Source organism: Mobula hypostoma, chromosome 1 (assembly GCF_963921235.1).
Source record: "Mobula hypostoma chromosome 1, sMobHyp1.1, whole genome shotgun sequence".
Lineage (NCBI taxonomy): Eukaryota > Metazoa > Chordata > Chondrichthyes > Myliobatiformes > Myliobatidae > Mobula > Mobula hypostoma.
In genome coordinates, this window is record NC_086097.1 from 93,001,093 (window position 1) to 93,145,271 (window position 144,179).

General features: G+C 42.7%; 1 protein-coding gene across 4 annotated transcripts; it reads left to right on the top strand.

Annotated features, from left to right (window-relative positions):
- The first annotated feature begins 11,874 nt into the window (after positions 1 to 11,874).
- On the top strand, positions 11,875 to 92,921 carry bahd1 (bromo adjacent homology domain containing 1). 4 transcript variants are annotated; one of them, XM_063052723.1, is made up of 8 exons: positions 11,875 to 11,898; positions 12,331 to 12,572; positions 43,543 to 45,107; positions 52,184 to 52,575; positions 77,055 to 77,214; positions 85,892 to 85,971; positions 90,045 to 90,136; positions 91,965 to 92,921. In XM_063052723.1, exons 3-8 carry the CDS (start codon positions 43,556 to 43,558, stop codon positions 92,149 to 92,151), a joined length of 2,463 nt encoding a protein of 820 aa, XP_062908793.1. In that variant the 5' UTR covers positions 11,875 to 11,898; positions 12,331 to 12,572; positions 43,543 to 43,555; the 3' UTR covers positions 92,152 to 92,921. The 4 variants fall into 4 exon arrangements, with proteins under 4 accessions (XP_062908793.1, XP_062908799.1, XP_062908785.1 ...); XM_063052729.1 differs by lacking the exon at positions 11,875 to 11,898 and adding an exon at positions 11,929 to 12,041; XM_063052715.1 differs by lacking the exon at positions 11,875 to 11,898 and adding an exon at positions 11,941 to 12,218.
- Positions 92,922 to 144,179: the final 51,258 nt, after the last annotated feature.

Consider the following 144,179-nt stretch of genomic DNA (forward strand, 5'->3'; position numbering starts at 1 on the left):
TGACCTGGATCAGTACTAAGATTATTAATTTCCTGTATTAAAAATGCACACAAGTTTGCAGCTACAAATGATCCTACAAGTTTTTTTCCCCCCCAAAAGTGTTGCTTTCTCAGAAATATTTTTTGTTTATGATAGACTGCTTAAAGCTGAACACAAATATAATTTCAGACTAGTTGTATCGCATAGGAACTTGGAGAAACAAGAAATTAATTTTTATTGAATATACAGTAATACATTTAATTGCATAATTGTGTTGTCGCTTTGTAGTAGTTCAAATAAGCTAAAAATGTTTTGTTGACAATTTTCATTTGTACTCAGTGTCTGAGGCTTCTCGCTTCAGTCTCCAACAATAATCAGCCAGCATTGATGGATTTCATGATAGCATTTCTCCATGATTGCAATGTCCTGGTGAAACCTTTCACCATGCTCATCACTGACAGTGCCAGGATTTGCAGGGAAGAAGTCTAAATGGGAATGCAGAAAAGAAATCCTTAGTGACACGTTGCCCTTCATGGTTTTGTAGGCTTGAAGCTTATTGTCAACCAGCTGCACATTGTTCGGTGCTCTGTAGTTGCCAAAAAAGTTTTAATCAACATCCTTGAATGCCTTCTATGTGATTTTCTGTGGTCCCACTCGACTTTCTTTGAATTGCCTGTCATTAATGACCTGTTCAATTTGTGGTCCAACAAAAATGACTTCCTTAATCTTGGCATCAGTTATTCTGACTTGAATTATGAATTGAAACAGCATTTTTAGGCAATTTCAAAATGTTTTAAAAGTTTAACAGTACATCCCTTATGCCTCCCAAATTTCATCTATTATACTTGGTTCTTCCCTCCCTAGGAGGAGAAGATGGCGGCGTGACGTAGCTCGCAGCGGCCACTCCGGTGAATTGATATCTGTTATCTGTCAAGTAGGGTGCCGTGCACAATCCTGATTTGATGGAGACAGACGTGAGAGCACAGAGTTACATCTGGTGAAACTTCTGAAATGCCTTCTTCGCTGCCACTGCTACTGTGTGATCCATAATCTCTGGAGGAGAAGGCCCCGAGTCCTCGGCTTTGCTTGCTGCTCAGCGGCCGGGGCGGGGTCGAAGCGCTCGGCAGAGGATGGTGCTCAGGAGGCTGTATCAGAGGGGCTGGTCGGAGGCTCGAAGTTTTTGGACGGACTCAGAGTCTTCTGTGGTCGAGTGCTTCCAATGCATCGGCAGTTGTCGGCGCCTGGAGGTTTATGGCAGGGAGAGTTTCTCCCTTTTGCCGCCTGCTATCGGGACTATCGGGAGTCGATCGGAACGTTGAGACATTTGTTTTTACTGTGCCCATGGTCTGCTCTTTATCAAATTATGGTATTGCTTTGCACTACTGTAACTATATTTTATAATTATGTGGTCTTGTCAGTGTTAGTCTTTGGTTTATCCTGTTTTTTTTGTCATATCACTCTGGAGGAACATTGTATCATTTCTTAATGCATGCATTTCTAAATGACAATAAATGAGGACTGAATGTCCTCATAATTGAATCTAATCTATCTGCTATATAATGCATTGGGTTAAGTGAAAAGGGATTGAGTTCCCCATTCAGTGAAGAAGAGCAGGATTGCATAGCAAGGGTAAGCAGGATTCTGTGCTTCAGTGACTGTATCACTAGGTGTGTATGAACACGGCTGCGTTCCTCACTGAATGGTCAGCAGGACTATTGTCTTCAGTCAAAAGAAGATTTTGTCTTGCTTGACCAAAGTGAGTTCTTTTCTGACTGATAGTGAGCATGAGTGAGTTCCTTGCCGCATAGGGGTGAGTTTCTCACTGAAGAGTTTTGTTCTTCATTGAATGATGATGAGGATATCAGTCCATAATCAGTAGAAATATTCCCTGCTTCTGTGTGATATGATGACAGGATACCTTAGAGTTTTACAGAGTTACATGTATTCTTCCTCCCACTGCAGTGCCACCATGTCTGCACCCTGTGGGAGAACAAGCATGTGAATGAAAAAGTCGTAAAGGCTGCAATTATAATGAAACTTGAAGTAGCAAACACTGGAAAAACAGTACTCAGTCGTCAGGCAGCATCTGCAGAAAAGGAAATAGTTAATGTTCCTCGATTCTTCATTATAACTGGGAAAGGAAGAAAACAATTTGTTTTCAGTAAGGGGAAACATAGTGGGGGAATGGATAACATTAAAGTTTAGTTAGAGACTGTTAAGTATTTCTTTTGGTCAGCCCACTCATCCTCAGTCTATTTTTTTTTTATTTTCCTTTCCCAGTCTGACAAAGGGTTCAGAACAAATTTGTGATGGAGGAGTTTGACATGTTGGGTGAAACTACGACTATGTCGAGCTGATTGCTTGACTAAATGGCAGGGCAGCTCTCTAATTTAGAGACCTGTACCTGATGTTCATCAATATGCAACATCAAGTGGGGTGGGAGTGACTTCACTGTGTATGAAATTGGTGCTAAGATCAATGATGAATGGTTCATCTAGGTTTACTCTTTCTCGGGTTTAATGTAGCATTTGACATCCAACTGAATGATCTATTCAAGAGAAGTAGTAAAGCATCAACCATGATGACTGGTATAGAGTTGCATATAGACCACAGTCACTCAGGATTTCCTACCCTGGAGGTGAACCAAATGGGAGTTAAATTAGCTGGGTAGTGCAAAAAATAGAACTAAAAAAAACAGTGAGGTAGTATTTATGGGTTCAATGCCCATTCAGAAATTGGATGGCAGATGGGAAGAAGCTGTTTCTGAATCATTGACTGTGTGCCTTCAGGCTTCTGTGCCATCTTCCTGATGGCAACAATGAGAAGAGGGCATGACCTGCGTGATGGGGGTCCTCAATGGTGAAAGCCACCTTTTTGAGGTATCATTCATTGATACTATGGAGGCTAGTGCCTATGATGGAGCTGACTAGGTTTACAACTCTCTGCAGCTTATTTCGATCTTGTTCAATAGCAAACCGCACCCCCCCCATACCAGCTAACAATGTAGCCAGTTAGAATGCTCTCCATAGTACTTCTGTAGAAATTTCCTCTTTGACTGATATGATAAAGTTATGACATATTGTGACCATTGTTGGGCCGCTTATTTAAGTAAGGACCCTTGGAGGGTCAAACACCCTGAGCCAATAGGCTGGTCCTGGACTTACTTCCTGGCATAATTTACATATTACTATTTAATTATTTATGGTTTATTACTATTTAATTATTTATGGTGCAACTGTAATGAAAACCAATTTCCCTCGGGATCAATAAAGTATGACTATGACTATGTGTTGGCATTAGAGAGTTCAGAGGAGGTTCACAAGAATTATTCCAGGAATGAAAGGTTTATCATAGGAGGAGCAATTAATGGCTCATGGCTTTTACTCGCTGGAATTTAGAAGAATGGGGGGAGATCTCATTGAATTCTATCAAATATTGAAAGGCCAACATAGAGTGGACATGCGCACGATGTTTTCTATGATGGGGGATTCTAGGACCAGAGGGCACAGCCTCAGAAAGGAGGGACGTCCATTTATTGCAGAGGTATTTCTTTTGCCAGAGTTGTGAATCTGTGGAATTCATTGCCACAGACTGCTGTGGAAGCCAAGTCTCTGAGTGTATTTAAGGCAGAGGTTGACAAGTTCTTGATTAGTCAGGGCATGAAAGGTTATGCGGTGATGGCAGGAGAATGGGTTTGAGAGGGAAATGGATCATGCCATGATGAAATGGTGGAGCAGAATGGCCTAATTCTACTCATATCTTTTATGATCTTAAGGGTCCAGTTGTTTGCACCTTCTTTTATGAGTCATATAAAGAACTGGCAACAACTTACAGATAGCAATCTAACAAGAAGCCTCAACTTCTAGTTAGTGAGAGATCATAACCACTGTCAACTTTGTGAAGTTGTAATGAGAACACAGATAAAAGCAAGCCATTCTGTACATCATGCCAATTGTTGAGTTTTGAAATGGACCAATAAATAAAGCTTCATCTTGCTTTCGGTCACAATCAATGGAACCTGGCACACTGGGGTCAGTAGAAAATATTGTAGGACATAACTGCATCCAGACATGAGAAAAATACTGATGACCTGCCCAAAGCTCCCAATGATGACTGGTACTTCAACCAGTAAAAGAAATTAAAGATTTTGCTTTCTGCCAATGTGGTCTAGGCAAATAAGAGTTCACATTGTAACAGCCATCAACCATCAGGCTCTTGAACAAAAGGGGATTTGTTCTATTCTATTTTTGGTGTCTCCCACAACTGATGGTCTCACTTTAAAGACTTTATCTTGTTATTTTATACTCTTTATTTATTGCTATTTATTTATATTTGCATTTGCGCAGTTTGTTGTTCATTGATCCTGTTTACAGTTACTGTTCTATAGATTTGCTAAATATGTCTGGAGGAAAAGGAATTTCAGGGTTGTATGTGGTGATGTGTATGTACTCTAATAATTAATTTTACTTTGAACATCCTCACAGCAAGACCTCGCATATCGGAGCTCAGCAAAAGCTTGTGATGAAGCTCAGGGTATTCCTTGACCTGGTCTACTGCCACACTGCCTTTGTTCTTTAAAGGACGAAGAAATAAACCTCAAGTCCATGGATCATACAGCCAATCCAGCCAGAATGTTGAAGACATACCACCATTTTGCACTTAGCAAGCTTGCACCATGTGACTAAAAACGAAATAGTGATGCTTGGTGAGGATTAAATATTCCACAGCACAACAAGAAAAATGTTCTCACTCTTCTTTGATATACAGTGTGGGATATTTTATCTACCTGAGAGGCAGATTCTTAGATTAAAATCTGATCCAAAAGATGGTGCTTTCTACATTGCAATGTCTGCTCAGTTTAGATTTGGAATTTTCTAAGTGGTTACATTGGAAATCTATTTTAACAAGTCACATATAACTAGGGGCATCAATAGGAAAACCATCAAACCAAGCTGTGTTTTAGCCTAAAGTCAATTTTTTTTAAATTAATAATTTTTTTAAAAGTTTATTACATCTGTTAACAGAGAAGTCAATATGTGTTGCTGCCTTCCACTCTAAGTGACTAATACATTCAGTAGATAGAAATTGCACAGGTTCTAGTCACACACAAAACTCAGTAATCTTGACTCCTAATGTTGTCCTAAATGGTCTTTAGCATATTACAGAAATTTTGTAACGACAGTATAAGTTGTGCAATAGATCGCAAAGCAATAATTTAAATCAGAGAAAATTACATACTAGTGCGGTGGCATTACATTAAGTATCTCCTGGACAGTTATTACTTGGCAAATATATGTGATTGTGTCAACATTTATTCTCACTTGCCCAGCTACATGTTAGATTTTCTTTCAGAGTATCCCTCTTTAAGAAATTCTCTCTTCTTAGCTTTTACTGCAACTTCCTACTTCAACTTTAATACCCATTCCCTCTACATCTTCATTCTGTCTATCTCATTCTTTCCTTCTTTGTCTCCCCTCCCAGTTTGGTCTTGCCTCTGTTATTACATCTCTTTCTCCTTGTGCCCATTTTTATTTTCATTCTAATCTTTTAAAATTTCTCCCTCTTGCCCACAAATAGTCCCAGACTCTTTCCCAGGATAGCGAAACCCAAAACTAGAGGGCATAGGTTTAAAGTGACAGAAGAAAGATTTAAAGGGGACATGAGGGCATTTCCACCCCCCCACACACACAAAGGGAGGTGGGCATATTGAACACTGCCAGAGATAGTGGTAGAGGTGGGTACATTTGTGACACTTAGAAAGCACTTAACAGGTTCATAGGTAGGAAGGCTTTACAATGTTGTGGGCCAATCACAGGTAAATTGGAGTAGCTCAGTAAGGCAACTTGGCTGGCATAAATGAGTTGGGCCGAAGGGGCTGCTTGTCATGCTCTATGAGGGAACTAAAAAGTGACAGAGGAAGGAGCAATGGGGAATGGGACATGTAATGATGACCTAGAGGGCTATTTGGTGCTCAGGGAACCTGGGAGATCAAGTGCTTATTAGCCTTTGCCAAATTTAATGGCAGGATGCATGCAATAAATTTAGATTTTCTTTCCCATTTGCAGTCTTTCTGATTGGAAGATCTGCCTGAGATTGGTAAAGGTGAAGACTCCGGAAAAGTGTAAGGAACATCTGGACAAACATCTGAACAGCCAAGGCACTGTAGGCTGTGGATCAAGTGCTGGTAAATGGAACTAGTATAGATTGGGACTTGATGGGCGTAATAGATTGAGAAGCTAGCTGGAGAAGGTGTAAAGAAGAGAGGGAAACCTAGAGTCTGGGAGACATGATTTGGGGAAAAAGAGAAAAGAGACTGGAACGAAAGATATCATTATGGGGAAGGACATGGATCCAGGGAGAGCATGAGATTACTCTGGGAAGTTGACTTTTTAGGCACAAATGAAACCATTGAGGTGTGTATCTCAAGCAGCAGTAAATCAAGGCAACTGGACTTGCTGTGTTGTCTAGAAGACATTTCGCCACTCATCTGAGAGGCTTCCTCAGTTCTAATCCATGGTGAGTAGTTTTCTGGTTTATAAACTTCTCATTACCTCTATGACTCTTAACAACCCTCATGTGATTGCTACACCTTTAAACAACTCACAGAGTTTATAAGCTGGAAAACTACCCACCATGGATCAGAACTGAAGAAACCTCTTGTGTGAATGGCAAAATGTCTTCTAGACAACACAGCACAGCCTTGATTTACTACTGCTTGATATGCAATGACCTGGATGAATGGGAACCTTCATAGACATATTGAGGAGGGGTGTGGGTGCAATTAGGTTGATCACAGGTGGGGTTAATAAGTACCGTACCTTGATGGATTGCCTCTGCCTTTTCTTCTTGTGGCACAGTCACTGGAAAAAATGAACCCCTTCCATGGATCAGCCCACTTTCCATTTTTGTGTTAAACTTAGAGGTTAAACATCTTGGCAGATAGATTAAAATGGGATTCATCTAGAATTGGATAGGGTATAAAAAAGTGATGGCGGCAGAACTGGAGGGATGAGATGCTGGATAGGTTGGGCGTTTTCCTCCCACTGCAGCTCAGGAGTGACTCTATGTGGTTTATAGAATCATGTGGAGTACAGACAAGTTGAATAACCAGAGTGTTTTCCCTAGGGTCATCCAAAACTAGAAGGCAGAGGATTAAAGTAAGAGAGGAAAGGTGTAAAAGGGATCTGAGGGGCAACTTTTTCTGTGCAGAAGATGGTGCTGATATAGAATGAGCTGCCAGAGGTGGTGATCAAAAGACATTTGGACCTAGTGGGCCAAAGGACCACTTTATGTGCGGTATGATTCTCAGCATCCTCACCAAAACTGTTTCTGGAGGGAGTTTAAAATTACTCCAGATACACTTCATAATTTCACTAAAGCTCAAGTGGTGTCTGTACAGTTATGTCCCCCACAGAATTATTTCTGGGAGCTAGGTACCTGAGGTGGGTGTGCATATTAGATGAGTTACAAGGCATGGCCATCACAATGAGTCATACACACAGAGAAGGCGGCAGCTGCATCCATACATCCCCGGGGAAACCCAGTACATTGCTACCCATGGACCTTGGCGCCCAAGGCTGAATTGCACATTCAGGAGAAGCAGTCTTTCATTTACAGTGGAAGAATGTGATGCCTCTTTTTCAAAAAGAAAAGCTAAACTGTATTACATGCTAAAATAATTCCATCAGAAAGACAGGGAAATGTGGAAAATATTTAGCAGGTGAGGAAGATCTGAAGGGAGAGAAATGCTGGAGATAGACTCCTGAATTTACTAAAAGCACAAAGATGGTGTAGCAAAACATGACAACATAAAAATCTGGTCAGGGTATTATCAAGGAAACAAAGGTAATTTACTATTACAGACTGCTTTGCCCCTCAGCTATTGAATAACTTATTCACGATCTGCACATCATTCTACCTTCAAAAAAGATTGATTTAGTAGAGGTGGCTCAACGATGACAGCAAGGATGATTCTAGAATTTAGTTACTTACTTAGAGATACAGAATGGAACAAGGCCCTCCCAGCCGAGTCACCCAACAACCCACTGATTTAATCCTATTCAGATTGTTGGACAATTTACAACCACCAATTAACCTACTAACCGGTACATCTTTGGACTGTGGGAGGAAACCCACATGCACATGGGAAGAAACGTAGAAATTTGTTCACAGAGGACGCTGGAATTGAACTCCGATGCCCCCAGCTGTAATAGCTTTGTGCAAACCGCTACACTACCGTGGCTCTGAAATTCACTGAACAGAACACCTGATTAAAACGGGGAGAAGTGTAAATGATACGTATTTAATTTAAACTGAATGCTCAGCACATAAGGAACAAACACAACTTAAATATAAGTAATACAGATAGTGAAAGTAGTAAGAGTTTTTTTCCAGTTTGTGCAATCAATATCCCAATGTATAATCCACTTAAAATAGCCTCAGGAATTCTTGGTTAAGAATGGCATAAAAGGTTAATAGAACAAATCTTAGTAGCATTTGTTCTTTGGAATATGATGATCTATGCACTGCTGGACATGTTAAGGATACAGGTAAGTGGTACCATTTGTAGAAAAACAAACTATAACTCCTGTATATTATTCTTTCATAACCTGAAAATATCTAAGTGGTCAACCAACACATTTATTTTAAAATGTACTCCATTTGTAGTTCTTCACAAAGCACATTAACTAATTTGCTCACACACAGTCTTATGACAAGATAATCTCTGTATAATTGGTTGTTGGATAAATATTGGATAAAATAATGGGGAGAACTCCGCTGTCTTCCAGCTCGGATTGTTCCTGTCCAGCTGAGACAGCCTTCACTTCAGTGCTTATTGCTCTCCTACCTGTAAGCAGCAGCCAGCCACTTGCACTGCACGGTTGTTTCTTCAACTTCCAGTACAAAAATTATCACTGAACCAATTAACCAACCAGTACCTAATCACAATTATCAGTGAACCAATTAACCAACCAGTACCTAATCACAGTTATCACTGAACCAATTAACCAACCAGTGCCTAATCACAATTATCACTGGTCTAATTATTGCTTAGTTGTTGCTATAAACTCATTGTGGGGTTGATATTTTGTATTTTATTCATTACAGATAGAGTAAGGCCATGTCTTTGCCAATTCAACTCATTAATTACCTCCTGCCTGAAGTAGGACCTGGACCCGGACCCGGACCCACTACAATTTACCTCAATGTGCCTGAGGTAGGACTTGGACCCAATACAAGAACATCCCTTAAGAACAGAGATGAGGAGGAATTTCTTTAACCAGAGGGTGGTGAATCAGTGAAGTTTATTGCCACAGATGGCTGTGGAGACTAAGTTGATAGGTCCTTGATTAGGAAGGGCGGCAGAGTTTAAGGGGAGAAGGCAGGAGAACAGATTGAGAAGGATAATAAACCTCCCATGATGGAACAGCGGATTGGCCTGACACTATTGCAATGGCTTCTGTTCTAGTTTGCCTACTGCAGCAACAGGTCTGTGTCAGACACAACCTCACTGACTCTCCTCTCTGATGTGGAGCGCCTAGTAAACAACAATCCCATCATGCCCTCACGAGCCATCGCTAAGCTTCTAAACCTGGGTGTCTATATCTCCCCCTGCAATGGCTTTCTCATTGGGAAACTACAGCTGGTGTGGATCAGTGATAACATCTCCTCCTCACTGACAATCAACACAGGCGTACCTCAGAGATGAATGCTTAGCCCACTGCCCTACTCTCTCTACACTCATGACTGTTTAGTTAAGCACAGCTCAAACACCATCAATACATTTGCAGATGATAACTGGTAAAATCTCAGATGACAATGAGGAGACATACAGCGGCGAGACAGATTAGTTAGTCGAGTGGTGTCGCACTGAGGCCAAGGTTTTGACTGTGGACTTCAGGATGGGAAAGTTGGGAGAACACATACAGTTCTCTTTGAAGGTTTAGTGGTGGAAAGGATGATCAGCTTTAAGTTCCTGGGTGATAACATCCCAGAGGATCTAATATGGGTCCAACACATTGATGCAATCACAAGGAAGGCACACCACCAGTTCTACTTCATTAGGAGTTTGAGGAGATTTGGTAAGTCACCAAAGACTCCTGCAAATTTCTTCAGACATATGTGGGAGAGCATTCAGCTTGCATCACTGCCTGGCATGGAGGTTCCCATGCACAGGATTGCAAGTGGTTGCAGAGGTTTCATAGGCTCAGCCAGCTCCACGACGGTCACAACCCTCCCCATCACTGAGGACATCTTCAAGAAGCTGGCATCCATCACCAGGGACCCTCACCATTTGTGACATGACATCTTCCTATTACCACCACTGGGGAGGAGCCACACTCAAAGATTCAGAAACAGCTTTTTCCCTTCTGCCTCTAGATTTCTGAATGGTCCATGAACATTAACTAATTATTCCTTTTATTGGCACTGTTTATTTTTAATTTGTAGTAAATTTCTGTGTACTGTACTGTTGTTACAAAACAACAAATTTCACCTTATATGAGACAGTAATAATAAACTTGGTATTCTCTCAAAATGTGTCAATACCACTCATTCTTCCAACTTAAACAATGTATCCATGAAGTGTTTGAGAGGCTGTTATGGAGAATCCAGCCCACCAGTGACGGCTGGACGCTAGACTGTGGTAGTTAGCAGTCTTCGCACATAAAAGCATCTGTTGATGTCTGTCCCATGCGTCAATGCACTTCCCCCTGGAAATGCACGCCTTGTCCCTGAAATGCATTGTAAAATGGCGAAGCCCCCTGCAACCCCATCCCCAATGCAATCCTACCACAACCACACACAAGCGGACCAGCTGTCAAAACTCTTCAACAGTTTGGAATGTCTGAGAATCTCTCTGACGTGCACGTATACTGAAAATTATTCGTACCACTAAGTAATAAATGTTTCGAAAGGATTGTGTTTTTAAAAAGTTAAAAATGTCTTAGGTCAATTTCCTACAGAAGTTATGTTAAAACAAACAATAATTTTAAGTTAACTCAGCATTAAAAGTATATGAAAACTTTAAATAGTCGCTCAGTCCATGCTGTGTAAAATGGGACAGCTCAGAAGGCAGATTTTCCCGCCAGCACCGCTGTGAAATTTGCCGGAAATTGACACTCCCTCGCTTCACTCCACCATCCATTCCCAGTCAGAGTGACCTCACGGAGGACCTCTCAGAAACGGACAGATTTCCTTGAGTCGCTCACGGAGTTGATTTGGTTTGTTAAATTGACCTTCCTTGCAAAAGATGTGTTGTCACTGGTTTGACATTGTGCCGGAAAGATTGTACTGCCGACAGTGCGGTGCTCGCTCAGTCCTGCATGAGACTGTCAGCCTAGGAGATGTGCTGAGGTAGACAGGGCATGGTCAAAGATATAGTTTTCAAGGAAAAACCACCACTTGGTCAGTATTGCAAAACTGGGTTGTCTCTGGCTACACGAATACTGAGGCGGGTCAGAGAAATTCATGGAGAGATTGGGGTAGATGCAGTTAGGATCATCGTGGCTGCTTCTGGAATGAGGAACCAGGTTACTATCCAGAGGCTAAAAAGGGAATACGGTTTTGAAGCGTTGTAGAGGGGAGAGAGATCAGGTCACTGAAGTGATTAAAGAGTGAAGTCGGCGAGATGGAAGTAGATGCTATGGAGGAACGGCAAGGCGCTCAATTCAGGGTCAACTGGAAGGGGCTGGTGGCAAAGTGGGTTTAGCCCCTGTGACGGGAGTGTGTTCATGGGATACCGGGGTATACCCATTCACTCCAGAGGTTCGGAATATCAAACCAGTTCAGCTTGCATTACCGGACCACGCTCCAGGCGAACATTTTTTGTTTTTTTTGGGGGGGGGGAACTAAGGGCCAAAACGTCACGTGACACTTTTATCGTGGTGATGTCACGTACAAGTGACCTGATTATGCGAGGTGCGTTTCAAAATGCCAAAACACGCGAAAGCCCCGCCGTGGCTTTTGTTACGTTTCTGCCCACTCTTCTGCTTACGTTTGCAGACGTTAACGTGAACAAATGTTTGCCCCGCGCAGCGAACAATGCACACTGGATAAAACAGGTGGAGACTGGTTCGCGCATTGACTGCATGTTCGGGTGGAAAGAGGGACAATCCGCTTTTTGGCCGTCTCCGGCAGTGGCGCAGTACAGCAAACAAACAGGCAAGGGGGTTAGGGATGACTCGTCTAGCAGCTGAATGAAAGTGATGCTCTGTAAACAATCGCAAAGACTCTTCTAGGTAGAAGACTCTCAATTTTTATTGTGAAGTAACGCTGTGCGTTTCCGGAGCCTTTCTATTGCTAACATCACTTTGATTTTACTTTTGTTTTCATTTTATTTTTAATCTCTAGGTCCTTGGCCGATCCGATAAGGGACGTGTGGACGTGTGCGTGATTTGCAGAATGTTGCATTCCAGTTCGCGGCGGAGTCACGTTCCCGGAAGCGGAGCATGACATGTTTTTTTTGTCGATTGCCATTAAACTCCTCCAGCATCTGGAGTTAACGTCGTTGAAGGGGCGGGAGAGAAAGAATGCTCTCAAAATTGAACTGCGTAGTACGCCGCGTCTCAGTTGTTTGTAAACTTCGATTCAAGGTATAGTTTCCAATCAAAGTGATCTATTTTCAGCTGATATCGTCCATCCTCTTTCTGGAAGGGCAAAATGCGAAAGAAGTTAAAAGTCTAATCGGCCTGTCTTATTTCGATTGCTGTACTCTCTTAAGTAGGAAGCTAATATTTATAAATGTTATCCGTGAACGATCGTTCAAATATTCCTCCCTAACTAAACAGAGAGGAAAAACCTGCCGATTTCAATTCCTTTGGAAACAGATTGAGTATGTTGAAATCCGATTCTTTAATATGATCGATCATTGCAATTGGGAAGCGATCCGACCGATATAGTGCATGCTGTTTTGAGTTTACATTCATTACAGGAAGAATGCTAAGCTTTTAACAGGGGGCGGGGGTGGTACGAAGGTTAGCTGTCTTTGCAGACCTTGGCCGAATCCCCCACGCATTCATCGTGGGGTGCACTTTCTGCGCACACCCTGTCCTCTCCCGAGTGTCTCCGCCTCCTTCATTATTTATCCATTACCGCGGACCATATGGCAACCGTTACTTTTACTTTTGTTATGCAAATTTAATTTTTCTTTTGCACACGTAATATTACCCACCAAAAAAAAACAACATGGCGTAGGGGAAGCCGGAGCTGGGCTGAAAAGTTGCTGCCTGTATTTTTTTTTGGGGGGGTGGCGAAGAAATAAAATTAACATATAGACATAATAGAGCGCTGCTTCGTGCTCTCGGTGGACGTGTCGGCCAGCAGCGCGAGAACCCCAAGTAAGTGTCAGGCTGTCAGTCAAACGACTTGGGGGCTGGTGGATGTCCGGGGATCTGGGCTCGGCGCGCGGTGCGCGGCGCGGACTGGACCTGCGAGGCTCTGCGCTTCTACCATTACATGCACTGGCCTTAAAAAAAACACTTTTAAGTAGGTACCATATCCGCCACTTAACGCGGATGCAATGCAAGGAGGGGAGTTAACCTCACCTACAAAGTTTCCGGTTATTTTAAAGGCGACAGGGGCAATTTTAAGAGGAAAAAAACGGGTGATGGAGAGAGAGAGAGAGAGTGATTGACGGGCCGCGGCGCGCGCCGCGGCAGTTGGCTCCGGGCTCAGGCCGGCTGGGTATCCCGGGAGCCCCCGTGTTTACCTCAAGAGCGGCGGCCGCCACCGCCGTTCCTTTTCGCAGGCCGGCAGGCGGACGCCTGGGGCTGGAGGCCGGCCCGCCGTCCGCTGTGGGAGTCCCAGCCCGGCACCGGAGGCCAGGGCTGCCGAAGGGCAGCGAAACCGTTCCCTTTCATCCGCGGCGGCCGTGACCCCCGCCATCTTCTGAAACCTGGGGTAGAAGGAAGTGATAGGCTGAGGAGGGAAGGGAGATGAGGTAAAATAGTGGGGAGAAAACTCGGTGGAATGGAGATGAGACAATGAGTGATAGTTGGGACTGGGAGGCAGGAAGGGGGATATTGAAAAAGCCAGAGAGAAATTAGGGAAGTGGCGCTCAGAAGGCAGGGAGGAGACGATGTGAATTGGGAAGGAGTTATAGAAAGAATTAAGACAATAATGGAGGAGAAGGTAGTGTGCAAAAGGTTGCATTGACTTTAAAGAAGCAGAAGAGGGATGAATTGTGAGCTGGAATTGCAGGTTACGAAAAAGAAATAGACGGGTAGCATAGTGAAGAAGAGAACAAGAAATTCATGAGCAACTTGAGGGAATTTCTGGAGAAAAGAGGGTGTGAGTGCATGAGAGAATGAGGGAAAGAAGTCATCCAGTATAATGGAAATTGTACTCAATGCATTATACAGCAGAGAAAACCAAAGTGTTGTAAAGGGATTGAAAAGGAAGAAGGGAATATGAGTAAAAAGGTGAGGGTGAATTGAGGGGAGAATATGTTGAATATGACATAGAAGAGGGGATGGAATACTATCAGAGAAAGGGGGAAGTGAATGAAGCTGAAAAGGAAAAGTGGAATTTGAAAAGTAATCAAGAGATGATGGGAGGATGGAGTAAAGGAAAGGGTTAAGAGAAGAAAATGAGTGATTCGGGAGTTGGAGGAAGAAAGTTGAAACCATTGAGAAGGGCAAGAGATTAATTGCTTGAGTTAGTAAATATAGGAGAGCTACAGTCGGGAAGATGGAATGAGAAGTGGAGTAGAGCAAGCTGGGAGAGATGATACAAAGTGTAAAGGGATTAGGGAATTAAAAAATAGCAATAGGCTCAGAATAATTTTAAAATATCTGGAATATGAAAGGTGCCAATTGGGGGGGGAAAAAAGTCCAATCTAGCCTAATTCTATCTTGAAGCATTGCCCAATCTGTCACAACTCCTCATTGCACATCCAAGTACTTTTTAAATAAATGTAAAGAGGTCTCTGCCATCTCCTCTGTATGCAGTAAGTCCCAGACTCTTACTGCTCTCTCGGTAGAGATTTACAAAAATCCTCTATTTAAGCCACTTATAACTTTATATTCCTTATTGAAGTGTTCACTAAATTGCCACTTTTCTAAAGAGAACAATTATGGTTTATCCAGTCTATCCTCGTAGCTACAATTGTCCAGTCCTAGCAATCTCTTTGAACATTCTCCAGCACAATTACATCTTCCTAATAATGAGATGAATTCTTTGCAGTGCTTGCTGTAACCTAATAATTCTAGAAACATAGAAACCCCACAGCACAATACAGGCCCTTCAGCCCAGAATGCTGTGCTGAACATGTACTTACTTTAGAAATTACCTTGGGTTACCCATAGCCCTCTATTTTTCTAAGCTCCTTGTGCCTGTCCAAGAGTCTCTTAAAAGACCCTATTGTATCCGTCTCCAACCACCGTGGCCGGTAGCCCATTCAACATACCACTCTCTGTGGGGGGGGGGGGGAAAACAACTTACCCCTGACATCTCTTCTGTACCTTAAAACTCCGTCCTCTCGTGTTAGTCATTTCAGCCCTGGCAAAAAGCCTCTGACTATCCACACGATCACTGCCTCTCATCATCTTATACACCTCTATCAGGTCACCTCTCATCCTGTGTCGCTCCAAGGAAAAAAGGCTGAGTTCACTGAACCTATTCTCATAAGGCATGCTCGCCAATCCAGGCAACATCCTTGTAAATCTCCTCTGCACCCTTTCTGTGGTTTCCACATCCTTCCTGTAGTGAGGCGATCAGATCTGAGCGCAGTTCTCCAAGTGGGGTCTGACCAGGGTCCTATATGATTTTAGTCTTCTTCTGGTCAGCTAATGTAGCATTTCTGTAACCACCTTCTTGACTTGTGTAACTTTTTTTAATATGCCATACACTCAACCTGGTATCCAACCATTTATTGTTGAATGCCTTGCCTTCCTTCTGTGGATTAAATTCTATTTTCCGTCTTTCTGCCAACTGACCAAATCATCTATATCTTTCATATTCACGGTCAAACACACAGCTAATTGTTAATCGTTTTCTGGTATGTGGGCTTTACTGGCAGAGAGCAGTTTTGCCTGCTTGCTTCCAAACAGGTTTGCTGGACCATTTCTATGGGTCCGGAGTGACACAGAAGCAATGTAAAGATGGCTGACTGATTTCAGTTTATTAACCAAATCCACAGCTTCTGGGATGTGATTTGAGCTCTGGTCTGTGGATCGATAGACCACCCTCCCCCCTGCCCCGGTAACTTAATCACTGCCGCCCCCATACTTGTTCAAATCATCTGCAAGCTCCTTCCTCAAAAGAACTGGTACAAAGAAAACAGAAAATTATAATAGAGTGGAATAGAAAGGGGAAAGGGAAATATAAGATCTAGTGAGATGGAAGGTAGAGGAAGAAATGGAGTGGGCAGAAATAAACCAATTTGGGACAAGGGTTGCAGAAAAGGGTAAATGAGAGGAGCTAAGATGTGCGTGGGCCATTGATGGGAAGATGATCATATGATTGTTTATTTGGTCAAAGACTTAAGTTGGGAAGTTCCTTTTTTAATCCTCTAATTCTAAAGTTGCTTCAACGTGGATTAAATGGAGCAGTACAGTAAATTGAGGGAGGAGTATTTAGTTCTAGGAAAAGATATTACAGTGGTAAAGAAGGTGGTTCCATGAAGACAGGAATATAAGGAACAAAAATAATGTTGGAAGGACCTGAAGTATACAATTATTTACCTGACATTTGATGAAACTGCAAGATTGTTGGGTGGAAATCAGAAGGGGATTGGAGAAAAGCATTTTTCTTTCTCCATGTTTCTTGTAATTGAAAGCTAAGAGAGTTAATACTATTTGAGGTGCTGAAACCAGGTCTAGCAGTGGCAAATCAAAGTGATAGCCTGATACATATATTTATTGTTGCGATTATTGGCTTTGAGAAGATATAGGTTTGTAATGTACAGGCAGGAATGTTGATTAATAAACTCTCACTTAATGTGGGTGGGAACATTAAAAAAGTAAGTTGGGGTTGTTAGAGCCATGCTATAACCAAAGGATTTAAATGAGGAGCATGTTTATGCAAATAAATTTTTTTTCCATGTTTTGAGTGATTTTAAATTTAAAACAGTGCAGAAGATGAATTTTAAATACATTTGGAGAGGGAACAAATTCTTCAGAGTTTAAAAAAAATCAGTTGTGTGTAGAAGAGTGACTATCTACTAAACAGAATTTGAATGGAATTTGTGGATGTTTAACAATCTGGCAAAGTTGTAAATTTTGGAGGGACAGATATTTTTGAAGTCCAGAATATTAAAGGTAATGTTATGGAAGACTAGCAGCCGGGGTATTCAGCAGAACAATATAGGAAGCCTGTGGATAGCAGAGAAATTAAAATTGTGATGGAGAGGCACAAAAGTGAAAAGTGTACCATTTTGTTCTCTGGGCCTATTTTGCCATTCATTTGTGCATTGAATCTTCCTTCTATTTATTTGTTTTGGTGTTGCAAACCTTACTACACATACTTAGGAAAAGAAAAGTCTACAATTTCAATTTTGAAAATTCCATTTAATGTGAATTAGTGGAGTGCAAGGTGAAAGGCATCTTCTGGAATTGAGGGGAAAATATGAGTGAAGGAATGGTGTTCACTGCAAATTGTGAAGGCTTTTTAAAAAGTGAGCATATTTCTTGCATTATAGAACAGGTATAGACGAGTAACAGGGAGGACTTCAGTAAAAATGATAAAGGAAGCAGGTGAATAGCTGAGAATGTTTTAAGCAGGAGGAATAATGACTACATGTGATAGTTTAAAAGGCATTCAAGGTGCCCAAGAGGTTGAAAGGAGAAACATATTTAATGGAGTTCCATATGGAACTTCAATTTAAAATTATTTTGGAAAGAAATGCAACTAAAATTTATTTGTAATTTATCAAAAAGTTTGGGGTGGGGAAGAAGGAAGATGTGCCTTTCTGCAAAGGGGTGGCAGAATCTAATTTGTAGCTTTCTAGTGTTGGTAGTGTTGCAGTTAGAGCATCACATTACAGTGCCAGTGACCTGGATTCGATTTGCATACGTTATCTGTAAGGAGTTTGTATGTTCTTCCCGTGACCATGTGAGTTTCCCAAGACATACGGGTCAGTAGATTAATTGGTCACACAGGTGTAATGGAGTGGCATTGGTTTGATGAACCAGAAGGGCCTGTTACTGTGCTGTATCTTCTAAGTAATATCATGTAAACTGTCCACTGCTTTTTAATCATTTGCTCAGCTGGACATTGTGTGAATACAGCTCCAGTTTGAGCTGAAATTGTATAATGAACAAGTCAGTTTTAACATAACAGGAAGTTGAGAATTTGTTTTTTCTAGAAGTGGTGTTAACCTGTTCTCTACTTCCATACTTGCTGCTAGAAATCGTGAGGTTAAACCACTTTGTGTGTATTTGGTGGCCTGGAACTGGCTTCTCAAATCTCAGGTAATTAACATGGATGGAATCATGAATAAGGGCAGTGATTTAACCAGCATCTTTTAGAAAAGTGTGGGATCTGTAGCCTGAATCAGAAGAGAGCTGCTGCAGGATGTTTGATTTGCTTGAAGTGGTTTCTTATTCGGTACCAATGAGAGGATGACATTTTAAAGTAGAAGTAGTCTGGTGTACCATGTGTTGAGGGAGATTGTGTGAATCTGGGTTGGTTTTAGTGAGTTCCTGATGTTAAAATGCTTTCCTAAAAAAGTGGGGTAAGCACGTTAATGCTCAGTGATGTGCAGCTCATCTAATATTTTAACTCTCCCATGATCAAAGAAGTAAGGTTCATAGTTCACAAGATTTTAGGGTCGGTATGTATTGTGTAATCACTTGTGAATTACACTTTATGAATTGTGTAAGATCATCCTTTTAATGTTTTTTCTTGCCTTAGATGCATGACCCATCACTTTAAGTGTTGATTCATCTTTGGGGGTTTTTACTAGTTTAATTTCATGTTGTCATCCTAGTGATAAAGAATGTTAGTTTGATTTGATCTTTCCTTGGAAGGGTGGGCCCAGAGTTGTGATTAATGACAAAAAATATATATACTGTAGTAAACCTTCAAAGGATCTGAAGTGTTGACTGTTTTTCTTCCCTCAGATGCAGCCTGTCACGCTACAAATTTCCAGCATTTTCTGTCTAGTTTCGATTTACCGCACCTGCAATTTTTATTTACACTTTTAATTCACATTTAGGTGATCAGGATTTCCAAATAACTAGCAGGTTATCGGAGGTTTATTATAAGTGACCTTGTTCCTAAGCCAGTAGCATATCAGGCCAATTGTGAGGCTTCACATATTTCTGCTTCCTCTTAACACATGCTGGATGAGAAGGAAAAGTAAAAGAAGATTGTAGACCATCTATAAACGTTCCACTGCCCTTGTGTAATCTGTGACAATTTGTAAAATTTATTGATCGGGACAAGACAATAATTGTAAGTGTTAAAGGTCAGTAATCAAGTTATCAGTTGAAATTTTGGAAGTTGATAAGGCAGAATAAATTTGAAATGGACTGCTGCCACTTAGCATTGTGTGAGGTTAGAATTAGGCACTGACTTCAGTTTAACTTGAATATTTGGCAGTAGATATTTTTACTGTGCACCTGAGATAAACTGTACTGTGAGGATTGTAGTGAATGTCTTGTTGCTATTTGCTCCAAGTTTGCTGGATTTCCATAACCATTGTCAGGCACTGTATTTGTTTGCATTATACCCTTCTGTAGAATCTGCAGGATGTTTGTAGAATAGACAAAATGAATAATTTTCCCCAAGTGTAAAACATATCCTGAAGCCTATATAATCAGTTATAATCAATTAAAATCATTTGCAAAAGATACTGAAATCAGAATGTTCCTACAACAACTTCAACATGATTGCCTAGGGGCAAATGCTTAATGTTGTCTATCAGTCTGTTCTGTAATACTTGGTGCTATTTTACAATGAATAAATGTTTTTACATGCTACTGGTACAGAACAAAATAGAGATGATTAAAAGGAGACATCAGTTTTGAAGATGTCATCCACATGCTGATGATGTGACCAACATAATCATGGAATTCATTTAGAAATGATGATGTGCTTGTTGAAAAATCAGTGGAAGGTACAACAAATAACAATCTGTTCCGTTAGTGTGTGGAAGTTACAACCTAGAATCAGTCTGGTTTTGTTGTCATCCTCTAGGACAATGTTTGTAATTGCAGATCCCCTTTCTTCTTTTGTTTAATTACCTCCATTTCTGTTGGTCACATATAAATTATAAATACCAGTTTCATTTCAACTTTGATCACTAATTCTGGTTGTGTGAAGCCACAAAATTTCACGGTTAAACAAATGTGTTTCTCTTGTGATTAAACAAGAGAAAATTTTAAAAGAACTGTTTGTTTTTGTAGTGGGAAATTGAGGAGACGACAAAGGTATCTGAAAATAACATGCATGTGGGGAAAAAGTAATGAAGGATTATGCTCAATAAACATACAAAAGGTCTTCTGTTACTCCACTGTTTTTTGTTTGCAAATTGTGATATCCAGATAAGCAACTAAACTACTGTAGTTCGGGTGTCCATAAGAATGAGACTTGCTGTAGTGAGTAATAGGTCCCGATAAAACATTTCTCCTTCAGCAAGATCACCAAAAGTAGACTAATGACTCTTTCACTTGTTTTGTGCTGTGCTGTCTTGCCCACATAATAATGGATGTTCTTGGAACATAATCAATGGGATACTTAGTGCTTTTGGAATATCCTGAGGATGTGATTAGGAGCTTGCAAATGTAAGTTTAATTTTATGGCCTAACATTGTTCTTTGCACCTTTTCTGATACAAAGTAAGATGAGGCAGGTTCCAAGTTTTGTCCCTCAGCCAATTTCTGCCACCCTGATGCTAAAATTTATTTTGTCCCATCATCATAGAGATGACAGAAGAACAAAATCAGTTGGTTGAATCCAGTGACACCTTTTTGGATGAAGTTATTGAAGTTTTGTCAAAGACTTCTGTCCAACTTACTTTCACTCAACTGTCTCTCAGTCTTTTGCTTCAGCTGTGAGCTGAATTGGCTTTCGTGAACACAAGGTGATGCTGCATGTAAATCAGTTGAATAATCTGTTGGTGGCAGTTGTTTTTGTCTAAAAACATTGAATTGAATAATAACACTGCAAGGTGTTTTTTCTTGGCTGAATTCAAATTAAAGGTTTGTAAATTGAGAGGGGTATATTATATTACTGAGTTTCAGGACAAAAACCATTTAAATAAGATAGAGAGTTGTTGGCATCAGTGGTGTGTACACTAGAATGGTTCACACCTTCAAGACAGGAGAGAGTAACCTGTTGAGCTGAGTTCAGAGATTTAAGTATATTCTCAGATTCCAGCTGATTAATTATTTATACCTTATAAAGATATGTACTGTAGTGGTGTGTTGCTATGCATGGCATTATCTCTGCTAACTTAATTAATACAGCATTATCCCATTTCACTTATCTTAGCTGACCGCTTATTTTTGTACTGAGAATTTATTGTGCTTTTACTTTGATTAAAGTTTGAGCATGTTTTTAAGGATGATTTGCAGCCTGATTCATATTGTGTGGATTTGATGTCAGGTGAAATAGAGATTTACAAAGTTAATATGATGAATTATTCTTGAAGTGGTTGTCTATCTGGAGTTTCACTGTTATGCAGCACCATGCTATTGAGTGCATAGGTGCTGGGTGATGCATTACAGATTATGTTCTAAAGTACAAATGTGTATGAGAGAGATGCTGAAAGTTTGATTTTTTTTTAAAAAAAAAGGTCTTCACACGTTCTGTTTTTAGTTATTGTTGTAACTTTCTGGTGACCTTTATGATAATTGTTAGCTGTGAGTTTTGCAATTCATGTCATCTGGAGTTTATTTAGAGGCTGCTCATGGTGCTGAAATAATACATTCCAGTTTATGTTATGGTTTGTGTTCAGTAAACACTTGATAGGTGTGTTGATTGCCATCCAAAGTTGACCTTTTTTCCCCTGACTAACTTTCTCCTGGCTAAGACAGAAAATATGTCAGATTCTGTTGCATCTATCTCAACCTTAAAACCGTTTACAATCAATGAAGTATTTCAAAGTGTATCCACTGTTTGGGATAATGGTATTCTACTTCACTGCCAATCTTCTGTATGAGGCAAGAGTGCTACCTTTTGGGGTTTTCGAATGGCCAGACTGAGACGAGGCTGAAGTAAGTGATGTAAATTGCCTAGTAAGCAATTCTTACAGAATTTGCCCTGTTCTTTGAGACGTTCATAAATTATAGTCATTTTCTTTAAAACAATCTTTGTTTCCTTAAAAGAAACATGTAGGTATATATGTGGAGCCATAGTTTAAAAACTACGTTGTATTAGGATAACTAGAATTCCTGTGCAACCAATATTTGACGGATGAGCTCTGAGGTTGGTCTGTGTAAAACTCTCTGTAGACTTGTAGCCAGTTAGTTTCTTTCTTAGTTTGAGTAATGATCAAATTGGCATGATTGATGTAATGTTGCTTTGGTGTGGACTGAGAGTTTAAATCACGGGGTTTAAATTTTTCTTTTATTTTAGATACTGACCTTGCAGGTGAGTGCATAAAGGAGAAAGTTGCAGTTTTCTGGTACAAAGCTGATTTTTTTCCTTAGCTGAGTACATGTTTGCTTTCCCTTCAATGCTATGGCCATCCCCAGCTGGCAAGGACAGAAGAGAAACCCATTCCTCAGGGTTTCATCCGTCAGTACTGAATTGTAATTGATTTCTAGGCATTATCTTAGCTGTGATGGGAGTGAGGGAGGATCTGGCAGAACATGAAATCACCTCCAGTAGCATCATTATGATCAAGAACTTGACTGAGGTACCATAATTATATACCTGATGCTTGGTTTTCAGGCATACATGTGGGTTTGCTACTTTATTTCCATTTTTGATTGCCATTTCACAGAGCAACTTACTGTGACATTTCAGATCGTAGCTAAGAGATGTTGTCCTCAAGTTGTATATGTGCCATACTGGATGAAAGTGATATACAGAACTGTGCAAAAATCTTAAGAGAGTGTGTGTGTGTGTATGCAGAGAGCAAGCTTGTAAATCTGGCGGGAGCTAAGCATGTTGGGAATGGTGAAGGTGAAGAACCAGGGGAGGGGTGGGACAGGTGGCAGAGAAGGAGTGCCAGGGCAAGGGGTGGTGTGGGTGCAGACATACCCAGTTCTGAGACGCCAGGCAAGGGCATTTGATTCCAAACAATTGGTTTGGAATTACAGAATGTCTCTCTGGTCCTTCTCACTCCCTTCCCTCCCCTCTCCCCCTTTTCCCAGCTATGATTCCCCTCTCCCTGCCCCCTTCCCACTGTTAGTCCACAACAGAGACCCATATCAGAATCAGGTTTATCGTCACTCACATGCCATGAATTTTGTTTTACAGCAGTAGTACAGTGCAATACATAAAATATATTTGTGTGTATATGCATAAGACTTTTGCACAGTCTTGTAGTTACTTCTTTAAGGAAAGACATCAGTGGATCAAATGGGATTTTTTGACAGTCCAATAATTTTATTGTCACTATTGCCACAACAGATTTCAAAAAGTACCAGGATTTGTTGTCGAGGAGCCTCGACATACAGTTCTGTGAATATGGTTTAGAAAGTGGGATTAGACTGGATGGCATTTCACAAATCTGTGTCGTCAACTTCCTCTGATTCTCTTGCTAATACTGAGTACTAGATTCAGTAGAGGCTGTGGGACCAGCAGCATCTCAACTGCTGTCTGAAGATCTGTGCCCTACAACTTAACTGTTCGGACATACTTAAACACTGACACCAACCTGTCCACAAAGGATGCACAAATCCAATCCATCTTATTACTACTTACTTGATTTACTCTCATTTGTCAGCAAACTGGTAGCACTGTCAATGATGCTCTCTTCATTTGGGCACGTCTCCCCATTAAGTGGCTCAGTTGGGTTTTACCAGAAATACTCAGTTCCAGATCCCATCAAACCCTTGGTCCAAAGGAGATTTCCTGAAGGTAGGTGACTGTGCCTACTCTGAACATCAAGGCAGCATTTGTCAGAGTAGCATTAATGTGCCCTGGTCAAACTGAAATCATTGGGCATCAAAAAAAAATATGCTCCCTCTTACAGAAGGTGGTTAGAGTTGGAGGTCACTTAATCCACTTTCAAGACATGATTGTAGGGCTGCTCAGGACAGTGTTCTAAATCCATATAAATCTAGAGCTACTTCATCAGTAACTTTTCTTCCATCACTGAATCTAAAGTAAGGATATTCAGTGATTTGCACAATGATCAAGTTGTTAACCCATACTGCAATGTTTTAACATTCCAGTAGGGTTGATAAATGTCAGTAAGCATTTCTGTTATATGATCATCCCTACATAGGAGAGTTTAACCTCTATCCTTGATGTTGAACAGCATTAATATCCTGGGGTGGTTGCCATGATCTCGAAGCCCAATGGGACCAATGGCAAATTCAGTGACCATAAGGACAAGTCAGAGACTGTGTATCATGACTGAGTGACTTAACTCCTGACATCCTATGAGCATCCCACAATTTACAAGACACGTCAGGGTATAAATAGAAGCAGAATCAGATTTAATATTGCTTGCATATGTCATGAAATTTGTTAACTTTCTAGCAGCAGTACAATGAAATAATGATAAATATAGAGAAAAATATTGTTACATTAAAAAAAAGTCTATTAAATAGTTAAAATGAGTCATGCAAAAGAAAAACCCAGAAATAAATGATGGGTCCAATGCCATTTAAAAATCAGATGATAGAGGGGAAGAAGCTGTTCCTAAATCAGTGAGTTTGTGCCTTCAGGTTTCTGTACCTCCTTTCCAATGGTACCAGTGTGAAGAGGGCATGTCCTGGGTGGTGGAGATTCTTAATGATGGACACCACCTTCCTAAGTCACTGCTCCTTGGAAATGTCTTGGATACTGCGAGGCTAGTACGCATGACGGATCTGACTAATTTTACAAGTTTTTGCAACTTATTTTGATCTTGTGCATCAGCCCTCCCTACATCAAACAGTGAGGCAGCCAGTTGGAATACTCTCCATGGTACATTTGTAGAGGTTTTTGAGTGTTTTAATTGACAAACCAAATCTCAAACTCCTAATGAAATATAGCCGCTGTCTTGCCTTTATAGCTGCATCAATATGTTCCGTCCAGATTAAGTCCTCAGAGATACTGATACCCAGGAACTTGAAATTGCTCACTCTCTCCACTTCTGATCCCTCTATGAGGATTAGTTTGTGCTCCCTCATCATACCCTTCCTGAATTCCACAATCAGTTCTTTGGTTTTGAGTGCAATGTTGTTGCTGTGACACCACTCAACTAATTGGTGTATCTTGCTCCTGTGCACCCTTCCGTTACCATCTGAGTTTCTGCCAACAGTAGTTGTATCATCAGCAAATTTATAGATCTCATTTGAGCTATGCCTAGCCACACAGTCATGGGTGTAGAGAGAGTGGAGCAGTGAGCTAAGAACAAAACCCTGTGATGCACTGCTGTTGATTGTCAGCAAGGTGAAGATGTTATTTCTGATCCGCACAGATTATGGTCTTCCGGTTATGAAGTCGAGGATCCAGTTGCAGAAGCAGGTACAGAGGCCTAGGTTCTGTGGCTTTTCGATCAGGAATACTCTGCATATGCTTTGATGTGTATCACTCCGTCAGTTCTAAAGAAGTTCATTGCCAACCAGGACAAAGCCTGCTTGATATCCTAAACAGTCATTCCATCCTCCAGTTGTGCACAGTGGCTGCTGTATTTGCCATTTTAGTTGCTTGCTCAGGATATTCCAACAACCTGCAACCTCTACTTTCAAGATTGACAAGCACAGTGGGTGTATGGGAACACTACCTCCTGCAGGTTTCCATCCAAGTCGCACATCAAACTGACTTGGAACTACGTTGCTGGCGCTTCAGTATGGACTCCAAATCCTTAAACTCCCTCTGCAATGGTACTGTAGGAGCATATTGACAAAAAGAACTGCGGATGCTCAAGGTGACAGCTCACTGCCATCTTCTCAATGGCACTTAAAGACAGTAGTTAAATGTTAATCTTGCCAGTGGTATGTTGAACTCAGGAAAAATAAATGGATTAAAAGAACTTGCTTTCTGTTAACCGATGTAAAATTCCCCAGATGCTTTAAGTGGGGTAAATGTATGTCTCTGCATCATAAATGCAACAGCAATATATGAGAGGTGTGAAAAATCAAAATAAAATGGAAAGTACTGAAAATATTCAGCAGGTTACTCAGTATCTGTGGAGAAAGAAAGGAGTTTTGCATCTATTATCTTAATAGCCTACAGACAACATTAAAATTATCTGAATGTTATTGCAGTTTGAAAGAGACACAAGAGGTTGCAGATGCTTGAATCTGGAGCAACAAACAAGTTACTGGAGGAGCTCAGTGGGTTCAACAACATCTGTGGGAGAAAAGGAATTGTTAAAAGTTTTAGGTCAAAACTCTGCATAGTTTATCCGAAGCGTTGATAATTCTTTTCCACCCACAGTTACTATTCAACCTGCTGAGTTCCTCCAGCAGTTTATTTGTTGCTGCAGTTTGTGGGAGCTTGCTTTCGGAAAGTTTTTGTTTCAAAACCACAATTTGATATTAAGCACTTTGGCTAACTTGAGGTCAGGAATCCCTGAACAAGTTTATCTTGTGTTTACTCTCACACAGGCACTGTCTCTTAGCTATTCTCCTTTTATTGCTCTTCATTCCTTCTATATTGGTAACTTTCATTCATTCTTGTTCTTTCTCATTATTTTCATGATTTGAGTATGAGTTTTGAGATTTTCTTTCTCATCAGTTTCCATATAGTCAGTAAAAGAGAGATGACAAGAGATTGTATGGAGGGCTAGTCATCACCATCCAAGTTCTATACCAGGTGTGAGTTAATTTGAGTATACTGAAATACTTGGATAGTGCATGAAAATGTTAGTTCTTAGATAGGTAATGAGAAGGTATTTGGGAGCACAGATTCCAAGTGTTGTTGATTTATCATCGAGACATTAATATCAGCTACAAAGTTAACAAACTGTACCGAATCTCACTTTCTAAACATGTCTGCTTTATAAGTTGTGTGACTTGCCTGAATCCTTACTGGTTGGGTATTTCCTAGTTTCTGTGTGGTCCACATGACCTGATGTAAGGTGGTCTGTTCCTAGAGGATGTGGGCTAGGTAAGTTAAAGCCACATTAGATGGGAGACTCCCTGGAGATGAGGTCATGTGATGTGGGGTGAGCTCATGCAAATACAGGCCAACTCTGAATGGGGAGTTTGTGTGAGATCCAGCCTTTTTTCACGACCTTTCTCGCGTCTGTTCAGAGAGACCACTCTTTCTAAGTGGACCATGACGTGCATATCCCTGCTTGTGAGACTTCCTGGGTTTTGTATAGTGCGACAAAGATGATCTGAATATTGAAGTAAACTTTTTTGGTGCATCCGTTTTATTTAATTCTTGAGTCTTCTTGACCTGATCTTAAAGTGTGGTTATACAGATTGTCAATTTGAAGTGACACTGGAGACCATAATAATCCTTGGCTGGAATAATGCTACTAGCTATTTAAAGTGAATTATTTTACAAAGGTAATTAATACACATTTTCCAAAGCATTTCTGTGTCACTGTATTAAATGATGAGGTCAAGAAGATGAGGGAGCATAGAGGAAGAGAGAAATGGCCTGGTTTCTATGTGATTTGGCTTCAGTGCAGTTTCATCGTCATCTGTCACATAATTACTCAAACTGTGCTCATTTTCTACTCAGCATTCCTGAAATGGACTTTAATTAAAGCATAATAATTATGAACCAAACATTTATTCTGTTTGTCAAGCTGACTGGCTAACAAGTTCACTAATGGTGAATGGCAATTTATTGTCATCACATTGCTACTCAGTTTATCATTATCGGGGAATGCTTTTTGTTAGTCGAATAAATAGGAATCTGAATGGAATGTAGTTGAAGCTGTAAGTCTGTTTGTTGACGTATTATAGAATGCTTCTCTAGCATGTGAGATAGTTCCATAGAAAATTATACTTTTTCCCAGGGAGGGAATTATTTAGTGCCTTTCACAAACTCAGGACATTCCAACCCACTGCAAGTGGGTCAGTTCTTTTCATAGTGTAGAAAATTACAATAAGTTTGCACACAGCAGTGGTATGTTGGTTGAGGAATAAATATTGGCCAATGTACAGGAGGGTATCTTTTTTTCCAGCTCAGAATAGAATGTAGACCATTTGGCCTCTTGTGATAGGGAAAAAGAGACCCAAGACTTTGTTGCTTGAATTATTCTATATCAAATTTTATAAAATTGTTGCTATAAAATACTTGCTGAGTGTTGTGCTGAAGGGTAAGCTTGAATGATCTATTCAAATCTTAGGCCCCTAGGGCCAGGCATACAATTAAGGGGAATGTTACCTGAGGCAAAACAGAACCCCTAATGAGTAGATTCTCAGTTTCCTTGAATATACATCATAGTCAGTTAATACATTAGCAAAAACATAATTTCTTCTTGAACCACAGTCCAGAGGACCTGTGTTGTTGTATTCTGGCTTCATTCGCAGTTTTGCCTTAGGAGCAAAGCAAAGTGAGGGGAATTAATTACTTTGGGTTTTGACCTTGAGGCTAATTCGTTCAACTTGCATGAAATTGCTGTTGGAACTTCACAAGAAGTGCTTGAGAAATGAAATGAAAGGGGTGGACCAAGTTAGGAGTTAAATGTCTCAATGGCACTCAATTTTGTGAGAAATATCTAAGGGAGGGGGGAATTCCCTTGTTAGTTAAAAGGAACTATACAGTGGCATGCAAAAGTTTGGGCACCCCTGGTCAAAATTTGTTACTTTGAATAGCTAAGCGAGTAAAAGATGACCTGATTTCCAAAAGGCATAAAGTTAAAGATGACACATTTCTTCAATATTTTAAGCAAGATTACTTTATTATTTCCATCTTTCACAGTTTCAAAATAACAAAAAAGGAAAAGGGCCTGAAGCAAAAGTTTGGGCAACCTGCATGGTCAGTACTTAGTAACACCCCCTTTGGCAAGTATCATAGCTTGTAAATGCTTTCTGTAGCCAGCTAAGAGTCTTTCAATTCTTGTTTGGGGGATTTTTGCCCATTCTTCCTTGCAAAAGTCTTCTAGTTCTGTGAGATTTTTGGGCCATCTTGCATGCACTGCTCTTTTGAGGTCTATCCACAGATTTTCAATGATGTTTAGGTCGGGGGATTGTGAGGGCTATGGCAAAACCTTCAGCTTGTGCCTCTTGAGGTAGTCCATTGTGGATTTTGAGGGGTGTTTAGGATCATTATCCTGTTGTAGAAGCCACCCTCTTTTCATCTTCAGCTTTTTTACAGACGGTGTGATGTTTGCTTCCAGAATTTGCTGGTATTTAATTGAATTCATTCTTCCCTCTACCAGTGAAATGTTCCCCGTGCCACTGGCTGCAACACAAGCCCAAAGCATGATTGATCCACCCCCATACTTAACAGTTGGAGAGGTGTTCTTTTCATGAAATTCTGCACCCTTTTTTCTCCAAACATACCTTTGCTCATTGTGGCCAAAAAGTTCTATTTTAACTTCATCAGTCCACAGGACTTGTCTCCAAAATGCATCAGGCTTGTTTAGATGTTCCTTTGCAAGCTTCTGATGCTGAATTTTGTGGTGAGGACACAGGAAAGGTTTTCTTCTGATGACTCTTCCACGAAGGTCATATTTGTGCAGGTGTCGCTGCACAGTAGAACAGTGCACCACCACTCCAGAGTCTGCTAATCTTCCTGAAGGTCTTTTGCAGTCAAACAGGGGTCTTGATTTGCCTTTCTAGCAATCATGCGAGCAGTTCTCTCGGAAAGGAGTTTTCTTGGTCTTCCAGACCTTAACTTGACCTCCACCATTTCTGTTAACTGCCATTTCTTAATTACATTACGAACTAAGGAAACAGCTACCTGAAAACGCTTTGCTATCTTCTCATAGCCTTCTGCTTTGTGGGCATCATTTATTTTAATTTTCAGAGTGCTAGGCAGCTGCTGATGGTTGGGACAAGGTTTGAGGAGTCAGGGTATTTATAAAGCTTTGAAATTTGCATCACCTGGCCTCTCCTAACGATGACTGTGAGCAAGTCATAGCCCTAACAAGCTAATTAAGGTCTGAAACCTTGGTAAAAGTTATCTGAGAGCTCAAATCTCTTGGGGTGCCCAAACTTTTGCATAGTGCTCCTTTTTTTTTCCACTCTAAAATTGTACAAAATGAACATAATACACTAATCTTGCTTAAAATTTTGAAAATAATGTTTAATCTTTAACTTTATGACTCCTGGAGATCAGTTCATCTTCTACTCACTTAACTATTCACAGTAACAGAAATTTTGACCGCGGTGCCCAAACATTTGCATGCCACTGTAGTTGAAAGTACAGCAGAAACTAGATTTAAGTAGCGGGACAGATTAATGACTAAACATGTTTTAGTAATGAGATGTATACATAACTGATGGTTCGTGAGTAACTCTCTATGTTTTGCATTTGGATCACAGTGTGAGGATCCAAAATAGACAAAATGCACAAGTATATGAAAAATTATATAGCTGTGTTGTAGGATGCCATGGACCTTAGATTTTCAAAATAATGTTTCCTGGCAATCAATGTGTTTTCTGCAGTCTGGTGAAAAAGAGACAAAATGGGCAGGTTAAATGAATAATACTCAGTACCAGAAAGTGATTGGACTTTTTGAGGATTCAGGAAGGTTTTATCTGACAGCAAAGCTGATGTTACAGTTCTGTAATTTAAAATAAAATATTGATAAGGCATTTGTTGATCAATTAATTTAGTAATGCTAGTGGTTCCCTGGAATTGGGGCTGGAAGCACTAATACAGAAGTGTTTAAAAACTGCTTAGGAATAATCAGTGCAGTGCAAGGTTAATTTTTATAAAAGGTTTTTATGGTGACCTGCTTAGTGTGGCTTTGACCATTGTTAGTCATGTCATTAACATCCTGACAGCTTTTGAAATTAGGATTAAATTTTCTGGATTACTCAATTTTAATCAGGTGTGTCATGGGTTGTGGGTGGAGAGATGTGGAAAAAATTGCCTTGTTCGTCCTCGTACCCAAATGTTTAATATCCCACGAAGTATTTTTGAAATGTAGTCACTATAGTATTAAATGAAATGCTCATCATCCTTTAATGCCTCCTTGAGGGGGCAGAGGGGCCAATCATCTTGACAGAAAGTGCAGTAGTGTAACTTGCTGCATCTATCTAAATGACATGTTAGATTACGCTAAACCTTTTGTAGAGCACTGTAGCACAGATGCAGGCTCTTAGGCAGATCTAATCCACACCAAAATAATATTCTATCTACCCTGCACCCGGACCATAGCCTTCCATACCCCTCCTATCATGTACCTATCCACATTTCTCTTAAATGTAATCGAACCTGCGTTCACCACCACTGGTAGCTCATTCCACACACTGACTGAAGAAGTTCCTCCTCATGTTCAGCTTAAACATTTCACCTTTCACCCTTAGCTCATGACCTCTAGTTCTAGTCTCATCCAGCCTCAAAGGGAAAAAGCCTGCTTATACTTACCTGATCTAAACCCCATATGATTCTTGTCTGCCACTATCAAATCTCCCCTCATTCTTCTGTGCTTCAGGAAAAAAAAAGTCCTAACCTATTAAGCCTTTCCCTGTGACTCAGTGCCTTAAGTCCCAGCAACATCCTTGAAAATTTTCTCTGTACTCTTTCAGTCTTACTGACATTCTTCCTGTAGATTGATGACCAGAACTGGACATAATAGTCCAAATTAAGCCTCACTAATGTCTTAAAACTTCAATATTTCAACTCCTGTACTCAGTACTTTGATTTGTTAATGCCAGTGTGTGAAAGCTCTCTTTACCGCCCTATCTACCTGTGACACCACTTTCTTTTTTTTTAATTTTATTTTTATTTGGATAAGGAGTTCACAATTATGTACTTTTTTCACACATATAACCTTTTCCATTTTTTATATGTATAAAACTACAATTATTTATACATTTTTAAGTACACATTGAGATGATATAAAAGCAAAATAAACATTTAAATAGATAATTATGTACTGTGGTAAATCTAACCTATTAGGCTAAGTAATGAAATTAGTTGTTAAGAAAAATGGTAATAATAGTTTCCATACAACCCTTCTGGACCATTTCCACTGGTCCAAAATGTTGCATACAAGCCTATATACCAACCATTGTAGGTGTTTATATCCCAATTTGTTCGTGCTTGTTCCTGCCCGCAGACATAATTATCCAATCCCTATGTACTTATTTACTTAATTTTTTTCTTTTTTTTTATCCCTTTCCCAAATCTTTCCCTTTACTTGTGTTAATTCTCTATTTTCCAAAAAAAAACAACAAACATTTAGACTAGGGGTGCTTACGTTAGCAATATTACTGTGTTGATGAGAAGAGCAATATAAATCATTAGGAGAGTCATCTAAAGTCTGCTCGCATTGGGGTTATATATTCAATCCATTTATTCCAGATTTGATAAAATGTTTCTTTTTGAGTTCTCAGGGACTAGGTCAACTTTTCCATTTTAAATATTTCCAAGATAATTTCGTACCAATCTTCTAATGTAGGTGGTATTGGATTTAGCCATTTTCTAGTGATTGATTTCTTACTTGCCGCTAAGAGGGCCTGCAGCAACTTTATATCTTCCTTCTGTTCAAGGAACAATACATGCCCCAAATAGAGCGTCTCAAAGTTCAGAGGTATCTGGGACCTAAGTACCTTAACTAATGTTCTATGAATAGTGACACCACTTTCAAGGAACTATCGATTTGTATTCCCAGATCCCTCTGTTCTACCGCACTCCGCGGTGCCCTACCATTACAGGTTTCCCCCGCCATCCGAAGGTAGAGCGTTCCTATGAAACGGTTCGTAAGCCGGAATGTCATAAAGTGAAGAAGCAATTACCATTTATTTATATGGGAAAAATTTGTGAGTGTTCGCAGACGCAAAAATAACCTACCAAATCATGCCAAATAACACACAAAACCTAAAATAACAGTAACATATCGTAAAAGCAGGAATATGATAAATACACAGCCTATATAAAGTAGAAATATTTCCGTACAATCATTGCCGCACTGTTCTCCGTAGCGAAAATCTCATACAAGCGCTCTTGGCAGAAACACTCTCTCCAGTAACCTTTAAGCTATGAAGCTGCCAAATCATACCAAATAATGCATAAAAATACACAGCCTATATAAAGTAGAAATAATGTATGTACAGTGTAGTATCACTTACCGGAATTAGGAAGACAGCACCAAGCACACTGATGGTGTGTTAGGCTGAGTCGTCAGAGGTTGGGGTGGTGCAGTGGTCCCCAGCCTCTGGGCAGCGAACTGATACCTATCCACGAAGCATGCAGGGGTACAGTGGTAGCCGGGACGCACCCAGCACATCTTTAAGAAAAAAGCTGAAATAAACAAGCTAATTGATTGGGTGCTGCCGGGCACATAAATGTTGACCCAGATCAGAGGCGATGCAATTGGCAATCGCCCCTGATCTGGGCTAACATTTACGTGCCGGGTGGCACCTAATTAATTAGCTTGTTTATTTCGGCTTTTTTCTTAGAAATGTGTTGGGTGCGTCCGGGCTACCACTGCATTCTCCGTGGCAATGTATCAGTCCGCGGCCCGGGGTTGGGGTGGTGGGACACTAGGGTGTCATCTCATCGTGGATCATGTGAGGCAGGTCGTCATCTGTGTCTGCCTGCCTCGATGTTGAAGGTCGAGGTTCGTCGTCTGCTGTGGCTGATTGGAAGGCTTGCTTGACTGCTTAGCCTCGCGCATTTTTCTATCATACAGTTCTTTGTAAGCACTCAAACCATCCTGCAAATATGCCCTAAACCGATGTACCCTTTCAAAATTAAAGTCGTACTTTATCATTGCAGCGAAAATCTCTCGCAGTTGCTTCACGTTCAGTTCCTGGATGACTTCACTTTTGGTCCGTTCGCTACTGCATTCGGTTTCAATTGTTATCCTTTTCTCTTCCAATTGCATCAGCTCTTCATCTATCAGTTCTTGGTCATGGGATGCCAAAACCTCTTCAACATCATCTTCGTCAGCTTTCACAAGCGAAACTCACTTTGTCCTTACTTTGTTCACCACGATCGAAAATCTTAATTATGTCTAGTTTTACGCTAAGTGTAACACCTTTACGAGCTCTTTTAGGCTTTTCCGACACCTTAGAACTCATCTTGCTAACGGCTGCTCAAAATAAATCGACATAAAGCACAGATGCTCACAGGCATGTGTTTAAGCAATGCCGGCTAGAATGCAGTTCCGGGGGAGGAGTGGCTGTCTTTTTCCGCACGCTGCCTTTTTTTGTAACAGGGAAAACACCTTCTATTAGCGAAAACAGGTATCTAATGTAGGTCTTTCGTAACAGTGAGGTTTCGTAAAGTGAACGTTCGAAAAGTGGGGGACACCTGTAACTGTGTAAGTACTACCCTGGTTTGTCCTCCAAAGTGAAACACTTCACACTTGTCTGCATTAAGTTCCTTCAGCTATTTTTCAACCCATTTTCTCAGCTGGTCCAGAGCCCAGTTCAAACTTTGACAGCCGCCTTTGCTGTCCACTACATCATTCCTTCATCATGGTGTCATCTACAAATTTGCTGATGCAACTTACCACAGTACATCCAGATCGTTCCATTCAGAGAGGCTTCTACCACTCTCTGGCTTCTCCCACAAAGGCAATGTCTAATCCAATTTACTACCTCTTGCTGAATGCCAAGCTTCTAAACCTTTTTGACTAATCTCCCATGTGGGACCTTGGCAAAGGCCTTGTTAAAGTTCCATTGCCTTTCCTTCATCAACTTTCCTGATAACTTCCTCAAGAGCTGTAAGATTAGTTAGACATAAATACTCAACTTGATGTTTGACTGGGAATGATATTTATGAATCTTAGTAAGACAAGGAAAGATATTAGTGCTGCTCAGATTGTGGTGTTTTAAGACAAGAAAATATGTAGAATATTATAAGACAGAAACATGCCACTGATAATCAAGTTCATATCCCAAAACTCCAGGTTTTCCCCCAATAGTCTTTTATACTTGAAGTTGTTTAATTTTTTTTTAGTACACTTTGATTCAACAAATTTTCAGTACCATACTGCATTAAAGTTATTCTTATTGATGTGAACTATATTGCAGGGAGTGACCATTCCAGAATTATTTCACCAGCTGTAAGATATTTGGGGGCATCCTGAAGTTTTAAAAGGCTTCTCAATGCTTTAGTGTCTAGAATTTTTTGTCAGAATCAGAATCAATCAGATTTATTATCACCAGCATGTGATGTGAAATTTGTTAACTTAGCAGCAACAGTTCAATGCAATACATAATCCTAGCAGAGAAAATAAATAATAAATAAGTAAATCAATTATGCATATTGAATAGATTTTTTTTTAAATGTGCAAAAGCAGAAATGCTGTATATTTTTGTAAAAAAAAAGTGAGGTTGTGTCCAATGATTCAATGTCCATTTAGGAATCAGATGGCAGAGGGGAAGAAGCTGTTCCTGAATCGCTGAGTGTGTACCTTCAGGCTTCTGAACCTCCTACCTGATGGTAACAGTGAGAAATGGGCATGCCCTGGGTGCTGGAGGTCCTTAATGGATGCTGCCTTTCTGAGGCACCGCTCCCTACAGATGTCCTGGGTACTTTGTTGGCTAGTACCTAAGATGGAGCTGTTTGCTATGAACGCCCTTTAGTCACTTGCACAGCAATTCCTGAAGTTAAGTGCGTAGGACAGAGTTAAAGGTGCCTTGAAGTAGGGATGAACAGTGTGTCAAGTTGAAACCTTTATTGGTTACATCCTAAAATAGTTTATTAAACCGGAATACCAGGGTGCAAATGAATCCATTTCATGGTTCCTGTAACTTGAAATCTTTTGAAATTTCTCCATTTCTTGCATGTTTTTCGTCACTTCATTATCAGCAGGCCTCTGGCTGCATAGGCATTGAATTCTGAATTATCTTAAACCTCTGTGTGTATCTGTCTCTCTCTCCCCCCCCTCTCTCCCCTCTCTCTCCCCCCTCTCTCTCCCCCCCTCTCTCTCCCCCCTCTCTCTCCCCCCCTCTCCCCCCTCCTCCCCCCCCCCTCCTCTCCCCCCTCTCTCTCCCCCCTCTCTCTCCCCCTCTCCTCTCCCCCCTCTCTCCCCCTCTCTCTCCCCCCTCTCCCCCCCCCCTCTCCCCCTCTCTCCTCCCCCTCCCTCTCCTCCTCCCTCCCTCCCTCCCTCTCCCCCCCTCCCCTCCCCCTCCCTCCTCTCCTCTCCCCCCTCCCTCTCTCCCCCTCCCTCCCTCCCCCCCCCCCCCTCTCCCCCCTCCCCTCTCCTCCTCCCCCCCTCCCCCCCTCTCTCTCCCCCCTCCCCTCCTCCCTCCCTCCCCCTCTCTCCCCTCCCTCTCTCCCCCCTCTCTCCCCCCCTCCCTCTCTCTCCCCCCTCTCTCCCTCCCCCCTCCCTCCCTCCCTCCCCCCCCCCCTCTCCCTCCCCCCTCTCTCCCCCCTCCCTCCCTCCCCCCCTCTCTCCCCCCCTCCCCCTCTCCCCCCCCCTCCTCCCCCTCCCTCTCCTCTCTCCCCCCCCCCTCTCTCTCTCCCTCTCTCTCCCCCCCCCCCCCCCCCCCCCTCTCTCTCCCCCCCTCTCCCCCCCCATTTCTCTCCATAAAACTTGCCAAAACCTGACCAAAGTTTACATTGCTAACCAAATCTTCCTTTAGCTTGGTGTCTTATTTTAGTTGCTAAATCCATTGACAAACTCTTTTACAAATTTAAAAGACTTGTAATATGGTTCCAGTATCTAAATAAAAGGTTAATTTTCTTCTGTGAGAAAAGAAACAGTTGAAGATGCTTCATTGGAATTGAAAAGTAGACTAGACCTTGTAAAGCAGCAGGGAGGGGAAGGAGGTCTCTGAGAGGGTGAAACCTAGTTAGTGAGTGAGCAGGTAGTGACAGCATAGACCAAAGAACATAGAATGTGGAAGTTGCAAAATGCAGAGTAGGAGGGTATGCCTGGCAGGTCAGGCTAGGACTGTCGGGTGCACCCAGAAAGAGAGAAAGTTGGGGGGAGGGGGGGAGAGACACCTGTGTTAGTATATAACTAATGCAGAAAAACCAAGTTATCTAAAGTTGTAGAATTCCACTGTTGAGCCAGATGATTATAATGTGCCTAGACTGAAGATTCCTTCATTTTCAAGTAAGCTTGACCAGAATGACATCTTCACAACGTGCAGTGTGCTCCAGAAAACTAATGAAATACAAATATTTATACTAGAAGTATTGACACTTGTCTAATTTTTTTTTAAATTTGTTTGGCAGAGAGCTTTTTATTTTAATCATTGTTGTAGTCTGCTTGGCAGCACTTGCTGCAGGCATTTCAATCAGTAAAGAACATGTAAAAATGGGCTGCTCTGATGAATTTTGAAAAGTGAGTAGCACTCTTGTCTCTGTTGAAAGTTTATGGGTGTTCATTGCACTTGAGCTGGAGTTAAAGTGTACATTCAGAGCAGATTAAAGCTGTGCTGTTCGAGAAGCCATGTTTCTGAGGAGATGTCAAACTAAACATTTCATCATCTTTCCACACTCTCAAAAGATTTCACAGCACAATTCAAAGGGACCAGGACAAATACTCAGTGTCCTATTTAATATTTCTCACAGCACAATATATGCAATTGCTTGTGTGCAAATAAGCACATTCTTTTCATTTAAACAATTTCTTCATTGACTGTAATTTATATAGGGATATGAGGCAACTGCTGAGATTTGTGTTGGATCCACCAGCTCTACCTCAAAACGTAGAGGATATGCTTCATGTGCAGTCAGACGGGTATTTTATAGGATGGTGATTCCTTCCACTGTTTACAGTGGTGTTCCATGTGCTTCCAATTCCCAGGAGTCAGTACAGCGTTGTACTTTCAAGGACATTTTGAAAACATTCTTGAATCTTTTTCTGTGTTCATTGAGTAATCTTTCCATGACACATTTGAATAGAATAGAATAGACTAGACTGCTTCAGGAGTGTGGTGTTCACTGTCCACCTGAATGACATAGCCTACTCAACAGACTGGGGGAAGACAATGATGTTGATCACCTCTGCCTCAGATGGTTTGTTTAAGTTTGTAGAGGCAGGTTTTATTTATTGAGATACAGCATGGAATAGGCCCTTCCGGCCCTTGGTGCTGCACCACTCAGCAACCCCCAATTTAACCCTAACCTAATCGAGGAACAATTTATAACAACCATTTAACCTATCAACTGGTACATCTTTGGATGCTGGGAGGAAACCCACGCATGACAGGGAAAATGTACAAACTCCTTACAGACAGCAGTGGGGTTGGTGGAATTCTTCCAGCACTTTGGGATCCCTTCTGTGGTTAGTCCAACATCTGGATGTATTGAGAGCAAGGTCATTGCTGCCTGATAGAGAAGTTTAATATGAGGTTTGAGTCCTATATCTTGGAATATGCTTGATCAGCCAAAGACTATATTGACATACAGAAAGGTGACAGTGGGTTTCATCCACGGATGTCTTACCTGAAAAATGATGGATATGGGAAGTGCACCATGGTTTTTCAGGGTCTCACCGTGAACTTGAAGGTGGCATTGTACATTGGTAGTGGTGTAGATTGGTTGTGGATCTTTGATTTTTGAGTGTAACGGCTGTTTTCCTTTTTATGTTCAATGAATGAGTCAAAGATAACTTGGAGCACCCAAATGTGGGCATCATTTGCTGCTGTTGCTACCTAGTGTGGGGTAACTATGGTTCTAGAATGGAGACAACATGGGTTCAACATCTTATTTGTTTTGCTCTATTGGAAATCTTGTTGAGGTGTAACATTGCAGAAAGAAAGATTGAATAAGGCTGTAGGTTTGCATGTCTGCACCAAGATGATCTCTGTGGATCCGATTGGTTATGTTCATGGATTCAATGTTGTCATTAAGTAAATGAATGAATTTCTGCAAGCAGCAGAACTTGAGGGTACTCTGCAGTCCTTCTGGGTTGACAAAGTTAAAGATTTGGTTAATGTCAAAATAGGCATGTTACATCTCCTGGAGTTGTTGAGAGGTGAAAATCCTGTCTACTGTGTGTCTATAGGATAAAATCCACACTGTAATTCCAGTAGTTGTGCTCTGGCCACTGGGCAGAGCTTTAACATCTTTGCTGGTAAAGAATACACTTATAACTGGAGTGTCAGCTTCACAAGGTCAACTCTCTGGAGCCAATTCTAAATAAAAGTATGAAAGTTACAGAGAAATATTATTCACTCTTGAATGAATGGTTGTATGTTCCATATTTTCCCCAATAAATGCATGTAAAAAGACTCAGTATTACTTAGGCAGATATTGAATCCTGAACCAATATTGTTTTTCAAAAGAAACTACTCCAGGGACTATTTTACTAACCTTGTTGTTGCAGTTGGAGAGTACCAATGTTTCTTGGAGTCACTTTCATGCTCCAAAGTACCCTCAGAAAATTTTTCATTATGTACAACTATGCACTAATCAAAACAAGATCTGTTGTCTTGCTGTGGTTTGAATGTGTCCCTACATAATTTGTTCTAAACTACCTCCAATTTCAAATGAAGCTTAGAGACATGCGAGACTGCTGATGCTGGAATCCGAAGCATTAAAAAGAGGGTCAGGCAGCGCTGTGTGTTTCTCTACACATGCTGGTTAGATCTCAGCTGAAGCATTCTGTCTAATTTTGGGTACCTTACTGCTGGAAGAATGTCAATACCTTTGAAAAGATGCGGGGGAAACGTAACTGATTAATAAGTGAGTTGTTATCTGGCAAAACTTTTTTAAAAATAAAAAGAAGCAATGATTGTTCTCTCAAGTTTAACTGCTTGATGTTGAAGAATGAGGGATTTTAAGATGGCTCATGGAAAATAAATGTTTATTCTGGCTTAAAATGCGAGTAAGTATAGAGTAATGATCATTGGCAAAACAAATTGTGGGTGGTTAAAAGGTGTAGTTTCATAAAGCAAGCTGTTGTGATCTGGGAAACACTGCCTGAAAAAATGTGATGGAAATGGGTTAAATAGCAATTTTCAAAAGGATTTGCATTTGATTCTAAAATAACTGGGAGTCAAGGCCAGGAATTGGATAGCAAAGAGGAGTGAATGGTCTTCTAAACTGCTCAGTTTTATAATTCAGGAGTGCAGTGTTTGGTAGAAAATCAGTGCTAACATAAGTTGTGTAAGGTAGCTCAGAAATAAATCACAGGCATGTGGTTTTGGAAGCTTTTTTTTTGAAGCGTTGACCATATGGTTGTCATCATTGTTAATTCTCTGTCTTGTTACAAACTCATGGAGAGCATTTAAAGTGTTATCTATGTATAAACGTACAGGCACTTGCACTCATGCACATACACAGACGTGCATAAGACATGTAATATGCAGTTTCTGGATAGTATTTATAGTTACCTATCCCTTTTGGATGAGATGGGGAATGGGGACAGGCTAGGAGGAGAGACCACTGTTCAGTGATAGCAGCTCACTGTGGCCGTACTTTGTGGGATCAGTAGTGTAGTGGTTAGGTTTCTGAATCAGTGATTTGGGGGAATAGATTAATAATAAAGAAAATTCAAGGCACATAATGAAAGGTATTGGATTACTGTGCCCTAGAGTCTGTTACCTGCCTGCTTGCCTAGGTTCTAATAAATAACTGTTTTGATCAATTTTGAATACTTTTCTGTAAAATAACCCCCCCCCCACCAACACCCTTCTGCGTGCAAAGTGTGTCTGAATATCCACGGAGAAACATTGCTCTGACTTGTGTTATTTGTCTTGTTTCTGGGCTCTCCCCACCCCCTCCCCCATGAGGGAATTGCAGTTTCTCTCCATCCATTTTACTAAATCCCTTAATCATATAAAAACACTAAATTAGGTCACGCCTAACAAGTTTCATGTTGTTTTTCATGTTGTTTGGGAAGCAGTTACGTAAACTGCTCAACTAAAGAATATGCCATAAATTAGATGTGTTCCCTAGTTATTCTCACCATCAGTTAAGGGGATTTGCTGCTAGTTTACAGTATTGATACAGCTTACTTCCTCTTTGTAAGGAATATTTAAAACTTTGCACTTTATAAAAACGGTCCATTTATTTTTTTTCCCTCTTAATGGTTTCAGTGAGTTGGTGATCTGTAATGATGTCTACCCAGCATCCATTTGAAGCCCCAGCCCCAGGCAAACACCTATTACATCAGATATCACCAATTCTGTGGGGACTGTTAGCAATCAGTTCAGCTCATGATTTGAAGTAAATTCTGTGTGTCTGCTGCTTGCCTTCACTCTGATTGTTGTTCAGAGGTGTGTGGTCTGTTTTCAATGAGTAAGTCTGCTTTACGAAACCTTCTCAGTTATTAATCTGTTGGATTGTATTTTTCTTTCTCCTTTATCTTCTCTTTCTACCTCCTTGATTGCTCCTTGTCTGTGCCCCACTATTATATCCCTCTCAAAGTGCTTAAGGTGGCTTATTTGAAGTTATTGCCAATATTGAGTGAGACATGAAATCTCTTGTGCAATACACAAAAAGCTGGAGGAACTCAGCAAGTCAGGCAGCATCTGTGGTGGGGAGTAAGCAGTAAGCATTTTGGGCTGAGACTTCCATCAGGACTGAAAAGGAATAAGGCAGAAGCCAGAATAAGGATGTAGGAGGAATGAAAGAAGTACAAGCTAGCAGGTGATAGGTGAGAAAAAGTGGGTGTGTTGGGAGGGAGAATGAAGTAAGAAGCTGGGAGGGGATAGGCAGAAGAAGTAAAGGACTGAAGAAGAAGGAATCTGATAGGAAAAGAGAGCAGACCATGGAAGGAGGAGAAGGAGGAGGGAAACCTGAGGGAAGTAATGGGCAAGTGAGCAGAAGAGAAGGGGTGAAGAGGGTAACCAGAATGGGGAATGGTAAAAGAGAGAAGGAAGGACAGAATAGAAATTACCAGAAGCTGGAGAAATTAATGTTTATGCCATCAGGTTGGAAGATGAAATATAAGGTGTTGTTCCTCAAATCTGAGTTTGGCCTTAGTCTGGCAGTAAAGGAGACTGACAACTGTATCAAAATGGAATGTGAAGTCAATTTGAAATGGGAATCCTCCAGGAGATCCCATTTTTGCAGTTGAATGAGTGAAACTGTGTGATGAAGTCATCCCCCTATCTGCCTCGGGTCTTAATCAATGTTGAGGAGGCTGTTCTGGGAGCACCGGATACAGTAGGTGACCCTGACAGCCTCGCAGGTGAAATGTCACCGCACTTGGAAGGACTGTTTGGGACCCTGAATGGTGGTGAGGGAGGTTGTATAGGGCAGGTATAGCATTTGTCACAATTGTAGGGATCGGTGGAGGGAGATCAGTGGACAAAGGAGTCACATAAAGAGCAATCACTATGGGATCTGAGATGTCTTGTGTCTGTTTTTAAGCTTCATTTTTCAGTTTGTACAACAATATTAATTAAGTTGGTTATCAATAAGTTTGGTACTGTAGTTCCAGAGATGGTGCGTTGTATTCCTACCATGGCTTCAGTTCTTTAAGGAAGTTCAAAGGGCTGCCATTAGTAAATGTGTACATATCTTAGAATTTTTTGTAAAATCCTGTCTGCACAAAAGAAGCATTCTGATGTGGCCTCACAAGGATCGTGGCTTTGCTGACTCTTAACTGTCAGTAAGTGGCCAAGGAAACCATTCAGTCATATGAAGCTGTCAAGATATGTAAACTGGGATGGGCGATAAATAACAGGCAATCTCAATAATGCTCATGCGACAGGATTGAATTATAACACTGGTGAAAGTAATTAACTTTGAAGTTAGAGATCTGGGAGGAACATAGAAATATTTCAATTAAGTACCAATTTGTTACTGTTCTACACTCCCAGTTTCGAGTGGCATATGTTCCTGAAATCAGGTGAGAGCTTATTTTATAGTGACCTACTCCAAACAGCTTTGTGAAGCTTTGGCTTAAAGATCCATGGCCCTCTCTAACCCTCTGAGCCTCTGAGCCTTGCACATTTTGACAACCAAGGGTGAACATAGTTCTTCAGGCAAGTCTGCAAAGCACATGTGACTTGTCTCATCTTCTCAATTCAAGCCAAAATCACTTTGCAGGAAATCCAGATAATTTTGGAGCCGAGCTTCACTTCAGCACAGATTCATATATGCCATTTGCTGCTGTTTTAGGAAGAATAGTGAGTGTGATGTGAAGTAGTTGTCCTGAATTGCTGGTTTATGGGAGTAACTTGCACTCTTGTAATTTTTAATGTACCCTATTTTTATATTGCACATTCCCCCAGCCTAAAGTAATGTCTCTGGGCACCTTTTAAACAGAGGTTCCAGTAGTCCATTGCCTTTCAGCAGCCCCTCAACCAAGTCAAGGCACTTTCCACTTAGCAGAAGCGGAGTTTATTTATTTAAGTAGACTAGAGCACTGTGCAGCCTTGATGAGGGGTGCGAATTGCTGTCTGGTAGGATTGACTTAAAACTGTTAAGATTCTTTCTGGTGCTGATACAGGAGTGTGGTGTCTCAGTGTGTTGGTTTGTTTTTGACATACTGAAATCTCTGTTCTGCATTTCACAGGTCTAATTATGAAATGTCCTGCCTCTTGATGTCGTATGACATGAACTGCACTGATTGTAACGTGAGCAGCTTAAGCAGCACAGCCATGGGAAAGATGATGCTGGGGCACAATGGAGTCCGAAGCAGCAGAGAGTATAAAGATAGGGCTGCTGATGGTGAGAGCAAACAGGAGTACCTTCCTAAGTACCGCAAAACGTATCCGCTCCGGAAACGTATTCATTGTCAGTCAGGCGATATCTCTTCCCTGGAAATTGCCAAGGATCTGGAAGGGATGTCGGTTGACGGAGCGAGTCCTACGCAGGCCATCACAGAGCACTGGGATTACCAAGGCAGCCGGGACAGACTACGAGCAGAAGGGCCTAAGGAAGAGAGAACTGAGGACACTGGAAAGGAGAATGACAGGACAGCAGCTGTGGTGCCACGTGCTGCTGAACCACGCCCTCGAAGGCTGGCCAGCCTGAATGCAGAGGCGGTCAACAACTTGTTGCTGGAACGCGAGGACTTCCCATCATCCAGCCGTCGATGCCGGAGGAGCACCAGCTGTAGCACGGAGTATATAGAGGGCAAGGCTGGGCATCCAGCCAAACGGCGGATGGGAAGCCTGGGCAGCTCGTCAGATGGCGAGGTCTTCGCCAAGGCGGAGAACGGCACTGCTCTGCCCAGTGGCAGCTGCCCAAATGTATCAGCTGAATCGCCAGCCAAAAAGCGCATGGCCAGCCTCAATGCTGCTGCATTTCTCAAGTTGAGCAATGCCAAGGACAACTCTGCCACCCGCCGCAGCCGGGCTGATGGGGAGGGCAAGCCCGGAAGGAGGGTGCCCTGCTCACATGCACTGGCTGGGCAGCAGTGCACGCAAGCCAAGAGGAAGGACCCACGGGGCAGCGTCGCTGCTGGACCATCACCAGTTGCCAGCGCTGGGGACTGCGAAGGGCCGCCAGGGACGGAATCTGCCTTCTCGGGCAGGTTGTCCAGTACTGCAGACCTTCCCTGCCAATATGCAGACAAGGCCAAGCAATATTTACGTCGATTCTCAATGTTCATGGGAGATCAAGCCATGGTTCAGCCTAAGTGTCAGGCTATGGAGGGGAGCATGCCTTCAAGTGCTGACTTTACACAGCCGTTCCAGTCGCACTCAAAATTGACTCTGCTGGATAATTTTGTGTCTGCTTCAGACCACTATGACCTGCTGCCTCCTGATGTCTGTCTTGCTTCCTCCGTGGATGAGCTCTACTTACAGTATGATAGAAATGACCTGTTGCCCATTGGATGCAACTCTCCACGCAGCTGCTCCATGTGTTCAGCCAGTTTCTCCTGTTGTACCTTACCTGATGATGAAGGGACCCTACTCGTGTCACAGAGCACTGTACCCTCAGGTATCCCTTTCTCATGTGCTCCATGCAGGGACTCCCTTTGCTTTGTGGGAGATACGGCCTCTGTACAGTGCGTGGGTGTCACTGGCTACGATCTTTGCCGAGTGCTTCATCCATCACTGAGTACGGACATAGTCGGGAGGACTTTAAACTCAAGCCAAACAAACTCTCTCCACAAACTGGGACAGAAAACAGGTAAGAAATCACCATTAGTAGAGCTTGTAAGATATCATCATGGACTGAGATGGTAGGTTTCCATTGGATGAATCTGAAATCGTTGAAAGGAAGTTTCAATTTTTCTCTGAATTTTGCTGTCTTGGTGCAGTAACTTTGAGGTATAAATGTTAAAGTTAGTCAGTTAACGAATCCAGGAATATTTGCATTTCTCGGAGAGCGATTTGATTGTGGTACATAAAGGAGTTGAGACGTTATGTAGGTGGCTTGAAGGACTTGTGTAGTAATCATGTTAAGGAGAGAAATAATATTCGCTATAAGGTAACAAGCTGGGAGGAAGCTTTTGTGGAGCAGGAGTGCTAGCGTTGATTTTGGTGTGAATGGCCAGTCCCTTTGAGTTTTGACTTAACCTCTCACATGTGACCCATTTCTCTGATGCAGTTTGGTCTTGCATCCAGCCAAGATGAAGACTGACTTCTCTACACCATCTTTGGCCACAGCCTCTCACTATATGCAATTTAACAATGTTGAACTGGATTTTATTCACTCATTGGAACTACACTTGGTTACCATTTCAATGATGGCTGAACTTGCAATTCTAGCCCTTATGTTCAAGACTTTCATGACATTCCCCTTTACTGCCTTCTTAATCCTTGAAATAATTCTGCTTCCTAGACTCGTAACTTTGGATTTCTCTCTTTTAAAAAAAAAACTCTGTTCTTTTTATGTCCTCCCATAAAACTGACAAACTTCTTTTGACCTCTGTTGCTGTTGTACGGGTTAGCCTGACCATAACAGCTGTAAAATGTCATGATTTTTTCTTATAATAAGGGTGGTACGGTAGTGTGGTTAACACAATGCTTTATGGTACCAGTGACCCCAGTTCATTTTCCACTGCTGTCCATGAGGAATTTGTATATTCTCCCAGTGACCGTGTGGATTTCCTCCGGGTGCTCCAGTTTCCTACTAAAGATGTACCGATTGGTAGGTTATTTGGTCATTGTAAATTGTCTTGTGATTTGGCTAGGGTGTCTAAAGCTTTTGCACAGTACTATATTTTCAACGTGGAGTGGACAGCAAATTTGTAAATCTGGTGGGAGCAAAGGATATTGGGAATGGCGAGTCTGTGGGAAGGGTGTGGGAAGGGTATGGGGAGTGGCAGCGAAGGTTTGTCAGGGACGGGGGTGAGTCTGGCGTGGGTGCAGATACACCCAGCCCTCAGACGCAAAATCATTTGATTCCAAACAATTGGTTTATAGATCATTACTGAATGTCTTTCTGGTGCTTCCCGCTCCTTCTCCTCTCCATTTTCCTTTTTCCAACCATGATTCTTTTCGCCCTGCCTCCCTTCTGCTCTCAGTCCACAGTAGAGACATGTATCAGAATCGGGTTTATCATCACTCACATTTGTGTTTGGGGCAACAGTTCAGTGCAATACATAAAATTACTCTAGTACTGTGCAAAAGTCTTGGGCACATATTTATAGCTAGGGTGCCTAAGACTTTTACACAGTACTGTATATGATGCTTTTGCATTATTGCGTCACATAACATTTAGACCACCTCTGGTATAACAGGTATGGCCTTGAGACCATGAGGAGAAACCAGTGCAGGAGATTCTCTGGCTCTGACTGGATAGTTGCAATGGAGTCAGGCAGGTGTAGTTTTTCCAGTGTGGATGTTGCTGGGGATGCATAGTTGTTCATGTCATTGAAAAGAAAAAGGTAGCGTTATATGTCATATGTACATCAAAACAGTGAAATGCATCATTTGCATCATATCAAATCAGTGAGGATTGTGCTGGGGGATGTCTGCGAGTGTTGCCATGTTTCCAACCCTAGCCTGAACTTTGGAAACTGAAACACCTGGAAGAAACCCACATGGTCATGGGAAAAACATACAAACTCCTTACAGTCACAGGAGCCAAACCCCAACTGGTGATCACTGGTGCTGCAAAGGGTTTCCACTATCCACTATGCTATTGTGAAGCCCCATTCAATCCTACAAGCACATCTATATCATCCAACTGTACTGTTAATTACCTACATTGGTTTCATTGCTTTCACCTTCTCAGACACCAGATCCAATCCTATAATCTGTGTCTCTCCAGTCTCTGCAACCCTCTGTTTTTGCCAAGAAACATCCACGTGGTTTATAGTTGATCATGTCACAGGTTTTCTTGAAATCTATACTTTACCAAGCATTTAATGATAACACAAGAGATTGCAGATGCTGTAAATCTAGAGCACCTTGGCCAAGGGCCTGAAGAACGGCGAGAAGGAAACATTTAGTTGCCAGGGTATCACTGTGGTCTGCTTTGATATTGATCTGAGGCAGGTGCCTAACTGAACAGATTCATCTAAGGAGTTTTAGGAAAGATAAATTTGGGAATTTTTGTTGAAGAGGAAAGAGATGTTGGGGATAGATTGGTTGAATGTCAAGACAGGTGTAAAGCATTCTTCTTTGGAAATAGTGGTGATAACAGATGATTTTAAGAAAGAGGCATTGTACTTGGGAAGCTAGTGTGGGTGGTGCGTTTGGGGGAACAGAACAGAAAATTAGGTGACCAGCATTTCATTGGGAATAGAGATGTATGCAGTTGGTATAGTAGATGAGCCCAGCTTGACAAGAAAGAGCAGAGACAGGATACAGTTAGACAAAGATGCAATGTTTCACCTACCCAGGGCAAAGACTTTGAAATTTGTCTCATTAATTTTGAGGAAGGGCTGGAAGTCTAAGATGCAGATAGTCACATTGTACCAATGTCTACATGCTCCCTGATCTTACGAAGGAAAGAAGAAAAAGTTTTAAGCTGATGGTTTGCTGTTGGAGGGGGAAGGGTGGGGAGTCAGGGCATATCTTGGCAAACCAAGAGGATTTTGGTACTGTACTGCAAGGAGATGTGATGAAGTATATATAGTCTACCATTTCTGTTCAGTTCTGCATTATTTAGTCTGAAGCGAGTAGAGGTGAGAAAGATGTTGGAGATGGGCCAAAAAATGAGAGAGTAATGAGCATCAAAAATGGTAGTGATGTAGTTGAGAGTTCTCTAATTGCAAATGGGGAGCCAAAGGCTGAATCTTGCTGCACAAACTAAAGTAATTTGGCCTGTGATGGTTCTTTTGAAAGAGCTGTCCACTATTCTCAACTGTTTTTCTTCATGGTTTTTAAGTTTTGCAGATTTTGATTCAAATTTTTAAATTTATTCAGATAATTTAATTGCTGAATACTGAACTAGTCCTTGTAAAAAAAAAGGTAGGTTAATGTCAATCACAATCTATCAGTAGGGTGGCGATTACTCACCAACTGTTCAAGTGCATTAATATACTATCTGTAGCAGTTCTGGCCTGATTTATTTAGAGATACAATGTGAAATAGGCCTTCCCGGCCCATGAAGCTGTACTGCCCAGCAACCCACCAATTTAACCTTAATCTTATCATAGGACAATTTACAATGACCAATCAGATCCCACCAATTAGTGAATGTGTTACTATTATCTATTTGGGAATACCTTTTGGCTATGGTAATATTGTTAATTTGCTGGGAGAGAACTCTTGACTCTTTCATGGGATTGGGAATGGGTGATGTGAAACTTCTTAGAATGGCACTGGTTTATGGCAGGAACTGGAAGACATTCCTTATCCATTGGCCAATTGCAAATTTAATGCTTGGAGAAGTAATGATCTGAACCAATCTGTTTATGTGCCATTTACTGGATTGTCTACCAAACTTCCAAAATCTGATTTGAACAAATTTTGGAGGATCTGCCTTGGGTGTAGCAGCTATAGCACACTGTCAGTAGCACTGTTGTATCTGAGCCCAAATGCAAAGGATCCAAGTTCTGCTTCAGGTATTTCAGGATGTTTTAAGTATGCTGGCACTCCTATTGTTGCCTATGGATTCATTGCTGTCTGGGAAATAGCAGCTGGAAGGCTGAGGCATTAAATCAAAGCATTGGTACCAAAAGAGCAAATTCAATTAAATGGCACTATTTCAAAGAAGAGTGAGGAACTCAGATCCTGACCCATATTTTATCTTTGAAGTTAGATACCTATAACATAAACTGATTAGTTTTCAGTGGAGACAGTGTATTTTTAGAGCAGTCACCTCATGATGCTCTCTGGGACATCCTGAGGCAGTGGAAGGGAATGTACAGACTGTCTTCCCAAATCTTTGGTGGTGTCTCAGGGATCCTAGGAGCCAAGCAGACGACTATTGTCCACATTGTTGATTCCTTTGTACTAGGACAAGCTCAACTGTTCAGTGAGTTTGCTTCTGGGCTCAGATGATAGTTCGGGGGGAGAAAAAAGTTCATTCCAGTTTCTTCAATATTCTTGTGATGCATGGCACTAAATACATCATTAAATTCCTTCTATGTATTTCAACCTTGGAAACAGTGTCAGAGGCGACTTGCTGCTGCTGTGCGCTCTGTTTGAAACAAAAGAAAGAAGGTGCTGTAGGTTTTATGTCGCACTAGATCAGGTTTTATCGCACGAGATTGGATATTTTGTGACAGTAAGTGGAACAACTGGAGCTCGTATTGGAACCAGTGATACAAGCAGAGAGGAAACATAGTTAGCACAATGCTTTATAGTACAGGTGACCCGAATTCAATTCCTGCTGCTGCCTGTAAGAAGTTTTTACATTCTACCCCGTGATCGTGTGTGTTTCCTCCCACAGTCCAAAGACAGACTGGTTGGTAAGTGTAAATCGTCCCATGATAAGTCCAGGGTTAAATCGAAGGATTGCTGGGCAGTGTGGTTTGAAGGGCTGGAAGGGCCTTTTCCATGCTGTATCTCAATAAATCAAAAACATTGAACACCCCACACCACACAGTCTGGCCTCTAAGATTATTCCCTGTATCATTGCTAGTGAAGCTGGATAGATGACCAGAGAGGTGGTACAGGAGGGAGGTGATCAGATTCCTGGCCATTAGGGCTCGTGCTGTGGCAGGACAAATAGTAACAGAATAAGAAGTTCCTGTGTCGAAAGAGGAAGTATTAAGTTTATTTTAAAAGCTGCAAGCCCTTCACAAGAGCCACGGATTTAGAGAAGGAAATCCAGAACTTGGAGCTGAAGGTACAAACTAACTGTGAAAGAAATGAGGGCAGAAGCAGAGATTCTGATTTGCAGTGTTTAATGTCACTGCCAAAGAAGAAATTGATAGCAAGCTAGGGAAGCCCTGTCACATACACACCAAAAATCCAGTGCTTTGAATCTGGATATTCAAACTTATTAAACATGGTTTAATAATAGAAAATTATCATTCCACTTGTCCTTTTTTGAAATGTTTTGCCATATGTCACTGTTCTGCACCAGTTTTAATCACCATAGGTTCTGCATGTATCAGTCATTTTGTTGTCTGCACCTAACTACTGTTATGAACTTCTGAAGTCTGGTTGGTCCTGAAAGTAATGTTAAACTGCAAGTTTGGAAGAAGTTAGCTTATTAGGATTTGTAATAATCCTCTGGTCTTTTGGCCTGCATGGAACTGAATCTCTCACCTACGGCTTGGCGCATAAATGGATTTTAATTGCATCATCACTGCATGACCATATTGAATGACCTGAGAGCTGCCCACTGCTGTGAGAGGGCACTAATTTGGAAAGTGCTCTCATAGCTACTCCTTAATTTTATTCCACTGTCTAGCCTTGTGGAAGGAAAAAAAACAATGAGAAGTCGCAAAAGTCCCCTTTTAACTTAATGATGTGGATAGAGTTGACATATAACAATGTCATGGTAATTCAAAGGGCATTTCACAGCATTACAACAGGCTTTAAAATTACTAATTACATCAGTTGTCTTCTCTGTAAATGATAAGTTTAATGTATTTTGGAAAGACATCTGACACATATATACATGCTGTGCAAAAGTCTTGGGGGCATATATAATCTAGGGTGCATAAGACTTCAGCACAGTACTGTATTTGTCCATGTGGAGCTGAGAGTCAGTTTGTGAATGTAGTGGGATCAGAGGATGTTGGAAATGGTGAGGGTGGAACGCCCTGGGATGTGTGTGGGACAGGTGGCAGAGAAAGAGTGCCAGGTGTGGGGATTGGCACAGGTGCAGACACACCCAACCCTGAGACATCCGGCAAGGTCATTTGATTCCAAACAATTGATTTATTGATCATTACAGAATGTACCTCTGGTGCTTCCCAGTCGCTCCTCTCTGCCTTCCTCTTTTCCCAACCATGATTCCCCTCTCCCTGTTCCTCTGCCCCCCCCACCCTCCCACCACCACTCTGTCAGCAGTAGAGAGCTATATCAGAATCAGGTTTATCATCACTCACACAGGTCATGAAATTTACTTTATTTTTGCGGTAGCAGTACAGTTCAATACATAAAATTACAGTACTGTATAAAGTCCTGGGTACCCTAGCTATATAAGTTTAGCTATACCCTAGCTATATAGACTTTTACGCAGTACTATATACAAGTTCAAAGTAAATTTATTATCAAAGTATGTAGATTAACAAACACCACTGTGTGGAAGAAGGCAAACTGCAAATGAAAGATACCGAGAACGTGAATCGTAGAAAGAATCCTTGAAAGTGAATCTGTAGATTGTGGAATCAGCTCAGAATAGTGGTGAATAAAGTTACCCACACTAGCTCAGGGGCCTGATGGTTGTAGGGTAATAACTGTTCCTGAACCTGGTGGTATGGGGCATAAGGCTTCTGTACCTCCTGCTCGATGGTCGTACAGAGAAGAGGGCGTGGCCTAGATGCTGGGGGTCTTTGATGGATCTTGCTTTATTGTGAGGTGCCTCATGAGGTTCAAATGCAGCTTCGTAATTGAGCAAAAATAGAGCTGCTAGACAAACTCAGCAGATCAGGCGGCACTTTTAAAGGGAAATAGACATTGGCTGTCCAGTAGCTTGTTTACTCCACATTTCAACAATCTTCTTTGTCGCCAGTCTTTCTACCTTATCTGTGCCACTCAATTATATAGTATTATAATGGGTGTGGGTATACCACATCTTCAGCTGGAAGTCTTTTAACAGAATAAGAATTCATCACCATCAGTTTACTGTCATTTATTTTTATGTTGAAATGTATCTGTTAGTGTTTAATCCTTTTCTCTTTTGCTTTATAGACAAGTATAAGTCCTTGGAGCCACACTGTGTAACCACCCCAGTCACAGGTCATCCGGTGTCACCAGCAAATCCTCTCTCAGGCTGCCCTGTGCCTACAGCTCCTTCTGCTGCTGAGCCTGTCCCCCAAATCCAGCGCCCTGGTTTGGACACACCAGCAACCACTAGGCCCCACACCTTATCTATGCTGAAGCTGACCCGAGAGTGTCCACAGAGTTCCAAACCTTCCAACAGCTCCAAGCCCAGCCTCCGTAATGCAGTTTATCAGCCTGCCCAGCAGAATAAAGCTGGCACAGGCCATACAGAGAGTAGGCAGCAGAGAATCAGCAGGAGACGAGCCACGAATGGCTGGCTGCCTGTAGGGGAGCCCTACGAGAAACCAGTTTATGTCGTGGTGAGTAGATTTTGAAGATGCTATTCTTAAAGATGAGATAATTTGCTCTTTGTGAAGCCAAAACAACGGAGGCTACAAGTTAACTGCAGCTCTTTAATATAACATTTAGTAGTGTGTAGAAGAGAGGACATGTTCATTTTTTTCCCTCAACAACAGCATCTCATTAATTGTAAAGTGTGTTTAAAGAGCGGGAAGCAAATGTTGATGGGGGAGGAGTGGTGAGAACTGCAGACACTTTGTACAGAGAAGACTTCCATGCAGAGAAGGCTTCCGTATGTGTTATTCTTTTCGTCATCATTTGTTGTCTAAGGGATTAGTACAGATCAGAGAAATGAGAAGAGTTATCTTGTTCTTTTAAATCCTTCTTGATGCTGAAGAGCAGTCCAAGGAAGAACTGGATTGTTGGAGGTGCCATCTTCCAGCTGAGATGTTAAGTTGAGGTTCCTTTCTGGGCATTGTTGGAAAAGAGGTTCTCTTCATCACTAATTACCCCAACCAGGATCACAGGCAGTTGCATCATTCACTGGTGATGTGTGAGAGGGAGCTTTTTCATACAAAAGGAGTGGAAAGTATGGATTATTCTTCGAGAAGATTGAGGCTGGGGGCTAATTGAACACTTGAAACAGAGACTGAAAGTTTCTTTTAAGGGTTGTGGAGCTAAAGGCAGTAATTATAGCTAAGCCATATATTAACTATGTTTTAATTAAACCTCAGAGTTGGTTTGAAGGACTAAGTGGCTTCTTCCTATTTCTTTGTTGTTAAAATGTGATTTGGCTGCAGCATCAGCCAGTGTAGAGCTTGTGGGAAATTGTCCGTCCTTTGCCCAGCAGGGTGTCAGTAAGTACAGGCATAAGTTACGAAGTTTGACTGTACCTTCTGTAAGCAGAAGAGTTCTGTCTAGCACTAATTCTCTGTAGCTAACCAAACTGCACCAAACGTGAAGCTTTCTACTCATTCTGCTGGTTTGTCATCCTATTGTTGTGCAGGTCAACCACGTGAAAGGGGGAGCATTGCCACAGAATGTTAACACTGATAAATTAAAAGCAGATCCAAACACTGAGTGGGTTTGCAATCTCATCTATATTAAATACTTTTCATCCAAACTGAATGACACCATACATATTTCAACACTAAATGGTTCAGATTAATCTGCAGTTATGGTCTGGTACTGTGATTATGCATTCTTTATGATATCGTGGGACACTTGTTCAGATACTCCAAAGGGGTCATCCTTCAGTTTTGTATTTTAAGAGAAAAGAGGCCCAATAACTCCTCAGCTTTAATATCAATATTGCAACTTGGTTTTGTCTCCCCAATTTGTATTTGTATATAATATGTTAGGTAGCAGACATCTGTACTGATATTTACATTGAATGTCTTTTCCAAAATACACAGTTGATCGTGCCTTTAAATTGTAGAATAAGTACCTTTTTAGTTTCAAAAATGACTTTATTTATAATATATGCAAGGAAAGAAAGTGCAAAAAATGTCATTCTTGGTCATTGCATTCAGCAGTAAATGTTTAAAAAAACAAATACGAACTAACACCATTGATACATTGCTCTAGGCAATATTCCTTTCATTGTCAGAGGAGCTTCTCCCACTTGACTCAACCTCTCCAGGTGTTGTAGCAGAAGGATCCTAGACTGTGGTCCTTCCCCACACAGCCTTAGCATGGGTTGCACTCAGCTTCAGTGTACCCTTCAGTAAGTACTCCTGCAGTCTGGACTGTGCCCGTCTTCAGCACTTCCTCACCTCTTGCATAGCTGGAAGACCAACAGATTTTGAGCAGATCAAAGTGTGTCTTTCATCCAGTCATTGACTTTCCAGCAGCAATTAATGTCTGTCTCATTGTGTGAATTCTAGGAACAGCTCGTAGTTCAGAATCCTCTTTACGCTGCTGCTGGAGAGGAACCAAAACACAGAACCTTGCATTCTTGTCCACACAGTCTTTGCAAATATGCAATCTGCAAAAAAGGTGTGTGACTACCTTTTCCCCACCGCAACCATCTTGAGGGCAGTATACATTGGGAGTGATAGGTCATCTGTACAGAAAGCCTCTGACTAGTAGGGCCTTTCTCACTGCCAGCCAAACAAGATCTTGGTGTTTGTTGGTCAGGTCTGACAATGGAGAATTTTATCAGATGGTTAGGACCACTTGCACAGAGAACAAACATCAAATTCATTGTGTCCCTGTCCTGCAGTGTCTGTAGTACATTCTGCACTGACCACTACCTTTAATGTCCACTTACTTTCAGTCCACACACCACCTGTTACAGGCACACACAAATGTGATCATCAGGATGACGGCAGCATTGGGTACATTTTTGCCCCCATTTTCTGGGGACTTGTGCATTGTGACCCAATAGTTCCGCTCTACCATGAACCCCAAGATAAACTGGAAGACGTCCTGGGTGATTACCAAGACAGGATCAAACGGGCCATGCCTGTGTGAAGCATAGCATGCATGTGAAGATATCACACCTGATAACCAAGTTTTTCCAAGTTACTGACAGAGAGCACAGTTTCCACAATCACAATTTTTTTACCTTCCTAATCCTAGTCTGGCCAGTTATTGTTGCATGTCTCAGACCCTTTAGAATAGACTCTCCAGTGCTTTCAGAGGGTCAGGCCTGACAGTGATTGGGCAAGTCAGCTGCTGAAGAGCATGGTCTTTCTCTTCCTATGGTTGATACCGGCCACCCCCAATCCCAACTAGAGTTGGTTGCAAATACTAATCACTCTGCAAACTGATGGTGGATTCAACAGAAGTTGGTGCTATCATCCACGTACAGGGAGGTTATGACTTGTGTGCCTCTGCTACCAAGCAATTTTACCCCTTGTGTATTCTTGTCCTTCCTGATGGATTCAGCAAGCAGCACACAAGTGAGGTGGAAGAGTGGACAACCCTGCCTGACTCCAGACTTGATGGGGAGAGCTGTCAATGTTCTACTCATTGATTTGGACTTCACAGTAGATATCTTTGCAGAATAGATGTATTTTCTTAGATTTGGGGCCCAAAACTGCTCTCAGTACCCCGAATGCAGTCTAACCAATGCCTTATAAAGTCTCAAAATTACATCCTTGCTTTTATATTCTAGTCCTCTTGAAATGAATGCTAACTTTGCATTTGCCTTCCTTATGACCAACTCAACCTCTGAGTTGTGCTGTAGGGAATCCTTGACTTACACTCTCAAATCCCTTTGTATGTCCACTTTCTGAATTTGCTCCCCATTTAGAAGGCAGTCTTCGCCTTTATTCCTTCTATCAAAGTGTTTGATCATAAGCTTCTACACACTATATTCCATCTGCCGTGTCATTGCACATTTTCAGTAGACTTGTCAGGCAAGATTTCCTTTAAAGAAAACCATGCTGACTTCTGCCTATTTTATCATGTGCCTCCAAGTACCCTGAAATCTCTATAACATCTTGCCAAACATTGAAGTCAGGCTAATTGGCCTATAATTTCATGCCTTTTGCTTCCCTCCCATAAACGTTTGCAGTTTTCTAGTCTTCAGGAACCATTCCAGAATCTAATGATTCTTGAAAGATCATTACTAATGCCTCAACAATCTCTCCAGCTACTTCTTCTTGAACCCTGAGGTGTAGTCTATCTGGTCCAGATGACTTATCTACCTTCAGACCTTTCAGCTTCCCAAGCACCTTCTCCTTAGTAATAACAACTACACTCACTTCTGTCCCCGACACTCTCGAATTTCTCTCATACTGTTGTTTTCCACAGTGGAAATTATTTATTCAGTTTGTCCCCATTACTATCTCTCATTGTAATTTTCCAGCAGTCCAATATCCACTCTCGCCTCTCTTTTACTCTTCCTATATCTGGGGGTGGGGGCGGAATTTTGGTATCCTCTTTATATTACCTTCATAACTCTTCTTTTCACTCCTTTGGCTTTTTTAGTTCATTCTGTTGCTTTTCAAAAGCTTCCTAATTCTCTAACTTTCCAATATTTTATACCATATTATATGCCCTCTTTTGCTTTTATACTGTCTTTGACTTCCCTTGTCACCCATGGTTGCCTCATCCTTCCTTTTAAGATGCTTCTTTGGGATGAACTGATCTTGCATCTTCTGAATTAATCCCAGAAATGCCAGCCATTGCTGCTCTACCATTATCCTTGCAAGTGTTCTCTTCCAATCAACTTTGGCCAGTTCTTCTCTCATGCCTCTGTAATTCCCTCTACCCCACTGCTATACGAATGCATCTGAGTTTAGCTTCTCTCTTTCAAATATTAATTCTGTCATATATGATTACTGCCTCCTAAGGGTTCCTTTACCTTAAGCTCTCTAATCAAATATCGTTCATAATGCAGCATCCACTCCAGAAATACCTTTTCACGAATGGAGCCAACCACAAGTTGCTCTAAAAGGCTAACTTGGAAGCATTCTACAAATCCCTCCTGGAATCTAGCGCCAACCTGATTTTCCCAATCTACCTACATATTGAAATCCCTCATGAGTATGCCCTATTTACATGCCTTTTTTCTTATCTCCCATTGTAATTTGTACCCCACATCCTGTCTACTATTCAGAAGTCTGTAATAACTCCCATCAGTGTAATTTTACCCTTGCAGTTTCTTAACTCTATTCGCAAGGATTTTGTCTTCTGATCCTATGTCACTTTCTAAGGATTTGATTTCATTTTATTTAACCAACAGAGCTAACCCCTTCCCCCTCTACCCAACTGCCTGTCCTTTCAATACAATTGTATCCTTGGATGTTAGGCTCCCAGCTATGATCCACTTTCAGCCACAATTCAGTGACGCCCACAGCATCGTATCTGCCAATTTCTAACTGCGCTACAAGATTGTCTGCCTTACTTCACAGACTGTGTGCTTTCAAATATAACACCTTCAAACCTGTATTCACCACCTTTCTTTTCAATTTTGCCTCCATGTTACCCGAAATTAAATAATTAATAAATTTCTTAATTCCCCATTTTATTCTTTAATCTGAAGACTTCATTGGCCTCTGCTGCACTCTCCTTCCCTTTTTAATTTATCCATGATTCTTCCAAGCTGTTGAACTCAGCCTCTATCATTTAATTTAAAGCCCATAGCTGTTGAATGCCTTTCATTATCCCCTCGGCATTGAAATTGATGGTGTGGTTGAACAGATGTGAGGTCATTCAGAACTACTACTTTTTGCATAATTCTACCTCAGGTGATTAGGATTGCTAACCTGTCTCTTTTCATGGAAGTTGTGCACCACTGATTTACAGGATAAGAATATTGCCCCTCTTTACCCTCGCTTGAACATAGTGGTAAAGTGTGGCGGCCTTCTGGTAAAGGTGCTGTTATTCAGGATGCTTCATGATTTAAACCCAGCATCAGTGAAATAATGTGCTATGTTTCTAAGCCAGTATTGTTCAACTTTCCGTTTGGATCATAGAGGTGCTGCACTTGGCCTCGTCTGGTAGAGGTCACAGTTTTAGGATATGTTTTGAGATTTTTCAATTGAAAGCCAAAGGCAAATTTGTGACCAATTTGACTGCATGGAAATAAAAATATGTACCGTTTGATGAATGGATGCAAGAACTTGCAGTTGATTGTTGTGTTTGGCAATCTCTTCAGAGTGTAGCTGTCAGTTTCTCAAACTGTTCATCACAAAAAAGCTGTCAGAGGCTCTGTACTTTTGTTAAGTGAATAAGCACAGAAATCGGATGGAATATAATTAGAAAAATGTGAGGTCATGCACTTTCTTTGTTTTATTTCTACCCAAAGTATTTTTTTTTAATTGCTTGAGATTGAAGGGTTTTCATGTTCCAAGGGACCTGTTTATTCTAGTATACAAGTCGTTGAAAGCTGAGATGGAGAGTCAGTAAGCATTTAAGAGGCAAATGGGCTTTTATTGCAAGACAATTTGAGTACTGAGTACCTTGCTGTTATACAGGGTTCCGGTAAGATGACTTCTGAAATATTGCATATAGGCCTGTAATAGACAAAGTGCAGCATTGTTAGTTTGATTCCTGAAATGGCAGCTTTGTCAGACTGGGGTCATATTGCTTCGAATTTAGCAGAATGAGAGATGATCTCATTGAAATAAGGGAAATGATTAGAGGTCTGATAGGGTAAATCCATAGTTGATGTTTGTCCTGACTAGAATATCTAGAAACAAGTGTCAAGATCTCAGCATAAGCGGTTTGCCATTCAAGACAAATGAAAAGGAATTTCTCCACCGAAAAGATGGAGAATATTGAGAATTTTCTATCTATGCAGGCCGTGGAGGTCCTTCAAGTTGGAGGCCAATGGATTGTTGGACATTGAGGGAATCAATAGAAATGAGGCTTATGCAGGAAGGTGATAGAAGATTAAATGCATGATTTTACTGAACAGTAATATAGGCATTATGGGTCAAATAGTTGCTGCCATTGCTAATGCTCGAGTTGTAGAAATTGCACGAGTTGTAGATATTTGTATGTCCCACATAGTGCCACTGTCTGGTTTAGCTTTCTCCAGTGGCCTTTTGACACTTAGTCAATAAACGCATGTATTTGTTGGCTTGTACAGTGCCCTGAAAAAATATTTGGCTCCCAACTTTTTGTTCACATAGATGAATATTACAACCAGGGATCTTGATCAATTTCACAGAGACTTTTTATTTGTGAATGGCATGCTCTCTCTTTCTCAGGGGAGCCCAAAAATTGTAAAGCATGAAAAACTAAAAATTCAGAAACTATAATGTTAACAGTTTAGAAGTATTCATCTCTCTTTTCCCAGTACTTAGTTGAACCACCTCTTGCAGCTATTATGGCCAGTAGTCTTTTTGGATGAGTCTCCTGAGTCTCCAATTGTTTTGCACAGCATGATGGAGCAAGATTTGCCAATTCCTCCTGACAAAATTGATCAAGCTGTGCAATCCAGGATCTCTCGACACTTAGCAGCATTCATCTTCCCACCAACCTGACCGGTCCCTGCTGCTGAAAAGCAATCCTATAGTGTGATGCTGCCTCCACCATACTTTACTGTAGGGATGGTGTCACCTGGCCGATGAGCAGTATTAGATTTACATTACACATATTGCTTAGTGTTGAGGCCAAAGAGTTCCACTTTAGTCTCATCCAACCACAAGACCTCCTTCAATATCTTTACAGTATCTTCTAAGTGAAGCTTTTTGAATTCTTTAAGGGTGAAGATATGCGTCTTTTTTTGAGCAGTACGAATGCTATATATCTAATACTGTGCATCAGCCAGGTGACACCATCCCTACTGTAAAGTATGGTGGAGGTAGCATCGTGCTGTGGGGATGTTTTTCAGCAGCAGGGACCGGAATTCTGGTCAGGTTTGATGAGAAGATGAATGCCACTGAATTGCAGAGAGATCCCGGATTAAAAACCTGCTAGTCTCTACCAGAAACCTTAAACTAGGGAGGAAGTTTGTGTTTTCAGCAGGACAACGGCCCAAAGCACAGTACTAGAGTAATCATGGAGTGGCTTCAAATGAGGAAAATTGATATCCTGGAATAGAAACATAGAAACATAGAAAATAGGTGCAGGAGTAGGCCATTCGGCCCTTCGAGCCTGCACCGCCATTTATTATGATCGTGGCTGATCATCCAACTCAGAACCCAGCCTTCCCTCCATACCCCCTGATCCCTGTAGCCACAAGGGCCATATCTAACTTCCTTTTAAACATAGCTAATGAACTGGCCTCAACAGTTTGCTGTGGCAGAGAATTCCACAGATTCACCACTCTCTGTGTGAAGAAGTTTTTCCTAATCTCGGTCCTAAAATGCTTCCCCTCTATCCTCAAACTGTGACCCCTCGTTCTGGACCTCCCCAACATCGGGAACAATCTTCCCGCATCTAGCCTGTCCAATCCCTTTAGGATCTTATACGTTTCAATCAGATCCCCCCTCAATCTTCTAAATTCCAACGAGTACAAGCCCAGTTCATCCAGTCTTTCTTCATATGAAAGACCTGCCATCCCAGGAATCAATCTGGTGAACCTTCTTTGTACTCCCTCTATGGCAAAGATGTCTTTCCTCAGATTAGGGGACCAAAACTGCACACAATACTCCAGGTGTGGTCTCACCAAGGCCTTGTACAACTGCAGTAGTACCTCCCTGCTCCTGTACTCGAATCCTCTTGCTATAAATGCCAGCATACCGTTCGCCTTTTTCACCGCCTGCTGTACCTGCATGCCCACTTTCAATGACTGGTGTAAAATGACACCCAGGTCTCGTTGCACCTCCCCTTTTCCTAATCGGCCACCATTCAGATAATCTGTTTTCCTATTTTTGCCACCAAAGTGGATAACTTCACATTTATCCACATTAAATTGCATCTGCCGTGAGTTTGCCCACTCACCCAACCTATCCAAGTCACCCTGCATCCTCTTAGCATCCTCCTCACTGCTAACACTGCCACCCAGCTTCGTGTCATCCGCAAACTTGGAGATGCTGCATTTAATTCCCTCATCCAAGTCATTAATATATATTGTAAACAACTGGGGTCCCAGCACTGAGCCTTGCGGTACCCCACTAGTTACCGCCTGCCATTCTGAAAAGGTCCCGTTTATTCCCACTCTTTGCTTCCTGTCTGCTAACCAATTCTCCACCCACACCAATACCTTACCCCCAATACCGTGTGCTTTAAGTTTGCACACTAATCTCCTGTGTGGGACCTTGTCAAAAGCCTTTTGAAAATCCAAATATACCACATCCACTGGTTCTCCCCTATCCACTCTACTAGTTACATCCTCAAAAAATTCTATGTCTTAATCAGAGTCCTGAACTTAACCTGATTTGAACAGTGCAGGTAAGATCTCAAGATTGATGCTTGCTGCTGCTCCCCGACTAACCTGGCGGAGCTTGAGCAATCTTGTAAGGAGGAATGGGCAAATCTTGCTCCATCACATTATGCAAAGCTAATTGAGACTTATCCAAAAAGACGACTGGCTGCAATAGCTGTAAGGGGTGGTTCAACTAAGTACCGAGCAAAGGGGAGTGAATACTTATGAAATATTGACACTTCAATTTTTGAATTATTTTTGAATGATTAGTCTAACAATAAAACAAATGGATCAGGTAAAAGTCAGGCAACACACACAAAATGCTGGAGGAACTCAGCAGGCCAGACAGCATCAATGGATAAGTTTAGACAGTCAATGTTTTGGGCTGAGATTCTTCACCAGGACTGTTTTTTTAAAAGTAATAAATAAATATGAGAAGTTAGAGCAAGAAGGTGAGAGGGAGGGGAGAATGAAGTATGAGGTGATGTGTGAAACTGGGAGGGGGGGTGAAGTAAAGAGCTGGGAAGCTGATAAGTGAAAGAGATAAAGGGCTAGAGAAGGGGGGATATGATAGGAGAAGGTAGAAGACCATGAAAGAAACAAAGGGGGGAAGGAGCACCAGAGGGAGGTGATGGGCAGGTAAGAAGATAAGTGAGAGAGGGAAATGGGAATAGGGGAAGCAATTACCGGAAGTTCGAGAAATTGATGTTCATGCCGTCAGGTTGGAGGCTACCCAGGCGGAATACAATGCCTGAGTGTGGCCTCGTCCTGCTAGTAAAGGATGCTACAGACTGGCATATGGAAATGGGAAGTCGAACTAAAGAGAATGGCCATTGGTAGATTCCACTTTTTCTGCAGATGGAGCATAGGTGCTTGGCAAAGCGGTCTCCCAATCTACATCATGCCTTAGTGATATACAGGAGGCCAAACCAGGAGCACTGGGTACAGTAGATGACCCCAACAGACTCACAGGTGAAGTTTTGTCTCACCTGGAAGGACTGTTTTGGGGTGCTGAATAGTAGTGAGGGACTATATGTAGGGGCAGCTGTTGGACTTGTTCTGCTTAACAAGCTAATTAAAAGCTAAGCAGTCATGGCATGCTCCGTTGTGAATGTCATTGATCAGTTCAATAATGGAATAATGCGCCACCTCTCTGCCCATCTTTAACACTGAAGCCAGCATGAACACAAAAAGGCAACTGAAATATGAGCAAACATCTTTAGTCAGATCCATCCTGACCACTTCCTGTGGTCAGCATCGGATTCACACTTTGTAATCAAGGAACAATTTTGTGCACTAGATACTATGATGCTAATGGGACTCTTACAACCTCCCTGTTGAAGTAAGAGAGAGAAATGGGAATGGTGAAAGGGGTGGGGGGCAATTACCGGAGGTTGGAGAAACTGATGTTCATGCCATCAGGTTGGAGGCTACCCAGAGGGATGACTTGTGTTCCGGTGCATGGAATAGGCCCTTTTGGACCTTCAAGCCATGCTGCCCGGGAACCCCCAACAATGCTGATTTAGCCCTAATGAAATCGCAGGACAATTTACAATGACCAATTAACCTAGCTAGTATGCCTTTTGGATTGTGGGAGGAAACTGCAGCACCCAGGGAAAATCAACGCATTCCACATGGAGAATATACAGAGATTCTTACAGAAGATGCTGAGATTGAACTCTGAACTGTGACACCCTGAGCTGTACTGCATCATGCTAGCTGCTACACTACCATAGCGCCTTGTGGAATATACCTAATATCAATCAAAACAGTAGAAGGTGCCACCGACAGTTCCCACCTCACTGATACACAGTTGTGAATTCCTCTTGACTCTTATTCCAGGCGTCATCTTATCCTTGAACTAAACATGGAGAAAGGAAATGAATTCCAGGCGCTAGATGCCTTCTTTGTGAAGGCAGCATTTAACTGACTGTACATAAGGGAGTTCTAATAAAATTGAAATGGGGTTAGAAGAGGGAATAGCTTTCACTAGTTTGAATCCTGCTTTTCACCAAGGAGAGTGGTTGAAAGTTGTGAAAGAAATGTTGTGAACAATCTTTTAAGGGGGTCACCAAGGCCAGCTACTTGTTCTCACATTTTCCCACCTCCCCCAGATATTGATAATATTCAGGCAAATGCTGACAAGTGTTGGTTCCTGCCTGAATTTGTTTTTATTGATGCAACAAGTGTCTAACTGTTTCTTTAGCCATTCAGTAGCATTTCCAAATTAGCCTAAAGTAATTATTGTAGGGTTTTCCTTTAATTTAAAAGGAATTAGACAAGCTACACACAGCAGGTCAAAGGCTGGTTGTTCTGCAACTCCTGTCCCACCTCATGACTTTTCAACTTATTCCACCACTTACAGTAATCAGGGATGCATGGATAAGCACAGCTCCACCTATACAAAAACTACATAGAATCCAGGACAAAGCAACTACTTTTGTAGGCATTCCATGCATCCCACCACCTCCTCTGCAATGTACCTTTTTTAAGGTGCTCTCAAGCCATTTAAAATTTCATTTTGATGGCTGTTGTCAGTGATCACCTGGATGGGCAAAGGTAGGAGTGTCATCGGAGCCTGCAAGTGTCCTTCCATGTCACAACATCCTGACTTGGAAATATTTTGCTTCATTATCACTGTGTCAAAATTCTGAAGCTTGGTCTCAGTTCTTTCAGAGTTGCAGTGGTTCAAGGTGAAAGTTCACCACCATCTTACAACTGCCCTTGAGATAGCTGATACTTACTTGCTTTAAATTAGAAGAGATTGTCTGTAATGCCCATATCTCTTAATAAAACCAAAAAATAAATAATAAACTGAATTCATTCTCAAATTACCATGATTATATTTCATTTGGTGTTCTTTTGTTGAAAGACAGTTGCCCTAGTGATACACTTGGGAAATAGTACGCTATCAAAATTATTGTCTTTAAAATACGTTAAATTGCTCTGGCAGAAGCACAAGCCCTCCCATGCTATTCCTTTATTTTTCAAGGGAAAAATGTTGAAAGTAGTGTGGAAATGTTAGTTGAGGTGATGTTGTATTTATGTCCTCCTCAGTGCCCCTTTAACATTGTACAGTGTCCTTCCAATGGAGCAGTTTTTAAAAAAAAAAAGAGCACATGACTGAAGCCGGTTTGTTGACAGGGCTCATTCATTATGCACCAAGTCTTCTGTTGTGGGCAATCATGGTCTTACCATGATTGTTCTTGACAGATTTTTCTTGCAGAAGTGGTTTGCTATTACCTTCTGGGCTGTGTCCTTACAAGACTGGTGAGCCCAGCCATTATCAATACTCTTCAGAGATTGTCTGCCTGGTGTCAGTGGTTGCAGAACTTCTGATATTCACCAGCTGCTCGTACAACCATCCACCACCTGCTCTCATGGCTTCACGTGACCCTGCTCAGTAAATAGGTGCTACACCTTGCCCAAAGATGACCTGCAGGCTAGCGGAGAGCAGGAGTGCCCCACACCTCCCTTGGTAGAGGTGTATCTCCCACTCCGCCACCCAAGTTAACAGAGCAGAAGTGAAAAAGGATGAAGTAAGACTGGCAGCAAACATAAAAGGGAATCCAGAAACATTCTGTAGGCAAGTGAAGAGGAGAAGGTTGTAAGAGGCGAGTTGCTGGGGCTAATCAGAGATCAATAAAGAAATCTTGCGCAGGCAGAAAGCATGGCTAATATACTGAATGAGTATTTGTGCCGATCTTCGTCACAGAAGTTGTTACTCAAGCCTCAGAAAGGATGAAGTGGTTAATTTTCTGAAAAGGTAGTGGGGAGGCACTCGGAGCAATAGGTCAAAATCAGCGGTCACTTCGACTGATGGATTGATTGGAGAAAGCCAGCATGATGTGGTAAACTAACCAGCAACAGAGTTTTTGATGTGTAAGGAAATTGATGAGACATAGTTATTTTATATATGGACTTCCAGAAGGCAGTTGAATGGCATCAACAGAAATTGTTAACTCTTATCAGTTGTCACGTATTTGCAGCATTTTCTGTTTTCTGTTTTATTTCTGATTACTAGTTTTTTTTTATTATTTACAAACATGTCATCAATGTTGAAGGCAGTGGAAAGAAAGGTGTATCAACCCTGCTCTAATTGCCACCCCTTAGGACAGATGTGAAAGTATCAGAGAGCTACCCTAGTGATTTACCAACATTGTTCCCGCGCTGAGGAGCTAGTTATTGTATGTTGATATACTGAAGAAGTTGGATTGTTCTTTTGAACAGCGGAAGTTGTGAGGGGTTCTTAGTCGACATTTTTCATGATTTTGAACATTAAGTAGAATGAACATTATTCCCAGTAGCCAGGGGAATGAGGTGTTTTAACAGAAGAGCAATCAGTGAAATAGGGAGGGGGAATTATCTGAATTGTTAGTGGAAGTGTATTTAAAGGGGAGTTTCCTCAGCATCTTTAAAGAAAATTTACAGGACCACTGCCATGAGGGCAGTGGTGTGAAACTACCTAGATTGTTACTTTGAAGCGAATATAGACTCAGTGGGCCATAAGTAGTGATGCAGTAAATCCTATTATCACTGTCATATGTTGTAAAATGTGTTTGGTAGCAGTACAGTGCAATGCATTAAATACCATGTTACAATAAGAATCTCAAAAATAAATAGTGCAAAAAGAGCAAAATAATATGGCAGTGTTCATGGGCCATTCAGACATCTAACTGAGGAGGGGAGAAAGCTGTTCTTAAAACATTGAGTGTGCTTCTTCAGGCTTTTTGCCTCTGCCTAAAAGTACTAATGAGAAGATGGCATGTACTGGATGGTGTGTCCTTAATGGCAGATGGCTGCCTCTTCGAGGTGCCATTTTATGAGGATGTTGTCAATGATGGAGCTGGCTGAGTGTTCAACCCTCTGCAGCCTCTTGTGATCCTGTGCATTGGAGGCTCCGGATCTGGCAGTGATTCAACCAGAAAAATGAAGTACATGGTACATCTGTAGAAATTTCTTAGAGTCTTTGACATACCAAATCTCAAAATCTTCATGAGATATAGTCGTTGGTGTGCTGCCTTTGTAATTGCATCAATATGTTGGGCCCAGGGTAGGTCCTTCGAGATGTTGATGCCCAAGAACATGAAGCTACTTACCCTTTCCAGTACTGACCCCTTAATGAGGACTGGTGGGTATACTTCTGACTTCCCCTTCCTGAAGTTGACAATCAATTCCTTGGACTTACTGACATTGAGTGCAAGGTTGTTGTTGTGACATAACTCAACCAGTGATCTCATTCACTCCTCGTCACTACCTGAAATTTGGCCAGCAGCAGTTGTGCCATTGGTAAATTTACAGGTGATGTTTGAGCTGTGCCAAGCTACATTGTCATGTTTATAGAGAGTAGAGCAGTGGGAAAGGCACTCATCCTTGAGGTTCAGCTACGTTGATTGTCAGTGAGGAGATGTTATTTCCAATCTGGATTGGCTGTGGTCTCCTAGTGAGGAAGTTAAGCATTCAGTTGCAGATAGAGGTACAGAGCCTCAGGTTTTGAAACTTGTTGATTAATACTGGGGGAGTGATGAAGTTGAATGCTGAGATGTAATCAATTAACAACTTGAGGTGGGTACTGCTATTGTCTGTCAGATGGTCCAAGGCCGAGTGGAGAGCTAGTGACTGTAAATTCCGGTGTATAAGCCAAGAATTTGACCCGAAATTTTGGTCCTAAAATTAGGGGGTCGGTTTATACAGAGGGTGCCAACTTTGGAAAAATGAATACACTGAAGACAGGCAGTAATTATTGGCTGTTTTTGAGTCAAATTCGTTCCACTGTCAACGCATGAATTCTTTGAATGGTTTGTTTAAACTCGCATCTAGTGGCTGGAGCACAGACATCAAACCATCGGGGATGACTGCAGTGTCCGTATTTTCAACCTTCAGTGCTGCTTTTGTCTCACCTGACAAGTGTGCTTTGAATATGTCCCAGACAAGTAGCAACTTTTCCTTCCCGAAACCTTCGGGATGTCAATGCCACACCTCTTTAACCCACTTCAAGCAACCTGCTTCGTCCATCCCGCAGCGTTTTTGGACGTAAGCAACAACACCTCGTGGGAATTTTCTGAGCAGTCTTTGTTTTTGTCTCAACACAAGATCACGTCTATTCATAAATCAGGTGCACCAACTTCGCGTAGCTTTGAAATTTTCGCTGACCTCACATTGTTTTTCATCCCATTTCAACGCTTGAACTCGAATCATTTCTCTGGTGACAATGTATCCAGACAATCGCTGGTGATTCACCCACTCTAAAACTTTTTCTTCCAGTTCTGGCCACTGGCATGTTTTCCCGCGGTTTGCACATTTCTCCATTCTCTCACTTGTTTCTCGTTTACACTAAACTTCTTAACAGCTGCAGAATTATTCGTTCCTTTAGCAAAATCAACAACCTTCAGCTTGAAGCCAGCATCATATCACATTGGTTTTAATCTTTTGTACATGGTGGTTGCAAACTCAATACTGAGTACACGTACTGATCCCGCCACCCTGGGTTCTGTTTTAATGAGATTGTGATGGGCGCTAAATGGTTTCACGGGGGTTACATTTCAGAGGATTCTTTACCATTGGAGACCTAATCCAAAATTTCCCTCCCTGATTTATTTATTAAGAATTCGCTTATAACGCTGTACAATGTTGTAGGCCTGTTTTCTTAGCAGGTACTGGTTCACAAAATTTCCAGGTTCCGGATCCGGCAAAGCTGAGTACCGGCATGTGAGATCTTGTGATCTTTTCTGGTTAAATCAAAAACCTCTACAAAAGAGGTCGGCTTATACAAAAGTAACATGAAAAGGTTACTTTTTTTAACCTTGAAAATGGAGGGTCGACCTGCAGCAGGTTCAGGTCCTTTTTAGGGAGTTAATTCTAAACATGATTAAATCGCTCAAAGCACTTCATCACAGAATGTGTGAATGCTCCCCAGATAATAGTCAATTGAGGCAGCTCACCTCGCTCTTCTTGGGCACTGGTATGATTGAGCACAACTTCTGGAGGTAAATAGTAATCTGTTTCCACAACAAGATTGCACTACAGCTTTGAGGTAATTGAAAAACTGATCTGCTCTGGTGTTGTTTATGAAGGCAGAATGCCGCCTATCTAGCTGGAGAGCTTTGCTCCACGAGTTGCATTGTGAGAACTTGAGTATGACAGCATGTTATTTTGACATCACAAAGTATTATCACAGAAAATCCTGGGAACACTCAGGATAGGTGACTTCTGTGGAAAAAGAAACAGTGTTAAAGGTTTAGGTCTGAGACCACACCGTTCTCTCCCACCTGAAATATTAGCTTTGTCTTTTTCAAGAAATGCTGTCTGACCTGCTGAGTGTTTCCAGCTTTTTCTGTTTCTATTTTTGATTTACAACATCAGGAGTAGCAGTCATTTAACCACGGAGTGATTATTCAAGCCACAATCTTCTGACTTGGAGATGACTGCAATAAGTTGAGTAATCAAGCCACATGTTTGGCTGATTCCTCGAAATACTATATTTGTCCTTGGCACTCATCAGGCAAAAGAATAACAAGGTTGAGGCATGGTTAACATCTACTGTAGCACCGTATCCAAAACTAGGACCATCTTTACAGAATAATAATTAGTATAAAATCCAGTGGGAAATTTGAGCCAAGTATCTTTAGTCACAAGGAAGAATTTGACATTGAAGCTTGGTGAAATAGTTGGGGTTGCAGGCTTAAGCATGTCTAAGGGGAAGCTGGATAAATGCACAAGGGAGAAAAGACAAGTTAATAGATGAGTTAAGTTGTGTGGAGTAATAGAATGTCATGAATCTATTGGGCCCAAAGTAACTTCGCTGCACTTTCTAGTGTCTATTGTTAGGTGAGAACAAGATCTCTTTGCTTTAAGGCATTTCATAATATTGTCAAATAAGTGATTTTATATGTTAATAAATTTTGATATTAATATGAATAGAGGGTTAAAGGGAAATCAATTGTGGAAAAAGAAACTAGTTGCTCATTAGTTGGTGGAATATTATTCGCATGGTACCACCAGGCCAGTACTGGGTGCTTAGCCGTTCACAAATTGCACTGGCTGGAGATAGCATTCACCTTAAGCAGCTTATATTACTTTATGGACTAAGTGAGAAGGTGCTTCACCTTTCTTCCTGCTTCCATACACAGGAGAACACCTGCATTTCCACACAGGACTCTTGGTGTTGCCTCTGATAACTTGCATGAAAATACAGATGGTAATTGCATCAAATAAGTACTTTAATAAGTACTTTGTAAGTATCAAAGTACTTTAATAAGTACTTTGGATCTGTCTTCACTAGGGAAGACACAAGCAATCTCCCAGATGTATGGATGGGCCAAGGACAGAGGGTAACAGAGGAACTGAAACAGATTGACATTAGGAAGGAAACGGTGATGAGTAGACTGATGGGACTGAAGGCTAACACATCCCCAGGTCCAGATGGTCGGCATCCTAGGGTACTAAAGGAGGTGGCTCTGGAAATTGCAGATGCATTGGTGATCATTTTCCAATATTCCTTAGATTCAGGATCAGTTCCTGAGAATTGGCGAATGGCTAATGTTATCCCACTTTTTAAGAAAGGAGGGAGGGAGAAAACAGAGAACTATCCCCCTGTTAGCCTAACATCAGTAGTGGGGAAGATGCTAGAGTCCATTATTAAAGATGAAATAGCGGCATATCTTGATAGCAGTGATAAGATTGGGCTGAGCCAGCATGGATTTACCAAGGGCAAATCATGCTTGACTAATCTATTGGGAGTTTTTCGAGGATGTAACCAGGAAGGTAGACGCGGGAGATCCAGTGGATGTGGTGTACCTTGACTTTCAGAAGGCATTTGATAAGTACCACGTAGGAGATTGGTGGGTAAAATCAGAGCTCATGGCATTGGTGGGGAGGATATTGACATGGATAGAAAACTGGTTGGCAGATAGAAAGCAAAGGGTAGCAGTGAATGGGTGTTTCTCGGAATGGCAGGTGGTGACTAGTGGGGTGCCACAGGCCTTGGTATTGGGACCCCAGCTGTTTACGATTTACGTCAATGACTTAGAGGAAGGCATTGTGAATAACATCAGCAAGTTTGCTGATGATACTAAGCTGGGTGGCAGTGTGACGTGATGAGGATGTTAGGAGAATTCAAGGTGACTTGGATAGGTTGGGTGAGTGGGCAGAAATTTGGCAGATGGCGTTTAATGTGAATAAGTGTGAGGTTATTCACTTTGGGAGCAAGAATAGGAAGGCGGATTATTATGTGAACAGTGTGGAGTTAGGTAAGGGTGAAATACAAAGAGATCTAGGAGTACTTGTTCATCAGTCTCTGAAGGTGAATGAGCAAGTGCAGCAGGCAGTGAAGAAGGCTAATGGAATGTTGGCCTTTATTACAAAGGGAATTGAGTACAAAAGCAAGGAAATCCTTTTGCATTTGTACAGGGACCTGGTGAGACCACACCTGGAGTATTGTGTGCAGTTTTGGTCTCCAGGATTAAGGAAGGACATCCTGGCTGTGGAGGAGGTGCAGCGTAGGTTCACTAGGTTAATTCCTGGGATGTCCGGACTGTCTTACGCAGAGAGGTTAGAGAGACTGGGCTTGTCCACGCTGGAATTAAGGAGATTGAGGGGGGATCTGATTGAGACGTATAAGATTATTAAGGGATTGGACAAGATAGAGGCAGGAAATATGTTCCAGATACTGGGAGAGTCCAGTACCAGAGGGCATGGTTTAAGAATAAGGGGTAGATCATTTAGGACAGAGTTGAGGAGGAACAACTTCTCCCAGAGAGTTGTGGAGGTGTGGAACGTGCTGCCTCAGAAGGCAGTGGAGGCCAATTCTCTGGATGCTTTCAAGAAGGAGCTAGATAGGTAGATAGGTATCTTATGGCTAGGGGAATCAAGGGCTATGGGAACAAGGCAGGAACCGGCTATTGATAGTAGATGATCAGCCATGATCTCAGAATGGTGGTGCAGGCTCGAAGGGCGGAATGGTCTACTTCTGCACCTATTGTCTATTGTCAAATTTACAAGCAATGCTTGTAGGTCAATGGAGTTGGAACATTTCATCTTTGACCTGGAAAGTTAACTCTGTTTCTTGTCCTACAAATGCAGCCTAGCCTGCAGAGTATTTCCAGCAATTTTTATATTTTAGTTGTCTATATAAATTAATGATGATTAGAGCTGGAGTTTGATGGAACAAGAAAAATACGGCAAGGGTCTCCTGGTTTACTTGAATTGTCAAAGACTCTTACAATTTAACTGTTGAATGTTCATTTAGAAATAAATGATAAAGAAGAGAGAGATGTATGACATGTATAGGAAACAGGGAGCAAATAAGGTGCTTGAGGAGTATAAAAAGTACAAGAAAATACTTAAGAAAGAAATCAGGAGGTCTAAAAGAAGACATGGGGTTGTTTTGGCAGTCAAGGTGAAGGATAATCCAAAGAGCTTCCACAGGTATGTTAAGAGCAAAAGGATAATAAAGGGTAAAATTGGTCCTGTTGAGGATCAGAGTGGTCGGCTATGTATGGAACCAAAAGAAATGGGGGAGATCTTGTGGGTTTTTTGTGTCTGTATTTACTAAGGAAACTGGCATGGAGTCAGTGGAAATAAGGCAAACAAGCAGTGAGGTCAGGAAACCTATACAGATTGAGGAGGAGGAGGTGCCTGCTACCTTGAGGCAAATCAGAGTAGATAAATCCCCAGGACCTTACAGGGTATTCCCTCGGACCTTGAAGGAGACTAGTGTTGAAATTGTAGGGGCCCTAGCAGATATATTTAAAATGCCGGTATCTACGGGTGAGGTGCTGGAGGATTGGAGGATAGCTCATGTTGTTCTGTTACTTTAAAAAAAAAAGGCTGTAAAAGTAATCTGGGAAATTATAGGCCGGTAAATTTAACGTCGGTAGTAGGTAAATTATTGGAAGGAGTACTGAGAGATAGGATCTATAAGTATTTGGATAGACAGGGACTTATCAAGGAGAGTCAACATGGCTTTGTCACATTTAATCTATCTATTAGAATTTTTCGAGGAGGTTACCAGGAAAGTGGATGAAGGGAAGGCAGTGGATGATGTCTATATGGACTTCAGTAAGGCCTTTGACAAGGTCCCGCATGGGAGGTTAGTTAGGAAGATTCAGTCGTTAGGTATGCATGGAGAGGTAGTAAATTGGATTAGACATTGGCTCAATGGAAGAAGCCAGAGAGTGGTAGTGGAGGATTGCTTCTCTGACTGGAGGCCTGTGACTAGTGGTGTGCCACAGGGATCAGTGCTGGGTCCATTGTTACTTGTCAACTATATCAATAATCTGGATGATAATGTGGTAAATTGGATCAGCAAATTTGCTGATGATACAAAGATCGGAGGTGTAGTGGACAGTGAGGAAGGTTTTCAAAGCTTGCAGAGGGATTTGGACCAGCTGGAAAAATGGGCTGAAAAATGGCAGATTGAGTTTAATACAGGCAGTGTGAGGTATTGCACTTTGGAAGGACAAACTGAGGTAGAACATACAAGGTAAATGGTAGGGCACTGAGGAGTGCAGTGGAACGGAGGGATCTGGGAATACATACAAAATTCCCTAAAAGTGGTGTCACGGGTAGATAGGGTCGTAAAGAGAGCTGTTGGTACATTGGCCTTTATAAATCAAAGTATTGAATATAAGAGTTGGAATGTTATGGTGAGGTTGTATAAGGCATTGGTGAGGCCAAATTTGGAGTATTGTGTTTAGTTTTGGTCACCAAATTACAGGAAGGATATTAATAAGGTTGAAAGACTGCAGAGAAGGTTTACGAGGATGTTGCCGGGACTTGAGAAACTGAGTTACAGAGAAAGGTTGAATAGGTTAGGACTTTATTCCCTGGAGCGTAGAAGAATGAGGGGAGATTTGATAGAGGTATATAAAATTATGATGGGTATAGATAGAGTGAATACGAGCAGGCTTTTTCCACTGAGGCTAGGGGAGAAAAAAACTAGAGGACATGGGTGAAGGGGGAAAAGTTTAAAGGGAACATTGGGGTGGGGGGGCTTCTTCACACAGGGAGTGGTGGGAGTATGGAATGCGCTGGCAGCTGAAGTGGTAAATGAGGGCTCACTTTTAACATTTAAGAAAAACTTGGACAGGTACATGGATGGGAGGTGTATGGAGGGATATGGTCCAGGTGCAGGTCAGTGGGACTAGGCAGAAAAATGGTTCGGCACAGCCAAGAAGGGCCAAAAGGCCTCTTTCTGTGCTGTAATGGTCTATGGTTCTATGAATCTGAATCAAGATCAATATGTTCAACAGCGATAGCAGTGTTTCTCTGAAAGTTCTGTCGTTACTTCTCATAAACGTACAAGTTAAGAAGCCTTTGTGTTCTCAAAAGTTAGTGAGCAACCTTAGATTTTGCCAAACCGACATTTTCTAAGAATCAAGAAATGTCCCAATTGGATTAATTCCAATCGCAAATCTTTTTTTTAAAGTTTCCTTTTTCTGTTCTATGTAATTAAATTCAGAAATTTGGACTTATAATTATAAGTTGTGTCCTTTTGACTTCAGTTTATCATTCAGCTGATTACTTCTGTTTTGCTGTTTCTTTGCAAGCTAAAGCAGGATTTTTTATTTTTGGAGATAAAATTTTGTTTTATTTTCGACTAGATATTTGGCTAGAGTTTCTAATGCAATTTTATGTCTGAACCCTAAAGCTAAATAAAAAATTCTTATTTGAGGTCCATACTTATCTGAAGGTGAGGTTATGGTCCACTTATTTCATCCTATCTGTTAATTATTGTCAGAGCCTTTTACTACTTGATATGTCTACTGAGATGCACACACCAAATCGGGTGTCATTTTGAGACTATTTCATTAGTTAATCGTAGCAGGAAGAATTTACTATAATTTTCTGTGGTAAACTGTTTACGATCTCAGATGTTTTTCATGCTTCATATTTGCTCATCATTTAAGGAGGAAGCTCTTTATCCTATTAAGCCTGTTTCAACATTCAGACCAATCCTATCATCAATTCCATTCCTTCAGTTACTTCCCAGTAACCTATTCTTTCATATTCCCATTAACCACACCGCCCCACCTCTGGTATTAAAGCTCCAGGCATTTTTTTGAATGCGCTAACAATTTAGGTTTTGATTTGAGTGCATGAAGGAGTATGTTGCCTCTCTGTCTGTACACTTGGCACCCTTGTGCCTGCTGGTTTGCATTGTCTTCTGATCCAGAAGTACCTCAAATTTAAAATCCTTGTACTAGTGATCACGTTTTCCATGGCTTTGGCCCTTCGCCCTCTATTCATCTTCAGACATAATAACTCTGGAGTTCTTTGACCTCCATGGTTTCTGCCATCTGAGCCCAAACTCTGTAATTTCCTTTCTAAACGCCTGCTCTAAGCTGCTCCCAGAGACCAAATTTTCACCAAATTTCATTGCATATGATGATGTACTTTAATGTTGCTCAAGTTGTGTGAATATTACTTCTGTAAAGTGCTCCAGGGAAGTTTTCAGGGGCACTTGAAAATGCACTATCAGTGCATCAGGTTGTCAAGGATCAGGTTGAAATTGCCTAGGATGTACCTTTGCAATTGCACAATCATTCAACATCATTGGGGTGAAGTTTCGTAGGTAGAAAAATACTTCACATAAATTGGTGCTTTAGTTGAAGACTATATAGGGATATTATGAATACCATGATGTAGTGAGATTGAGAGACTGCTATTCTGGATTAAGCTACTTAACTCTATTGAGGCCTGTTTCCTGTAAGCAAGCTTTGTACAGTTGGTACCCTGCACATTGATGAGAGAAATATGGAGATTATCTACATTGATAAGTTTTGGATACTTACCCTTAGTAGACTGCATACCAGAGGAGGCATCATAATTTTATGTGCAAAGTTGTGCTAATACACACTGAGATTCATATTACTTTTCAGGACAGGTATAGAAAACTCTTTCAAAGCACCTTTCACAAGCAAGATACCGCAAACTTTAATAGTGTTTGAATTTTAGCCACTATTTTGAGTGTAAACAGCAAATTGCTATGCAGTGCTGTTTTAGACAATACAATCCTGTCCATATAATACAGAATCTCATATTTTTGCAAGAATATATTCTGCCTATTACCATAGGAAGAACTAGGTTCCTGTAATTTTTTTTTAGTATTTGTTTGAGAGATCAAATGAGTGTGCTTGGTTTAACACTTCATAGAAAAGATATTAACTTCTGATACGTGGTACTTCCTCAGTACCAAATTCCATGCAGCTGACTGGATTTTCTTTTACAAAGTCTGTGATCTGGACCTCAACCTGCCCCCTTCTGAATGACAAACAGAAGATCTGTAGATGCTGGAAATCCAAGCAGTGTACACAAAATGCTGGAGGAACTTTGCAGGTCAGGCAGTATCTCGGAAAAGAGTATAGATAACGTTACAGGCCGAAGCCCTTCGGCAGGACTGGAGATAAAAAAAAAGCTGAGGAGTAGATTTAAAAGTGGGGGGAGGGGAGAGAGAAACACCAGGTGACAGGTGAAACCTGGAGGGGGAGGGATGAAGTAAAGAGCTGGGAAGTAAAGTGGTAAAAGAGACAGAAACACTGGAAGAAAGAAAAAGGGGGAAGAGCACCAGAGGGAGGGATGGGCGGATAGGAGTTAAGTTGAGAGAGGGAAAAGGGGATGTGTCACATTCCGATATATCTATCCATGTCCTCCCCCACCTTCGGGATGAGGCTGCACTTGGGTTGGAGGAACAGCACCTTGGGTAACCTCCAACCTGATGGGATGGACATGGACTTCTCAAACTTCTAGTAATGGTCCCACTCTCTTCTCCCCACCCCGCCCCCCCCCCCCCACCATTTCCCATCCCTTTTTTCCTCTCATCTCCTTGCAGGTACTAGGGTAGGTAGTGGATACAAGAGAGAGGAAACTGTGTGGTTAAGGCTGGGGCACTGGGCATTAAACAAAACATTGAAAATGCTAAGGAAACACCAGACAGGATTGTGTGAGGAATGTCAGGAAGAGGAATCAGTAGAACATGTAATTCAGAGTTGCAGGAAGTATGGGATACAGAGACATGATGAAAATTAAGGGAATTGGGGGTGCAGGAATTCACATTAAAAGGGTTGCTGGGCATGGGTGAGAGAGCACAGGTCAGGGTATTTTTTGTTTTCTTAAGGGGTACAGGGTTTTTTTTTTAATAGGATATGACAAATAAGCAGGAATAGGGTACTAGGATGGCCAAAGATGGGAGGATAAAATATAGGTTAGTGTGTGTGTGTGTCAGTGTCAGTGTCAGACAGACAGGGTGAAGGGATTTAGAATGTAAGTCTATTGCACACTCCGGAACAGAAGGTGGCGGTAGTGCATCGTTAAGCTGGGTGCTAACCGCTGTATAACAAGACTGAGAGAGAGAGATCTCCTTGCCCGTCCTTGACTCCCTTTGATGCTCCTTTCTTCCCCCCCCCTTTCTTTCTTCCATGGCCTTCTGTCCCTTTCACCAATCAACTTCCCAGCTCTTTACTTCATCTCCTCCCCCTCCAGGTTTCACCGATCACCTGGTGTTTCTCTCCCCCCCTCCCCCCACTTTCAAATCTACTCCTCAGCCTTTTCTCTCCAGTCCTGCCAAAGAGTCTCGGCCCGAAACATCGATTGTACTCGTTTCTGGGATGCTGCCTGGCCTGGTAAGTTCCTCCTGCATTTTTTATGTGTTGCCCTTCTGAATGAGTCACTTGACCTTTCTCCTTGTCCATGCTATTTCCAGTTGATCCTCTGATCCTTTTTGCTCTCCAGGGTGAAGTGCAGCCCCTGATTCGCAAGTGTTATTCAGCTGTTGAAAGAGATGGAGAAGTGGTCAAGGTTCGGGACACTGTTTTATTGAAGTCAGGACCTAGGAAGAAATCAATTCCATATGTTGCCAAGGTTTCTGCACTCTGGGAGGACCCTACATCAGGTAAGTCAATTGGTCCAACATAAAAGCAAAGCAAGGAGATATCGTGCCTCTTACCTATAAGACTTAAGAATCTGAACCATGTGAACCTGTTCCAAATGTTAACATGAAAGATGAGTTCTCATTGGTTTCTTTTTCCATCCTCCAGAACATTAGCACCAACTAGCCGAGTCCCAGCTCTCATCAGGGTCATTTTCCACATGCTTGTGTCTGCCGACCTTAATTGTTGCTGTTTGCAGAAGGCCATGATTTTAAAATGTTTGTGCTTCCATGACCTTGCCCCGTTCTATCTATTAATCTTTTCCAGTTGTACAGTCCACCTCTGGCCTCCTGGTCATTCCTGCATTAATTGCTGCATCCTTTGGCCAGTAGAGGTGTAGCTGGAAGTCCTTTGCTAAAGCTCTCCACCTTGCCCAAAGGTATCCCTTACCAGTCTTCGGTCTCTCACATAGCGTCCCAAATTATTGGTATCACTTCTGTGAAGCCCCAGAGGATGTGTTTCCATGAAAGGTGGTTGTTATCCTTGGTGTAGTTGAATATCCTGTTTATTTAGGTATTCCAGAGAGCGAGAGAGAGAGGGAACTGCAAAGTAGGAAGTAGAGAAATTGAAAAGGATACAAATTCAGTGCAGTCACTGTTTAAAAGTAAAATAATGGGAATAATGAATCACTTATGCTTCTCCTTGATGTAACTTGGTTTTCTGCATGACCCTTCTGCAACACTCCTCAGTCCAACACTAGATCTTTCTGCTTGGCTGTTCTAATAGCTAGGGGTTAGAAATGGATTTCCTGTATAATTGCTTCTGAAAGGTGCTGTTCCTATAAACTTCTTTTGTGAGGGCTGCCATGTAGGGATACCTGTGTTATTCAGGCAGGCAGTGTGCAGTTGGAATTTCATGCCATATCCAGTGTTCCTGTCAATGAGGAAGTCCCCTTCAAAGCAGCATCAGCAAAGTGGGAGCTAAGGGTGTCTTAAGAGCAGTTAGTTTGTGCCCACCAGCATGTTTATTGCCTTTACAACTCAGCATTGTGTTGTTGCTACCCAACTGATTTCTGAGAACTCCCACAGAGCTGACCCAGATGGAGATGTTTTCGGTGTATATTGTGTCCAGTTCCTGTGCCTGTCCTCCTCTCCAGTTCAACTGTGGGTGTTGCATTTCTAGAAAAAGTGGCCTTCCACTTTGGTAAAGGGATTGAAGAGCTGAGAGCTCTCCAGTACTGCAATAGTGTCGGCTGGGAGATTGTGAAGGGACGTTTATTGCTTGGGAGGGTTATTGTGCTCAATAAGATGTCAAGGGAGTTGTGCAAGGCAGATGGCCTGTGAAATACCATAGTGATTGATGTTTGGTGGCAGGCAGCAGAAAGGAAATGGGACCACCCCTTTCTGTGCTCTGAGTACCGTGCAGAAGCTTGCTATGGGAATGCTGTCACTCCATTGCTCAGCAGATATTATCGTCTGTCTGACTTTCAAATCTTCAGTCGGATTACCAGTAGCATCCGCTGCCAAATGCAGGACACTGGGAAACCACTTCAACCTTGGCTTGATCCATTTCTAAAGGCTTGGCATTAGAATTCAAATCATTGGATTCAGCCCTCCTTTCTTCTCTGTATGTCACTCTTAACAGTCTTCACAGTAGGCAATAGTGTAAGACTACAGGAGCAGACTAAGGATTCTAGTCTCTTGCTTTAATATAAAGGTAATGTCTTTACTCTTTAGCAAAGATTATTACTTTACTTTATACTTTATTGTTGCCAAACAATTGATACTAGAGCGTACAATCATCGCAGCGATATTTGATTCTGCACTTCGCACTCCCTGGAGTACAAATCGATAGTAAATATTAAAAATTTAAATTATAAATCATAAATAGAAAATAGAAAAGCAAAAGTAAGGTAGTGCAAAAAAACAGAAAGGTAGGTCCAGATATTTGGAGGGTACGGCCCAGATCTGGGTCAGGATCCGTTCAGCAGTCTTATCACAGTTGGAAAGAAGCTGTTCCCAAATCTGGCCATACGAGTCTTCAAGCTCCTGAGCCTTCTCCCGGAGGGAAGAGGGACGAAAAGTGTGTTGGCTGGGTGGGTCGTGTCCTTCATTATCCTGGCAGCACTGCTCCCACAGTGTGCGGTGTAAAGTGAGTCCAAGGACGGAAGGTTGGTTTGTGTGATGTGCTGGGCTGTGTTCACGATCTTCTGCAGCTTCTTCCGGTCTTGGACAGGACAACTTCTATACCAGGTTATGATGCACCCCAGAAGAATGCTTTCTACGGTGTATCTATAAAAATTAGTGAGGTTTTTAGGGGACAGGCCAAATTTCTTTAGCTTTCTCAGGAAGTAAAGCGCTGGTGGGCCTTCTTGGCAGTGGACTCTGCTTGGTTGGACCAAGTCAGGTCATTTGTGATATTGACCCTGAGGAACTTAAAGCTTTTGACCTGTTCCACTTGCGCACCATCGATGTAAATGGGGTCGTGCGGTCCGCTACTTCTGAAGTCAACAACCAATTTCCTCGTCTTGCTGATGTTGAGGGATAGGTTATTGTCTTCGCACCATGCCACCAGGTTCTTAATTTCCTCTCTGTACTCAAACTCATGATTACCTGAGATAAGACCTACAATTGTGGTGTCATTAGCAAACTTCTATATTGAGTTCGATGGAAACTTGGCTACACAATCATGGGTGTACAGTGAGTACAGCAGGGGGCTGAGTACACAGATTATAATGTAGGAGGATACCACTCAGTCTATAATGTCTGTGCCAACTATTTGAGACGGAAGTATCCAGTTACTTTTACTTCTCTGCTCTTGGTCTGTGGCCCATTAACTTTATTATTTTTAAATTCCCCCCTTTTTTTTTGAAGCTTTCTATCCAGTCTATTTCTGCCATTCTTTCAGGACAACATTCCATTTCATCATAGCTCACTGTGCTTAAAAAAAAATGTTTCTTTCTGCCCCACTAAACTACTTCTTAGATTGCCAGATCCAGATTTAACCTCCCCTGGGCTATGCTCAGATGGCTAGTTCTTCCATAATTTGAGGCTTTGTCATAAATATTTCACACATCTGCCACTTGTGATGTTAAGAGGTGCTTTCTGCTGTTCAATTGGTAACATTAAGCACTCATTACAGAAGGCTTTGTAAATCTCCCTAGTTGTGTCTCACTGCTCAGCCAATGAAAGGGAAGCTGCTGGACCCAGCCTTTACACAGATTTACTGGGAATTTACAGCACAGAATTAGGTCATCCTTTGCACTTTTGACACTCTGCACAAGCTTCCTCTTGCACTCAACCTCATCCCTTATTCTTTCACACTGATCTGAATTCCTCTCAATCAGTTCTTTTGCTAATACGTTCCAATTTAAACCATACTCTGGTAACACAGAAGGAAAATTTGCATTAAATTTGGCTTTCCTTGTGTCCTTCTCAGGATGTTGTAGTTTACAGCCAGTGAAATAGTTGTGAAGTGTTATTATCCCTTAAAATATTCTACATTTTGTAGTCCGTTGGATGTGGTTTCAGCCTACACTGAACAGTTCTTGTCTAATTTTAAGGACTTCTGTTGACACCTTGTTTTTTTAAGAGAATTGAACACAGAATATTAAGTCTTCATTACTGCATCAGAGGCCTTTAATTTTCTTGGCTCTCTGAGCTGCTTAAAAGGGTCTCTGGATGGGTAGCTCTGCAAGGAGGCGGTTTGGAACCAAATGCTTGTCCTTCCCATGATTTGAGTTTGTGAATCTAAGCTATTCAGTCAGTTGTGTTGAGGCTACTGTGAACAGCATTTCTAATGTTTTTATCCCATGTCCATGTTCCTAGGTCTGCTGATGACTGGAGCTAGTGCAGTGTAACCAGTAGTGTTAGCTCCTTTGTGATGTTGGAGAAATGAATTCCTGTTTTCCTAATTTGCTTAGTGTGCTGGCGGATGATCTTAGACTGTGGCATTTGAGGAATTCTTTGGAATTCATGGGATGATTGCTGTTCAGTTCCAAGCCTGATCTCTTCTTTACCAACCTTCACATGAGGGGAATAACTGGCTACCCGGTCTTTTCTCTGTCCTATTCATTTTTCCTTCTACTTTCAATCTAATGATCTAGAGTTTCTATTGAAGAGGAATTTTCAGCAATTTATTTAGGAGTGATTCCTGTATATTGTTGTTGAAACATTGTCAGTACTTGCACTGTCTTGCTGGTGTTGAGGACTCAGTACTATCATTTTGATGCACTTCATACTAAACCAAAGGGAAGACATTGTCTGTTTTTAAAACTTAATCATTTTAATTATTTGCCATCTCTAAAGGGAGCCTATCACTAAACATATCTTTACCTCCTCCGCTTTCCACAGGGATCAGTCCTTCCATGATTACCTTGTCCATTTGTCTGTCCCCACTTGTCTCACTCTGGCATTTATCCCTGCAAGTGGCCTAAGTGCAACACCTACTAATACACCATCTCCCTCATCTCTGTTCAGAGCAGTCCTTCACCTGCAAATCTTCTGGGGTCATCTGTTGTGTCCAGTGCTCCTCTACATTGGTGAGACCTGTCATAAATTGTAACTGTTTCGTCAAGCACCTCTGCACCATCCACCACAAGCAGGACTTGCCAGTGGCCAAACATATTAATTCTGATTCTCATTCCTGTTCTAATGTGCCTTGTGCCAAGATGAGTCCACCCTGAGGGTGGAGGAGGAACACCTTGTATTGTTGTTCTGGGTAGCTGCCAGCCTGTTGGTATGAATATTGATTTCTCATTCCGGTAAGCAAATCCCCCTCTATTCCCCACTCTGACCTTTTACCTCTTACCCCTGGGAACCCTCCTCCTTACCTTTCTCCTATGGTCCACTCTCCTCCTCTATCAGATTTCTTCTGTATCCCTTGACCTTTCTCACCTACCTGGCTTCACCTGTCACCTTTCAGTAAGCCTCTTTCCCCTCCCCCACCTTTTCCAGAAGAATGGTCTCGGCCCAAAACATCGACTATCTATTCATTTACGTAGATGCCGCCTGACCTGCTGATTTCCTCCAGCGTTTTATCTTGCCATAAATTTTAACAATCATTTGAGAGTAAATTCTCTTTCTGGTTGACTGAAACAGTGGTAGAGTCTCTCTAGAGACTAGAGAGGGACCAGGTAATTAAAACACCCTAGTGTATCAGTGTATAAGTCGGGCACCAAGTGCTAATTACACCTGTTTATTTTGGTCAAATGTTAGTCTTGTCTGCTTGTAACATGTGGGCTTTGTTCAGCCATGTGCCCTTGCTGCTGTGAGAAATTCTCTGTACTACTGGCTCAGATTCAATAGTTGTGAAACATGTGAAACAAGCACTGCTCTTTCTGGGGAAGCCAGTCTAATGTGGAGTTGCTGCAGGCTGAGAGAAATTCACAGAGCAGAAGTCAGTGCGGCCCTGTCTCAAAATGTTTGGGGTGCTTCTTCACAGTGTTGCATAGTTAATAAAACTATTTTGGATGCATAATCACTAGTGTGGTGAGCACAGCAGACATTTCACAAGTTCCCAGAAATGCCAGTGCAATGACCTGATAATCTCCCTTATTGATGTTGGTTGAAGAGTGAAAACTGGCTGGGATACCAGTGAGAGAGCTCCCTGTCTGTTTGGTGAATCAACAGAGCAGAGGCACTTTAAGAGTTGCAGTGCCATCATTCTGCAGTGGATTAACAACCTAAATCTTTGGAGTAAAAACACAAAACAAGAGCAGCAGTCTGCCACAAGTCCCTCAAGCCTGTTTTGCCATTAAATAAGGTCATGGCTTATCTGTATTTAACTTTACTCAGAAACTACCAAATATCAAATATTTGGATGAAAGTTCCCAAAGGAGTTTTTTTTTACTCCATCTTTAGACATGTATGGTTTGTTGGTCTGATTTAGCGTCTTGGATAAACAAAAGAAAAGGCAATATTGTTGCAACATTGTGTGTGTTCAAGTTCAAGTTGTCATTCAACCATACATGCATACTGATGAATACAGCCAAAAGAAAGTGTTACTCCAAGGTGCAAAACACAGTGCCAACAATCATACACAGCCCAGGCACACATAGCACGTGTAAGATAGCAGTAAAATACAGTCATACAGAAAAATCAGTCCGAGTCCCCGAGTGGCAGTCTGCAGTCGAACACAATACTGCTTGTCTGCAGCCGATTAAGCACTGTGGGCCAGCACAGGGTCCAGCATGGACACCATGCCGTGCTGCCTCCAGCACTCTGGCAGAGCGGCCAACTCCAACACTTCACCCTGGGCGGCTGCAAACGGGCACCACCACTGCTTGAGGCCTAGTCCTTAATACAACCGAGGATAGTTTCCCTGCTGTTTGCCAATAAACCAGTGAATTGTATTTGAAGCATTCTATATCACCAATGTCCAAGGGGGTCCTGCGATCACAAGACAAGCAACGAAGATGATCACTCGCTGTTGGACTGCAATGTCCAGCAGGGTCTTAGGATCATAAAAATACATTTAAAAAAAAGACAATAACACCTTTAGTTGACCTTGTAGACGCCACTATGTCCAAGCACACTGCCATCTTACCAGAAGTGGAGTGTGTGTGTGTGTGTTGTGTGTGCTGATTTTACAATCATCTTAGTTGTCCGTGTGTTTATACATGCACCTGTTTCTGAATATTTGTCAGCAAGGAAACTCATGATATCAATCACAGAGGTGCACTGATGTGCTTATGACAGAACATTGAAAAGCCCATTCACACAAGTCTGGCGCAGGTGGTAGGTTTGGATCAAAATGAATCATATGTCATTAATGTAACTCCTGATCTATCGAGTAGTTACAGATAATTGATGCATCTGTCACAGAACTTGGATTATAAGTGGATGCTGACCATGTGATAAAAGCTGATAAAAGGATGGTGTAGCGCAAAACATGGACTGAATAAGAAATGGTGGATGGAACAGATCTCTACCACAAGTGAAATGGTACATCACCAGACTGCATTATGTAACAGCATTCCAAGATCACAAGGCATGTCTTGTGCAAAGATGTATATGTTGTGCATTTTATTCTCTGGAGATCTCCATCTAATCTTGGGTGGAGCTAAGTAGCAACTTGTCATTTTTGTTAAATACACAATTGTTTTGTATCTTGAGTTCCCATTGTGGTAGTTTGGTGAGTGAATGAGGTATAAAATTCTGAGTGATCCCCGACTGATCATTTTATAGAACTCAGCAGTTCTGTCAACAATCAATAGAACTATGGGCCATCCGTCTACATTTGGGCTTACCAAATGGTTGTGCTTGTTACTCATTTTCTATTCTCAAAAATGCATTAGCCACATCTGGATTCCCAGTGGCCACCACCATAGGGATTTGTTCTTCCCTGCTTTCATTCCAGCCATACCTTTCAAAGTAGCAGTGGCCCTGTGGCTAGTTTAAGGATTGAACTGTAAACCTTTATCTTTATGATTTAGATAGTTTAAAAAGAATGCTGCATAACAGTTTCATTAGTAAACTGCTTTAAACTTGCACCAAATCTAGTTCCTATTTCCTTTATGTTCATGATTTTTGGACTCGGGTGAAGGAGATCACCAGGAGATCAGCTGTTTCTGAGATACCCAAACCACCCTGTATGGTACCAATAATATTTCTGTGTTCAAAGTCACTTAGATCACATTTCTTCTCCATTCTGATGTTTGGTCTGAACATCTTGACCGTGTCTGCATGCTTTTATGCATTGAGTTGCTGACAGGTGATTGATTAGGTATTTACATTAATGAGCAGTTGTAACTAATAAAGTGGCCATTGAGTGCATGTCTCTAGCGGCAGTCAGTAGATCAACCGGGAATTTGCAGATCTAGTCTTTGTTTTAATAAAAACTCTGTGTAGAATGTCAGTTATTACATGTGTGGAGATCAAGGAAAATTATGAGTTGCAGATGCAGTTTGGTGTACTGATTTATAAAATACAGCTACACAAGTGGTGAGTGATGTTACATCTGTGTAACAGTCCCTGCCTTGTATCAACATACATTTGATCTTCCTCTCACATGGATCTACATAGTGCTAGATTTGCCGCCAAAATTATTGAATACAAATATTTTGTGAAAGGTTACATGGGGAACTGCATGCATAGAGCACTCTCCACTGTTTTAAATATATAAATAATTTCTGATCTTGTGATTGGAGTGGATGCATTTTCTTCGATTTGAGATGGATTACAGCTGTCTAGTTTTCTATATTTTTTAATGTAGTTGTCAAGGATGAAGCTTGAATTATCCGCACAGCTGAGTTCCCTCAATGGGGTAATAGGGGTCTTTGCTGAAACTTGTAGAGACTAGAGGTCTGACGCAACAGAATGGCTTCTCAAGTCACTTTAGAATCCAGCTTGCAAACTAGACAGGACTGAAGCAACAATGGCAAAAATGTCAAATTTCTCTCAGTAAATGTTAATTGTGAGACCATTTGAGTTTTGAGAGTTTGATAGTTTTTTAATAAGTGAATTTATAGTCCCCAATTCATATCATGGGACTTGGACTAAGTTTGCTAGACAACTCAAAGCAAACCTACCATAGCAGCCCAGCAGCCCCTATGCAACAAACCCAATATAGTTGTTTGCAGGGGTGTTTATCAAATCCCTGGAGGTACCTGAAGTTGCCAGGTCTATTGTACAAGTTTGAGTGGTTATTGTAGCCTTCACCTGAGTTTGCGCTCACTAAAGTGTTACTTTCTTCTTGTAGGGGAACTCATGATGAGCCTTTACTGGTACTACAGGCCTGAGCACATCCAGGGAGGCAGAAATCCCAGCATTCACTGTGAGGTGAGCATCACCATCCTTCCCTACAAAATTAGGCAGTCCTTTCTACATCTTCTCCCTTAACCTCTTGCTCTTTGCCTTTGACCCTATTCTGGTCTTTTCTCCTTATTCTATCTCTTGCTCGTTGCCTTTTGCAATATTAGTGTCTCTCACTAGCACCGGTCTTGTGTCTTGATACGTGGTGGTGTGACTACTTGAACTTTATTGTGCTTTTGTCTTGGCTTTTTTTTAGGTGGTTATTGCTTTTTGCTTTATTGCTATTACTTTCGCTGTATAATGAAATGGTGTTTAACGTAAACCGAGTGAAGTCAGAGGAAGAATTGGACTTTCCTTGTCCTGTACCACATATAGCAAGGAGGTTAACATACTAATGAATTGGAAAGTATTATAGGTCATTAACTGTAACCATTTTTGAATACAGCAGGGTTATGAGCAGATGAGCAATGAATGACAGGTTTATATAGTTTAGCTGCTGCTTTTCATGGGACCTGAGAGAACCACTTTGCCTCTGGTGTAAGTAGGCTGAAACAAGGCAGAAACTGACATGCACCAATTCACTACTGAAATCTTGACTTTCACGTAAGGTAGTGGAGCAAATAGGGGTGACAGGGTGGAGCTATGTCTCTAATGAAGGAGGTGTAAGGCTCTCCTTCCCTCTGCTAGCCTGCAGGTCACCCTTGGGCAAGGTGTAGCACTTGCCTAGGTCTCAATCATGATCAAGGGAAGCCATTGGAGCAGCTGGTAGATGGTCACATGAGCAGCTGGTGCATAATCTCAAATTCTGGTTATGTGACCACTGACACCAGGCAGACAATCTCTAAAGAGTATTGATAATGGCTGGGGTTACCCATCTTGTAAGTACACTGCCCAGAAGAAGGCAATAGCAAACCACTTCTGTAGAAATATTTGCCATGAACATTCATGTTCAGAAGACCATGATCGCCCACGTCATATAGCACAACGCATAATGATGAGTAAAGCAGACCGTGGGGCAGAACACAGCAAACTGAGGAAAACACTAACTCTCTCCCAACTCACTGTGTGTTGGCTCATGGTAGTTAGGTGCAATTAGGGACAAAGCCCGTCTTGATTCAGGGTCCTGACCTGAAACAACTTCAACAGTTCCTTCTCCACTACAACCCCATCACCATTAATATTGTTTGACCAGCTGAGTTCCTCTAGTAATTTGTTGCTCAGATTCCAACATTTACAGTTGTTTGTCTGGAGAATAAATGTCTTTAAAAAGAAAATCAAAATAGAAGTAGATTTGAGGCATTTGGCCCCTTGTTACCCCTTTCCTGTGCAATTTCCATGTTCCTTGATAACTTTGTAGCCCCCTGGAAAGACTCGGGGTCGCTCAGCTCGCTGTCGTCTAGGGAAACAGCCCTCGGCCCCACCAAACTGGTTAATTAGTTTGTGTGGATGCTATGTGATGTACCCCACCCCGCCCAAATAACAGACAATACACCAGATACGATTAAATGAATTACAGTTTATAGATATTACTGGAACTATATAATTAATAGAGATAAAATATAAAAGGAAAATAAAAGGTGCCACACTTATCAAAGTTCAATCTCTTCGTGCACCAACAGTTGGAGCTCAGGACCCTCCTTCTTCACCCTGCGTCTCCCCTCCGACCACCTCGACCTGCCGCCTGGGACCAACAACGGTGGTCGACCAGACGCTCCACACGAGTCTGTCTCCGTCTCCTCTCCTCGCCGAACACCCTGGACCTCGGACTTCTGTTTGGGGTCCGACCCTGTTAGCTGACTCACAGCACCTTGTCCATCCTCCTCCCTCTCTCTCTTGCCTTCTGCCCAAAAACCTGTGCATCACAATAACTTACAGACACACAGAAAGAATAACATCTATCCCAATTGGTTCATTCACCCTCAGTAACATAATCCAAACAAACTGCTAGCGGGAGGACTTTCTCAACAGTTAACATAACAAAGAAGCCATTTTAATTAGCCTACGCAGTAACATAAAAGAAGATACCCCTTACAACCTTAAATCAAAAAGCTCTCAACCCCTGCCGTGAATGTCCTCAGCAACCAAGCTTCCACAGTCTTGGGTAGGAACTCCAAAGGAATTAATAGGCAGGATAGACAAAGGAGAGTCTGGATGTTGTTTACTTGGATTTTCAGAAGGCCTTTGACAAGGTGCTGCACATGAGGCTGCTTAACAAGATAAGAGTCCATGGTATTACAGGAAGATAGTACTAGTCATGCCCTTTTCTCGCTGTTACCATCAGGAAGGAGGTACAGAAGCCTGAAGGCACAAACTCAGCGATTCAGGAACAGCTTCTTCCCCTCTGCCATCCGATTCCTTAGACATTACCTCATTTTTTAAAATATAGAGTATTTCTGTTTGCACGTTTTTTAAATCTATTCAATATACATATACTGTAATTGATTTACTTGTTTATTATTTTTATTTTATCATTTTTTTCTCTGCTAGATTATGTATTGCATTGGACTGCTGCCGCTAAGTTAACAAATTTCACATCACATGCCAGTGATGATAAACCTGATTCTGATTCTGACCATGGATAGAAGATTGGATGACTGGCAGGAGGAAAAGGGTGGGAATAAAGGGCACCTTTTCTGGTTGGCTGCCGGTGACTAGTGGTGTTCTGCAGGGATTGGTTTTGGAACTGCTTCTTTTCACGTAATATGACAACAATTTAGATGGAATTAATGGCTTTAAGGCCATGTTTACAGATGATACAAAGATATCTTGAGGGACATGTGCTGAAGCAGAGTCTAATGAAGGATTTAGATTGGGAGAATAGGCTAAGTGGCAGAAGGAATACAGTGCAGGGAAGTGTATGGTCATGCATTTTGGTAGAAAGAATAAAGACAGAGTATTTTCTAAACAGGGAGAAAATTCAAAAATCAGAGGTGCAAAGTGACTTGGGACTCCTCGTGCAGGATTCTCTAAAAGTTAATTTGCAGATTGAATTGGTGGTGAGGAAGGCAAGTGCAATGTTGGCATTCATTTTGAGAGGATTAGAATATAAGAGCAAAGATGTAATGCTGTAACTTTATAAAGCATTGGTCAGACCATACTTGGAGTAGTGTGAGCAGTTTTGGGCCCCTTATCTAAGAAAGGATGTTCTAGCATTGGAGAGGGTCCAGAGAAGGTTCATGAGAATTATTCTGAGATTGAAGCGGTTAACATTTGAGGAACATTTGATAGCTCTAGCCTGATCTTACTGAGTTTAGAATACTGAGGGGATGGGGCCTCATTGAAGTCCAAAATATTGAAAGGCCTGGATAGAGTGTATGTAGAGAGGACATATCCTATAATGGGTGAGTCTCGGACCAGAGGACACAGCCTCGGAATAGAGGAACATCTATTTAGAACAGCGATTCTGTAATTCATTGCCATGGACAGCTTTGAATGCCAAGTCATTGATATTAAAAGCAGAGATTGATAGGTTCTTGATTAGTCAGGGTGAACAGTGAGAATAAATCCGTTTGAGAGGGATAATAAATCAGCCCTGATTGAATGGCGTAGCAGACTTGTTAGGCCAAATGACCTAATTCTGCTCCTATGTCTTATGGCCTAAACTTCAAGGTTCTCTAAAGAATTTTTTCCTCCTATCAGTTTTGAATGGTAAACCCCTTATTTTGATACTGACCCCCACCTCTAGATCTCCCAGCTGGAGAAACACCTACCCCGTCATGCCTCTTCAGAATTTCATACATTTCATTGAGCCATCTCTTTCATCAGTCTTTCAAGTTTGTAATGGAACCTTGATCTTTTTTTCACACAGGGAGTCCACTCCTGAAGAGCTTTGAATGTACTTTATTACTAGCAAAAATGGGCTCTGCCCTTGCATGACAAATAAAACTAGATCTTATTTACTCAAAATAACAATTCTGAACAGGCCTAGCTCCCTTTTTACTACAAGGGGGAAATTTCATTGTTGCTGGTAAGTGCACTGTTACTCTTTTGCTGCTTACCACAAGTTCCTTTGAAGTTGTGATGGCATCTTGTTTGAGCTGACTGAGACTGAATACATCAGTAACTTCAGGTTTATTAATTTGTGTCTCCATCCCCACCAGAATGAAATCTTTGCTTCTCGGCACCAAGATGAGAACAGTGTCGCCTGCATTGAAGAGAAATGTTATGTGCTGACTTTCTCTGAATACTGTAGGTGAGTAACACTGGGCTTTCCAGTTCTATGGCCAATGGAAAAGACAGTGGTTCAAAAAGGTGCTCAAAGTGGATCCTTAAACGTAAAGTAGTAGCTAATAAATGGAATTAGAGAGACACCATTCCTTAATGGTAGGGGACCGTCAAGTCAAGTAGGGGACCGTGCGCAATTCTGATTTGATGGAGACGGATGTGAGAGTATGGAGGAACATCTGGAGAAACCTCTGAAATGCCTGCTTCACTGCCGCTGCTACTGTGTGGTAACCGTAATCTCTGGAGCAGAAGGCCCTGAGTCCTCGGCTTTGCTTGTTTCAATGGCTGGGGCTAGGTCGAAGGCGCTCGACAGAGGATGGCGCTCCGGAGGGAGGCTGTATTGGAAGGGTTGGTCGGAGGCTCAAGGTTTTCAGATGGACGGACTTGGTGTCGGCTGTGGTCGGCTGCGTCCAAGGCATCGGCGGTTGTCGGTGCCTTGGAGGTTTATGGCAGGAAGTTTCTTCCTTTTGCCGCCTGCTATTGGGGACTCGGGAGTCAATCGGGACTTGAGACTTTTTTACCGTGCCCGTGATCTGTTCTTTATCAAATTATGGTGTTGCTTTGCACTGCTGTAACTATATGTTATAATTATGTGGTTCTGTCAGTGTCAGTCTTTGGTTTGTCCTATTTTTCTGTGATATCACTCTGGAGGAACATTATCATTTCTTAATGCATGTATGCATTTCTAAATGACAGTAAAAGAGGATTGAGTGTTCTCATAAACTAATCTAATCTAATGGCTGGAATAGGGAACGGAGTATCTCATAACTGGATAAAGTCAATATATACATGTACTGAAAAGGAAGTTGGGTAAAATCAGAGGATAAAAGAAACATGGAAGTAAAAGAACAGAAAGAGGTGGATGATCAGTCCCAAGAAGATAACCAGATAGGAACCAAAATGGAAGGGGTGGTTAGATGGGTGTCTTGTGTGTATTTTTTTTTCTTTGTATTTGCACTGCCCTTGGCCACACTTTTACATGGGAAGTAGGTCACTCCACCTCTTGAGCATGATTTACTCTCAGTTATATCAAGACTGTTTTAACTTTATGCACTGACCAGCAAAAAACATAACATCCTGAAGGGTCCAATTGATTCCCATTTTAGAGACCTCGAGGGAAAAGATTATATCAATTTTCCCTTCGTCATATGGAAAAGGTCTTCCTGATTTTGCTTCTGAACAACACAGCAAATTTTTTTCTCCCACAAATTCTGCAAATTGGAAATAATCACTAAATATATATCTTCCTTGCTGTTTGTTGTTTTAAAAACCTGGGATAGATCTTCCATCCTCAATTTTAAGCCCAGCATCATTATGATGAATCTGTATTGTACCCGCTCTAAGATCAATGTATCTTCCTGACCCATGGTGTTCAGAATTGAATGCAGTAGCCAGATGGGACTTGACCAAGGCTGGCATAACAATCATCACCTTGTCCCTCTGAGATGCATTGAATGAAAGTTGTTAATTGTCTGCAAGTTTGCTTGCAATTGGGGCTTTGACGTGCACAGGTAGGCTCTGATATAAGATGCAGGAGATTCTGCAGGTGCTGGAGATCTTGAGCAACACATAAAATGCTGGAGGAACTCTGAAGGTCAGGTAGCATCTATGGAGGGGAATAAACTGTCAACATTTCTGGCTTATGAAGAATGAAGCCCCAAGTGTTAGCATTTTTTCCCCTCCATAGATACTGCCTCCAGCATTTAGCGTTTATTGCTCTTGTACAAAATGTTACTGGTGTAGAGTCCTTTCGGACTTGTCATTCTCATTCATCTTCTCATCTTGGCTTTCCACAGATTCTGTGCCTTGGCAAAATGGCGAGAGGAAGGGTTTCCTGATCAGAGGCTAGTGGTACCACCTTCTGAAGAGTATTCTACACCTTCACACCGCAAGGTGCCAGAAAACACAGATCCTGATCTGGTGTTCATTTGCAGGCACGTTTATGACTTTCGTCATGGCCGAACTCTGAAAAACCCGCAATAGTTATGGCACTTCCCAGATTCCAAGAGACCTCAGGTGTAAAAAAAAAATGAGCACGCAGCAACAGAAAGAAACCAGAATGAATGGATTTTGACTGGAGATGTAATTCCACAAAGCCTTCCTGATGGACAACTGATACTCTTACCTTTGCCTTATGTACATAGATTAGATGAATTTTTATGACCTGCTCAATTGACTGGATACCAAAGGACAGTGACCGACCTGAAGACTGGCTCCTGAGAAATGGTGCTAGTTTCTGCACTAACCAATTCAACTGTCATCGCAACACTCGAGTCACTTTTCTCATCCTCATCCTTCATCACCACTAACAACGGGTCCCATTTCCCAAAAGATTGCTGATGCATTTCACAATTTCTATCCATTAAACGCAGCGACAAGAGATATTGCACTTGTATTCCAAACCAATTTATTTCTCAAATGACCTTTGCCCAATTTCCAAGCTGGCCATCAGTGAATGCCAGCACTAAAATGTTTACGTCTGAATTCGGATATCATTCCAAATTCTTTCTCTTTTTTCTTTATTTTTAATTATTATTTCAAAGAAAATTGCTTATTGGAATTAAATTTCAAAAATGTATTGACTTTTGAGGAAGAAAAATTAATATATGATTTAAGTTTGATAGCTATGTTTGAAGAGACCTTTTTAAAAAAAAATAGTTCTTTCTCTACTGATGTTCTGATGTTTTCACTTGAAAGGTTTAATAATGTTTGAAGTGTTAGGCCCATGGTCAATAGAATTAAAGATGTTTCTTGAGGAACTATAGTTTCTTAGTTTTTTGGTCTTTAAAAGGAGTAGCCTATGCATTTGTCATGCTCTTCACTAATACTTCTGCCATTATTCAGTGCCATGAGTTCTTATTGAGAATTGCCAGAATCGCAAGCTCTGGTCATCTGATTTAAAATGGACATCAGCCTCTGACAGATTTCAGCTAACCTGGCATCAGAGTGTCACCAGCGACCTGACTCAGTTTTAAGGCACCAAGGAAATAGTCGATGTTATTTTCTAAAGAGCCATTTGCAATACCTTGAATCATTTTGTAGACATTAAAAATACTTCAAATAAAAGGCAGAAGATGCCTGGAATGACAGACATCTAAGAGAAATGAAGGTAATGTATTGGGTGGACTTGGAAAAGCAGGTTTTAAAAATTGACGAGAGATCAGCAATTAGATGAAGGCAAAAGAGAACATGGTATTGGGGATCACAGTGCAAGCTAAATGGACAAGCAATAAGAGATGGGTTGGAGGTATTAAATTCATTGTCACAGCAACTGTCTTAGAAATAGACCAATCTGGAAGACTGTGGAGCACCTTATTGAAAACTGAAGTAGTGGTTCACTGGAGCCTGAAACACAAGACAGGGAAAGGATGTGAAGTTACAGTGACCAAAAGCGCTGGATTATGCTTGTAGACCGAGCAGTAATAATTCACAAAACAGTCAGTCCATATTTGATTTCCCCAGGATAGAAGTATTGTGAATAAGTAAATTGAAGGTTGTGAAATTAAATTGCTAATCTGCAAACTGGGGGAACATGGTAGCCTTGGACTACAGAAAAGATGGGAAATAAAAGAGCAAGTATTTTGTACGCATACTACTTGTACAGAAAGAAAGGGAAATAACTAGCAATGTAGTTGTACCGCAGGTGACAAAGAAAGTTGAGTGGTGTGGAATGTTCTTCAGAAAAAGTACAAGGAATAGTTCTTCAAAATGTGAGGAATGGGAGTGAAAATTGGATCATGGGTTCACACAGGATGTAGAGGCTTTTAAGGAAGAAGGTGTCAATAAAAGAAACCCTATAATGTATCTGACATGGAATACAAGATGTGAGCAGTTTAAATGCAATGAATTGAGAGTTCTCTGCATACAGGAGCAGCATCAGTTGAGGAAAGGGCCGTTAGAAGTATTAGTGGTGCAGTAAGAACATACAAAGAAGCAAGGTGTTGAATCTTCACTGGAAGTAGGGTAAAAACAAGAACCTGTGGGGTAAGTCTTGTGCTTTCGATTAATATGCAGGTGTATCTCAGAAAAGAACATAGCAAAAAGGAGGAATCAAGCAAAGGGAAGGAAACATGGAAATAAAAGCAAAGTTGACACCTTTAAATTGGGAGGACAGGAGACAGCAGCAGTAGTCCTTCACACTGCGTAAGGAGGGAAAGGTAGAGAAAAAGCCTGGACTACGGATAGGAAAGAAATGTTCTACATGCTACAGAGAATGTAAACTGTTTAAGTCCCTACTAGTTGTTGGTGAAGGAGCAACTGTTGCAGCTCCTGAGATTAGAAAAGAGTTGCCAGGGATCAAGGAGGGGTAAGTGAGAGACATGAGCATACCTGCAAGTGAAGAAGAGAATGGTCCGTTTGTAAAGTAGAAAGGGGGGTGGGGGAGGGGTGGTGAGGAGATGTGGCCTGTAGTGGGATCCTGTTGGAGCTGGCAGATGTGTCACTCAGTATGCTGGATGTGGAAACCATTTGGGTGCTAGGTCAAAACCAGGGGAAATCCATCTCTTTTCTGCCTGAGGGGTGAGAACAACTGCAAGATGTGGAGGAAATGTACATCCAGTGGCCACTTTATTAGGTATAGGACTGGAATCCAGTGTGGTCTTCTGGAACTGTAGCCCATCCACTTCAAGGTTTGACGTGTAAAATGTGGTTATTTGAGTCACCCTCAGCTTCCTGTGAGCTTGAACCAGTGTGGCCATTCTCTTCTGGTCACTCTCATTAATAAGGCTTTTTCGCCCACTTAACAGTGGGTGTTTTTTGCACCTTTCTCTGTAAATTCTAGAGACTTGTGTGTGAAAATCCCATAAGATCAACAGTTTTTGAGATGCTCAGACCACTCTGCCTGGCACCAACAATCATTCTGCAGTCAAAGTCACTTAGATCACATTTCTTCTCCTTTCTGATGTTTGGTCTGAACAACTGAACCTTTTGACTCTGTCTGCATGCTTTTGTGCATTGAGTTGCTGCCACATGATTGGCTGATTAGATGTTTGCATTAATGAACAGCTGTACCTGATAAAGTGGCCACTGAATGTACAGTGGCATGCAAAAGTTTGGGCACCCCGGTCAAAATTTCTGTTACTGTGAATAGCTAAGCGAGTAAAAGATGAACTGATTTCCAAAAGGCATAAAGTTAAAGACGACACATTTCTTTAATATTTTAAGCAAGAAAACTTTTTCTTTTACAGTTCTTCTTCTTTTACAGTTTCAAAATAACAATAAAGGGAAAAGGCCCAAAGCAAAAGTTTGGGCACCCTGCATGGCAGTACTTAGTATCACCCCCTTTGGCAAGTATCACAGCTTGTAAACGCTTTTTGTAGCCAGCTAAGAGTCCTTCAATTGTTTTGGGGGATTTTCGCCCATTCTTCCTTGCAAAAAGCTTCTAGTTCTGTGAGATTCTTGGGCCGTCTTGCATGCACTGCTCTTTTGAGGTCCATCCACAGATTCTCGATGATGTTTAGGTCAGGGGACTGTGAGGGCCATGGCAAAACCTTCAGCTTGCACCTCTTGAGGTAGTCCATTGTGGATTTTGAGGGGTGTTTAGGATCATTATCCTGTTGTAGAAGCCATCCTCTTTTCATCTTCAGCTTTTTTACAGACGATGTGATGTTTGCTTCCAGAATTTGCTGTTATTTAATTGAATTCATTCTTCCCTCTACCAGTGAAATGTTCCCTGTGCCACTGACTGCAACACAAGCCTAAAGCATGATCGATCCACCCCCATGCTTAACAGTTGGAGAGGGGTTCTTTTCATGAAATTCTGCACCCTTTTTTTCCCCCGACCTATGCATCGTTGAGAATCTGTGGATAGACCTCAAAAGAGCAGTGCATGCAAGACGGCCTAAGAATCTCACAGAACTAGGAGCCTTTTGCAAAGGAGAATGAGTGAAAATCCCCCAATCAAGAATTGAAAGACTCTTAGCTGGCTACAAAAAGCGTTTACAAGCTGTGATACTTGCCAAAGGGGGTATTACTAAGTACTGACCATGCAGGGTGCCTAAACTTTTGCTTCAGGCCCTTTCCCTTTTTTGTTATTTTGAAACTGTAAAAGATGGAAATGAAAAAAGTTTTCTTGCTTAAAATATTAAAGAAATGTGTCATCTTTAACTTTATGCCTTTTGAAAATCAGTTCATCTTTTACTCGCTTAGCTATTCACAGTTACAGAAATTTTGACCAGAGGTGCCCAAACTTTTGCATGCCACTATCTATAAGAGCTTTGTCAATGATGGAAGAGGGGAAGCCATGCTTCCTGAAGAACCCAAGAGGAAAACCTCATCTTGAGTATAGATGCAACTAATGGAGAAACTGAGAGTGGGGAATAGTTTCCGTACAGGTGGGAGGAAGTATAGTTGAAGTAAGTGTGGATTCTACTAGCTTATGGTAGATATTGGTGAATAGTTTGTTTCCTGAGAGACAGGTCCAGAAAAGGAAGAGGTGTAAAATGGTCCAAGTGAATTTGGGCAGGATGTAAGTTGATGGCAAAGGTAATAAAATTGAGTTCTGCAGAAGCACGGTTATAAGTGTAGCAGAGAAAAAATTTGAGGAGGGCTACCAGAGTAGATTTGAAGGCTGTTCCACATAGTCAACGAAAAGACAGGCACTGCTGGGGCCCACGTGAGTGTCCATGAATACACCTTTGATAGGCAGATTGTGAAGTTGAGGTGGTTGGAACCAGAGAATTGGCAGTAATCAAAATAATGTAAAGCTTTGGTGTGCAGTATGTAGATAGGAAGAAACTGGGTAAGGGGGAGATAGAATAGTTGAGGTATGAAGAGATGCATTTGGTTGGGCAAGAGCTGGCAGAAGCAATAGGTCAACCAGCGCAATCCTTTTTGTGGATTTTGAAAGAAGGAAAGGGCTACGTCAGGCTGGAGACAGTGGGTGGATCATGTCCTGAAGCATTGAGATTTGTAAATGTCCAGGAGACAGTGATCTTGTGTTTGTTCATGGAGTCTTGGCTTCTGGAAGTCAGTGTGCCAGACTACAACAGCTCTCCTGTCTTATCTGCAGGTTGGGATTGGTGTGAACTGAGTGGAGCACTGCATATTGGGAAGTGAGTAAGCTTGGAATGGCTGGGGGAGTTAACGCCATGTAATGTCAGCAATTAAAGCTGAAAAGGGCAAAAGGCCAGAAGGGCTGTCCAAATGGAAGGGATGTGCTTGAGGCATTAGAAAGGGTCATCGGTGGGGTGGGAGGGGTGGTGTGAGGAGGAGAGGAATGATTTCCTGACAGATCATGGAGGTGAAGGTAGCAGAAGAGCTCAGCATCATCTTGGGACAAACTCATTGAGGTGCAGGCATAAATGTACAAAACTGAGTTTGAAAGTTCCGTTTCAGTAAATGGGTGGATGTGGAGCTGAAGCTAACCATTGCAACTGGGGAATTTATATCTGTGTCATTAAATGCATCTCTAACATGAAGCTTGCATTTGTATGGTAACTGAATGAGGCAATTATCACATAATGACACAAACAACCCATGTACAGTAGTTCACTGATATATTTTAGGGACAAACATCTCATCCTTAACTAGTTAGGTTCAAGAACTGTGATCGATGAAATGTCAATGTCAGGAATTAAATTTTTGTTTTTTAAAGTTCTTGGGTTAACATCTTGTGAAAGATGGCACCTCCAACCATGCAGGACCACTTTAGTCCTGCAGTGAGGGATGATCCGAGTTTTTGCTCAAATGTTTGGAATGGGCTTTCAACCCACAACCTTGCAGCTGCAAGATTGCCCACTCAACCATTCAGAAGCAGAATAACACGAGAAACACTGAAAAAGACAAATCAGTCCACATTCAAAATGGAGAAAAGGTAGGTTGGTGTTTGTTTTTGATGTCCTTTTGTTAGAATTGGGTAACCAATAAATATGTAGGGGGTGTGGTGAAAGAACATTAATAGAGTGAGCTCAATGATGTAGAATTGCACTGTTATGTACAGCATTCATCATTGGATTGACAAATGTTTTGTGCACAGACCTTGGTTAAGTATCAGATTCAGATATATCACATGTACATCGAAACAGACATTTGCGTTGCGAGGGGCAGCCGGCAAGTGTCGCCACACATTCCAATGGCAAATAGCATGCCCACTCTGCTCAGCAGAACATAACAAGCAATGAAACAACAACAGCAAATCAAGCCCTTTTCCTCCGTCACATCTATGCAGGCAGTTTTCAAACCACAGGACAGTCTGTACCACCGACAGACTCGCCGACAATGGGCTTCTGACTTTCCTAGTGGCTTCAGCCATTGGATTTCAGCTTCTGAACTTGCAATCGGGTATCGGGCTTTGATTTTTCAATAGCTGATGACAGGTCACAAACTCCAGACCATGAGCACTGGACTTGCCAATTCACTTTCGTAGGGGTCACTGGCTGTGGTGTCCTTTGCTCACACAGACATACAATCTCAGGGCCCACTGATCTGGGGGTCTAGCTGATCTAGTGGGCCACCAGTACTCCTCCTTGTCCTCATCCATAGCACTAACCAGCTCGACATCCACAGATGTCTTTCATCACCACATTGGCCATATGGCATGGAGGCATGGACTGCAGATGTCTTCTGTCCCATGTCCACATTGCTGGCCTGTAACCATGAGTGGAAGCCTAGATTTTAGACACCCATTCTGGTAACTGGCCTTTGAGCTCAGAGTGAAGGCCTGGATTCTGGATGACATTTGCTCCATTGCATATTGCTGGTCTTTGAGCATGGAATGAAGGCCTGTACTCCAGCCTGACCTCTAACTTCTCCATATCCCTGTCCCTAAACCCTAACCTGACTCCTAACTTCCCCATCTGCCTTCAAAATCATCCCAACTACGAACGTAAATCTGGGCCACAACCTCGACGAAAACCACAGATTGACGCTGCCTTGGGGTGGCTTAAGTGGTGCTTCAGTGGAAATATGCTGGCATCTATCAAAAAATCGTAAGATATTTGAAATGGAGATACTGAGAAAGGGAAAAGTAGAGTCAGAGATGTAACCACATGGAGGTTGAATACAGATTCTATCTGAATGCAGGGAGGAATACCAATGCAGTCATTGCTGTACCTAAAAGAGTTGATAGGTATTGAATAGGACTGAAACAAAGATTCCAATTACTATATAGAAAGGTATGAGTCTGAGCTACACGAGTCTCTTTAATCTGGAAAAAGTGGAGCTGAAGGAGAAAGTTGTTTAATGTGAAAACAAGTTCAGCCAAGCCTGAGTGTTGGTGCAGGGAATGGTCTGAGCCTTATTGGAGAAAGATGCAGAGGTCTCTTGGACCACCCTGGTGTGGGATGGATGTGTAGAGGGATTGTTATATGTCTGTGGCAAAGTGATCTGGTAGGGACCAAGGAATTGCCCACTGTCAAAGGTGGAAAAAGGCATCAGAGGTATCACAAGTGTTGGAATGAACTGGATCAAGACTTTCATATGAAGAAAGACTGGATGAACTGGGCTTGTACTCGTTGGAATTTAGAAGATTGAGGGGGGATCTGATTGAAACGTATAAGATCCTAAAGGGATTGGACAGGCTAGATGCAGGAAGATTGTTCCCGATGTTGGGGAAGTCCAGAACGAGGGGTCACAGTTTGAGGATAGAGGGGAAGCCTTTTAGGACTGAGATTAGGAAAAACTTCTTCACACAGAGAGTGGTGAATCTGTGGAATTCTCTGCCACAGCAAACTGTTGAGGCCAGTTCATTGGCTATGTTTAAGAGGGAGTTAGATATGGCCCTTGTGGCTACAGGGGTCAGGGGGTATGGAGGGAAGGCTGGGGCGGGGTTCTGAGTTGGATGATCAGCCATGATCATAATAAATGGTGCAGGCTCGAAGGGCCGAATGGCCTACTCCTGCACCTATTTTCTATGTTTCTAAGACAGAAAAGATAGATTTCAGGCATAATGAAATAATTGCACTGTGGCAAGAGCAAGCTAATACCATGGGTCTGACTGTGCAATCCTACAACTGTATATGGACAGAAGCTTGGATGATGATCTAGGAGTGTTCTTAAGTAGAGGCATAGCCAGTTCTCTCACTACCATACTTGTTCATCTGGCTGCACATGTTCTACAACTCCAATTAGTTTTTCCAGATGAAAGGCATAGTTGTGGGGACTTGCATGAGCCCAAGCTACCTCTTTTGTGGGAAACAAAGTAGTCTTTGTTTCATTTTACCTGTCCAATACCAGGCTGGCATATAAACAGCATCCCCACCACTGAAATCCCCCTAATCAACAGCTGCCTTTCCCTTTGCTTAATTCTACACTTTGGTTTCTTCCTCATTCCCTAATTTTGAGCTTTCTTCTCTGCTCCATTGCGAGGGCTTTGACGCTTGCAGGTATGAGAACCTTGTAGACCAGCAGTTATCTCTGCCTGTCTGTTGAAATCCCCATCACTGCCACTTCTCAGCTTCCCTGGATCAAGACTGGAAAACCTCAATCCCACCATTAAATTTCTTCCTGCACCCTTGCTGTTCAGAGGAATTTTCCCCAGCCTTTAACGTACCATGCGTTGAAGCACCCTTTCTCTACAGCTGGTTTTTGGTTGACTGGGTTTTGTCCTCTCAATGGGATTTTCCCATTGCACAGGAAGCTGCCCCCTTCCCCAACTAATCTATTCATCTATACATTTCCTGACAATTTCCTTTATAACCACAGCAGATGTGACATGTGTTTCTTGCATGTTTGGTTGTCCAGAGGTCTTAATCCCCCCAATGGAAGGTGCATTTGTATGTATTCTGCTTTTAATTAAGTGTATGCTACTCATGGCTTGACATAAGGTAAAATCCAAGATTACCTGTCTGTTAGATCACTCCTAGTAACTTGTCAATTCATCTCCCTTATTCCCATTCCTAATATATTTCAATTACTTCCTAATCAAGCCAAACTTTGCAAACTTTAGGGCAGTATTACATTTCCTTAACAGCATATAGCCTTGAGGTGCTGCCTATTTTTCTATGTTGAGTGCTTCATTTTGGATCTGTACCAGCACCTTTCTGATGACTCCATTGCCTGAGTAATATTACCCAGAACACACTGTCCCTCGGTAATGATCAGGTCCTATTTTTGCAGATGTTCACAAGTCAATTTTGTTTGTCATGGGGGAAATTTGCAAAGAATCACTTAATACAGTAACAATGCTTCCACAGTATGATAATGAATGGCATCAAAAACACAAGACTGGTAAGAAAGAACAGTTAGCAAAAATGGAAAGAGAGGAAACTAGTTTTGCTATGTGTAGGAACAAATGTACGTACATAAAAGTTTTAAATGTAATAGTATTTATGAGAGCTTGCTCATATGCACAGCTGTCTATAAATTTTACGTACATAAACCAAGGATGGTCTGTAGTTTTTCACTCCTAACCAAGAACCTCTCCATGCCTTGTCTCTCTGACCGGAAGCTTTTTATTAAAATGACACTAGTGTTGGCAAAATGAATTTGCCAAGCCACTTTAAAGTGTACCACTCTATCTGGTGAAAATACTCCACAATGTTCTTAGGTGTGACTTCTAAGATTTCCAAGCAGCAGCAAAGGTTTGGTGATACATATCCAAATTGTGAGTTGTGTGCTGTGGATGCTGAACCTCCTTCAGCTGACAGCCTAGCAAGCCACTAAGAGTTTGAGGTGCTGTCTAACAAGGCTTGGTAAGTTACTGTGGTAGATCTTGAAGATAAACCATGTTTTACCTTTGGCATTTGCCCTCTTCCCCCATTCACTTAAGTCCATCCTTTTTTATTTCTGGTTCCTTTTGGATAGTTGTCCATTTATTGAGCTGTAAATTTTCAGCACCTTTTTCTTATTTGATATTTAGTTGTGTTATAACAGTCTTTAATCCCTTAGCTGTTTTCGTAATGAAACAGAATATAGCAACTGGTATGTGCAAAGTGGTCCCACAGTCAGCTACATGAACATGACTAGATTCCTTTATTGTTGGTATGTGTAATTCAGGAATAAGTATTGGTTGGGGAGGGCAGGGAATTGACCACCATTTGGAAGTGCTGCCTTTCCCCTATAACAATTATTGCCTCCTTGGAATTTGGCCAACCTCTCTTTCTATCTGGCTATCCAGCTGTTAGAGACCACCCAGTCAAAAACCTGCTCCCTCCTGTGATACTTTCTCCCAGCACTCCCCAATCAATTACATTCCAATTTAACAAGGCCCATTGGGGTTTTGTCAGAAACTAAGTTAATTGTCAAAGACTGGGGGCTTGGCAATTAATTGACATAGAGATTTCATCTCTCCACAGATTCTATGTAAAGAGACTCCCCACAAACTGAAGTGTACTGCCTGAAAGTGATTGAAACAACAGAAAAGAAATGGTTAATTATTTGGAAAAGAAAATTTGCATTACTAGGGGGAAAGAACAAGGAAGTAAAATTGACAAAGTCTCTTTCAAAGAATATGCATAAATCTGTTTATCCTAATGAACCTAAGTACTGTAAGATTCAATGAACTGAAGTTTTCATCTGTAGTTTTAACATAGATTGCTGGTGGTCTAAACCCCCTGAATATTTAACAACAGAAAAACTAGAGCAGGCAAACTCTTTCTGGCCCTTGAAGTGATATGGCTGATCCACTTTCCCACATTATCTTGAAATACTTGAACATTCGTCATATTCCGACTCATTATCAACCTGTCATACTGAACTTTTGGGTTGAGAGAGAATTCCAGCATACTTTGAATGAAAAGAATGTCCAAAATGGTTCATCTTTAGACACTAACTTTTAGTTCAGGAAATACTGAAAAAGGAAAATAAGTGTCTAAATATAAAACAAGCCCAGACCTTTAAAATTTGTGTGTGACAATGACATCATCTCTCATTCTCCTAAACTCCGGTAAATATAGACCCAATTCTCTTCATAGGACACTCACTGCTAACTGCAACCCAGAAATCAACTTCTGCTGTTTTCTCTGTAAGGCCTTCTACTCTGCCCCAGCTGAACAGACCAAAACTGAATGCAGTGCTCCAAGTATAGTCTCACTGAGGCTTCATATAACCGTTTGGAGATCTGTTTGTTTTTCAACTTCAATGCTTGGAAAATCACATCTCCAGTCTTTTAATGTTCCCAATTGTTCGCTGCATTTGCATGTTAAATTTCTGTGATTTAGGCACATAAACATTTAGGTCCCTCTGAATGGCAGGCAACATCTCCCCAGTCTATCATTTTTTTTAAATAACCCATATTTCTCCACATTATATTCCCATTTACACATTCATCACCTTACCTGTCTATATTCCCATGTAGCCTCTCTACACCTTCTTCACATCTCATTTTACGTCATTGAACTGTCCTAAGCACTGATTGTTGTGATTGTTGTAGTACCCCACATATTACACTCTACCAGCCTCTTGCCCTCCCCCCCCCCGCAAAATCCACTTATTCAAAATCTCTTCATTAATCCAATATTCAAGCTGTGCTGATGCTGTGCCCACAGTGATTTGATCCCATTTCTTAGAAATTGGACCATAAGATATAGGAGCAGAATTAGGCCATTTGGCCCATCGTCTTCTCCGCCATTCAATCATGGCTGATCCTTTTTTTCCCCTCCTCAGTCCCACTCCCCAGCCTTCTCCCCATAACCTCTAATGCCATAACCTCCAATCAAGAAGCTATCACTCTCTGCCTTAAATACACCCAATGATCTGGCCTTCACAGTTACTTATGATTACCACAAATTCACCACCCTCTGGCTAAAGAACTTTCTCTGAATCTCTGTTTTAAAATGGATGCCCCTCTATCCTGAGGCTGTGCCTTCTTGACCTAGACTCCCCCACCATGGGAAACATACTTTCCACATCTATTCTGTCTACGCCTTTCAAAATTCAAAAGATTTCAATGAGATCCCACCCTCATCCTTCTAAATTCTAGTGAGTACAGACCCAAAGCCATCAAATGTTCCTCGTGTGATAACCCTTTCATTCCTGGAATCATCCTTGTGAGCCTCCTCTGAACCCTCTACAATTCCAATACATCTTTTCTTAGAAGCCCTAAACTATTCACAATACTCAGGTGAGGCCTCACCAGTGCCTTACAAAGCTTTGGCATCACATCCTTGCTCTAGTATTCTAAACCTCTTGAAATAAATACTAACATTGCATTTGCCGCCTTCATCAACTCTACCTGCAAGTTAAACTTTAGCTTGTTCTGCATAAGGACTCCCAACTCCCTTTGCTTCTCAGATTTTTGGATTTTCTCCCAATGTAGAGGATAGTCTGCACATTCTACTATCAAAGTGCATGGCCATGCATTTTCCAACATTGTATTTCACTTGCCACTTTCTTGCCCATTCTCCTAATCTGTATAAGTCCTTCTACATCCTACCTGTTTCCTCAACACTACCTGCCCCTCCACCAATCTTCATGTCATCTGCTAACTTGGTAACAAAGCCATTTATTCCATCATTTACATAATTGATATGCAGCATAAAAAATGGTCCCAACACCGACCCCTGTGGAACACCACTAGTCACTGGGAGTCAACCAAAAAAAGAGTCCTTGTATTCCCACACGCTGCCTCCTACCAATTAGCCAATGCCGGAAACTTTCCTGTAATACCTTATAAGCAGCCTCATATGTGGCACCTTGTCAAAAGCCTTCTGAAAGTCCAAATATGCAACATCTACTTCATATCCTTTATCTATCCTAGTTGTAATCTCCTCAAAGAATTCCAACAAGTTCATCAGACAAGATTTTCCCTTAAGAAAACCATAATGACTTTGTCCTATCTTGTCTTATGTCACCAAGTACTCATAACCTCACCCTTAACAATTTACTCCAACATCTTCCCAACCACTGAGGTCAGGCTAACTGGTCTATAATTTCCTTTCTACTACCTTCCTCCTCCCTTAAAAAGAGGAGTGACATTTGCAATTTCCAGTCCACTGGTACCATGCTAGAATCCAATAATTTTTGAAAGATCATTAACAATGCCTCCCCAGTCTCTACCGCTACCTCTTTCAGAACCCTGGAGTGCAGTTCATCTGATCCGGGTGACTTATGTACCCTTGGGTCTTTCAGCTTTTTTAGTACCTTCTGATTTAATGCTATTCTTTACCAGCAGAGGCATGCCATCCCCTCTGCCAATCTTGTATGATTTTACAAAAATATAAATATACTACAAGCCCCATCTGGTAATTAGAACTCGAACAAATTTATCTGATGCTTCTAATGTTGACTCTACTGAAATGTATTACAATATTTCCCTGTTTCTGTCTCCACAATGTTTTAATGTTTTAATGTTTTCCCTGGCAGTAATGTCATGTTTTTTATTAAAGTAATTTTCTGTCCAACAATTTTCAATGGCGTTAAGGTTACTAATTCTCCCCATATGGTCCTGAACTGCAGAATGATTTATCTCTCAGGTTTCCAGGAGAGAAATCTTCATACTGGTTGCATTTCTGTGAGCTGTGAACGGTGTAGGGCGAAAACTGGAAAGTTTAGTGATGAACATTAGATGGCAGGAAGGATTTGTTCGAGATGTGTTCCAGTAACAGGGCCTTCCAGTCACATCACCCAATGACACCCATGCAATCAATTAACCTACTAACCCATACGTCTTTGGAATGTTGGAGGAAAGCATAGGAGATTCTAAGTAATTAAATAATGTATACATAATATTTATAATACCACATTGCATAAATAGGATGTGTATCTGAAGAGGCAGTGGGAACATTAAAGCAGTTTTATCATGCAAAGAGGAAGATCTTTTGCTTCATCAGTCCCTTTGCTTCATTAACATAATGACCTAAATTTGGAAATACAAGCATCATTTCAAAGTTTGCCAAGTAATAGCAAAACTCTTAGATTATTAAGTCTGGAAAATACCAATGGTTTTCAGAAAAGGCATGAGACAGCTAACGTTGTGGAGTAAATTTAGCCGGGAAGATGAACAACAACACTATGAACCAAATGGTATAATGTTAAAAAGAGGTATAGGGACATGACCTGAAGTGTTCATTCCCAAATCTTTGAAGGTGGAAGGTTGATGAAAGGTGTGTGGAATTATTGGTGTTATTAACAGAGGCATTGAATGTAAAAGCAAAGCAGTTCTGCTGAAACTTAGAGCCGAGCTGGGTGTTGTGTCCATTTCCGGGGATAACCCTGCAGGGAACATCTAGAAGTGCAGAGAGCATTGTCTGGAATTGGCAAGAGATAAAAGGCTTCAGTAAGCCTTTATGACTCAAATGAGGGGACATAGCCTCAAGATTCGGGGAGTAGATTTAGGATGGAGATGAGGAGGAACTGCTTTTTCCAGAGAGTGGTGAAGCAGTGGAGGCTACCTCAGTATTTAAGACAAGGTTGGATAGATCTTTGTGTAGTAGGGAAATTAAGGGTAATGGGGCGAAAAGGCAGGTAGGTGGAGATAAGTCCATAGACAGATCAGCCATGATCTTATTGAATGGTGGAGCAGGCTCAACGGGCCGGATGGCCAACTCCTGCCCCTGTTTCTTATGTTCTTATGTGAGCATGGAAATTATAGAAGAGGAACAGCTAAAAGGGAGAAAACATTCAATAATCTGAATTAAGGTTATTATATAAAATATAATTTTCTTATTTTAAAATGATATAAATAAAAATAAATGCATTCAGTGGCCACTTTATTAGGTACGTCTTGTATTTAATAAAGTGGCCACTGAGTGTTTGTGGTCTTCTGCTGCTGAAGCCCATCGACGTGTCATGTGTTCAGAGATGTTCTTCAACACATCACCATTGTAACGTGTGGTTATTTGAGTTACTATCACCTTCCAGTCAGCTCGAATCAGTCTGAAAGTTGTGTTCCATCCTCTCTAATTGACTAGGGGTTTTCACCCACAGACCTGCCCCTCACTGGATGTGTTTTGTTTCTTGCATCATTCTCTGAAAACTCTAGGGACTGTTTTGTGTGAAAATCCCAGGAGGTCAGCAGTTTCTGGGATACTCAAACAACCCCATCTGGCACCAGCAATCGTTCTTCGGTCAAAGTCACTTCTTCCCCATTCTGATGTTTACTCTGAATAACAACTGAATCACTTGACCACGTCTGCATGCTTTTGTGCATTGAGTTGCTGCCACGTGATTAGATATTTGCATTAATGGAGTTGTACCTAATAAAATGGCCATTGAGTGTATATTACAAAATTATGAAAATAAAGGTAAACGAAGGGTCATCTGAAAGAATGGTGGAAGGAAGTGGTTCCTTTGGCTTCCCAGTACCTCACCTAACCATTGCAAGCACTGTGTTTGCATTATCTCATAATCCTTTGCATTTGAGACACTTGCTGGACTGGAACAGGAATCCTGTCCCCACATTGTGACCCTTTCCGCATGTAAAACTGCTCCGTGACACACTCCCTCAGGTGTTGTCTCCTGGTGACGATCTTCACTGCACATAACAGAGCAACACTGAAGGTCCTGACTGAAAGCAAATTGTTTCGGGACGACTGTTGGAGAGCCAGAAATTCATATTCCAGGGACTGCTTGTCCCAAGGTTCTGGTCTGTTCAGCACTCTGCATAATGGCGGAACTTGTAAGTAAAATATCAGAGAGCCTGGCCGCTCCTGAAATATTTCTTTCCATTCAGAACAACCCCAGTTCAGTACAGCTGCATTTCCAACGCCGCTGTTTTCTGGACAAGATATTAATCCGAGGCACTCGGGTAGAGGGAAAGGGTGGCCTGAGAAAGGCTCTAACTATTGACTTAAAGGACAAGGAAGAGGTTTAGTGGAAGGAATGCCAGAGCTTTCTCTAATCATTTGAGGGTGCCAGTGGGGGTTGGGAATACAGACAGAAGCAGACTAGGTTAAGAGCAGACTATGATTTTGCTTCAATGTACACACACTTGGATCAGTGGGGAATAGTTTTTATTTTTTGTCCATTTTGCATCTCCAGTTGCACTCATAACTTCAAGAAAGGCAGTGAGGTGTTGAGAGTGAGAGAAAATAGGGGAAAGCCATGAGTGTGCAAGGGTAGTTAATTGTCAGATTTCACTCTCTGTACTGGAGGCACCGAGACTGCAGATGCAGGAATCCAGAGCTAAAGCAAATCACTGGAAGAACTCGGCAAGTCAGGCAGCATCTGTGGAGAGCAATGGTCAGTTGAAGTTTCAGGACAAGACCCTTCATCTGGACTGAAAGATAGGGCAGAGGTGGTCAGTATAAAATGGTGAATGGAAGGGCAAGTATTTGGTGGATCTGGGTGAGGGGAGAGATGGGGAGAAGGGGGGCGAGAACATCAGTCTGGATAGGTGGAGGCAACAACGGGCGGCATATGATTAAATCTGGTAGGAAAGGAAGGTAGAGCATGGAGCCAAACAAGGGAAATGGGTGAGTGGAGGAAGGGGTGGGTTGGATTGATAAGGAAAAGGGGGATATAAAGGATAGATTTCCATCAGAGTTCTTCTAGCAGTTCTGACGAAGGGTCTCGGCCTGAAACGTCGACTGCGCCTCTTCCTATAGATGCTGCCTGGCCTGCTGCGTTCACCAGCAACTTTGATGTGTGTTGCTTGAATTTCCAGCATCTGCAGAATTCCTGTTGTTTTCTTCTAGCAGTTTGTTGTTTTGTTCTGTAATGGTTTCTTTCTGTGAGAAGTGCAGAATCCATTTCCCAACACTCTGCAGGTTCTGGTGAAGCCTTCCAGGGTATAGACCCAGTGATGGTGAAAGGACGGTGGCATATTTATAAGTGAGTGAATGGTGTGTCCAGCCCTTCCAGGTTAAACCAGCGCGGCAGGAATGGGGAGCTTGAAGGAGCTTTGGCAAGCAACAGCAGTACAGCCATGGTGCAGAGGTAGGAATGAATATTGGCACTTAGTCAGAATCATACAGCACTACAGCACAGAAACAGGCCCTTTGGCCCATCGAGTCTAGGCCAAAATATGATTCTACCTAGTCCCATCGACCTGAACCATATCCTTCCATGTCCTTCTCATCCATGTACTTTTAAATGATTGAAATCTTTTCTTCTCAGCTGAAATCAAATGACTCTTAAATACTGAAATCAAATTTGCATGCACTATTTCCACTAGCAGCTTGTGCCATGTTCTCACTTCCCTCTGAGTAAAGAGGTTCCCTCTCGTGTTCCCCTTAAATATTTCACCTTTCATTCTTAACCCAGGACCCTTAGTTCTAGTCTCACTCAACCTCAGTGGAAGAAGCCTGCTGGCATTCACCCTATCTATACCCCTCATAATTATGTATACCTCTATCAAATCTCCCCTCATTCTGTGCTCCAGGGAATAAAGTCCTTTTCCCTATAACTCAGATCCTCAAGTCCTGGCAGTGTCCTAGCAGATTTTCTCTGTACTCGTTCAATATTATTGATCTCTTTCCTGGAGACAGGTGACCCATTAAAGTGCACGATACTCCAAATTAGGCCTTACGAACATCGGCAACGTCTTTCATCCAAGCAAGTGGAGGGTATACCATCATGGCTCATGAAGTTTGCAGTGGGAGTGAATGCTTCAGGCTTTTTAGAGGCACAGGATGCCCGGCCTCTGTAACTCTTACAGACCCACTATTCACGGTCCAACTGAATTTCTCCCAGTGGTAGCCCGGGATGGCTGTGGTAGTAGCTGTATGTGTAGCAGGTGCTGCTAAAAGGGTCTCAGCAGGTTGCAGTGGGGAGATGATGAAAACCATGTTCACCAGTAAGTAACAGCAGGGACAAAATAAGAAGAATCCCTCAGCCTTCCCTCTTTCTGAGCTGCAGAACTATCTGTTTCTGAGGAAGTCCTGCCTGGATTGAAATGTAGTTTGCTGGCTGAGCCCTGTCCCATTTCTGGTTCCGAGGTTGGTGGTGGTGAACCATGGCGGGGGCAGCATCCACCTGCTTATGAACACAGCTGGCAGAATCCTGTGGTTGCCCAGGGTCCTGACTCGTCTCTCCTGCTCTCCTGTCCGTTTGCAATGTTGGTCTCCTCTCACAGCTGAAGTCCCATCTACAGAACCAACATGGTTATTCCTGGACATTTCCAGGTATGATCCTACCGCCCAGCTTTCTGGAAGCCTACAGATGGCACAGAGAGATACTGTTGGGATTCGAATCCCTGCTGGCTCACTATAAAGCAGTCGATGGAAAGAGGCAAAATGAAAAAGGGGTCTTTGGCCAACAAAGCCCACACTGATCCGGTATTTCAAGCTGATCTTACAACAAACCCATTTTATTCTCCCACAATTCCATCAACTCCCCACAGATTCCACCACTCACCTGACCAGGATGACTTGTGTAGGCCACTTCAGCTACTAAACCATACATCTTTGTGACATGGGGTGAAATTAGAGTACCTGCAAACTTTACACAGACAGACAGACACAGCAGCTGAGCTGGGATTAGCTCCGGTGCTACCAGACAGCAGCTCTACAAGCTGATCCATTCAGTCCAGTCCCATTCCCTCTTCAGTCCCAGTCCCAGTCCCAGTCCCATTCCCTACCTCTCTCACTGCAACCCTAGAACCTACCCTCTTCCCTTCTGATGCCCCAATAGACTGTAGCCACCACCCCCTGCACTACAGATTGATTGGTCTAGATCATAGTCACTGCACGAAAGATTTTTCCTCACTGTTTCTTTTTCCCATCACTTTGAATCTAAGTTGTCAGATCATGTTCCAAGTGGAGTAGCTTCTCCATGCTTATGGACACCCTGTACATATGAACCAGTGTTTGGGAGACAGGTGGACGCTGTGGGGCTGCAGTCACCTTCGGCTCAGTGCAAACGGCTTCCCACCCACCGAGCCACGACACTCGGAGGCCGGACTGAGCCGAGCCAAGCAGAGCTGGGCAGCGCTCGGCAGACCCGCTTGCTGAGACTGGCTGGCTGGCATTCGCCCCTCCCACGCCTGCTCACTCTCCTGCCACAGCTGTTTCCATGATCCTCTCCCACATAATCTTCGTTCCTTATGAACAGCTCAGGTTACAAACGATTCTCGGGAATGGAACCCTTTTGTAACCTAAGGACTTGCTGCAGTAGATAAGATTCAACTGTGATCTTTTCCCTCTCCATCCGATCTACTTGAGAGCTGCTTTATTCTAAGGCAGTCACCCCCAGGTTCTCCACTCCAAATCATTCAGCTGGAGACCTCATCCCAGAAAACATTCCTGTAAATCTTCTGTGCAATAATCATCTAATTTACCAGCCTCTCCAAATGGACAAATTACCTTAGTTGTGCTCTAATTCTTTGATCTTTTTGTTTCTGGAGCTGTGTGTGATGCTGCTGCAGAAAAGTGTTACATTGCACCTGTGCAGAAATGTGTATGTTCAAGATTGTTTACTGTCGCTGCCGGTAACAGAGAATGAAATAATTGTTACTCTGGATTCGAAGCAGCACAAAGAACATATTAAGAACACAATAAATATAAGTATATAAGAAAGCTTGCATACATAAAGTGACATTAGGCACAGGAGCGTCTGTACATAAGGTGACTCTGACAGGAAATGATGAAGTAATGGCGGAGGTGTGTGGGTGTGATGGAGGGTTTAATGGGTGGAGGTGTTGATCAGCTTTGCTGTTTGGGGAAAGTGACTGTTTCCGAGTCTGCTGGTCCTAGTGTGGGTGCTGTGTAGCCTCCTCGCTGACGGGAGTGGGACAATCACTCCATGAGGAGGGTGGGTGGGATCCTTCATGATGTTACTGGCCCTTTTAACTTTTGACAGTAAATTTGACTTTGACAAGCTTTATTGAAGTTCACCATAACACACACACACACACACACACACACACTCTCTCACTCTCTCACTCACACACCACGCGCACACTCGCACACACTCCCCCCCCCTCCCCTCCATGAATCCTAGGACCATGAAGTTCACCATAACTCACTCACTCACTCACTCACTCACTCTCACACTCACACACTCTCTCACACACACACTCCCTCCCCTCCATGAATCCTAGGACCATGAAGTTCACCATACCACACACACACACTCACACTCGCTCACACTCGCACACGCGCACACACACTCACACTCACACTCACTCCCCCTCCCCCTCCCCTCCATGAATCCTAGGACCATGAAGTTCACCATACTACACACACACACTCACACTTGCTCACACGCGCACACACGCACTCACTCCCCCCTCCCCCTCCCCTCCATGAATCCTAGGACCATGAAGTTCACCATAACTCACTCACTCACTCACTCACTCACTCTCACACTCACACACTCTCACACACACACACACTCCCCCCTCCCTCCCCTCCATGAATCCTAGGACCATGAAGTTCACCATACCACACACACACTCACACTCGCTCACACTCGCTCACACGCGCACACACGCACACACTCACACTCACACTCACACTCACACTCACACTCACTCCCCCCTCCCCCTCCCCTCCATGAATCCTAGGACCATGAAGTTCACCGTACCCCCCACACACACACACACACACACTCTCACTCACACACCACACACACACTCGCACACACACGCACACACCACACACACACACACTCACACACCACGCACACACTCGCACACACACCACACGCACACGCGCATGCACGCACACACACCGCGCACGCACGCACACACCGCACGCACGCACACACCGCACACGCGCACGCATGCGCACACACACCGCACACGCGCACGCACGCACACACACCGCACACGCGCACGCACACACACTGCACGCGCGCGCACGCGCACTCACACTCACACCACGCACGCACACTCACACTCACACTCACACACACACTCACCCCCCCTCCCCCTCCCCTCCATGAATCCTAGGACCACATTCACTTTGCTAACTGCTCACTCAGCTTGCCCTGTCTTGTTCAAGAATTTTTACACACATTGACCCGGGATCTGGTCCTTATGCCTTTAGAACTCTGCCATTTAATTGGCATTGTCTCTGCAAACTATCTCCCTTCATGCATCTTTGTACTAACCTTCATCTGCTATTGGTCTGTCCATTCTAAAAGACCATATACTCTTGAGATCTATTACTATCCCCCTTGCTGTTTACCGCTCCTCCAAGTTGGAGCAGTGCACTGCACGTCCCTATCCAAATGATTCACATGTTTTCAAAAAAAGGGCACTGGTCCTGAGATAAGTAACTGCTTCCATTGATACAGATGAAAAGCTTTTCAAAGGTTCATTTATTATCAAAGTATACAACACTGAAATTCTTCAATTCTCTGCGTAGCCATGAAACCAAGAAAGAAAAGAAAGGGAGCTCAGTCATCAACCCCCAAATCCCAACTCCCCGCAAAAATACCGAACGAAAACGGAACAGGACCATTAATCCTCAAATCCCTCCACCCGCACAAAACAATGAACAAAATGGATCATGCACATTGCCCCTCAATCCCTCCTCCCACACAAAACAAACAAAATGGATCAGGCACATCGATCCCCAATCCCTCCTCCCGCACAGAAGAAACCCGAGAAGATCAGGCAGGAAAACACAATATAAAAACTATAAGACTGAATTTAAAAAAGAGTCTATAGTCACACCCAACCCTGCACAACCATCATCATCCATGAAGGTTTGTTTAACTATAATGTTCAAATAGTTACTTTAAAAATAAATCATTTTTACGTTTTTCACTTTCAGTGTTCTTTGTGGTAGAGTTGTGGAGATTGATTTGTAATCCATGGGGAACTGACTGTCCACCAGGTGTATTAGACCACCAGGGAAGGAATGATCATGGCCACTCGGTCCCTCTAATGAGCAAGTAACACATGCACATTTCGGGAGGAGCTCAATACGTCATGCAGTTTCCATCAGAGGAATTAAACAGTCAATGTTTCAAGCTGAAATCAATCCTGATAAGGGGTCTCTGTCAGAAATGTTGACTGTTTATATCCCTCCACAGATCTGCCTTATCCGATTTCCAGCGTCTGCAGAATCTTTTGTGTCCCCCAATAAGTGCTCTGATGCATTCATGAGTGTCTGGTGCCCATCTGCCAGTGACCCAGCCTGACAAAAACAGCTCACTCAGACACCTATTAGACTGAATGTCCATCAACTCCATCACTGAAGAGTCAGAGGCTTTGGAGCGGAGTTTCACAGTCGCTGGGTTGCCAATGTCAGAATCAGCTTTACTACCACCGGCACGTTTTGTGAAATTTGTTCACTTACCAGCAGCAGTTCAATGTGACCCATAACATAGAAGAAAAAAAATTGTAATAAATAAATGATTTGATTCAATCAGTTACAGTATACGTATATTGAATAGACTAAAAATCATGCAAAAACAGAAAAAATATATGTTTAGCAAGTGAAGTAGTGTTCACAAGTTCAATGTCCATTTAGGAATCGGATGGCAGAGGGGAAGAAGCCGTTCCTGAATCGCTGAGTGTGTGCCTTCAGGCTTCTGTACCTCCTACCTGATGGTAACAGTGAGAAAAGGGCATGCCCTGCGTGCTGGAGGTCCTTAATAATGGACACTGCCTTTCTGAAACACTGCTCCTTGAAGATGTCCTGGGTATTTTGTAGGCTAGTACCCAAGATTGAATTAAATTGAATGATCTCTTTTGTCGTTGTACATGGGTACAATGAAACTCTATTTGGCTTCCTCTCAGGCAATTAAATAAAGCAGGAGATAAAAACAAGACAGTAATAGAAAAACAGTATTAAATAGATAAGTAGCAGAAAATAAGTTGCAGCAGCACCAGAATATCACAGTAATGCACAAAGTGCTGTTAGTGCAAGTATTTGAGCGCTTGTGTGAGCTCACAGTTTCAGTCATTGTTCTGTGGGAGTGGTGTGATGGTGGCCACAGCTCCGGGATAGAAGCTGTTCCTCAGTCTATTTGTTCTGGCTTTTAGTGTCCTGAACCTTTTGCTGGACGGCAGTGGGTCAAACATGGAGTGGCCGGGGTGTGTGGTGTCTCTGGTTATGCTGGTTGCTTTCCTCCTGAGTCTGCTGGAATACTTTCCACACTTTCCACTACCTCTCCATGCGTATGGACTCTGTCCTTTGATCTCCTGAAGTCAATGATCATCTCTTTTGTTTTAGGAGTGTTAAGGACCAGGTCGTTGTCCTTACACCACTCCGTCAGATGATCCACCTCAAGCCTGTAGGCTGTTTCATCCTCGTCCGAGATCAGGCCAACCACTGTGGTATCGACCGCAAATTTAATTATGGAGTTGGAGGTGTAGATGGGGGTGCAGTCATGTGTGAAGAGTGTGTAGAGTATAGGGCTCAGCACCCACCCCTGTGGGGTGCCTGTTTTTAAGATGAGGGTGGTGGAGGTGTGCTTACCAATTCTGACCTGCTGTGGTCGGTCTGTGAGAAAGTCCATGACCCATGAGCACAGGGGGGATCCAAGGCCAAGAGTGTTCAGTTTGCCGACCAGTTTATGGGGAATGACTGTGTTAAATGCAGAACTGAAGTCCACAAATAACATCCCCACGTAAGTGTTCGGTTCCTCTAAGTGAGTCAGAGCAATATGGAGGGCTGTTGTGATTGCATCATCTGTGGAGTGGTTTGCCTGGTAGGCAGACTGGTGTTTGTCCAGATCAGGTGGGATTATAGCCTTCATGTGTGAGCGCACAAGTCTCTCAAAGCACTTCATGGCTGTGGGTGTCAGCGCTACAGGGCGACAGTCATTCAGGCACCTCACAGCTGATTTTTTGGGCACTGGGATGTTGGTGGAGGTTTTAAGGCATGCGGATGGAGCCGACTCTCTACAGCTTATTTCACTCCTGTGCACTAGTCCCCCCACCCCCATAGCAGACAGTGATGCAGCCTGTCAGCATGCTCTCCACGGTACATCTATAGAAGTTTTGTTGACATACCAAATGTCTTCAAACTCCTAATGAAGTACAGTCACTGTCTTGCTTTCTTTATAGCTGCATCGATATGTTGGGACCAGGTTAGGTCCTCAGGTTTTGACACCCAGAAACTTGAAACTGCTCACTCTCTCCACTTCTGATCCCTCTATGAGGATTGGTATGTGTTCCTTCATCTTACCCTTCCTGAAGACCACAATCAGCTCTTTTGTCTTACTGACGTTGAGTGCCAGGTTGTTGCTATGACACCACTCCACTAGTTGGTATTTCTCACTCCTGTACACCCTCTCATCACCATCTCAGATTCTACCAACAATGATTGTATTGTCAGCATAGTTATAGCTGGTATTTGAGCTGTGCCTAGCCACACAGTCATGTGTATATAGAGAGTAGAGCAGCGGGCTAAGTACACACCCCTGAGGTGAGCCAGTGTTGATCATCAGCAAGGAGGAGATGTTATGACCAATCTGCACAGATTGTGGTCTTCTGGTTAGGAAGTCGAGGATCCAATTGCAGAGGAAGGTACAGAGGCCCAGCTTCTGTAATTTCTCAATCAGGATTGTGGGAATGATGGTATTAAATGCTGAGCTATAGTCAATGAACAGCATCCTGACACAGGTGGTTGTGTTGTCCAGGTGGTCTAAGACTGTGTGAAGAGCCATTGAGATTGTGTCTGCCGTTGAGCTATTGTGGCGATAGGCAAATTGCAGTGGCAGCATAGCAGTTAACGAGATGCTATTAAAACTCAGAGCATCGGAGTTAAGAGTTCAATTTTGGTACTGTCTGTAAGGAGATTGTACATTTTCCCTGTGACCTTGCATTTCCTCTGAGTGACACACACAAAATGCTGGTGAACGCAGCAGGCCAGGCAGCATCTATAGGAAGAGGTACAGTCGACGTTTCGGGCCGAGACCCTTCATCAGGACTAACTGAAAGGAGAGAGAGTAAGAGATTTGAGGGGGGAGGGAGAGATCAGAAATGATAGGAGAAGACAGGAGGGAGAAGGGATGAAGCTAAGAGCTGGAAAGTTGATTGGCAAAAGGGAGAGGATCATGGGACAGGAGGCCCAGGGAAAAAGAAAGGGGAAGGGGAGTGCCAGAGGAAGATGGAGAGCAAGCAAGGAGTAATTGTGAGAGGGACAGAGAGAGGAAAAAAAAAGGAGAAAAATAATAAATAAATAAATAAATAAATAACGGATGGGGTACGAGGGGGAGGTGGGGCATTAGCGGAAGTTAGAGAAGTCAATGTTCATGCCATCAGGTTGGAGGCTACGCAGACGGAATATAAGGTGTTGTTCCTCTAACCTGACTGTGGCTTCATCTTTACAGTAGAGGAGGCCGTGGATAGACATGTCAGAATGGGAATGGGATGTGGAATTAAAATGTGTGGCCACTGGGAGATCCTGCTTTCTCTGGTGGACAGAGTGCTTCAGTTTCCTCCCACAGTCCAAGGACATCCTGGTTAGTAGGTTAATTGGCATTGTAAATTGTCCTGTGATTAGACTGGGGTTAATAGGTGGGCTGCTGGCCAGCACGGCTCATTGGGCCAGAGGGAACTCCTCCAAGAAAATAAACAAACGGTGTCCAAACTTGTTTTAATTACAGTTCGCAGCAAGGTTTGGATCCTGGCCCGCTTTTGCCTGATTCCGGGTGAAGGGGACCAGTCGAGGTACAGAAGGCCAAGCTCAGCACGGAGATAAACGTGACTCTGTGGGTAGAGCTCTCAGCTCCGACCCTGGCTGAAAGCAGCCCATCCACTTCAGGGCACACAGAAACTTCTGGCACAGCAGGAAGTCACAGTGCCTAGGGAAGTCCAGGAGAACTCTTCAGTAGAGCAGTGGAAAGTGCTTCACCGTTAGAAAAGCTGGCTCTCAAATATGACATTGTCTTTAAGTCATACAGCACAGAGAAAGGCCCTTCAGTCCAACACACCCATACTGACCACCGTGCCTAATCAAGCCCATATCCTCCCAAACCTCCCATTCTGCCATCTGACTCTTTGCCTGTGAAATATGCCATGCCACTCTTTTGAAGAGTTAGGGGGCTTGGCAGGCAACTATTTCATTATTTAGAGGGACTCGCCATTCCTGAAATAACTGCCATATTTTTTTGAATTACAACAGGGATACGAGGTCAGTGGTAAAGTAGGAGAGCTGACAGCCCTGTCTGTTCGCGGTGTACTCGAGTGTGGCGCCCCGCGGCCCTGCGAGGAGCTGTGTAAACACAAGTTCCTTTGCAGGGGAACAACAACTCGTACAGCGAATGGGACACAAGCAAACGAGGAGCGGTGCTTAAATGAGCAGGAAGCCGCCGAGGGCTGGGCATTCCCCCTGTCCTAGGCTCTGCTGCCACCTGCTGGTCATCCTGCTCAGGAAATATGAGCAGCACCAGCGACTGAAAGGAGCCCAAGGAATCAGACTCAGGTTTATTAGCTCTGAGACGTGTCGTGAAATTTGTTTTGCGGCAGCAGTACAGTGTAAGACATTACAAATACCAAAGATACAGAAAATAAGGAATGCTCAATAATAAGTAACAAGGTGGTGTTTATGGAGAGTTCAGAATTCTTATGGTGGAGGGGTATTGATGGTGAAGCTCTTCCTTAAATTGTTGGGTCTGGGTCTTCACGTTCTTGTACCTCCACGTCAATGGTAGTAATGTGAAGAAGGCAAGTCCTGAATGATGGATATCAACTTCTTAATATTGTCCACGTGATCCATTGGCCTTGGGTCACATGGATGATACTAATACTTAGATCCGGCTGTTTATAGCTCAGCCTTTAACACAATCATTCCCACAACTCTGACCAAAAAGCTCCAAAACTTGGGCCCCTGTACTTCCCTCTGCAACTGGATCCTCAGCTTCCTCACCAGGAGGACAGATCAGCATGGATCGGAATTAACATCTCTATTTCTGTGATAATCAACACTGGCGTAGATCAAAGATGCGAGTTTAGCCCTCTGCTCATGACTGTGTGACTAGGCACAGTTCAACTGCCAGCTGTATATCTGCTGATGACTGAACTATTGTTGGCAGAATCTCAGATGGTGATGAGGTATACAGGAGTGAGGTAGCTCAGCTGATTGGTGAAACAGCAACAACCTCTCACTCAACGGCAATAAGACCAAAGACACAATAGTAGGCAGCTATCGATTCCAGGGGATCATGGGTTTTCTCCTCTGGTGGACTGTGTCCTCTCCAGGGTGCAAGCCTGGGCAGGAAGATGTTTCATGAGATTCCTCTCCCATCTCACAGGTTACCATTACCTCCAGTGTTCCCCTACCATTCTTCTTCCCATCTACTTCTGCTCCTCCCATTTTTAATTCCTACCTGATATCCCCTCCAGCCTATCCCCGCACCCAGTTTTCGCCCTCTTCCTTGGTTTCATCCACTTGCTACGCCACAAATGTCGCCCACAACATCCCTCCCCACAAATGTCGCCCACAACATCCCTCCCCCATTTGGTTCCATCTGCCCACCACCTCTCAAGATTCAAGATTGTTTAATGTCATTTCCAGAACACAAGTGTTAAGGAGAACAAAATAATTGTTAATCTGGATCTGATACAGCATGAAAAAAAAACCACAAAAGATAAAGGAAACATAAGTATAATTACATAAGATAACTTATATTCAGAGACCGATTGTATCGCCAAAAAGTGACGCTTGGCACAGGAGTGTCTGTATATAAAGTCAGTAACAGGAAATGATGATGTGGTGGAGGGGTGTCGAGGGGGTGGGTTAGTGGGTGGAGGTGTCGATCAGCCTGACGGCTTGGGGAAAGTAACTGTTTCCGAGTCTGCTGGTTCTGGTGTGGATGTTGCCTAGCCTCCTCCCTGATGGGAATGGGACAAACAGTCCATGAGCAGGGTGGGTGGGATCCTTCATGAAGTTGCTACAGAGAATAGTTTGTTCACCAAGTTCTGTGGGACAATGGTGTTGAATGTCAAACTGAGATCAAAAAGTTGCATTCTGACATGTGTCCTTGTTTTCTCGGTTTGTCAGGGCCAGGTGCGTGGCAGATGCTATGGCATCTATCATAAAGCTTCTCTGTTGGTAAGCATATTAGTGAGTGTCTAATATGGCAGGATTGGAGTTTTTGATGTGTGCCACTACCAGCCGTTCAAAGCACTCCATGGTGAGTGTGTCAGTGCCGCTGGGTGGGGGTCGTTTAGTTCTGAAGGTGTAGAGTTCTTTGGCGTAGGTATGATGGTGGCTGATTTGAAGCACGTGAGGACAGCAGCCTGGATGGGTGAATCGTTGAAGATATCAGTGAGATAGTGTGCACACTCCGAGTGCTCGGCTTGCAATGTTGTTTGGCACAGCCACCTTACAGGGGTTGACTCTCTGTAGAGTCCGTCACGTGTCTGGTGCTGTTGCACACAGTGGCTACTCAACTGGGGAAGGGGCAGCTTTCACAGCCAGTGTTGTGTTTCCTGCTTTGAAGATGCGTAAAGTTTTTTTCAGAGCCTCAGGGAGGGGAGGCATCACTGGTACAGTCAGCACTTGTTTCCCCTTGCATAGTCACTGATGCCCAGGGTTTGTTATCGGACAAGTGTTCCCAAATTATTTGTGCTTAAGCAGTCTTTGTCCTCCTGATGCCTGAGATGAGGCTTCTCTTGGCTGTTCTGAGAACTGTGGTGTCACCAGACTTGAAGGCAGCATCCTGGGCTTTTAATATAAAGTACACCTCTGCGTTCAGCCAGGGCTTCTGGTTGGGCCACGAGATGACCGTTCCTGAGATGCCAACATCGTCTACACTCTTACTGATGTAGCTGGAGACAGATGAGGCATATTCCTCACGGTCTGTGTCTTTTCTGTTTGTTGAGAATGGACTAACACCTGCCAGTCAGTCCATTCAAAGCAGTGCTGGAGCATGGAGGTGCCTTATTAGGCCATACAGTGATGGCCCTCTTAACTGGTTTCTCCACCTGCAGCAGTGGTCGGTATGCTGACATTAACGTCATGGAGATGTGGTCAGAGAGGCCAAGATGAGGATGTGGGGTGGCTTTGTAACTACCATGTCTGTTTGTATAACAATGGTCCAGTCTGTTTGTTCCCTGGTGGTCATGATGATGTGTTGGTGGAATTTGGGTAAAATTTCCTGTAGTCTCCTGCTAATATGAAGGGACTTTCCAGATGTTTGTTTTATAGGAGCTGATAATACTCCCAGTATATCCTTGGCGTTTGTTCTCGGGGTGGGGAGATGTGGACAGCGGTAATGAACACAACAATAAACTCCCTGCTCAGGAAACATGGCCAAATTTGACGGTGAGATGTTCAATTACCCCAGAACAGTGACTGCTAATTACAGGTCAGTTTATGCACCAACCTTTGTTAATGTTCACACTGATTCCACCTCCTCTGCATTTCCCCAGCATGGAGTTTCTGTCTGTATGGAGCAGAGTCATCCCATCAAGTTGAAATACTGGTGTTGTTCAAAGGTCCAATTTAATGTCCGAGAAATGTATACAATTTACATCCTGAAATGCCTTTTCTTCACAAACATCCATGAAAATAGAGGAGTCCCCCAAAGAGTGAAGGTTAGTTAAATGTAAGAACCCCAAAGTACCCCCCAGCTCCCCTCCCTCCCATGGTTAAGCGACAGCAAGCAACAATCCCCTCTCCCCCACAGGCCACTGAGCACTCGAGTGTGAGCAAAGCAATGGCAAAGACTCAGACTTGCAGTTACCCCAAAGACTTTGCGTTTCACCCAAAATTCAACATACCACAGGTTCTCTCACCCTAATGAGGGAGAAGGAGGTGTCTCCATTTTCCCAGCGAGTGGGGGGACATAACAAACAACTCATTGGTTTACAATGTTAGAAGTCCGTTACGTCTCTTTTTCCAAGCTCTGTTCCCAAAGATCGCAAAGATCCCGGGTCTTCGGGCACGCAGCAGTAGGTTTTCCGACTCCACCAATGACACACAAGTCTCCTGCCATGACATCGACTCTCGATCCACCCGTCTCCAGAGCCCCAGGATTTTAGGCTTCCAAATCCAAGCTGGACTCTCAGGCCGAACCCTTGGCGTGCCGAACAACGGCCAGTCCTGAAACCCCGAGAACAGGTCCCATTCCCGCAAAGAACTGAAGATAGTGTCTAATTCCAGGTCAGGGTCTTCAAAAGAACACTGAAAGGGAAAAATAAAGAAGTAGAGCTGTTTCTGAAGGTGCAAGCAAAGGAGTTGCCGTTTAGTTCCATCTTAACTTCGCTCTGCCTCTGTTAGCCATGTTTCAGTGAAAACCAAAATGTAACAGTTTGTCATCTCTTCCATCTCCCCTGATGGTTCCCATTTCCACCTTCTGCATCAGATTCTAGCACCTTTGTATTCCTGATCAACTCTCCCAGAGCTTTCTCTAACCTTTACCCTTCTCTCCCCCACCTGGGTCCACCTGCCCTTCCTGTTGTCCTTTTCCTGTCTGTTCCCCACTTGTCACCCTCCTGCCTCTGTCTCCCAACTCCACCCATCACACCTTACCCCAGCTCATTCAATTCGGCCATTATTCCCCATCTTTCCTCAGTATACCCCTTGCATATTAACCCCAGCTGAACACTTGCCCCCCAACCTTGTACTGGCCTTCTTCCATCTCCACTTTCAGTCCCTATTCAAGGCCTCAAACTGAAATGTCAGCACTTCTTTTCCATTCACAGACACTGCTCAACCCGTTGAGTTCCTCCAGTGGATTGTGTCACTCCTGATTCCAGTGTCTGCAGTCCCCTGTGTCTCAAAGCTCATGAGTTCCCCCTGGCCTGCCATTACAAGTTTACTCAGCTTCTTCAAAGGCCTTGGACTCTGCTTTGCTCTGTTTCCTGCCATGGCTCTGGGCTCACTGCTGTATTTGCCTCTGGTCACCAGCCTTAGTTAATGTAAAATCCATCTATGTGTTCCCATTCCAGAAGAGAGCATCAGGAGGGAACAACCAGGTAGCCAAGCACTTCCTGGAACATTGAGCTGGGAGTCATGGGAAGATTTGCCAAACTGACCAGGGACAAGTGGAAGGCCCAAACCTACAAAACTAAAGATGCAAAGCTTCAATTATTATCAAAGTATACACCTCTGAAATTCTTCTTCTCCATGAAACTAAGAAAGAAAAGAATAGCAGCACGATGATCAACCCCCAAATCCCTCTTCCCCCCGCAGGAAAAATAAACAAAAACTAAACAGTCACATCAACTTCCCCCCCCGACCCCCCCAAATCGCCCACCCCTGCACACACAAAACATGAGAAAGATCACGTGAAAAACACAGAATATATAAAAAAAACATAAGGCTGGAAAATAAGTCTATCGTCCAAGTCCATATTCATATCCATATCCAAAACACAGAAAACCTGGGCAACATTCTCCGGGCACAGCAACAACCTCTCTCCTTTCTGGCAGCAGAGCGATCAAAACGCAGTCTCCCCTCTCTGCTAGCAGAGCGATCCCACCAGCGATCAAAACGCAGTCTCCCCTCTCTGCTAGCAGAGCGATCCCACCAGCGATCAAAACGCAGTCTCCCCTCTCTGCTAGCAGAGCGATCCCACCAGTGATCAAAATGCAGTCTCCCCTCTCTGCTAGCAGAGCGATCCCACCAGTGATCAAAACATAGTCTCCCCGCTCTGCTAGCAGAGCAATCTCACCAGCGATCAAAATGCAGTCTCCCCTCTCTGGTAGCAGAGCGATCTCACCAGTGATCAAAATGCAGTCTCCCCTCCCCAGTAGCAGAGCAATCCCACCAGCGATCGAAAGGCAGTCTCCCCTCTCCATAGCGGAGCGATTTCCCCAGTGATCAAAACGCAGTCTCCCCTCTCTGGCAGCAGAGCGATCCCACCAGCGATCAAAAGGCAGGCAGCCAGCGCTCACCTTCCACATTCACCAGCAACTTTTATGTGTGTTGCTTGAAATTCCAGCATCTGCAGATTTCCTCCTGTTTGTACCTTGGTGTTTCAATCTCTTGTCACTTTAATTGGCGAACAATGGAAGCTTTAATTGGCGAAATGGAGTTGAACATCAGCCAACACCCCATCCCGTAGCCTTCTTCCTATGAGAGTTTGGGACACTGCCTCTGCCTCCCAGAATCCCCTCGGAGACTACAAAGTGCTGCAACACCCAACCGATCTCTAAACAGCAAATCACAGGCTCCAACAGTTCCAGAATCACAATCAAAATGAAAAACAAATGTAAAAGCCATGAAAGAAATGAAATATATGGTTTCATGATCTTTCCAGAAGATGCCGACCATGGGAGCATTTTACACAGATGCCGTCTTGACTGGAAAAACTACAGTAACTGGGCCAGACATTCAGTCAGAGCCCACAGGTTGGTGATACTATGGAGAGAAGATGTGTAACTGAGAGTGTGCAAGTCCATTTAATGGTGATTTGTTTCAATATCAATAAACACAAGAAATTCTGCAGATGCTGGAAATCCAGAGCAACCCACACAAAATGCCCCAGCCTGTCTGAAAAGGAATAAAGAGTCGACTTTTCAGGACTGGAGAGGAAGGGGGAAGAAGCCAGAATAAAGTGGTGGGAGAGGGGAAGGAGCACAAGCTGGAAAGTGATAGGTGAAACCAGGTGAGGGGGAGGGGATCTGAAGTGAGAAGCCAGGAGGTGATAGGTGGAAAAGGTAAAGGGCTGAAGAAGGAGGAATCTGATAGGACAGGAAGATGCAAGATGGTGCAGGAGGGGAGACATGGATTCACTGGTGGGATCAGATGAAAGGTTCTCAACCGGAAACTTTGACAGTACATTTCCCTCTGCAGATGCTGCCTGGACTGCTGAATTCCTCCAGCACTTTACTGCTCCAGATTCAAGCATCTGCAGTCTTTTTAATATCAAAAATTAATGGAGTCTAGTGCAAGGAGCTGGACTGTGGACCTTCCCCACAAGCCTTTGTGTTGGCTATACCAAGCTTGAATGCATCCATCAGCACGTATTCCTGCAGCCTGGAATGTGCCAGTCCGCTGCATTCCCACTCAGAGGTCTCCCTACGCTGTGAGGCCAGACCTCAGAGCAGTCTTAGTCTCTTGTCTCCATCTTATCTGGAGAGTTACACTCAAAACACATTACTTTCAAAGTGACCAGCAGTGGCCCTCCTGCTTTGCTTTCCAGTTGGTCAAACGAAGAGAAGTTTCTAAAAGGCCACAGCAGGGGTATAACTAACCCCTGATCAGCAAGGCAGGGGTAATAATTTTCCTGGTGCTGAGCAATGCAGTGGCTTACAGTAGGCGGTGAAGACCACAGCGAGTGAAGGCCAGCTTGCCTACGCTCAGGGTTCCAGCTGAGTAGCAAAAATGGTATTGACATCCCCTGAGGCAGGAGACCAACCTTTGCGAGGAGCAGAAAACTCAGGAATGGTGCCTGTAATCAGCCCCAAACATGGGACTTTGGACAGACCGCCAGTGCCTATGTTAGGTGCTGCAGTGTGTGAATAAAGACAAGAGATGCTGGCACTCCGGAGTAGAACACACAAAATGCTGGAGGACCTCGGCATCTATGAGCAGAGTAAAGAGTCGATGTTTTGGGCTCTTTATTCCTTGCCATCGATGCTGCCTGACCTGCTGAGTTCCTCCAGCATTTTCTGCATGTGAATAAAGTTGCATTTTTATTGGGATGGGACTGGTATCATTTTGTTTCTCTCAAGTATAAAGAACCGGAGTAAAATTCATGTTAAAGGATGTAGGTTGAGCTGCTCAGAAAACTTGGAAGCACACCGGTTCAGACACCGACAGTGCAAGGGACTCCTTGTTCAATCGCTCGTTCCTCCACGCCTCCAACGGGGAACACTCGGAAGTCAGCTGTTCTGCCAGAAGAGGGCTCTGCAGGCTGCGGACATTGGCGAAGAGTCCTGTGCCCAGCTTCTCCTCACAGCTCAGCCTTGAACTGGCTGAGGGCAAAGCACAGTCAGACACTGACAGCAACAGATAGGAGATGAATCTGTGCAGCCAGATTGGCTTTATCAAATGTTCCTTTGGCTCCTGCTAATAAAAGGAATAAAACACAGACATCCGCAGAAGTTTAGTAATAGAGCAAGTGAGTTATGTGTTCATGTGGGTGTCATTGTGTACTGTCTGTGCCTTTTGTAGAAGGAAGATTAAGGGGGATTAGTTGAACTTAAAATGGGAAGAGGAGTGTATAGGTACAGCATACAACATAGAGAAAAACAGCATAGGAAAGTCCATTTGCCAACCATGATGTCAATCTAAAACAATGCCATTGGTCTATAACACTATCCCCTGCTTGCTCATGTGTCTGTTTAAATACTTCTTAAATGTTATCTTATCTGCTTCCACCACCATCCCTGGCAGCCTGTTCCAGACACCTCTGCCGCTCTCCATGTGGGGAAAAAATACTTGCTCCATAAATCTCCTTTAAACTTTCCCCTCTCTCGCCGTAAAACTTGCCCTCTTTTATCTGACATTTCCACACCAGGGAAAGACTCTACCTATCCTATCTGTGTCTCATAGTTTTATAAACTTCTCTCAGGTCACCCCTCAGTCTCTGATGCTCCAGAAAAAACTACTGTATCCAAGCCTGTTCAACCTCTCCTTTTGGCTAATACTCTCTAATCTAGGCAACCTCCTAGTGAACCTTCTGTAAGCCTGCTAGTTCCATCCTGTAGTGCAGCGACCGGAGCTGTACACGATATAAGACATTGCAGCAGAATTAGGCCATTCAGCCCATCGAGTCTGCTGCACCATTTGATCATGGCTGATTCATTTCCCTCTCCATCCCATTCTGCTGCCTTCTCCCGTAATCTTTCATGCCCTGACTCATCAAGAATTTATCAACCTCTGTTTCAAATACATACAATGACCTGGCCTCCATAGCTGCCTGTGGCAAGGAATTCCACAGATTCACCACACTCTGCCCAAAGAAATTCCTCCTCATCTCTGTTCTAGATGGATGTCCCTTTATTCTGGTCCTAGATTCCCCCCCCCCCCACCCACCCCATCAAAGAAAACATCCTCTTCACATCCACTCTATCAAGGCCTTTTAACATTCAATAGGTTTCGACGAAATCACCCCTCATTCTTCTAAATTCCAGCAAGTAGAGGTCCAGAGACCTCAAGTTCTCCTCTTGTAACAAGCCTTTCAATCCCAGAATCATTTTTGTGAACCTCCTTTGAACACTCTTCAGTTTCAGCACATTCTTTCTAAGATAACGGGCCCAAAACTGCTCACAATACTCCAAGCGAGGCCTCACTTTATAAAGCCTCAGCATTACACTCTTGCTCTTATATTCTATTCCTCTTGAAATGAATGTTAACATTGCATTTGCTCCTCACCACAGACTCAACCTGGAAATTAACCTTTAGGAAATCCTGAACAAGGACTCCCAAATCCCTTTGTTCCTCAAATTTTGTAATTTTCTCTCCGTTTAGAAAATAGGCAACACTTTTATTTCTTCTAGCAAAGTTCATGACCATACACTTCCTGACACAGTATTCCATCTGCCACTTCTATACCCATTCCCCTAATCTGTCTGAGTGCTTCTGTAGTCTCCCTGCTTCCCCAATGCTACCCGGCCCTCCTCCCATCTTCAATTCCAGGTACAGCCAAGTACAGGTAGAGAGAGATAAAAGTTGGGAAATTTAGGCAAACTATTTTCTTTTGTGAGCTGATCCAGAACATAAGGGCTTGATTTAGAAATCAGAGCCAGCCTCGGATTCAATATACCGACCACGTGGAGCCATACCCCTCAAGTATGGGGGAGCGAAGCTAAGATAATCTGCTGGGTGGCGGGGGAGGGGGGCGCGAAGGTGTACGGTTACCTGAGGTGAACTATAGTTTAGCTGTAATCAGTGACTGGTGGGTTAGGATTGATGCTGTAGGGCTGTGCTGTGGCAGCTGGGTAATGACTGAATCAATTGGATGTGCCATCAGTGCTTCGCTAAAAGGCCCTTCCTGCAGATCCTGGACAGCTGGACTCTCAGTCCCACCATCAGCACTGGCTTGAGGTGGATAAGCCAACCAGGGAGGTTAACAACAAGGAAGGTGATTCGGTGTTTCATCCCGAGCAGCTGCACAAAGCTGGACTCCGTGCTCACTGGGCCGTTCCCATGGTCACACACTGAGACAAAGTTTAGGTGCTGCTGTAGGGTCATCGCTTGGTGGAAGCTGCTGTGTGGTCTGACTGAAACGTGTTGCTTTCCCAGTGCAAGGTGATGCCTGTCAGGGAATGTCGCCGACTGGCGCGTTTCTGGGTGCGGACGTAGGCCTTGAGGGAAACACTGAAGCTCGGTGCAGCCAATGGAGGGGCTGGGTCCTGTGTAACAACCTCACAAACTCAACACTGAAGGAATGTCTGGGACAATAACATTGAAAACATGTCAATATTTAAGTAAGTCCCTAGTACATTGATTGAAAACAATGCTATGAAATCTACTAAGTGAATATATATTATGAATGAAGTATACTTTTAAAATAGAGGCTATTTTGCATATAGTTATGGAGTAGTACATATACTCCCATTTACAACAACAGTGCAGAGGTTGAGAGTCTCAACTTCCTAGGCGTGAAAATCACCAATTCTCTGTCCTGATCCAGCCACGTAGAGATCATGGCCAAGAGAGCTCACACAGCGCCTCTACTTCCTCAGGACACTATAGAAATTTGGCACATTCGCTTTGACTCTCACCTGATCTTTATTGATGCACCATGAAGAGCATCCCATCTCAATAGATCATGGCTTGGTGTGGCACATGATCGTAAGAGACTGCAGAGATTTGATGCCACAGCTCATTACATCACAGAAACGAGCCTCCCCTCCATAGACTGTCTATACTTCTTGCTACCTCAGAAAAGCAGCCAATTTAACCAAAGATCTCACCTGGACAGACTCTCTTCTCCTCCCTCCAAAGGAAAGCCTTACAGAAGATTAAAAAAGCTTGTCCCACCAAGCTCAAGGACAGCTTCTATCCCACTGTTATAAAAATATTGAATGGTTCCCTAGTATACTATAATGGCCCCTTGACCCCACAATGATCTTTTTGTGACCTTGCACCTTCCTGCCCACCTGTACTGCACTCTCCCTGTACTGTAACACTTCATTCTGCACTTTGTTACTGTAATTCCCTGTACTACCTCAGTAGATTGGTAATGAACTGATCTCTTTGGACGACGTGGAAGATAAGCTTTCCACTATCTTGGTGCATGTGACAACAATACACCACTTTACAATTTACCACTTTGCTCTCCGCTGCCTCCGGTCTTGTGTGACAGGCTGATCCCAAGCTGATACGTTCAGCTACGTTAAGAGCAAGCACTCACACAGAGCTGATCACATCTTAGCATGTCCCAAGGCAATTCACAACCGATCAAGTGGTTCTGAAGAACAGGCTCAGAGTGAGCTCCCTTGTCCCCAAGTGGCCTGGCAGGAGGCAAACAAATGAGGAAAATAACAGTGTGCCATGACCTCACCTTTTTTCCAAGTTACATTCTACCTGTATCATCATTTGATATAGGGGTGGGGTGCGACTGAACAGGATCAAAATAAGCTGCCGGGAGCTGTAAACTCAGTCAGCCCCATCATGGGCAATAGCCTCCGTAGTATCCAAGACAGCTTCCATGAGCGGTGCCTCTAAAAGGTGACGCCCATCATTAAGTACAGGTCCTCTCCAGGTTCTTCCTCTTCTTCTCCGTCTTGTTTTACGGCGGTTGGCACCCAGCTTAATGGTGCATTACCGCCACCTTCTGCTCCGGAGTGTGCAATAGACTTGCATTCCAAATCCCTTCACCCAGTCAGTCAGTCTCTCCTCCCCCACCTTCCTCCCTCTCCCCCCCCTTCCTCCCTCTCCCCCCCCTTCCTCCCTCTCCCCCTCTCCCCCCTCTCCCCCCTCTCCCCCCTCTCCCCCCTCTCCCCCCCCTCCCCCTCCTCCCCCCTCTCCCCCCTCTCCCCCCCTCCCCCTCCTCCCCCCTCTCCCCCCTCTCCCCCCTCTCCCCCTCCTCCCCCCTCCTCCCCTTCTCCCCTCCCCCTCCTCCCCCTCTCTCCCCTTCCCCTTCCCCTCTCTCTCTCTCTCTCTCTCCCCTTCCCCCCTCTCCCTTCCTCTCTGCCTCTCTCCTTCCCTCCATTCATTTCATGAAAGCTTATGGAACCTTTTAGAGGGCCATTTCTAAAGGTCAATAATGAAGTTGAGCTGTATTTCTCGGGGGGGGGGGGTTTACACACTCCTCACTGTGAAGTCAATACATAATTCAGATGGATATGAATGACATCATTGTGTGCATAACCCCAGTCTCCAGCACCACTACTTTATCACTTCCTGTCACAGTCACCTTATGTACTCCTGCTCTAGCGACACTTTATGTATGTGCAGTCTATGTATATAAGCTAATCGTATGTATATTTATTGTTTTTATATATGGTGTTCTTCATGCATATTGTGCTTTTTCTTTGCTACATCGGGTCCTAAGTAACAATCATTTCATTCTCCTTTACACTTGTGCACTGACGAATGGCAATAAGCAATCTTGAAACTCGATTCTTGAATAAGTGAAAACCTGTAATTATAAGATGTTCCTTGACAGATAGAATACAAACCGAATAGTCAGACTGCAAGGAGTAGTGAGGAACAGGGACCCTGGGGTACATGTCCAAAGATCTCTGAAGGTGGTAAGATGGTGAAGATGTCGTTTAAAATATAGATGGTAGGTTAGGGAACACTGTGGGTAAGCCAGCCTCAGTCTGTGCTTCGAAGGCAACTGCGCTTCCTCCGCAATAATGCAACTTTCTATAAGGTGGTGTTTCTGTTGTGTCTGTGCACAACTACATACATAATAAAATAAAAGCACGCACGCGGGAGATGGCTTTAACCGGTGTTCACATTGCAACGAGAGAGACAAAGAGAACAATGCACATACATAGACGACCGATCAATATGAAGTGCTGGGGGGGGGGGGAATCACTGCTATAAAAGAAATAGATCCATACATTACACTGCCTCCCCCTTTAGATTAATGCAACATAAAACTGTGTATGTACAAAACATTCAATTTCCCTTTCGTAAACCCATATTCCAAATAGGCACGCTTTCACATTAACAGTCCATCACTAACTTCACAGTTCTAAAGATTCAGTCTTTTGGGTGGCTTTCTGTTTCTTTCGGGATAGCACTTCTGGACCGGTGGAGTGCCATCAGGTTTGGTAGGTGTCTTGTCTAAGACAACACCTTTGGTTTCCTGTGTCACATTGCTGTCAGTGGCATCATCACTGAGAGGAAAGTCTGGTGACTGTAATGTGTCCGTCTTGTTAGATGCAGTCGACTCAGCTGTGTTCTTCGGCTGAGCATCCAGTATCTGGTCCACATGACGTCTCCGTGTCTGATCTCCAACATCCACTGTGTACATCAGTGGTCTGGTTCTTGTAGCTATCCTACCGGGTATGCACTTGTTTTCTCGGTAATCACGCGGTACGACTTCCTGTTCAATCTCAAAACTCCAAGCTGCTGAACTGTTTATTCTGCACTTCCCTCTGTAGGTCTGGTTTCAGAAGATCTATACAAGATCTCAGATTCCTGTTCATGAACAGCATTGCAGGTGTTTGATTTGTCATCGCATGAACAGAGCTCTGATGCACAAAAAGGAAGTTGTCCACCTTGTGCCGTAGAGAAATGCCCTCCTTGTCCATCACTTTAATGGACTTGACGGTTTGGATAAACCTTTCTGCTAAGCCATTCATTGCTGGGTGGTGAGGAGCTGACTTGAAATGTTTGATGCCATTTTGCTTCATGAACAGTCAGAACTCTTCTGATGTATATTGTTGTCCATTGTCACTGACAATTTGTTCTGATACGCCACTTCTGGTGAAGATAGTCCTCAGCGTGGAGACAGTCTTTTCAGAGGAGGTTGACCATTTGTATGACCTCCGGCCACTTTGAATGAGCATCCACAGCAATCAGAAACGTGGAGTCCAGAATGGCCCAGCGAAGTTAATAATGTTCTCTTTGCCATGGTGATGACCACTCCCACAGGTGAAACAGTGCCTGTGGAGATGCAGTTTGAACTTTTTGCCATCCCAAACAGCTTTTGGCCAAGTCTTCGATCTGCTTATCTATTCCTAGCTATCACGCATAGCTCCAGGCAAGACTCTTCATCTTTACTGTACCCAGGTGTCCTTCACACAGATTCTCTAACACTCTGGTGCACAGTTTAGAGGGAAACACAACAGGAGATTCACACGTCAGCGTTCTCTGACAGTTCTCTCATCTCACTGAGAACTCTGGAAACATAGGGTTACCATGAGCTGGTCATTCTTGCATGGTGATGTCATAAACTTTTGACAATGTCGGGTCATTCCTCGTTTCTCTTTGTATTTCCGAATTTGTTACTGGTAAATGGTCCACCAATGCAGTGTGGAACACTTCTGGGTCACAGTATGAAGACTTTTCTTCTTCAGTTGCCAGTAATGGAAGACCTGACAAGCCATCAGCATTGCTGTGTTGTCTGGTATCCTTGAACTCTACGTCATAGAGTGGGCTGCTAGGAAAAGTGACCAACATTGTAACTGGGTAACACTTTCAGTACGCTGGATGAACTCAGTAGGTTGGGCAGCATCAGTTAGAAACGATGAGTGGACGTTTCAGGCCAGAACCCTTCGTCAGGACTAAAGAATGAAAGATGGGGAAGGATTTGAAGAATGCTTGTAGCTTCAGTTGAAAGACCAGTAATTTGAAAGAAAAAGGGGTGGGGGAGGGGAAGTATTGAGGTCATAGCCCTGAAAACAATGGGTAGTAGAAGAAGGAGGCGGAACTGGGTAGTAATTGTAACTGGGTAGCAGTCATCACTGCAATTCTCTTCCTGGGATTGAAAATGGACTCAAGGGACTGGTGATCTGTCACTAGTGTAAACTTTTGTCTGTAGAAATAGTGGTGGAACTCCCCATACTAGGCTAGGGGCCTCTTGGTTGATCTGTGCCTAGTTGTGTTCTGCGCTCATCAGTGATCTTGATGCAAACGCAAATCCAGTTGGATGTTCAAATCTGACTTTCACAACATGTGACAAAATGGCCCCAATGCCACAAGGGATGCATCACATGCCAGTCTGATGGACAGAGATGGGTCATAACGGGTGCAGAGTTCATCTGATGTTATTAGTCTCTTTGTTTCCTTGAATGTTTTTTCACATCTTTCTGACCATTCCCACTGTGCTCCTGTCTGTAACAGAGCATTCAATGGATGCAGCAGTGTAGCAATGTTTGAGAAAAACCAGTGGTAGTAGTTTACAGGGCCCAAGTATGACCTGAGTTGTGCCACATTTTCTGGTTTGGGTGCCTGTAGCACTGCTTCAATCTTCTCTTGTGACTGACGTAAGCCATACTTGTCAATGACATGTCCACAATACAGTATGAGATTTCATTCTTGAAAAACTCACACTTCTCTCTCTTTAAGTTAACCAATCCCCTGCTCAAACACCTCCTCATTAGCATTAAGCAGCTGTGACAGTCTCTGGTTAGTCCTACCATTTGTGCTGTCTTTGCCTGCTGATGTCACACTGACAGCTTTGATTGAGTGCCAGTCTAGTTAAATTTTTCTCAACCATTCACATCCAAAAAATGCTGGCCCTCCACTTTTCAACACATAAAGCTCTAACTTCTGTGTTTGACCTCCAAACATCACATTGACTTTCAGTTTGCCTTTGGGGGACACGTTTTTTTAGCATCACTGAGATTTTCTCCAATAGTAACTTAGAATACAGTCTTTTGTAGTCAGCTTCTGGAATTATGGACAAAGCTGGTCCTGTATCCAGCTCCAGGCCCATTGTCAGTTTCACACCAGACACACCTATTGCGATCAGCTTCAGTAATACTATGCAGCTCTAGACATGATAGTTCACCTTTATCAGACTCTATGTTGTCTGATTCTGTTTTACATTCGGTAACTTTATGCATTTGCTTAGTTTTGTGTTTGAGACTTTTCACTTAGTTGTGCTTTCTGTCTGCCTTTTACATTCTCTCTATGTAAGCATGCGTTTGTTGGGCCCTATGACGGCCTTCTCAGTACTGTTCAACTCTCGCTGTTTCGTCCCATGATTGTACCATAGTACAGTCCGTGATATTTTCTGAAATTCAGGTTCTACTCATTACCAATTTGTTGTCTGTGCACAACTACATACAGGGCCTATAAAAAGTATTCACCCCCCCCCCTTGGAAGTTTTAATATTTGATTGTTTCACAATATTAAATCATAGTGGATTTAATTTGGCTTTTTTGACATTGATCAACAGAAAAAGACTCTTAGAAGAAAACTTTTAAGGGGGGGTGAAAACTTTTTATAGGCACTGTATATATTAAATAAATGCATGCACACACACAGGAGATGGCTTTAACTAGGGTATTGACATTGCAGTGAGAGAGAGAGAATGAGAAAAATACACAAGCAGATAACAGAACAATACATCGTGCTAAGGGGGGTCTTTGCTCTAAAAGAAATAGATCTATACATTACAGTTTCTTAGGAACATTATTATAGCATAACTGCTGGTACTTATCTTCATTGACCAATGCATAGAGTGTAAGAGGGAAGTTATGCTAGAACTTTGTAGAGCACTACAACAACAGGAGTTAGGCTGCACCGTAAGTACGGACTACGGCTCTGGGTCACCCGGCTGTAGGAAAGATGTGACTGCAAAGGAGAGAGTACAGAGGAGATTCAGCAACATATTGCCTGGAATGGAGCGCTGTAAGAGGAGATTGCTTAGGCTGCAGTTGTTTTATTTGGAGTAGAGGAGGGTGGGGGGGGGGGTGTTGCTTATAGAGATGTACAAAAATGTGTCTATAACCAAAAGGCAGAGGTCTGGGGAAAGGTGGAGGAGACTTAGAGGAAGATTCTTTTTTCTCTTGGTGAAGGTTCAAATCTGGAACAAGCTACCCAAGGGTGGAAGCAGCTGCACTCATAACATTGAAGAAGTACCTAGGAGAGTGCTTGAGGTACCAAGTCACAGAGGCTACAGAGCCACGTGCTAAGAAATGGGATCGATGGGGATTAGTAAATGATTGACAGACACAGAGGCCTGAAAAACCTGTTTCCACACTGTGTGGCTCTGGAAGTGCAAAGTGCACACCCTTGTCGTGAAGGTCCTGTTCCCTGCATATATAATTACAATTGGAACCAATCAGAGCTCCCAACGGAATCACATACACAAGATGCTGGGAAATCTCAGCAGGTCAGGCAGCACTTACATCAATGTTTCAAGCCAAAACCCTTCATCAGAACTGGAAAGCAAGGGGGCAGAAGTCAGAATAAGAAAGTTGGGGGAGGGGGAGGAGCGAGACCAGGTGAGGGGGAATGTGCTTAGGTAGCCGAGGGAGGGGAGGTGATGTCAGAAGCTGTGAGATAATAGGCAGAGGAGGTAAAGGACTGAAGAAAGAGGAATCTAATAGGAGAGGACAGTGGACCATGGAATAAGGGAAGGAGATGGGAAATTAGAAGGAGGTGATGAACCCCTCCACACACCTTGTAATTCCCCCTTCCTTTCCAATCTTAATGAAGGACATTGGCCTGTTTATTCTCCTCCATTGACACTGCCTGACTTGCTGAGTTCCTCCAGCATTTAGTGTATGTTGCTCAGGATTTCCAGTATCTTCAGAATCTTTTGCGTTCCAACACAGTGAATTATCCGTTGCAAGTAGCATTACAGTTAGAACATAAAAATAGAGGCAGGAGTAAACCACTTGGCCCCTTCTGCCTGCACCTCCGTTCAATAAACTCACGGATGCTCTTTCATTATTCACACCATTTTCTAGCACAAGTCTATAATTTGAAATATCTGTTACATTCATTGCCATTGATGTTTAGAGCAGTAAATCCCTTCAGAAAGGCAGATAATTCAAGATGCAAACAGCCTGGAGGTAATGGAATGACAAAGTTTTCTAGAGTGCATTTGATAGCTACGCTTGTTCATCCTCCCAAAATCAACTTAATGATATGTTGCTATAGAGACTGATGCTGCGGTTTCAGTGATGGTTACTACGAAGGTCCTTTATAAAGCTTGGCTATTGAGTTTTCAGAGTAAGTGCTTAAGCAGGAACAACTTGAAAATTATTGGGCGCAAAGATCAAACAGCTTCTGGCTTTTCAATATCGCCGTAGTTTTGTTTAGACAATTTTAATACAAAAAGCAATTTAATATCATACGGCACTATTAAATCTGAAAAATAAACTCTTGTAAACTCTACATCAAATTATATAAGCCACAGGGCATTCAGAGTGATTCCTTTTGAAGAACAGCAGATTGCGTATTGCACAGAGACGTGGCAAGCAACTCAAATTACAGGAAAAGCCCTCCCTCATAGAGAGGTCCCTGACTTAGGTTGCTTCGTTTGAGGAAGAATTTTGGACAACAAGGTCTGGTTTGGAGTCTGCGCTCGTCAAGATCTGGGTACATTTACCACCAAGATGTAGGAAAGGTGGCACAGTATGGTCCCACAAGCAACTCAAAGATGGATCACTTATTTTTAGCAATGATGCATAAGGGGTAATTTTTGTTCTCCCATTCTTCAAAACAGTTTGTCTGAGAGTGAAGGTGGAACTTACACAAAGGATCTCTGTACAAGATGGCCAATGATCTGGATCATATCCTTAATTCTCTGAAACAGGACTTGAACCCATGGCCTCCTGAGAGTGTTACTGAAGAAACTAATGATCTCAAGCCATTGCACACTTGGTCATTACAGAGGATAACTTGCCCGTGTCCCAGAATTGTTCTGATGATCCATTTATACCCACTGTCTGATGGCCAGGTCTCAGTCCGTGCATGTATATTAGCCCAACTCCATGTGCTCTAAACCACAGTGTTCATCTGATCCGAAAATCTATTTGCATCATATCCACTGATTCCCTCTTATCTGTTCTACTTTCTTAAATGATTCCAGTGGATTTCAGTTTCAGGAATCCATGCTGACCCCACTAAATCCAATTCTTTAAAAGTTCTTCTGTAATTATATCCCTAAATATAGATTCCACCTTTTTCCCTAACACTTACATTAGGCTAAGGGTTTCTGGTCCAAGTCGAAGGCGCTAACCCTGTTAAAGCATTCGCTCTGCTCTCTCTCCACAGATGCCGCCTGACCTGATAAATTCCAGCATTTTCCACGTTTATTCAGGTTTCCAGCAAATGTAGTTGTTTTGATGTTCATCTCTTGCTCTCCCTCAAGTCATCCATGGGATAATTTCTCTCCATCTAGAAGAAGAATTTAATATTGTTACCAGCACTGCAGCACCATTCCCTCCTCTCCATATACCGGCCTAGATTCTGGGTGCAGTGTTGTAGATATGCAGACAAGTGCCAGATGATAGAGTGGATCCAATCTTTCTGTTGTTCTCTGAGTAAAATTGAGTCTGCTTTGAAGTTGGGTCCGATGACGTAAAGGGCAGAACTTGATACAGGGTTTCGACCCAAAATTTCACCAATTCCTCTCCTCCCACTGATGCTGCTCAGTGGTTCAAAGATTCATTTTATTATTAGTAAAGTACTTATGCAGAATACAACTCTAAAATTTGACTCCTCCAGATAGCCATAGAACTCAACAAGCTGTGTCCTTCTGGCAGACTGTTTGTTGTTGCAGATCCCTCGGTCTCCATGAAGAAACATAGAAAATAGGTGCAGGAGTAGGCCATTCGGCCCTTCGAGCCTGCACCGCCATTCAGTATGATCATGGCTGATCATCCAACTCAGAACCCTGTATCTGCCTTCTCTCCATACCCCCTGATCCCTTTTGCCACAAGGGCCATATCTAACTCCCTCTTAAATATAGCCAATGAACTGGCCTCAACTGTTTCCTGTGGCAGAGAATTCCACAGATTCACCACTCTCTGTGTGAAGAAGTTTTTCCTCATCTCTGTCCTAAAAGGCTTCCCCTTTATCCTTAAATTGTGACCCCTCGTTCTGGACTTCCCCAATATCGGGAATAATCTTCCTGCATCTAGCCTGTCCAATCCCTTTAGGATTTTATACGTTTCAATAAGATCCCCCCTCAATCTTCTAAATTCCAGCAAGTATAAGCCCAGTCGATCCAGTCTTTCATCATATGAAAGTCCTGCCATCCCAGGAATCAATCTGGTGAACCTTCTTTGTACTCCCTCTATGGCAAGGATGTCTTTCCTCAGATTAGGAGACCAAAACTGCACACAATACTCCAGGTGTGGTCTCACCAAGGCCTTGTACAACTGCAGTAGTACCTCCCTGCTCCTGTACTCGAATCCTCTTGCTATGAATGCCAGCATACCATTCGCCTTTTTCACCGCCTGCTGTACCTGCATGCCCATTTTCAATGACTGGTGTATAATGACACCCAGGTCTTGTTGCACCTCCCCTTTTCCTAATCAGCCACCATTCAGATAATAATCTATTTTCCTGTTTTTGCCGCCAAGGTAGATAACCTCATATTCATCCACGTTAAATTGCATCTGCCATGAATTTGCCCACTCACCTAACCTATCCAAGTCACCCTGCATCCTCTTAGCATCCTCCCCACAGCTAACACTGCCGCCCAGCTTCGTGTCATCCGCAAACTTGGAGATGCTGCATTTAATTCCCTCGTCTAAGTCATTAATATATGTTGTAAACAACTGGGGTCCCTGCACTGAGCCTTGCAGTACCCCACTAGTCACCGCCTGCCATTCTGAAAAGGTCCCATTTATTCCCACTCTTTGCTTCCTGTCTGCCAATCAATTCTCTATCCACATCAATACCTTACCCCCAATACCGTGTGCTTTAAGTTTGCACACTAATCTCCTGTGTGGGACCTTGTCAAAAGCCTTTTGAAAATCCAAATATACCACATCCACTGGTTCTCCCCTATCCACTCTACTAGTTACATCCTCAAAAAATTCTATGAGATTCGTCAGACATGATTTTCCTTTCACAAATCCATGCTGACTTTGTCCGATGATTTCACCGCTTTCCAAATGTGCTGTTGTCACATCTTTGATAAACGACTCTAGCATTTTCCCCACCACCAATGTTAGGTGGTCTATAGTTCCCCGGTTTCTCTCTCCCTCCTTTTTTAAAAAGCGGGGTTACATTAGCCACCCTCCAATCCTCAGGAACTAGTCCAGAATCTAAAGAGTTTTGAAAAATTATCACTAATGCATCCACTATTTCTTGGGCTACTTCCTTAAGTACTCTAGGATGCAGACCATCTGGCTCCGGGGATTTATCTGCCTTTAATCCCTTCAATTTACCTAACACCACTTCCCTACTAACATGTATTTCCCTCAGTTCCTCCATCTCACTAGACCCTCGGTCCCCTAATATTTCCAGAAGATTATTTATGTCCTCCTTAGTGAAGACAGAACCAAAGTAATTATTCAATTGGTCTGCCATGTCCTTGTTCCCCATGATCAATTCACCTGTTTCTGACTGTAAGGGACCTACATTTGTCTTAACCAATCTTTTTCTTTTCACATATCTATAAAAGCTTTTACAGTCAGTTTTTATGTTCTCTGCCAGTTTTCTCTCATAATCTTTTTTCCCTTTCCTAATTAAGCCCTTTGTCCTCCTCTGTTGGACTCTGAATTTCTCCCAGTCCTCAAGTGAGTGGCTTTCTCTGGCTAATTTGTATGTTTCTTCTTTGGAATTGATACTATCCCTAATTTCCCTTGTCAGCCACAGGTGCACTACCTTCCCTGGTTTATTCTTTTGCCAAACTGGGATGAACAATTGTTGTAGTTCATCCATGCGATCTTTAAATGCTTGCCATTGCATATCCACCGTCAACCCTTTAAGTATCATTTGCCAGTCTATCTTAGCTAATTCACGCCTCATACCTTCAAAGTTACCCTTCTTTAAGTTCAGAACCTTTGTTTCTGAATTAACTAAGTCACTCTCCACCTTAATGAAAAATTCCACCATATTATGGTCACTCTTACCCAAGGGGCCTCTCACGTCAAGATTGCTAATTAACCCTTCCTCATTGCTCAATACCCAGTCTAGAATGGCCTGCTGTCTAGTTGGTTCCTCGACATGTTGGTTCAGAAAACCATCCCGCATACATTCCAAGAAATCCTCTTCCTTAGCACCCTTACCAATTTGGTTCACCCAATTTATATGTAGATTGAAGTCACCCATTATAACTGCTGTTCCTTTATTGCACACATTTCTAATTTCCTGTTTAATGACATCCCCAACCTCACTACTACTGTTAGGTGGCCTGTACACAACTCTCACCAGTGTTTTCTGCCCCTTAGTATTATGCAGCTCTATCCATATCGATCCCACATCCTCCCGGCTAACGTCCCTCCTTTCTATTGCGTTAATCTCCTCTCTAACCAGCAATGCTACCCCACCACCTTTTCTTTCATGTCTATCCCTCCTGAAGATGGATATTGGTTCCTGTGGCAAAGCAAATACAGCCAATCAAAAGAAAGGCCCTGCCCGCTTGGATGGAGGATGAAGCAGACAGAGTAGCAAACAGTTTGCTGGAGGAACTTAGTAGGTCGAGGGGTATCTCAATCCAAAACACTGAACTTTCCTTTCACAAGTGCTACTCAACCAGCTGAGTTCATCTGGCAAATTATTTCTTGCTCCGATTCCAGCGTCAATAGTCTCTTCTGTCTCCATGAAGTAAACCATTTTTCACAACTGGAGTCTCCTTGAATGGGTTTTGAACACACAACCTTGTGGCTTGAAGCTGAGAGTGCTGGAACCAGGAACTTACACCAGCCTTATGATGTTGGAAAGGCCTCCTGGACTAAGGACTCTGACTAGAGGAGAGATGACCATTGTGAAGGCCGACAGAAACAATGACCTGGGCCTTTCTCAGCCCCTTCTAACTAACCTGATAGCTTTACCGACATCTGGAAGAGGTGCTTACTTGGCTGAATCAAGGAGTCTGTTAAAAGTAATTGCAAATTGTGCACCAGTATTCAACACAGCACATACCTCAACCAGCCAATGACACAGCCTCATTAAGTCAAATAATTTGTTTGTAATCTCTCTCCTGTGGCAACATACATTAATATAATGCCAGCAAAGTCTTTTCCAGGAACCGGTTATCTCAGGAACATTGTGTTTATATCCTTGCATCCCTTTTCTGGGTTCTGTGTGTAGTGTATTTAATATACCAGTAATATTTTGAGTAATATTGCAAATGTACTGTTTGATTAAGCATTCTTTGCTGTTTAAACAATTCATTATGGTTACATGTGCAAAGTACTGTACGTGAATGGCATATGTTATCATGCCACCGTGTCATATATTATGAGTGCCTCGGCTAAAGTGAAAACAAACTAAGACACGTTATTCCCAGCTCCGTGTTTTTGCTTTCAATTAATTTTATGGCTTGGAGTTACAAAGCATAGCAGTGGCTATGAGGAAGTTAGAAATGAACCTGAGATGACTGACTACCTACCTGCTGAAGCACAATTAGATGTTTGAGTTCAAAAAAATGCAGTGAGAAACAGTCAAGTAAACAAAAACAGTAAAGCACACGTCTCTTCAGAAACCTAGATTTTTAGAAGGCCTTTGACAAGGTGCCAAACTTCAGGCTGCTTAATAAGTTACGAGCCCATGCCATTACAGGAAAGATACTGGCATGGATGAAGCATTGGCTGATTGGCAGCAGGCAAAGAGTGGCAATAAAGTGAGTCCTTTTCTAGTTGGCTGCTGGTGACTCGTGGTGTTCTACAGGAATCTGTGTTGGGACCACTTCTTTTTACATGTTATCTCTGGTTACGAATTCTACTGTTATACGGTAGGTATTTCATTTTTAGCAGTTTTCTGCAAAAGCTGTGTGTCCTGCTGGTAGAATGTTTTGGTTTTGGCTAAATATAAGAAGCCCTGTTGCCAACTTAGGAATGTTGTGTCAGCCAATCAGGATGGTGGGATCTGGAGAATGTTCTAGAGAGAGTGGGGCGGAGAGAGATTTGTGATGGGTAGTAGTCAGTTTTGGGGTCTTTTGGTGGGAGCTATGGAGCAGGACAGAAGGGAAGATGCCACAGAATGGAAGGAGGATCCCAGTTGCAAGAAGAGCTTTGCGCACATGAACGGCTCCAAAGAGGAAGGGGAAATACTCCTAAGAGAAAGCCAGTTTGTTTGAGATGGAATTGGAAAGAAGTTTGGACTGTGGCGGGTGACAGTTATTCCCAGCTTTTGGAAGAGACGAGCTCCAATGGTTATGTGCCCACTTAGACTGATCTAACTGTAATGGGCCCTTTTATTTTTTTCTTCTTTTAATAACTGTTTGATGAAGCTGAAATCGGTAAATATTCTTTCTTTATAATTTTATGTGGCGTACAATCTGTTATTTCTTGCCAACAGATAATTGTGTATGGTCAGTATTTACACAGCATTCACTCAAATCAAGCTTTCTTTAATCAGAACATCACAACATTCCTGTTTGATTGAAACCCAGACCCTAGACATATACTATTTATGAAAGGTGGCCGTCTCACCTCTGAGTTGCATGCCTGTGAGCAGCATTAGCTAATGAGCCGAGTTTGCATGCAAGCCCAGTGACAGGATTACATACATTACATGTCAATGACTTGGATGATGGAATTGATGGCTTTGTGGCCAAGTTTGGAGATGATATGAAGATAGGCAGAGGGGCAGGTAGTTTTGAGGAAGTAGAGAGACTACAGAAAGACAGATTAGGAAAATGGGCAAAGAATGAGCAGATGGAATATAGTGTCAGGAAGTGTATGGTCATGCACATTGATGGAAGAAATGAAAGCATAGACTATTTTATAAATGTAGAGAAAAGTCTAAATTCTGAGGAGCAAAGTGACTTGGAAGTCCTCATGCAAGATTCCCTAACAGTTAATTTATAGATTGAATCAGTGGTGAGGAATGCAAATGCAATATTAGCATTAATTCCAAGAGGAGTAGAATATAAAAGCAAGGATGTAATGTTGAGGCCTCACATTGTGAGCAGTTCTGGGCCCCTTATCTTGGAAAGGATGTGCTGTCATGGAGAGGGTTCAAAAGAAGTTCATGAAATGTTTCTGGGATTCTTGAGGAGAGTTTGATGGCTTTTGACCTCTACTCACTAGAATTCAGAAGAATGAAGGGTGACCTCATTGAAACCTATTGAATGTTTTGATAGAGTGGATGTGAAAGGTATGTTTCCTAAGGTGGGAGAGTCTACGATCAGAGGACAAGGCCTCAGAATAGAGGGGCATCCTTTTAGAATGGAGATCAGGACGAATTTCTTTAACCAGAGAGTAGTGAATCTCTGCAATCTGTTGCCACAGGTGGCTGTGGAGGCCAAGTATCTATGTGGATTTAAGGCAGAGGTTGATTGATTCTTGATTAATCGGGGCTGAGAAGGAAAATGGATCAACCATGATGAAATGGTGGAGCAGACTCAATGGACCAAATGACCAAATTCTGTTCCACCACCTTTTGTAGGATGTTCCATTCGTGTAGGACTTCCCATTCAGAGACACATCTGAGTTGCAGTCAGGAATGAAAGTGAGCATGAACAAACTTGCAACATCTAAATAGAAACGGGGCTGGATGAACAAATTGTATTGCTGTTTTGGCAGGGTCTCTCATACACCAGGCTAATGCAGGTTTAAAGGTGGACTGCACCCAGTCAGTGACTGAGAGCACGGGAAGCAGCAGCAGAATCACCTAGCTCTGTGGTTGAAGATGAAAAAAGACAGGGCTTCACTGCAGATTTTGGAGTTGGATTGTGCCCAACCAATGAATAGGTTTCATTAGAAAGGACGAATAAAGATAAGGCCGGGGCAAGGGGAGCGGCCATTGTTGGAGTGGGCCAGTATTGGAGTGGCTTCGGCTCATCAGGCTTGGGTGAGGTAAGTAACTGATAAGTTTCTTCTTCGTCTTTATTCTCATATGGTGAGAATGACTCCAGCGGCTGTGTTTTGTTCTGTGTCTGAGATGTGGGATTTTGGGGAGACGTCCAGCCTCCCAGATAAACACATCTGCACCGGGTGTACTGAGCTGTAGTTTCTCAGAGAGCATGCTAAGGAGCTAGAGCTGCAGCTCAATGACCTTCAGCTCATACGGGAGACTGAGGAAGCGATAGATAGGAGCTACGGGGCGGTCGTCATCCTTAGGTTGAAGGAAACAGGTAACTGGGTGGCTGTCAGGAGAAGGAAGGGAAATGGGCAGTCAGTGCAGAGTACCCCTGTGGCCGTTCCCCTCAATAATTAGTGTACCACTTTGGATACTGCTGGAGAGAATGACCTACCGTGGGAAGCCACAGCAACCGGGTCACTGGCACTGAGTCTGACGCTGCGGCTCAGAAGAGAACAGAGATGAAGTGGTGATACGAGATTCTATTGTTGGAGAAATAGAGACACCCGGATGATCTGTTACCTCCCATTTGCCAGGATCAAAGGTGTC

Coding starts and splice junctions, on each gene's coding strand:
- bahd1 (XM_063052723.1), top strand. CDS start 43,556: ATGTCCTGCCTCTTGATGTCGTATGACATGAACTGCACTGATTGTAAC. Junction 45,108..52,183: donor CAAACTGGGACAGAAAACAG/GTAAGAAATCAC, acceptor TTTGCTTTATAG/ACAAGTATAAGTCCTTGGAG. Junction 85,972..90,044: donor ATCCCAGCATTCACTGTGAG/GTGAGCATCACC, acceptor CATCCCCACCAG/AATGAAATCTTTGCTTCTCG.